General features: G+C 35.3%; 2 protein-coding genes and 1 long non-coding RNA gene across 5 annotated transcripts; 2 read left to right on the top strand and 1 right to left on the bottom strand.

Annotated features, from left to right (window-relative positions):
• Positions 1 to 850: 850 nt before the first annotated feature.
• LOC148675886 (uncharacterized) lies at positions 851 to 15,801 on the top strand. 3 transcript variants are annotated; one of them, XR_015924955.1, is made up of 7 exons: positions 851 to 979; positions 8,230 to 8,368; positions 8,843 to 8,914; positions 9,764 to 9,868; positions 13,143 to 13,183; positions 13,419 to 13,746; positions 14,648 to 15,801. XR_015924955.1 is itself a non-coding variant. In XM_088597287.1 (6 exons), exons 2-6 carry the CDS (start codon positions 8,308 to 8,310, stop codon positions 14,741 to 14,743), a joined length of 375 nt encoding a protein of 124 aa, XP_088453413.1. In that variant the 5' UTR covers positions 851 to 979; positions 8,230 to 8,307; the 3' UTR covers positions 14,744 to 15,801. The 3 variants fall into 3 exon arrangements, 2 of the variants coding, with proteins under 2 accessions (XP_088453413.1, XP_088453423.1); XM_088597287.1 differs by lacking the exon at positions 13,419 to 13,746; XM_088597297.1 differs by having other exon boundaries at positions 13,419 to 15,590.
• Positions 15,802 to 20,611: 4,810 nt separating this feature from the next.
• On the bottom strand, positions 20,612 to 30,432 carry LOC148675885 (uncharacterized). Its single transcript, XR_015924954.1, has 3 exons — positions 30,210 to 30,432; positions 29,916 to 30,088; positions 20,612 to 20,808 (listed from the first exon to the last, which is right to left on the bottom strand). It is a non-coding gene; the product is annotated as an uncharacterized LOC148675885 (long non-coding RNA).
• cckbrb (cholecystokinin B receptor b) lies at positions 23,050 to 60,144 on the top strand. Its single transcript, XM_088597264.1, has 5 exons — positions 23,050 to 23,649; positions 36,212 to 36,463; positions 41,528 to 41,789; positions 45,112 to 45,239; positions 49,972 to 60,144. Exons 1-5 carry the CDS (start codon positions 23,490 to 23,492, stop codon positions 50,499 to 50,501), a joined length of 1,332 nt encoding a protein of 443 aa, XP_088453390.1. The 5' UTR covers positions 23,050 to 23,489; the 3' UTR covers positions 50,502 to 60,144.
• Positions 60,145 to 110,679: the final 50,535 nt, after the last annotated feature.

The following is a 110,679-nucleotide window of genomic DNA, read 5'->3' as shown; positions in this document are numbered from 1 at the left end:
TATATACATTTTGAACACAAACCTTCTTCTCATTGAATGGTTCTTCAGTTGTTTGTGTTTGTGATAGAATAAATGTTTTTTGACAAACTGGAAAAATATTAAATTGCTATGTGATTTACATGATTTGTGTTTTACTTGTTTGAAGACATGTTTTACTTGTTTGAAAATATTTATTCATGGAGTCCTTGAAAAGTTTAAATATAACATCAATAACGTATTAGCAAGGAAGTATAATTGTACATTTTGTGTTTTCTAGGTTTGCGTGATACGATGTTCTGTCAAGAGCTGCCTTCCTTGTTCCACTAAAGTGATACCCTACTGCCTCCATAATTTACTCAACTTTTTTCCTTTTATTTAAAAAATAAAAAGTATGTTTCAAATAAATAAAAAGTGAAACTGAATTACTCCTCCCATTTTCAGGTTCCAATAAAAATTATAAAATGAAACAAACATTCTCTTAACAATAAAAACATCCATAGTAATTCCTTTCTCTTCTGGTATTTTGTTTTCATACTGTAGCTTTATTAGATATAACTGAAGCTTATAAATAATAAAAACTTATTAAAATACTGTAATTAATAACATACCTTATGTTTTTTTAATTCCATTTGAAGAATCTATTGTTGTATAATATACTGTAGTGTGTAAATTGCATGTAACCTTTGAAAACTGTTACTATGTACATTAAAAAGTATAGTGGAGCAGGTATCTGGAATTAATAAATGGCATGAGACTGCGTGAGATTAAATTTACAATTACATATTGTCTATATAATGCCATATCACAATCACATTGTGTCACTGCCTTAATTTTGATATTTATTTTAAAAAACAATCTTCAATTTGTACAGTAGGTACACCACCTTGCACCTCTTGCTTGCTGAGAAGGCCCTGGTTCCCCACCCCCCTAAAATAGATGAAGTTGTTAGAAAATGGATGGATGAAAAACCACTGGGGGGCAGTGAAAGGCGATGAAAGAGGTACTGTATCTCACTTCTTTAGATGAAGCCTTTATGTTTGCAAAAATAACAAGCTCATACATCTAGCCCAGAGTATCCTGTGTCCTAGATGTCAAGACATACAGTAGGTGCATGACTGCATGACAGTTTTTTGTTGCTTTGTAGGCTTCTATTGAGAGAAGAGAGAAGTTCTACACAACATCAAAATAAATCAGCAAAAGGAAATCAATCAGGTTTATCCAGTTTCACAGGGGCTGATTAGCAACAGATTTTATCATTTATTTTATCAGGAAAAACATATCTAGGAATGTAGCTAAGTTATAGCTAAGCTCGGTCTGTAAAACCAAACTCTGGTCTGAAAAAATGCTCATGCAGAGCTTATCCATAATGGTGACAAAACCGATTCAAGTAATTGACAAACAAGTCTGAACTCCATAATATGTAAACCTCACATATTAAGAAAATATTTAGAACTAAACTAGACAGTCACCAATGTGGAAATAACATTCTATGGAATAGTTAATGGAGTCATGGATTTAGAAAATGTAGGTCTTGCCTAACCAACATGAACAAGCAACAACAGTAATGGGTAATGGGAATATATGTTTTCAGAAGACTCCTGCTAATGTTCATCACAAAATATTAATTATCAAATTACAGGTGATTAGCATTCTAGAAAATGTGTGCATTTGGGCTGAGAACTGGTTAAGAGAAAACAGAAAAGGATAGAATAATGGGTGTATGTTCAAACTGGGGTGATGTACAGTAATAAGTGGAGTACCTGTACCAGGACCCTTCACTCTTGCTAATTTATATTAATAAATTAATTCTGGTATAGTTTACATACTACTCAAGTCATTAGATGAAACCAAATCAGAACGGTTAGCTAACACTGTAAAAGCAGCAAATGAAATTCAAACGATTTAGACACCTGGCAGTGACGGATAACTTTTAACGTAGACACGTGCAGGGATTTGCATGCAGGTAGTAAAAACAAACTACAAATGCAAAATGGACAACAATGAACAAGAAAAGGCTACTTATGAAAAAAAATTTGAATGTTTATGTTGTAACATCATTTACTGTATATCTTCCAGATAATGCAGTGAAACAATTAAAAGTCAACAAAATATCAGGCTATGAAATAAAATATATGTATGCTGTTGAAATATAAGAACATTTTTCATAACAGTAACCAAGAGATAAACTTTAGACGAATATTGGTCATCGATGAATACTGGTGCCCAATAGCTCTGTGTAATGAACTTGCAGTGCATAGGGATGTACTATCCATCCATCCATTTTCAAACTGGAATCTAATTAAGGGTGTCCGGGGAGCCAGAACATATCCCAGCAAGTAACGGGCACAAGGAGGGATACATCCTAGAAAGTATGCCAGTCTTTTGCTGGGGGGATGAACTACTTATACTAATGCTGAATTTGATATAGCCATGGAACATTCTGTATGAATTAGCCAATACATACCAATAACAAATATAATACACTGATAACATATTGCATACTGACAACTTGCCGAGTGTCTACAGAATGTCCTGAGTGGTATTCAGGTTGAAGAGCCCCAAGATCAATTTGAGCCTCAAGCTCAAACATTCTTAATTAAAGTTTAATTAAAGCCGTAATAACCACATCTTCAACACAGTGTCAAAATTGTATTGTAATATTAACTTGATTGTAATTCATATCAAAACCTGGAAAGATTTCTAAATAAGACCCAAAAGTCGGTAAGAAGTAGCTTTCTTCTAAAATAAGATCTCTAATATATATTTTTCATATTATTCCTTTGTTTAAGAATAAAGCCTTTATATAAGCTTTTACAGCTACATTCACATTTATTTATACACCTTATTTTGCCCATACATTTAGTATTGCACCACATACTAGCAATTTATCCTTATGTTCATAAGTGTCACTTTAAACTTAAACCCAAACTACAGCGAACTAAAAAACATGTCTCCATATAGAGTCGAATCTTTATCGTATTATAACATGGCATACCCTATTTCTAAATTAATAGTGCAGAGAAAGAGTTACGGTTAGTTTTCTTCTAAAATGAGAATTCTAAAAAGTTCCACATGGCCTGACAAGTATCTGTTTTCACTTAAAACCCAAACTACAGCCGAAATACGCGTAACACAACTTCAAGTAGAGTCAACCTTTCACAACCTTTCACATATCCTAATAAATATCCTAACCTAGAGGATCTTTATATTGATATGCCTCGAGTGAGTGGATGTCATGGTGAAATATTTTCTAAAATTAGACCGCGATTTTTTTCACGTTATTACGTTTAAATGCGGTTTTAATGCATACTTAGGGTTATTTTCACTGTTTTTTCTATACCCTATAATGCACTTAGTATTGTCCCCTTACCTAGCAATTGCACCACCCGTCTTCAAAAATATCACTTTAAACTCGAACGACAGCTGCAACATGCTTAATTGATGGACAGAAAACTAAAAACTCCAGTTCCAGTTCAGACTTTAATAATACTTTGACATTGTTTCCCTTTCATTTATTATTATTGTTAACCTCAACTCCATATTCATATAGCGTAGAAGAAAATCACGGCTACAGAACACTCACTCAACATTTGAAATGAATGGAATTATAAACTCCTGTTTGTGTGGTGATTTAAGCAAATGTTTTAAATATGGTATCGATAATGTTTAGATAGACTATTTCTGGATGATAATTTTCCTCTATTTTATACAGCATGTGGATGAAACAATGTGTACACCATTAGGCATTTTTGTTCAGTATACGTACGTGCAAACTAAACTCCTGAAGCGTATCATGAGCATTTACTGTATCTTCCGGTTTTGATGGGGTAAACGAGTCCGAAAAAAAATCACTAAACGTATTACTGACATCTGCTGGAAAGTTGTGAAAAATATACAAAGTAAACATCACAGATCACATTCAAAATTCAAACTGTTTTATGGGCATTACAGTTTTGACCAAGCATACAGTATACAGTCCATACCACATCTACACACATTTACAATACAAATACATCATAGAGAATTTAGTTAAGTACTGTGCTCCCAGCTCAATTGAGAATTGAGTTCCCCCCTCACAGTAGGATTGGTAACTGTTCTGATTCTGGGAGGTATGGGAATTCTGGGATTAGATTGATTAATTTGGGGAATAATGTTATCTAATACTAGAATATTTTTCACAGTGGAGTAGAAAGTGCATCTCTGTCTATGTTTTCCCTGCTGGTAATGGAAGCACAACCTGTCTTCTCTGTCCTGTAGTCACCAGGCCTATATTTCATCAGGACATGTTTCTGTTTGCTGTTTCATACCCTCGTCAGATATTCTGCTAATGTGTATTGTCTGTTTAAATGATAAATCAGGTCTAAAATTCCTCACTTAACTAATTTGAGTTACTGTGAACCTAGTATGTGAATTGTACCGTTGTCATTTTGTAATGCATAGTTCTAGTTCAAAGTATTAAGAAGCAACTTAAAACTCAATTAGGGACATGAAAGATATCAGTTCCACAATTCTACAATTCTAAGGACATCGAAATTGTAAATAAAGCATTTCCATACAAACATATTGCATGATTTATTTGTATTCAGTGCCAAGGTACCAAAGAGAAAAACAGTTATTTTATCCTTACTATTATTTCACATTGGTGGACAACAATAATTCAGAGATTATATTAAATGGAAGATTCAGAGAACATTGCTTTTTATAGTCAAATAAATATGAATTTAAACCACTTACAGTATTATAGATCTTTTTGTTATATCTTTAACATTTTCATGTAGATACTGAAAACATACAGATAAAGAAATCATGCTGTCATCCTTTTTTTAATCCGCAAAATGAACATATCATGAAGGTATTTTTCGTTCTACGACAGTACCCTAAATTCTGACAATACCCTTCTTTTCTTTCTTTCACCCTACTATTTAATAACCTTTCGTTTTACATATATGAAACCACGGCTAATACTTGCTTTGTTTTAGATAGGCAACTCAAAAAAATATTTCTGCTATCTATAGCACAGCTTGATGTATACTGTTCTCCTTCTACTGTGTGGAAATACCCCTAGGGAAAAGGAAGAACACTACTGTACATCACACTTTCCATCACATGACAAACACTGCTTATCAGAAGATGACGAGCCTCGGTGTTTAAGAGAAATAAGTGAAGACTGACAAGCAGTAGTTTTTAAGAACACTAGGCGTTGGTCCATCTAGCCTGTTTGGTAGTTAACTAGTTGATGTGAGGAATTCATCCAGCCATTTCAGGGTATAAGCTTCAGCAATGTGACCAAGTTATTTGTTCAATACTCAGACAATTATTTGCATAAAGAAGTGCCTGGTTTCTGGGTTTTAAATACACTTCCCTATATTTCTCACCTATGTTTTCTGGCTTGTGTTTCACTATGTTTCAGTTTTGATTCTGAAGACATCTATTTGGTTGACTTTGACTTTGACCCAACTTTGTCAGTGCTATTGAGTACTTTGAATAGCCAAATCACGTCCCCTCATAGTCTCTTTTCAGGACTAATAAGGTTCAGTTTAGAGCTGTGACTTTTTACTTTCCTATTCAAAACTAAAATAGTTATAGTTATAAGGACTGTGCTTACAGGTAATGGAATAAAAAAAAAAAACGAAAAGCCAAAAACCTATATAAAGGAAAATAGAACTGACAATAGAAAAAATGTAGACAATTTTAAGTTGGAGATGTTTTAATCAAGCATTTCCAAATGCTTACAATGAATCAAGAGAAAAAGCTTCCAACACTTCAAATTTCTTATTCAAAGGCCATCAAAGTCTTATTCTCCTATGCATTTTTAAAATGCCTTGCATTCTTTCAATAAATCAATTCCACGATTTAGAGAAAAATGACAATGTCAGTGGGAATGAACCCTTTTAAACCTCTTACAATTATGTGTATGCATACATTTTCAATATATGGTATATTGTACCGTTTATGCTTTACTGGTCAACATAGTTTGAACCACCAAACACCAAATTCGAATGAGAAAGTTAGAATGTACTGTATATGGCAAAACCCCAGAATTCTGATTCATTAAAAACACTGCCAGACCCAAATACTGTATATGAAACAAGAGAGAAAGGAAAAAGTTATAAAATGGAAGTAATAGTATCTCAATAGTCTAGTGAAAAAAAAATTCCTGGAGAAATACTACACAGGAGATGATTACATCTGCTCCTCTTAGATTGCTTTCCAATTTCCACAATTGTTCCAAACGTCACTCAAGAGGGATAATTCTCATTGACCAGAAAATTGTTAATGTAGCACCCGTCTATAAAAATGGTGACAAAACCAAACCAAATAATTATAGAACAAGGATAATACTGGAACTGGAAACCTTTTAGTGTAGTACCTACTCATAAAAACAGGTGACAAAACTGAATAAAATAATTACGGAACACAAGTATTAATATATCTACAGAATATGTTCAAGTAGAGAACTGCGTGAGTGTGTGGGCTGCAAAGGAACAAGGAGAGCAGTGGTTCCCATTTCTGATCCTGGAGACCCACACAACTGTTTTTTTTTTTCAGCCGAGCCCTCAGTTATACAATCAAACCTTCCATTGACTTCATAATAAGACTAATTTGAGCTGTTCCCAGCTCTTAAATACTGTGTGTTGGAACTTAAACCATGGACTTTTGTAAGTGAAATAAAATCACTAGCCTGTGACTAGAAACAAAATGGAAATATTCAATTGTAGCAAAGCCTTAGATCAAGGAAGGCCTCAATGATCTAATTAAGGTGGGATGGAATGAAAACCAGTAGATGTGTGGGTCACCAGGAACAGGATTGAGAAGTTCTGAAGTAGGGGCTTGTTGATAAGCCACTGAACGTCCTTTGTTCCAGTTCATTCCATCCCAACATTCTTTTTATTCTAAAGGTCATCATTTTTTTCCATTTAACAAGATGACCCCTCAGCTAGAACCTTTTTTTTTTGTCAGACCTACTGGTCATCTTATACTGCCAACTGTACATAATCTACAGAGCCTTCTTCTCCATAGTTCCCTTGAGCACTCATCATCACCATTCACACCAGGCACCTTTTGCTGCAAAAGACGCTGCTGCCTTAATAATAATAATAATAATTGCTTACACTTATATAGCACTTTTCTGGACACTCCACTCAAAGCACTTTACAGGTAATGGGGACTCCCCTTAACCACCACCAATGTGCAGCTTCCACCTGGATGATGTGACGGCAGCCATAATGCGCCAGAACGCTCACCACACATCAGCTATCAGTGGGGAGGAGAGCAGAGTAATGTAGCCAATTCATAGAGGGGGATATATTAGGAGGCCATGATTGATAATGGCCAATGGGAAATTTGGCCAAGACGCCGGGGTTACACCCCTACTCTTGTCGAGAAACGCCCTGGGATTTTTAACGACCACAGAGAGTCAGGACCTCGGTTTTACGTCTCATCCGAAGGATGGCGCCTGTTTACAGTATAGTGTCCCCATCACTATACTGGGGCATTAGGATCCACATGGACCGCAGGGTGAGCACCCCCTGCTGGCCCCACTAACACCTCTTCCAGCAGCAACCTTAGTTTTTCCCAGGAGGTCTCCCATCCAGGTACTGACTGGTACAGAGGTCAAAATTACCATTAAACTAGGATCACACCTTATACCAGCTCTCAATAGTAGACTCAATTATTTATAGAACCTCTTCATTCATTTACGGATGTCAGATTTTCACACTGCTCCTGGAGTGTGTTCCTGAGACTTCAATTTCTTTCAACTTCTTAACTCCTGGCATGGCCATTCTTACATGCTCTTTCTTTCATTCTCCTTTGCATCCTTTCTCTCTCTCAGTCACATCTGAATTTTATTCATATGGTTGTACTACTGTACGAAACTCCAAGAAACTGTCATTTTGCAACCATCTACAGTAAATATCTTGTTTTAGCTCACCATCCCTCAAATACAACAAATAATTATATGAGAATTCTTAATAGAAGAAGAAGAATTATTACAAACAAGGTCTTGCTTATACAAATATATATATATATTTTAAATTCTATTTCCAGCTCAATTACTGTTGTCTTAAACACAGGCAATGAAACAAGCAGAAGAAGCAATATGAAACAGAATAGTTCCCATTTATTGTTTTACTTCCTTTTCAAAAGGAGTCAAAGGTATAATATATAGTAAATCATTTTAGAAAGCAGAACTTAATTGAAATGTAACACCTGAAAGTAAAGTCTACATATTCTTCTTGTATTTTAAAGCATTTGAGAAAAATCCTACTTGACACTCTGAAAAAGAAAAGGTGCTTTTAAAAGGAAAACATTTTTTTTTTATTGAACATGTTGAAGAAACAAGTGGTTTATGACTTGCTATTACTGCAGTGGCTAATGAGCATAAAAGGTAAGGTTACCATTTTTAATGTAAACTGACATAAACTGTTAATGCATTCTTAGACTCGTCTTAATGAAATATATAGCGATAGGAATTATTTTTCTTCAGAGCATACAGCTGATATTTAAAAGGTAAGAAAGATACTGTTATCGAGGAATGGTTAAGAAGAATTGTTAAAAAAACTGAACAAGGGTTTATAATGTATTTACTTAAAGCTATTGCATATACAGTTTCTCAAAGGGTTATGACATTAAATATTAAAATCAATGTTGCAGTTTTTTTATTTGTTCTGGGTATTTTTCAATTTACTTCCAAATTTAAGAAGTTAAATCAGTTTTTAAAATTATTTAAATCATAACCCATTCAATATTCACCTCTCTATACTGTATGTTATTAATAGTAGAATTCCTATAAAACAATCATTAATGTTTCTGATCAAGCTAAAATAGGAGCCACAAATGATAAAAGTGCATTTCTTTTCAGAAACCTCACAATACGTAATTGCAGACATTAATCAAACTGTGACAAATAGCACTTCCTTCAAAGATATAGAAGGTAAGATCTTGTGAAAGGTTGGACTTGTATGTTTTCAGGCATGCATGGAGCTACAACCCTGTCTATGCTTTCGATCTTCACAGAAAAATAAACCACAGTGTTGAAGTTAGATAAAGGTTGTGGTACATATATATATATATGTGATGACTTTTTGTTCTTTTTTTTCTTACAGTATATTTTGGACATTAAAATTAAAATAAATTTTGCCTTGCAATTGCTAACCTGTGATTTTCTAAAAAAATGACAGGGAATAAGCATGATAATAACCTTTAAAAACTAAATAAATTCCCCAAATTGGAAATTCTTTTACAATAATACGTTTTTTCTTATGGTTTAGAGTTCAATATTAAAATAAGTGGCTGCTTAATAGTAATTAAGATAAAGGTGTGCTGTTCTAACACATTTTAAATGAAATTTGTTTCTACAACATCACTGTATGTTCAATGTTTAAAAATATTTTTCTCTTCATGGTCTTTATTCTTAAATTGTACATTTAAGTCAAACTGTACGTTTGTAGTTTTCATTGGGAAGTCAAGAACAAAGCGAAACCTGCATATAATGTTTTTTTTTCCTATAGAGAAAGTGTATCTGTGGTAATACAGTGAAAACATAAGAGCCAAAGTTACAAGTTGCAAGAAGAGGCCATGTTCTTCCATTTAGAACATTTGGTACATAGTAACATTCATAAACGGACCCAGTTGTTTTGTGAAAGCATTTCAAGAACGTATTTAAACAATACGACTGGGTGGAGTGTTTGATCATTGTTGTATAAGGTTTAAAGTATAAATTGCTGAAAGGTTAAAAACAAATGATCATCAGTATTTGCTGTTTTGATTTTTTTCACAACAGAGATGATCTTTGATATGTGGTCTATTGGACGCTATGGTCTCCTCATAATTTTACTGGCCACCTTTTTGGGAATTTCATTTGCAGACTGCATACTAAAATCCAAAGGTAAGTATTACTTAAAATAATATACAATTATAAGATGCAAATTATATATGGTATACAGTTTATATTAGTAATGGAAGAATGGAAGAAAAACATGGACAATTGGGAATATACAGTAATGCAAATTATTCATTATAGATTAATACCATGTCATGTCATGTCACTTATCAAACCGCTCTATACCATACAGTGTCACAGGAAGCTGGGGCCTACCTGGCCATCAACAAGCGCAAAGCAGGGTATACCCCGTCCAGGGCGCCAGTTCATCGCAGGGCAAGCGCAAACCAATCATACATGGGGACAATTTGGAGGCCACGGTAAAGGCCGAGGGGGGAAATTTGGCCAGGACACCAGGATAACTCCCTACTCTTATAGAGAGATGCCTGGGGATCTTTAATGACCATTGAGAGTCAGGACCTCAGTTTAATGTCTCATCCGAAAGACAGTAGATTAATATCTTTTTTACAAAAATGAATGTAATCTAATACAGTATTACATTGGAAAACCAAGTTCCACAGTGCCCCAGGATCTATATGCTGTACTGTGTGTAAAGGCAGTGATACCACAGTGCTGTTTTAAATGTTTAAGTTCACATGTGGTGAGCACTTTGGCTTATGGGAAGGCACTCTCACAAGTGAAGTACAGGAATCTGAGGGGTGTTTGTGAATTTCCTGTATTGATGAAAGACATAGTCAAGAAAAAAAAAAAACAAGAAACCAAGAGCTCTGTCATATTAAAAGAATAAATAAATTAAAAAAATGTGAAAAATAAGTAGCTTTGACTAGGAACAACCCTGTGCATATTTTGCCAAATTTGCAAAATGATGAACACAGAAAGCAAGTATCGAAAGATCATTTAGCACCATGTTCATGTTACAAGACATGTGTTGACCAATCAGATGACTCTACTATATGAATCCTCATGTAAAGTACATGTACAACTGTATATTGATCATAGTTTAACTGTATTTTTATATAATAATGTATATTATACATTATCATTGGATATCCCTCTTGGTTGAAGATGATTTTCTTCCAGTCCATGGGGACTGATAAGGCCAATATAGGATCTGCACACTCAGATTGCCTTCACTAAGATCAGATAAGAGTGTGACAGTCAGAAGATATAACCAGAGCAATAGAGATGATAGCAGATGATCATAGCTTCAAAGTTTCTGGCGTCTAATTGGGAGAGAACACTGATTTCCGTGCCTATATCCTCTCACTTGACATGCATAATCTTCTTCAAGCAGTATTGATGATATGCTTCTAGTCCTATTAAGTTGTATTCTGTCTATGTTTCATCCATGTGAAGTAGGAATAATAACTCACCATTAGCTTAGTTTCCATTTGGATGCTGTGATCCTCCAACACCTGCTTCCTTATGCTTTGAAAAGGACTTTCAGATGTCAGGGGAGTTGCTGGAGTTCTTCTTCAATAACAGCTTTCAATGAAAGATATCTTCCAAGGTATGGGAAGTGCCCAACCTTTTTAGACCATTGTGAATTTGAATTGATGGCACTGGGACATGTGAGTTTTAAGCTTTCTGATAGTGTTGGACTTCTGAATGTTGACTCAAGTTAGTTCTAGTTTCTCACCTACATCAGTAAATACAGTGTATTCACATATGTAGATCCATTTCTACCAAGACATATTATAGTATACTGGTTACATGAGTGATGTAAAGAGGCTTTAGTTTTGGATCAGAGTTCTTGGAAGAGTCCTTGTTCTCTAAAGGATCTATTAGTGATCTGATCTTCAGGATGTAATTATGTCCAGAGACCAAAATGCTGAGTATGAAGGATGCAGAAATCCTAACTGGCCTTCATGGTAAATGAAGTAACTTCAGGACTAGATAAGTCTTTCCACACTTCAGCCAGCTAAAGCTGACCTTATATTACTCATTCCATTGCAAAATAAAATGGGTGCACTTTGGAACCCAATTGTATATTGTATATACAGAGATACAGTACACAAACAAAAGTGTGAATAAAATAATATAGACCCAGAAAGAATGCAAGTTCTCTGAATCAAATCAGTTTATTTATCAAATGCACAACAATACAGCGTGCAGCAGTAGTTTCTGGCAATGAAATGTATTTTCTGAGAGCTCACAAAAATCACAAAATTCACGAAAACACAAAGACTCAAAAATCACAAAGTTGAGGTTACGAAAATAAGGTTACATAATAATAGATGTAAAAGAAATTGAATAAACTCGATATGAGTAGAGCTCTCAATAGTGCACCTGTAGAAGTTGGCCTGGATATGTGATGGCATGCCAAACGTCTTTAGCCTACGGAGAATGAATAGGCGCTGCTGTGCTGTTTTGACCACGGTGTTGGTGTGGTGGGTCCAGGTTAAGTCCTCTGAGATCTTAACTCCCAGGAACTTAAATCTGCTGACCCTTTCCACTGCAGTCCCATTGATGTAGATGTGTGATCTCCTCCCTATGTTTTTCTATAGTCCACAATCATCTTCTTAGTCTTACTGATGTTCAGAGAGAGGTTGTTCTCCTGACACTATGCTGCCAGGGTTTCAACCTCCTCCCTGTATGCAGACTCCTCACCATCTGTGATCAGGCCGATGACTGTTGTTTCATCTGCAAACTTAATGATGGAGTTTGAGTTATGCCTGGCGACACAATCATGGGTAAATAGGGAGTAGAGGACAAGGCTAAACACATATATACTATACATAAAATTGCATATTCAATACTATTGCTATGAAGGTCTCCTCAGTTAGGAAATATGATATGACACACCATTCTGACAGATATTTACGTACTCTATATACTGAAAAACATTAAGATGCATCAACTGAGAATTAGAACCACCTCTCCCTGTATTGTAGTGTTCCACCTCCAGAAATGGTCAGTCTGGGAGCCTCTGAACCCTGACCTTTCGACCTTTTATTTTTCAGACTCATTTCCCCTTTCTCTGCATCTAAAAACAGGAGGCCTCTTTCCCTTTCCCTCTCTAATGCCTCAGCCAAAGCAGAGCAGCGGTGCAAACTGAGCATTACTCTCTCTCCCCTTCATTGCCTCTCCTCTCGCAGATAAAACTAGAGAGCTGCATTTACTGCCTCTTGCCTCTCTTACCACACCTCCACCCGTGCAAAGGAACTCCATGGGTGTCACTGCAATACTACTAAAATCTAAAGAAGCAAAACAGTAGAAAAAGAATGTATATTAATTACAAACTGCACATGGTCGAGTCATCTTTAAAACCCCGACAGGGTCAGTTGACCTACCTTATTTTATTTCTTCTTTTTTTCAGCAACAAAGGTTTCACAGAAAAATACGAAAGGACCACAAAAGGTAATCGCTAAAAAAATCAAAGACTGAAAATATTACTTTCAAACACTGTGCAAAATGTTACAAGACAAAAGAGAATAAGCACTAGGATAAATTACTTAGTAATTTAACTGATGAAAGCATCCTTCCTTGATTATCCTGATGGCCTTACACAATGCTTATTATTTTCACAATAAAATCATGGTTCATTGTATCTTTAATCAATTTAAAATTATTTCCTTTTTATGATTTTCACCAGGCACATTCTTGGAACCGGGGGAAACAATCAAATCATTTCACTGAAGAATTATCAGAAGAAGGATATTATGAGTCTTTATGACTGTTTAAAGATATAGCCCAGCTCCTTTGGGACTCAGCATTAAAAACAATATATTCTTATTATTTTGTGTCATAACTTATTGTTGTGATACAACATTTTGGGATTTCTTACTTTTTTAATTCAGAAGATTCTAAAGCGTCTGACAATTTTTGTGTACAATAAAATATTATAAGACCAGTGTTCCAGTGCCTTTTTTTCTCTAGGTGTATGTGTCTGAACTGAGAAAGTGTTTCCCAGCATGATTTTGGTAAATCAAACTTTTTAATCTTTTAATTTATCAGAACAAAATTCAATTGCATGGTTCATATGTTGTCTGCACTGTAAATGTCAACAATGTATTGAGTATGCTAATTAAAATAAGCTTATAAAATGTTCATTCAGTATGTTTTTGCTATAGTTTTTGGAGTTTAGAACTGCAGTTTACTGCCCTATCAATCAGTGTTACAGACCATCCCAACTGGTCTTCTACAGTGTCTTGCAGAAGAATAAAGACCCTTCCAACTATAATGTCCCATTATGAGACATTACAAATTTTTCCATTTCTATCCCTTGTTATTTGGCAGCAGTTACAGTGGCCAGTTGTCAAGTAAATATGTGTCCACTTTGCACACTGGCCAGGTGCATCAGGCTCTCTCATGTTTCCGAGGGGTTGCATATGGATAGAAGTTTTCAAGTCTTTCCCCAGATTCTCAATAGGAGAGCAGATCGATGTTAATTGGGTCAATCAATAGCACTCTTATTCACATTGTACTGTAAGCCACTTTAGTGTAGCTTGTACCATGTGCTTTGTATCATTCTCCAGCTGAAAGGTAGCTTTTTTGTCTCAGTTTCAGGGAGTATTAATTTGTAATAATCAGTAACCTAATAAGAAATTATGAATATAATGAATTACAATCTTAAATTTTCCAGTTTTCGTTTATATTAAAAAGATATTTCCTTCTCTCTTTGTGTTTGTTGCTTGGTATATGTGGAGTAGGTTGTGCATATAACAAATAGTAATTTCTATTTCAATGTGTCAGGACGCAAGCTTTAAAGCAGCAAACTGCAACAACTCTGTACATATATACTGTACATATTCATGTATGTATTGTAACACCTGAAGAAGGCTTCACAGCCAAAATGTTGTGCTTTCTTTCTTCTCTTTTCAGCATGGAATAAACCTTGTTTCTTTGCAGACTACACATTTTGACGCAGCTACCCACCTGAAAATATTCATGTATTATTTAAATATGATATATACATAAATTATCAATGTACAGTATTAAAAAAAATCACAACTTTCTAATAGTAATGTTTGTGTTAATTTATTAAAAGTAATAGAATTATACAAAGATTGTCTTTAAATATGAAAGTGGATTGAGAGCTGAAGGTCTGTTTTCCAAGCTTAAATAAATCCTGCTGAGAACAATTATGAAACTGAGCCTCCAGACATCCACTGATGGAAAGTGTTGAATGTGAGAGTCAATTCTGTCCATAGCAATTTGTAATGTCAATTATATAATTGAACCTTCACCAAGAAATAACTGATAAAATAATAACACTTGCCTTTTCATGCCAAATACAACAAAATCGATTTTGTGCTTACTTAGGGATTTATTTTTCTATATCTGTATTGATTTTTCAAGCACATTATTAATTTGCACTGTTGTAGTTTATAATGACCAGTTTTGCCTCAGAGATTTGAAGGTTTTGATATAAATTAAGTAGTGAAATGTATGATTGGTGAAAAAGATCTTCCTTTCACCTAATGACTTTAGACAAAGAGTCATTACCTCAGCCTCGTATCAACATGCAGTGAGTATGGACCATTGTGTTTCTGTGGAAATAAGGTTGACAAATCAGTAAATATCTGACAGTGACCCATGTCTTGTAATAGTTGTAAAAGTTGTAATAGTGACTTCACTGTAGTGCTTGAGGTTCTTTATATCTGTACATTGTAATGATCCTGTTTCCTTAAATCAACAACATATATACCAAAATACCAAAATTATATTTAAATGTTAATGTCAAATACAAATGGTCTAAAACGACTGAATGCAATATAAGTGGAATAAATAGTAATAATAGTATTAAATGTACAATAATTATATATGTCCTGCCTTAAAAACAATCTTTATTTTGTGATCTTTTAATCTATTTTTCAATCTGAGCAGCAATTTAGTTCTTTTAATTGCACATTTTTTTCCCAAAAAGAAAACTATTACTCCCTCTAGTGGCTATTGATGATGACTACACACGTTTCAAGACACCAAGCTCTGCTTTTTTAGGAATTGAAACTTCCAATAAATTAATTAAACCATGATATACCGTATAAGCTTATATGTTTTAGTGTACTGTATCACCTTTACAAACTTTAAATGCTCCATTAAATAGGTAGTTAAGTAAACTTTACTTATTTTTACTAACTGAGGCCTGTTGGGCTACTGAGTTATGAGGGAACGTCTAACTTCTATTGTAAATAGTAGCAATTTTAATATCCTCCATTATGTGTCTTCAGTGCTTGAACATTTTTTATGTGTATGTGGAGTATGTCTCTATCTTCTAATAACCTACACACAACCATAATAAATAATGAATCAGGACACCTTTATATGGTTGTATAGATAACAAAACATCTCTCGCAATGACAGCAGCCCTGTTACACTGACATGGAAGATTTCTGAACGTTTGCTGTATTATAGAGTACTTCTCTACAGCCTTCACTCTCCTTTCTTTGTAAAGAATGGTCCCTTCCTTTCTTGATTTTATATGTTATGTCCGCCTGGACTTGGATGATGAGTTTGTTGGTCTATGATTTATACAACTTTATCTTTGAAAGCTCCTTGGTCTTCATGGTTGAATCTTTGCTTGAAATTCACTACCTAACTGAAGGGCTTTATGGAGATAATAGTATTTATTTTGAAATCATGAAACTCTTAATGCAGACAGACAGAGGCTTCTCAGGTAATTGAATGGCTAGTTAAGTAACTTTGTGCACTTAAATTAATTAAGGTATGCCATAGCAAAGGTTTTGAATGATGACAGCAGTCATTACTTTTCTATATTTAACTAATCATATAATTAATTATTAATAATTACTGTAGTAACAAACAAAACCACCTGGACTTGGAAGATACGTTTGTGGGAGTGAGAGATGGGAGGATTACCATCTGGAGATGGTAATGAATTTCAGAAGTAAGGAAGGGAGTAAATATAATTTTTTTCATTATTTCAAGCTGTTATTTTTTGTCTTTTCTTTCCCTGAAAACAAAATTCCAACATAGAAAATGAATCAAACGCACATCTTGTAACATCTATAGCATGAAACATTTAGGTCGGTAACATCTCAGTTTGAAACGGTAATTACAGCACAGAAATGTATTGTAATTTCTGAGATGATATCACCCCATACAAGTAAAAGACTGTAATAACAAGGAAGCATAACAAACAGACAGAGGTCTAAACTTACAACATGGAAGGTTAACCACTCCTAATTTTCTCCAAGAATCTCATAGTCTTGTTCATTTCCCCATGGAACATTCATTAGGCAGATATTTCTAGGATAAGAGTGATTTTGGCAACTTGGCAATCTTTTGTTTTAAACTTCCTGCACAAGTATTAAATATCTTTTTTCTTCCCTTTGTTCAAAAAAGTTCATTTTCAAAATCAGTTACTGAATAGATGAGAGTTTTTCTGCAGTCTGTAAACTCACACAGCATTGACAGAGGGAGTAGACTGGCCAATTTAGTTAATTCTGGGCCATCAAATTGCTTAATTGGGGAAGAACTAAAAAGCATTGTTTCTTTCATGTCTGGTGTCTCAGATGGAAGCTAACATAAAAGGAAAAAAAAGGTATACAAAGAACAACAAACTGGGTAGTAGGCAATTAGAGATCTGCCCATTTTTGTACACACAGCTCACATACGTTCCCATTCTAATGGTTTTCCAAAGATTTACTATTAGCAGCAGAACATCAAACATATTTACTTTTATGGATTTTTGTAAAAACTCAAATTAATTCAATTTACTGCAGCTGTTTTTAAAAATATATACACTAAGGCTCTTGGTCATTGATAATTAGGCTAGGTGATGAGAGAAATGTACTTTCACAGGTCAGTGAAAGCACTGTCCTCTCCATTAGGTGTAAAACATAAGGCGGCAAAATGTCTCTGTTTTGAAGCTGTGCTGGCTGAGAAATGAGTGTGGTTTTATTTGGCTATGTAGCACAGCTGGACCAACAGATATGGAACACAAAAATAAGACTCCATTAAGTGTAGACCTACAGCTAATGTGTGCAAGATCAATAAAAAAGCCTTTAAATCTGCCCAGGTGATTTAATATTTTACTGTGGCTCCAGTCTGACGCAAAGTGCTCCAGAATGTTATAATATTTTACTACAGACAATACATCACATTAATTGCATCTTTTCTCAATTTTTATCTTGGACATACTGTTAAGTGCTGCAAATTAGTACACCTGGATAAAAGAAAAGGCTGATTCTAATGTTTAAGGTTTTCTCTTTAGGTCATAACATTTTGAATTGTAGAATTGTCAAAATGTCTCTGTAGCTGTGAAGGACATTTAATTAATCAAAAGTTGTATGCCACATGTGATATGCAGAAGAATCAAGTAGACTCCTCAATCCTCTTCTCAGTTTATTTTAAAGGGTTTGTATGGTATTTCAATATTTCTTTATTTTTACTTCAGTTTATGACACAACATTAAACAGGACTTCTTAATACTTTTTAGACATTTATATAATCTATTCAGATCAATTGCACAAATTTACTATATGACTTTTGTTAAGAGCTTTTGTTTTATGTTAAGAGCTTATAGCCAGTTACTTGAGCCCAGAACTTACACCAAGACATTTACAGTATATGGCATATTTTGTAATGGGAAATTACAACAGTTTCATGACTCAACAGATCTTAATCACAAAAAAATAATTTCTTAATAATGATATACTGTAGTTTGTTGTTTAAATCTTAAGTACTCCAAAATATTTTACCAGGTCTTTAAATGTGAAAATACATTTCACAGACTATGATTTAAACTAAGATGCTATAACTGAAGGTATTAATACTTCAAGGCAAATGTGAGAGACACACTACTGAATATTTCAGCAAATAATATTCAGTTGTATTGTATTGCAGCAGAGCAGCTGAGTTGTTTGTTAGTTTAAGCCACTAGATTTTGGCTAAAGGACACTCTAAAGAGAAAATGCATACAGGTGTTCAAATGTGGTTGAAAGAGAGAAATCTGATGTAACCGATTTTCTCTAAAACTTTTAAAAAGTAAGTAAAGATTGTTTATCACAGGTTTTGTGATAAGATCAGAGCTTTTTGTTAGTGATCATTTTCATTCAGTGTTTAAATACTCTTAATACAATATGCAAATATGAGAGGGCAGAAGTGAGAGTTTAGAATTTGACTCTAATAAAAATAAAAGTAAACAGCAGGAAAAAAAACTCTAATTAATATTTGCAACCCCACCAGAGGACTGCAGTTTGGGAACCTCTAAAACTTCTCCTAACCTTTATTTCAGTGACTTTTGTTCAATTTTTAGTCTAAAAATAAAGTAGTTTTGGAAACTAAATATGAAGCATTAAAAAAACAATCCTGGTGTAATCAACAATATAGGATTTTGAAACAATCATTTGAGTTCATTTCATGCTTTCTTATGCATTAGTGAAGACTCTTAATCTATCCTATTCATTGTCTAGGCATATAATCAGGCATATAATCATGGAAAGTTTTACTAGTTCACCAAAAGCATGGTAATTTTGTTGATACTACTTTCAATATTCAAAGAGATCAAAGCATGAATACTTACCTCTGTCCACATTATTCATATAAAGTAACAAACTACAAAAAAATGAAATAATAAAATTAGGAAAAGGAAACTTTCATCTTCTGTTTTTAAAGCACACTCTTTAATCTTGTGGCCTATGTCTCTATTCCTAACATTTCATTGTGGACTACTGAATTGGCTATTAACAGTGCCCCATATAAGGTGGTAGTGCTCTACTTTATCCTTTCATCTACCTGTTTCTTCATTCTTCTCAGGCACCAGCACATTTATTTTTACCAGTAATGTCAAGGTGCATTAAAAAATAATCAATCCATCACACAAATGAATGACAATTTAAGTGTTTTGAAATTAAATCAAAGTTAGTATGTGTTTTTTAAACAAGTAGTGCTGTAAGTCATCTCTTCTTGGAGGAACAGACTGAAATCACAAGAAGAGGGTCAATAAGGACCTTTTGGCATAGGTGTCATAGTAACAGTTACCACTGTCTGCAGAAAGGATTGTAGTATGTAGTAAGTGATCCAGTTCTCTGAAAATAATCTATGATCTGAATGCATTTCATTTGACTTCTCATTTTGAGTTTGGAACTGGTGGAACTCTGAGTTGATACCATAGTCTCCCACAAACCCCTCTTCCACACACCACATATTGCTGTCCAGGTTCCATGTATTATTATTATTATTATTATTCCTCCCACTTTTAAAGTTCTGTCCTCATCACTGTCCTGAGGCATTAGGAGCCACACAGACTGCATGCCCTCCCAACTGGTCCCACTAACACCTCTTCTAGCAATGACCTTAGTTTTTCCCAGGAGGTCTCCAATCCAGGTACTGGCCAGGTTTGCTCCTGCTTGGTTTCATTGTGTTTGTGGGTTGACTCATGGCTAAAAGTAAAATATTTATCACAACAAGGTCTAATTGCTACATTTGAAACTTTAGTACTTATGTGATACATTTTAATTTAATTTATTTTGTTACACATTTCCCTTTTCACAATTTTAAAATATAGCATCTGCACACATGGTTGTGTAGGATTATTGTAGACAATTTATTAAAATGCACTCTATATTTAGTATTTATCATACTTTGTACTAATATATCCAACAAAATGTATTTCTTTCCATTGAAAAAACTTTCCGTCTATTTCCATTTATTTTTATCAGCTCTGTATTTTCATTAAGTACAGAATAAGCCGATTCAAAATCTTTCATTGAGAGCCACAGAAAAACATTTAATACAACAAGAAAAAGCAACGATAAAGCTAATGGAGGGGAACAGCAGGCTTTTAGAATTGGTCCTATACACAAAGAGAAAAAAAAAGACTTGCAGCTTTGACATTCCATTTATTAATGACAAAAATACTTTTGACAGAAACATATTTGTCTGATGGTCTGAAATCAATCAATTTGGATGACAAAATTTATTGTTCCGTAAAAGACAAGCACATTGTTTGTCAGTGTGCATTTGATTTTTCTGTCCATTATTTTCATGCCAGTGGTCCACAAGAACATTTTTGTTCTCTGGTGAAACAAAAATGCAAAAGTTTAAAAAATGCTGTTGTGTTAATATTGATAACATTTTTGTATATATTAGTGTGTCCTTTTTTTTCTTTTTGTAAATGGTTGCAATTTGATTTTAGCTGTTGTGAGATGCATACACTGAAAGTTCGTAAAGCCAGAAACGGTTGGAACAAAAGGAATGCTGAAGCTACAAGATTAAACAAAGTAGTACTTCCCTATCAGTGGAAGAAATAAACAAAAATTATAAACATTAATATTTAAAGGCTTTCAGCATTTAACCTTCAACTTGCCTCTTTCTGATAAAACGTTAGATGTGTTTGATACTTGCCTTAAAAGAGAAATGAGCATTATCTCCACACTGGAGGGCAAATTGATCATCCTATGTCTGAAGACATATTTAACAAAGATAATATTTTCTAATCCCTGGGATTCATGTATCTCGAGGCAGGAACTGAACTACAGATTTTGTCTTATAATTTTTAGTAGGGGTGTTCCACGCTGTCTTTGCTGAATAAGAAGACAAGAACTGATGCTTTAATAAACATGACATCTTTCCAATTGCACTCTGTAGCTGACCAAGGTACACAGGGGATTGTGTTTTATTGCTGCCATAATTAAGCAGCATGACAAGAATGCTTTAACTATGCGCTGTAATCATGCAGTTTAAAGTGGTTGCTGTTTGTTTTGTATTGCATTTTGTTCAAAACAGTGACACGACACAAAACGCCTTTTTTAAATTTGATTGAGTTTGAAGCCATTTTCAGTTCCTTGTCAAGTTTCATTAGATCAGAGAGAACATGAAGAGATAACTCAGAAAATGGAAAGATGGTAAACATTAGCATTTACTGGGATTAGAAGGTCCACAATACCTGGGATAAAAGTGGTATAAAACTGCAAAGACTGCTCAAGTGGCAGTGAAGAACAGTGATGAAATGACTTAATTCAATTTCAGCTCAAAGAGTAAACATTATGTGAAACAGCTGAATAATTAACGGAATGTTTTGTAGTGCTTTTAGCATTACGTGGTTGATTTGCGATAGCTCTGCACAGCTGAAAGAGGGTTGGGACTAGAACCTGAAAAGTGCTTGGAGATAATTTTCCCTTGAAAGGTGTATATTTTTTGCTATATCTATTTTTAGACACCCACCCAATTTAGAACCACCATTTTCTTTGCATCTTGGCTCACCATAATGTCTTTTCTACTACAGACGAAAAGGACGAGCCCTCAAACCCCCCCAATTCATCTTTTGGCAGATCTCCAGATCACTTAGCTAGTACCAAACAAAGCTCGAGGGGCCAAATGGACATCATTTGTTTGTAACTTTTTTACATTTCTACATCATTATGCTTGGGTATATTGCAAAACGTGCTGAATACAAAACAAGAAAATTACATTTTAAACACATACATATGTATATACTATATATACACTGCTTTACAAAAGTATCAGTGAAAGCCTCTAACGGCAGGTCTGTGCACAGTCAACTGCAATTACATTGATTCTGCTAGATATTCTCAGATCTCTGTGAAGATGTGGTTCACTCTGACAACAGCTCTACATGAGGTATGTCTACAGGCGAGCTCCATCTCTGCATCTACTGAGAAAACATGCTTTTGTGTATATTCCCTTCTACTAAATTAAAAATAACGGTTCATAACACTTTTTGAATAAAGTGTGAAAATTCCAGTGATGACTGTACAAACGCCCACATACACTTAAACACGAGGACCATATTCAAAGGACATCATTGACGTTATTTTTCGACTTAAACACATACATTTTTTGAATAATAAAAGCTCTTTTAAATTAACTCTTAAACTAATTATCTGAAAGATCAACATGAGAAATGCTATTTTTTGCAGTTTAAAACTTAAAAGCATTAGGTGGGTATTTTTATCTGAGGAAATATGTTTTATTCAGACTGTCAGTTTGGATCCAATTAAATGTTATCCTCATTGGTTCCAAAATGTAATTTTCTAAAACAAAAAATCAAAGTTCATCAGCTATAATTTGATAATAAAATAGAATGAATTTGAATGTCAGAAGTTAAGAGAACAAAGAGCACTACAGAACGCTTTAGGTATTTCGAAGACAATGTTGCATCTTGACCACTGGAGGGCGCTGCATCTCTTCTGTTAGTTGATCCCTGTTCTCTGCTCTGCATCTGCATTAACACACTACTGTACCTCCACGCCTCCCCCCGCCTCCGCCCGTTCACTCACTCAGTCCCCCCGACTCCCCCCGGTGCGAGTGAGTATAGAAGAGGGTCTCAGTTCAGAGAGGACGGGAAGAGCTGTAAGGCTTTCAGTTTCATCGTCCCCAACAGATCGACATCTCGGCATCTGAGACACATCAGCTCAGTAACAGTCCGCTCTGGTTCTATTAAAGCGTTCAGTAGTCAAAGGATGCTGAATTTTAGATTCCGTTATTCTTAAGAAAAAAAAAGTAGACCCCAAACTAACGATAAGGAAGTTTAACTTTTTAAAACTCGATAGATAAGCAGATAAAGGGAAAAAAAAGCCAAAACGATGGCAAGAAAGTTCCGTTTAAAATAAATGCATGAGGAACTTTCATCTGCAGCCCCATTTCATTTGTATAGGAAGTAAAGTGAAAAATACATATATCTATATTCTTTCATCTTAGTTCACGTTAAAGTTTAGAGCAAATTAAGATTTATAGGATGGATTTACAGAAGATGAATGAGGCAGCAGCTTTGCTGGAATGCATGAAGGTACAAAGCATCCCATCTGCTAACTACACCACGAATTTTACATTGGACATGAATAATACCTGTGGAAACAGCACAGTAATTCCAAAACAGACACCTCAACGGCCGAAAGGTAAGAAGTGCACTATTATTGTATTATCCTTAAAGCCTTATTACTGTACTCCTATTGTCCATTGTTTATTGTTTTTACTGTAGAATGACTGAGTATACATTCAGTTCATTACATCTTACAAAAAAAGATACCAGTACCCAAGAACACGAGTGCGTTTGTACTGTTATTGAACAATGCAGAGTTCTATAATTTAGGGGTCAAAGCATTTTAATGAATCACAGCGAAATCATGTAGCAATAAAATAAATCCTTTTCATTTTTTATTTTATCAAAAACTTCGACTATAATTGAATTTAGCTAGGCAGAAATAATGTTTTACTAATTTGTATGTATTATATTAATAACTCTTTTGTTATACATGCATAATCTATTTAATTAACTAATGCTAGATGCACAAATCCAGCAAATACTCCTACTTGCATCTTTCATGTAAACAAACAACAGCAATGACATAAATGTAGTTATCTTGAATTTTATTAATGCTGTTCTGGGGAAAAAAATCCTTTCACTCTAATAACTAGTTACATTTAGTTAAAATGACACCAACATGATGTTTGTTTTATGCTTCTGAATTCATGAAAATAAATGTGTGGTAGGACTGGGGAAAGTCTAATTGCTCAGAATGTCCAAGGCAAAGTCACATTGAATTTGGTAAGCTGCATCCTGTACATTTATACTTGCTGACACACTCACATGCCTTAACTGTGATATATGGAGTTCAATTTTAAAAGATGCACCAAGAACAGAAGCATAGAATGGAAGACGATTTGATAATTGCATAACCCTGCTTCTAACAGATAATGAGACACTTTTTGTCCTTGTTTCTTTCTAGTTTCCTTCTCTTGACTTCCCTTTTCTAACTGATACTCAGTCTTTGCATTGAATTACATCTTGAATTAAAGGTATAAAAATAAAAGATTGAATTACATATTTATCATTGTCATTATCTTTATGGGAATAGCATATAGTGCAACAGACTAAAAATGCAATGCGATCCTGTAGCATTATTCAGAGAACTTAAACATAAAGGTACTGTAGCTCACTTAGAGCACCTAATTTAATGGAATGAAATTTCCATAAAATCCCTGCAGTCCTGTACCAAATCACACTTTAATGGTGCAGAATAATGACTGCTCACTTATTAGAAAGATAAATGCTAAATTAAGTTTTAAATTTAGCTTGTCTCTAAATATTAGAGGTGGCTGGCTTATATTTAATCCTACAGCTCATAGTAAATTCAGAATTTGCTCTCAGTTTGAGAGCAAGTTCGGCTTTTCTACAGGGTAAACAGTGAGTATATAGTAAATAGGAGAGTATACAGACTTGGTCATTTTACAGTGTTTGAATTGTTTGTCATGCTTATACCATGCATTTGCTTTACTGTTTGATTGCACTTCATGCTTTACCATTCCTTTGCCATGGTTTCACTTTGTTTTGCTACACCTTATTATGCATTTTCCATGGTAGTTCACTGTAAATAATTGTAATAGGCAGGCACACAAAAAGGCACTGTTCTGTCACAAGAAAGCAAAATGATTAAATTCAGCTAATTTGAATCATAGGTCTAAACATACTCTATAGCTCACCTTGTTAATGTATAATCTACAAACATGGACCATGAAAATGTCAGTGGAGACCATTTTTACACTACTTGGCTGAACATTATTTATTATATCTATTATTTTTGCAGTAGTGTATTAGTTTATATCATGTAATCTCCCATCATTTAGGGATTCCATGGTAAGATGATGGAATTTCCATAATTATATAATTATATTGTTCCTTCACAAACCTTTTCTTGGCACTGTAGTAGGGGATTCTCATTTTTTCATCCAATGGCTGTTTTTCATCCAAGATGGAGGAATGTTGTAGATCATCAATCTCCATTCCTTTTCTCTTTAATATGTTAGCGTGAAAACATTTTTCCCCAAATGCTTAACCTGAGATTTACATTAAAGGTAATATACTGTACATCTAATTGATGAATCAAACCTAAGATCATTTCCACTCCATTAGCCCTAGGAACAGCATCATCAATGGAACAATCTTGGAATTACCAGCAACAATTAATATCCCAATATAATCACAGTGTGAATGTGTTAGTACAGCATATAATTATATTCAATTTTCAGACATACAGCACACAGAACATGAACTGGTAAATTTATTTTTGGTAAATGTAAGATATTGCAGAACATTAATCAAACAATTCTTCTAACCCCTTTTCACACTACTTTTGGCTAATTAAAAAAAAACCCACAAGATATGGGGATTTGGCAAGATGGTCGTGTGGTGGTTGAAAGTTCTGTCACAGAGCTCTTCAATCATGGGTTCGGTTCCAGAGAGTGGTGCATTTTGTGTAGAGTTTTCATATTCTCTCCATAATGACATGTTTTGTGGGGGTGCGTAAGTTTCCTCCTTTCTTCTATCAAAGATGTGATAACTCAGTTAATTGGTGTTTCTAGACTGTATTTGTCAATTGTAGATTGTATTTCTAGATAGTCTGCTTGTTCTTGCACTTTGCAATGGATTGGTAATTGATGTGGTCCCACCTAGCAATGTCCTACTTGCCATGAATCTTATCTGGAATACGTGTCTGTCTGATAATGCATGGTGTGGATAAGTCTTCTGGTAGTTTTCTTCCATAGGAAGAAACTAGCTTTACTTAGAATTTTTATACTAGCATTAATAAAAAATCTTGTTTTGAAAATGTGTTAGACTGAGTTATTTTTGTAAAGAGGACATAAAAGAGGGGTTGTCATTAATGTCATTCATTACTCACTTGTTATCTTGCAGTCATTTAGGATAATGATTTAAAATAAATGATAAATGAACTAAAATATTTCCTTAAAAGTATTCAAATCTAAAAAAAATCTAAACTCTCCATTTAATCATTCTTCTTCACAAGAGAAAGAGAAAAACGGTATATTGAAAATACATATAAAGATACATAAAATCTGAATTATTTATATATATGTTATATGTAAATGTCATATATCAGGAAAAAAAACTTTTCTGGTGAGAATAGCTCATATCTAAGCCATTTGAATGTTTTAAGAAATCTTCACAAAGATTTGTAGAAAAACTGGGCATGATCAATGAAAAGCTGCCTCTTATTTTTGGGAATGTCCACTGCTGACAGAAAATTGTTTTATTAATATTGTGTTTTTCTAGTATGTCTAAGCATGCTTATTAAAATAAATGAATATTTTAAGAAATTATTCTATCAACTGTGTTTATATTGTGTTGGAATTGGGACTCTCATTCTTTTAAAAGTCATGATTAAGTCAGGAATCTCTGTGTAAATATTTATGTGCTGAAAATAAGCATTCTTTCCACTGCCTACTTGTCTGGGCAGAGTAATTCTTGAAGTGTAGACTTTTGTAAAGACGTCTTTTGTAAAGACGATTATTATTAGAAAGCTTACTGAAGGTAAAAAATATGAAATGGGAGGTATGGACAGGAGTATCCACCTGGACTGGGTCTTGAGTACATTTTGATGAAAAAGTGCCTATGATGAAATGTTTTAAAGTAGCACTTATGGAAATATCCAAGTTGGTAGCTGCGTAAGCATGTATAGGATGCAAAGAAATGGGTAAAAGTTCGTTCCATGCTGAAACAAAAGGAAAAGAAACACAAAATGTCGGCTGTGGAGCCTTCGTTAGGTGTGAGATGTGAGCTGTGTTCACTGAAGCTGAAACCTCTGAAATCTATATCTAAAATCATTCAAAATGTTGTGTTTTGAGAATAGAGCCTTAAGGATTGGTGATATGTAACCCAATGAAAGTCTACAAAAGTTCACAATTCTTTATTTTATGTAAACATGTTTTAGATAATTTCTGAATTACAACATCTAAAAGTTAGATGCCAATCTAACTGTCTTGGCATCTGAAATGCCAAGACAGTTTATGATACATTTCAAGATGTAAAATATCAGTATCATTTAAAAATACTAAATCTCTTCCAACTGTTAAACAACAGTGCTTTTTGCGTAGATATGAAGTCATTATTTGCTTTTTATTTGCCTTTCACCTGTTATGTACTTTGAATGATTATCAAAGCAAAGTGTCACCTAATGTGCACTATCGTATATATACTGTATGTTCCAAAAATGAGTAAATGCCAATATCACCTATTCCAACACTGACATGGAAAGTGAATAATGTACCCCAAATATATGATCGTGGTTAGCATTCATTTTGAGAAAATGTTCCCTTTCTTAACATTTTTGTAGTTTGGTCATATTACTCCATCTATAAGCCTTCAATCTGAACAATACATTGCCCAAAGTGTGACTAATGGGAGACCTTTCTATACAAAGTGTTGAAACAATTACTTAGCTATTTTTGTGTTTTTCTATTTCTTCACTTTTTTCATTCTTTTTTATACAGAGTAAATATCATAAAGTGTTTTTCCCTGCAATGTTGACACTTCCAGCTTATTCAGTCAGTTTTAAATTGTGGAAAAGTCATAGACATCCAACAGCTGCTTTGGTCTTACAAATGATATGAAATGATCAGAATATTCATGATTTTAATGAATCTTCGGTAATAGTTTGTGTAGGTGATTTCCATTTTTAGTTTAATGTTGATTACTCCCAAGAGGTTCTTATTCCATTGACTAAAAATATTCTAGAATGTTACTTGATTGCTACCACCCATGCAATGTACCCATTGACTTTACAACCTAATTAATGCTTAAAGATTTTTTGTGATGTACCGTACCAAAAAATAAACAATGAACAGTATCAAGATGAAGTATGCAGTTAATAGCTTTGCTGCACAAGGGGACTCTTCAGTTGAGGTACAATAAGATGCACAGAAATATCAGGAGTTTCTAATGATGTGTTTAAAAGAGAGGGATTCTGATGTGTATAATGGTGTATTCAAATATGGTTTAGACTGTGTAAAGTGGTTAAACCATTGTTTAATATAAAGGTATTTGTAATGAATAGAGTTAATTAAGTTGAAGTTTAAAACAAAACAGAAAATACTATTTTGAAACGTAAAATAGTATTTTATTCTCTGTATTTGATTTTAGTTGCAAAAAGTAAGCATCCCTTTTTTAAAAATTCAATAAAAACCGCAATAGTTTTATCATGACTATTTTGCGGATCACAAGGAAGTACACATAAGAAAGTTTACAAATGAGTGGTGGCCATTCGACCTATCTATCTTATTTGAATGTTAGTATCTTGTTAGTCTGAAGCTTTCATACAAGTGCTTCTTGAGAGATCCCAGGAAAACTGGATTCCATTATTCCATAACTGCTGGGTAATTTATTTTAGACAACTATTTTTTTAAGCTTGGGCAGCACTGGGGCCCTTGGTTCAATTCCTGGGCTGCAAAGTGGGGTTTGTATGTTTTTTCCGAGTACACAAGGAATTAGTGCTACCATTTCCTCCCAGTCCAAAGACATACTGGTAGGTTTGTTGGTCTCAGAGATAACCGGCCCTGTGTTAAAGCAGCAACTATTCACTGGTGTCTGACTTGTCATTAAAGTGTACAGCATATAACATTGTTTTGCCACCACAAATATACTGTTGTATGTTACTACCCCTAGAAACTGTATGCACAAATCCCTAGAGGTGTAGTGTATGGAAGTCATAAATGGGATTTCACATTATTTTTGTTGTTTATAATTATTGGTTTGAATTAATAATTATTTCCGTGGTAGAAGTAATTTCACCTTCGTGACTGGAATAGAAAGGTGAGTATAGACAGCTGGTGTGAAAAACAATATTTTAAACAAGCTTCTCGTGTTCTCTTTGAAATATTTTCCCTTGAGTGTTACCTGTAAATGTGAAAACCTAAACCTCAGATAAAGTTAAGGTTAAAGTTTTGCTCAAGGTGGGAATGCTGAAAGGATGCAGTAATTTCATAATGATTACTGACTGCGTTCATATGTGGACTTGTGTTTTGTGAAAGTTTCAAAATGTACTTCATTTAACATAGTCCAGGCATGTAAAAATATTTTACAATGAAAAGACATTTCTTCACTGCTGTGAAATTCTTCTGGTGTATTGTGCTGTACTGTAGAGACTTGACAAGACAGAAAACCTGCTGATTTGGATGCTTCAGGACATCATTCTGCAGTCAGTAAAAAGCACACTTAAATGTGTCACCATGGCTTATGAAGAGATACTGTATGAACAGAGACACACTGAGCTGAGATCTATGATTGACAGGAGCAGTAAAAGCAGTCTCAATATACAGTGAATTTACCCTGCCACTTAGGACCAAACTTGCTTGACAATAGAAATCCTACCTTGCTTCACATCATTCTCGGAATAGATCATTTTGTCCATCATTTTCTTCAGCTACAGTTGTTAGTTCTACTCTTACACCTGGTGTTTTCATTGTTGTTGTTACTGTTTATTTTAGTCTCCAGGTTTTCTGTCAGTGAATACTTGCACCACAGAACTGAAGTCCCATCTGAACCTAAATGCGAAAAAGAAAAGGCTACTCAATCTGTGTCTGGGAGCTGATTCCATACTTATACTGCTGGGATGTGGTTAATATTAATGAGGAGACAATTTCTTTTTCACAGAGAGAGACTTACCGTTTTCTCATTAAGGTAAAGGTCCTATTCAGACACCAAGATGAGCCATCACAACTGGAGATTACCTAACTGAATCCATGGTTAGCAATTTGAGACTGGCCTGGGCTCCCTGTTACATCGCTGTAGCCTCCAGGATTTTCCAGATATTGTAGACAGCTGTTTAGAGGTTTACAGAACTGGGCTGTGTCCGGTTGTACCCTGCCTGTCCCCTGGATTTCATTTAAAACCTGATGGTGAGAGAATTAATATGAGTCATAGTAAAATTTTAGAAGGTATTATGTTATTTTTATTTCTATTAATGTAGGATGGATCGTGAAAGACAAAGAAAGCAATGATTGATTATATGACCCTTCGTTATAAATCATATACAGTATGGCTCTAAAAACAAAAAAACGTTTCATTTGTAATTGGAAGAACCAGCTTTTTTTACAAAAAAACACAAATTTACTAGTGGCCAAAAAAGACAAAATGTTTAAAGACTGGGAAAAACCTATGCAGAAAACAAATGATCTAAGAAGTGAATGGCTGGTGACTGCCAAGTGTAAAAAAGACAACAAAGCATTTGTGTTTTTCTAAATCAGGGAGGTCTGGCAGCATTCGGCCTCACTTTGTAGTAGAGGCACTCATGTGGTTCTAATCCTTTAGTGGTTGCAGTCAGCTCAGCATTGCAACACTTTGCAGTTCACAAGCACATTGACAATTATAAGAGACCAATTAGATGTAGGACAGGATGATTGACTTGTGCACAATCAGGCTGTAATAGTGATGTGGCCAGATTCGTTAATCCCACAAAATATTAGCTTGTTTAACCTTGCTTTTGAACTATAAAAAAATGATGATAATCAGAAGCTGAAATTACACTGCCTCACGAAATTGAGTTGTATGCTTAGTTGCTGAAGAGCAGTAGAGTGAGGAATGGAAAGGATAGCATCATTGCTGAAACTCAAATGACACAAAATGAGTATGATAATGATTTTAGCTTGGAAAACATTTGAGGGAAAAAAATCAAAAAACTTGAATGCCATTTATTAGTCTGTGTTAATTGCTATTTTGGCCTACTTCAGAGGCTTGCTCAATGAATAAAAGAAAGTGAATCATTCTTCTGTGAAATTGTGACGGGTGGAGAGGAAGGATCCTTATATGACTTGGGGCTGTGCTAATGTTTACAGTGAGAAAAACAAAACAAGCGAAACCAGAAATGAATATGTGTTGCGGTATATATGCAGAATGAGTTCATTTTCAATTTTTTTTTTGCGGGTCTAGTAATTGTTTTTTCCAACAGTACTAGCATTAGTTTTTTATAGAGGTAATTAATATTATCTAGGTAAGCCACCCCTTACACCCGAAGAAGGCTCCACAGCTGAAACGTGTTTTCTTTCTTCTCTTTTCAGCATGGAATAAGCCTACTACTTGTTCCTTTGCAGCCTACGCATGCTGACCCAGCTACCCACCTTAATGAATATTATCTATATTAATAAATATCCATTGATAATAATCTATTTATAACATTAATATAGAGATGGAGGTAATTACTTAAAATAATTAAAATTCATGTTATTTAACTGTAATATTAATTAAAATTTAACAAAATAAAAATGAAATCTTCACTATAAACACTCATTAGTAGTCAAGATTATCTCACTTTACATTTTCCACACCTGTGTGACAAAGATATAATGTGTGTTTATTTGATTTTCAGTTGAAGTTTTAAATATTTATTAAATTTTTATTTAAATTTTATTTAATTTTATTTATTAAATATTTAAATGGCAGATCAAGTAAGAAAATATGTATTCTGGTGTGTGTTTGATTGGAACTTTGATGAAAGTATGTGCTGTTGTGTAAAAAAAAACTGCTTTCTATTTAAACTTTAGCAAAATTAACTTGAATCATACATCTGCTGTTTATTATTTTTGTGTGATTGGATAAAACATTTTACTCGGCATAGGCAGAAGACCTGTCGAGTGTTTCTCATAAGTGCTAATCAAGGACAGTAACAGGAATCAGTGATGAGAACCCTTGTTCTTCAGAAAGACTAGACCCATAATTATGGAAGCATTTATTTTATTTCTTGCACCTTTTTTCTTGTTCCACTCCTTTTTGCTATTTGGTTGATCTACTCAAGCAGATTATACAGTTTAAACATAATTTTACTAAATAAGTCCACTCCTATGGTGGACATGGATACCTCAATAAATCCTGAGATATACTGTGTGACTCAAGCAAGCTCTTGCTTGAATGAATTTAGTGAAAAGAAAATGAAAGTTAAATGGAAAAAAAAAACTTTCCACAATCGTTTGAATTGAATAGTTCTTCAAAAAAGCTTCCATGAATTACAAGGAATTTTGCCGAATATTAAATTGAAGTTTAATGTCTTGTTTCTACTACTATAATATATATATATAATGAATATTTTATTTCAGAAAATGTATTTGTTAATATGTGTAACTTTGATCATTTATATTATTCATCTGTGAGTGTTGTATTCCTAAACTGTGACTGTAAAACTATTTTTAACCCTTCATAAGGGTAACTGTATCCACTTTAAATGGCATTAGTACCACTCTAGTGCACAAGGACTCATTTAATATGTTGAGGTTAAGAGGGCAGAGGGCAGAAAAAGAGGATTGAAATAAAATAGAAGGAAAGGGATCTAAAAAGGGGTGGATTGCATACGTGACGCTCATTTTCTAAGGCATGCGGCATCACGTTAAGAGAAACTAGACAGAAGGAAACCAGCAAAACCATTCCATGTGTCATCTTCATACAAGCTTGTGCAGATTTTCTGTATTTGTTCAGTCACTTTTAAATTTTTATCCAAGGTAGTAGACATTTTAGAGAAGACCTAGAAAAATTCATTTAAATTCAAGGTGTGCCACAAATGGAGAAATTTCCTTTTAAAGAAAGACAATAGTACTGCATTTCTCATTTGAGTGGTGAATAAGACATGTAAAAAGGAAGGTTCAAGGTGAACTCTAAGTCAATATTAAAGGGTACATCCATTCTAACAGGACATTGACCTTAACTTCCAAAACGAACATTGAAGAAAAAGCAAAGTAATTAAAAAAAAATTCAAGGCTAAACAAACACCTGGCAGGTGCGTGGTGCAGGCAAGTGCTAGTTTTCCCCCCATGTGGGTAGCAGACAAAAAAATTCAAGAAACAAAAAAGTTGAACAAATCCTTAGCTTCTACAGTATGTACTTGTGAGAGATCCCCTTTCTGATAGAGTGGCAAGGGGTTTCAATATGAACTGTAACCATATCTTTCCCTGGATAGCAGTGGCAAGAACCTCACTCAGTCATTTCCAGTTGTCCAGGTGCACTCATTAACCATCTTTATTATTTATCGGCATCCCAACCCGGAAAACTACCGAGGCTGCGATATTATTCCACTATAATCTTCCTCAGATTTGTTGTACCAGACAAAAAACCTCTAACTCCAAATCATCTTTTAAATGTTTTTTTTTTTTTTTTTTCTGAACCATGAGGGTCTACAAATAGACAATCGCTGACTGCCTCGGGAACTGTTTTTAAAGGAAGCTAGAGACTCCAGGTGCAGCCAATTCAGTGACTTCCTCATGAGAATTTGAAGAATGGAGCTCGCCTAAATGAGACAGCCCCGCCCCTTGGTGATTCGCCCATGCTCCCCACACCTGTTTTGCTGTAGTACCAAATGGACTAGTTAAGCTTAATGGCCTCCTCTCATTTGTAACCTTACTCTCATGTTCTTCAAATTAAATTTCATTTTCATGTTTGTTAAAATGCCCATTTTTGGCATTTTTGGTTCTTTTTCAATTTAGAATCAGCAGTTAATATTATTTTTGAACACAGGATTTTGCAATGAACTATTTTTTTGTTTGTTTTGTAGTATAGAAAGAAATGAAAGGTGAATGTAACATGAGTAATTACACCACTATATAAAATATAAATATAAATATTTTTATGACTTCTGCTTTTATACATTATTGTTATGTTATTGTTATTATTTTCTGATATGAAAAGATTCATATGATTTTTTCTAAAACATATCTAAAGTAATGAGAGTTATGCATTTGAAAGCCTTCTCATGCTATTCACTTTTTAGGATATATTACTCTAATTTATGTAAGTTGCATAGACTGAATATTAACAAATCAATTGTTCTGATTTTAAATATCTGAATATTAATCATCACGGAGCTTTAACTGCTTGCCCTGGTGTCGATTTCTTTGTCTCTGCCTTAATTGTGGAATGGCTCACAGACAGGTCATGTTCTATGTCTGATTGCACATTATTTTTTCCAAACGTAATATCACTACTAAAATGGTATTAGGCATTAATAATTCTATTGCCCAAACAATTTAATAGTTACTAGATCCCTTTTCAGTTTAGATTTGTAATGTTATTGTCTCTTATTTGAAATTGCACAGATATTCACAATCTTTTAAAATACTTTTACAGTTAAAACATTTGAATTATCTTAGTCATATTTTAATCCAAAATAAATGCAATAATGCAAAGTAATGTTGTTGAAGCTAATAGTTGGTCTTCATTTAGAGATGGCATTGTGAGATAATGAGTCAATTCACGACTAGCATCCAAGCAAGCTAAATTGACCAAATTCCTTCCTTTTATTCATAGCTTTGTATTGGGCTTCGGAGACTTACACATCACAGATTTGGACATCAGCATACTTTTTTTAACTTTTTTTTTATCATGTCACAATGTATCACACATGCACGTGATTCCAATATATATATATACATAAAATTTTACAGCAACATCAAAACATAGCACCACAAACTTTATATCATAAGAAACAAGACAATTTCAGCTATACAACGGTGCATTTCAAACTCAAATACAGCAATGCAGTCCTTTTTTATAAAATCATTTACCTGGTAAAGCAGTTCAGAGATGCTCCAAAGTCCATTGGTAATGTAACAGTTCTTCAGCAAAATACAACTGCGAAAGCAAATTTTCCCAAAATATATAAAACCCAGTGTCCTTTCCATGAAGCCACACATTTTCTATCAGCATCATATTCCACAACAAAATAAAGGACAGAAGAAATTGAGAATAGCAGATGATAAAACCAGAAGTCCTGAGTTTTTTTTCCAAACCGACCTCCTAAAAAGCTGGTCTATGTAGAAATAGCTCAGGGGAAGTTTATAGGCATCCTGAGTGTTTGCCATGATTTTGTTTTACTTTTTTAATTCTGTCCATCTGCCAAGTGAAGATCACAGGCTCTAGTCAGCTTGTCATCAATACACACCAGATGTGTGTGCAAAAAGTGTAAAAACCCTATTTTTATAGCCCAAACACCATGAAGAGACTCTTTAGCTCCATGTGAATGACTGCAATACTAACAATGATGTTTTTTATTATTATTTTTTTTTCAATTTGTGGAAGAGAAAGAAAACTTTTCTAGGTCCTGCCTTCATAAGAAATCGTGAATATTTTTGAATAAGTGATTTGTGTAATCAATCTCAAAGTTTTATCCAAGGCAGTAGACCTGGTAGAGAAGATCTGTAAAGAGAAATTGACATCCTAGGTGTGCTACAACTTGAAAAATCGACTTTTGAATTTAAGTTAAAGTTAAAGTTGCTGCTTTCTGTTTTTGTTTTGGGATTTTTCTTTCTAATGTGTACTGTGTAGGAAATCTAAAAAAAAATCTGAAGGTCTAGACCTGATGACCAAAGGGTTCCCTTGAATTCAAGACCCAAATCAGGTCTGTACTGTCTATACGTTCTAAGATAATTCAAGATTATTAAGGGCACATCCATTCCAAGCAGAAATTGGGTGTTTTTAGGACCAGTGTCTAACAGGGTTGTTCTTGATTAATCAAAACTGCAAGCATCAAACACATCAAATAACCATGTTATAAATGGAGACAGTCAGAGTGAATACTTTTCTTACTTCTTCGTATACCAATCGCAATTTTTTTCAAAAGTAATGTCTTAACATACTGTAAGCCTTCCCATTTGACCACTTGTTCTTTCTCTGATTCTTCCCTTTGTTAGACTTGGACTACTCTGTGAGAATTCTGCTGTACTCTGTGATTTTCCTGCTCAGTGTTTTTGGCAACACGTTAATCATCATTGTGCTGATTGTGAACAAACGCATGCGCACAGTCACCAACTCCTTCCTACTCTCCCTGGCTGTCAGTGACCTGATGGTGGCTCTTTTCTGCATGCCCTTCACCCTCATTCCCAACCTACTGGAAGACTTCATCTTTGGGGCCGCCATGTGCAGAATTGTTGCCTACCTCATGGGTAAGTATCAGTACCATTAGTGTTTTGTTTAGATAATATATGTTATTATATTTAGATAAAATAGATAAAAAAATTTTAGATATTGCATATTTATATGAATGCAAATAGTGCCCGGCAAAAATATTCATACCCTTCCAATGATGTCCCATTGTGTTCAATTGCAAACTACAAAGTACATGTTTATAATCAAACTCTAATGTTGACAATGAAAAATGTTATCTGTAAAAGATATTAAAAGTCAACAAAAATTCTAAAAACAAGTCCAAAACTATAATATTTGATTGCATATGCGTTCATTTCCTACAACAACCCCAAGTCATTTCAGGTGCTCAGAATTAATTTGATCACACAATTAGAAGAATAGTTTTGTGTACAGTAATAGTGGTTCACATGATTTTGGAATAAATTCACCTGACTTTGTAAGGTCCTTCAATATGGTAGTAAATTTCGAGCAATGATTTAACCATGAAGAACAAGGAGCTTTCAAAACAACCTAACGGATAATGTTGTAGAAAGAAGAAGAGTACAAAACTTCAAAGACACAGAATAATTCTTTCAGCGTAAAAAGAAGCTAATTACTAAGAACGGGCAGGTCTATCATACCACCTAATAACTGTCAAGATCAGACTATCCCTCCAAACTGAGCTACTGGGTAAGGAAGAAGCTGGTTAGTGATGCCACCGTGAAACGAAACGTGACTTTGAAAGTGCTACAGAGTTCAATTAGTGAGATAGGAGAAAATGTTCATGGGTTAAGAATATCGTGGTAACTCCAAAACTATATGGACCCTATGGCAACTAAAATCCCAACATGGAGTTTGCAGCACACAGTAAACATGCTGTGAAAGCTTTAGAGGTTAGACAAGACAATACTGGACCTTTTTGGTCTTAATTCAAAGCGTTACAGTATGTCTGGTGCAAACACAAAACACTCTGTCACCCAATCAACACCATCAGTATTGTAAGGCATGGTGGTTTTATGGGGATGCTTTTCAGGGACTGAAACAATTGAAGAGAAAATGGATGGAGCAAAGTATAGGCAAATCATAGAGGAAAACCTGCTTCAGTCTGTTGAAGACCTAAAACTAGAATGCAAATTCACCTTTCAGCAGGACAATAACCCAAAGCACAAAGCCAAAATACACTTGAGTGGTTTAACAAGTAGGAGATCCACTGAATGTCCTAATGTGATATAAATTATTTCAATTATGTTATTTCTGTTAAAACAGGGATGTTTAATATTTACTTTTTTATTCTGAATGTGATCAATTTGCAATGAGAAATTGCAGACTACAGTTAAGCTGTGACCTAACCTAATTCAGATGATCAATACCTTTCTTAGTTTAGAAAAGATGGCCACTAGGAATTATTACATAAATGCAAACCTAAATAAATAATTCCTGCACAGCAGATAAAGTACAATTATACTAAATAATCCAACCTCATCTTCTAACCAGAATTTGTTTTGCATTACCTGAAAAATATTTATACTGATAATTGGACAAGCTACTGTGTGTTTATTAAAAACATGTTGAGCTCAGGAGTGGATGCATACCTTGATTCCCTGTGATAAATACCTTCAGACCAGCAGAAAACCTGGCTACACCACTCAGGCATCAAGGGCTCAGTCTGGCATGGAGATTTTGTTTTGCCAGAAACTTTAGTGAGCTCTTGACATTTTTTTCATACTACATATATCCAGATATTGTTTTTTTAAGGCAATAGACATACAAGAAGAATTTGTTGGTTGAAATACAAAAGAAATAAGAAACAAGAAGCTATGAGAAGATATGTGGCATGTGCAATGCAGTCTATGCCATCAAGATGAACAATAGGAGTATAGATACATTTCTATACTTCATTGCAGAGATCAACTTTCAATATTTGGTTAGAGCAGAGATGAGGAGAGCTTCACTTTTTAAATTTAACCCCCTGTAAAACAAATGTTCTTGGTTATAATGCATTAAAATACTCTAAAAAATAATAATAATAGAAAACGTAAAATATAGAAAAGAAATGTGAAAATTATTGCCTAAAAATAAAATAGAACAAAAAACAATGTTGTGGTCACCATTGGTGTCCTGATGCTATATATCAGATCTTGCAAAAATATAGACATTTCCCAGCATAGCTGCCGTGGATCTTGTAAATAAAATGAGTCAGCTTATTCCTTCTGGTTGTATTACACAAGCTGTGTATGTGTTATTGTGTCTGGGAGGGTTTAGCAGTACTCATGTTATACTGACTTTAAGACTAAAAAAAATGCTTTAAGGCAAAACTATGATATTTTTTAACTATATTTTTGTGCTTTAGATGTGAGGCACATGAGAGCCTAGTAAAAGCCATTAAGGTAATTAAAGGCCCTGTACTGAATTGTTTTACTCATTTTTCTGATTTAATTATTCAGCATTTTTTAAGTTGACAATCAATGCATGTTGAAGATTCACTTTTCTGTTTGTTGCTATTGTTGAAGTACAAAACTTTATGGAAAAAACTACTTTGTTTACCCCATGGTATTCAAATGAAGAGTCAGTTGTTTCTATCACAAGACATCTTGGCAGGTTATCTTATTTATCTCTCGTGTAACTCATGCATGGCTGACTTCAGACTAGCCTTGTTTGCAACGTATAATTCTGGTAAATTTAGTTTTCCCACAATGCATAAAGATAATCGTTTTTCACACTCTTCTTCTGGGTGAACTAAAGATTTTCAATGCCTTTTCAATGGTACATCTTGCAACAGAATATTGCTGGTTTTGTATTTTTTCCAAAAGTCTTGGTTCTTTGACATCATAGTGAGACAAACTCTTACTTTAATATTTCAAGCTTCCCTGCACTTTTAAATTGAAGCTAAAGCTCGCCTGCTACAAGACAGGATTTCAAGGTCAACAGAAGAAGGTTAGTTTAAAAATAAAAGTTGAATTTCTCTCACTGGAGAGCACTGAGAAATAAGTCATTCATGGGAGTTTATTGGATGGACATTGAAATTGACATCAGACTTCTTTAGTGCTTCAAAATGTTCCATTACACCCATTTGTTTTTGTTGCAAAGAAGATGGATTGTTGAAGAAAAGTAGTTTATGTGATGTTAGCTTTTAACATGAAAAGATTAGGTCACAAACCTTCAAATTATTATTGTTCAGGGAGAAATAGTGAATAGTTTCAAATGAGTGTTTTCATTAAAATCCACTGCTTATGTAACTAACATACCTTGCTCAATATTGTTTAGTAGAGCACCGATTCAATAATGACAAAGACAGTGCATTTGGTCAGGCCAGTGTGTTTTGAGGGACAACAGCCTCACCATGTGGATCTCCCTACAATAAACCAAAGGATTTGAAAGGGATTTTTAGACTCTTGGAAAAGAACATTTAAGAAGAATACCACAATGTTTGTAAAGGAGAAATCTTCTTTGGATGGATTTCAAGAGAAATATCTTTCTTGTATTTTGTAATGTACTGTGAGCATAGTCAGGACTCTTTTCCCCGTAGAAACATCTGGGGGAATAAGCTGCTGTTCTCAGTCACATAACAGGAAGTTGCAGGAAGACAATTGGGCAGGTGACTGTTTAAAAAGCATAAAGCAGAGGTTTACTGGGTTAGTCAGTGGATATCTCTTGTGTGCCATTCACAAGAGGAGGGGGATTGACAGTGGACCAAGGAATCTTTGAGTTATGAACTTATTGGTTTTAACGTTTTGATTTTGAGAGTTATATGAGACAAGCATGCAGTTTAGATGCTTGGCTGTGTTAGATAGGGACTTCAAAAAGAAGTTACTTAGAACTTCTAAAGCTTCACGCACTTCAAAAAGAAGCTAAGGGTTTTGTTTTGTTATTGGTTGTGGTGTTTTGATTTTTTTCCACACTGTAAATAAAAAGCACAAGGGTGTTTATTTTTTACCTTGCGGCTATGTATTTGATGTGCCTATTGACCTGGACCCACCTATTTAGTTGTCCAGAGGGTTGTCACGTATAGTGGAGGATGTGGGAATGTGTTGTGGTCTGGGAATCAGCACATTATTTTTGGCTGTATGGTGCAAGTGCAATTGTATTCCTGTTGCTGGTCAAGCAATTGAGAGCAGCAGCTCAATGTTTTAAATTAGGCACTGCCTCTGTATTTTGATTTGATTTACATCCTTTAACTATATATATCGTAACATTATTTTTACTTTTACACTGCTTTCTCACATTGTCTAGAAGAAGAAAGTTATGTGTCACTATAAACCTTGGTCTTTTTTATAAGCAGCCTCTACAAGCTCAATGGTTCCTATTTTATAATTATTAAATGTTTTTGGCACCTGAAACGTAACAACTCTTCACTTGTCTACATTAATTGTCACCTGTAGCCATTTCCCCATGATGCAAAGATTATCTTGTATAACACTGGCATATATTTTATAATAATATTGACGACATATTTAAAACATATAGGAATATACAGTATAAAGTATTTAGTGTGAGGATTATTTAATTAAAAAATACACAGCTTCCAGTGCAAAGTTTATGTAGAAATGTCTGTAACACTAATAACTATTTTCTCTTTGCACAGTTTTATTTTTTTTATTATTTTGTGTTCTACATTCAAATTAAACAAATTTAAGACTTTATGATTTGCATTTACAAAACATCAGAGAACCAGTTATTGATGTTCATTACAGCTAGCACTACATGTCTTGCATAACGTCTGTTATGTTCAGTCTGTAGTAGTTCCCGATCTTATCCTCACGCAAACAGCCTAGTCTAAACTAATCTCTGCCTGACCTTCTTTCTTGTTCTTCTATACAGCTCTTCTGATCCCATTTTATTATTTGGGCTCTCTTTTCAAATTAGTGACATTCAACGAGGGTCCAAAACAGTATAGTGTCACTGTTTAGTGAAGTGGGCTTTACGTTTTCTACATATCTCAAACATATATTACCTTTCTCTTATTACCAAGAGAAAAAAAAAAAACAGCACAGGACATATTGTATAAGAAACTATTCTAAAAATACTGTGTTTCTTGTTCACCTTGCTGAAACATTACATAGAAGAAGTGAATGTAATATTTCTCATCATCCTCTTTTTTGCAGGAATCTCAGTGAGTGTCTCTACATTTAGTCTGGTGGCGATAGCAATAGAGAGATACAGTGCTATCTGCAACCCTCTCAAATCCAGAGCTTGGCAGACTCGCTCCCATGCCTACCGCGTCATTGCCGCCACCTGGATCCTGTCCTTCATTATCATGATCCCTTACCCAATCTTCAGCATCCTTATTATGTACACTAAGGCAAACAAAACCCAGGCACACAAATGCCGTCTCATTTGGCCGAAAGATGAGGTGCAGCAGGCTTGGTGAGTGCTGTGAGAACTTGCTCTTTATGTTACTTTAATTCAAGTTCACATTTTCTTTTTATCTCTTTGATGCAGTCTGGTTACTTTTACTGAAAAAGTACTGTATATTGTGTGTTGAGTTAAAATCAGCTCTGCAACATTCATTATAACTTTTTACTGTTGGTAAAACCTTTACTTTTCTGGAATGTTCCTTTTAATTCTCGTGCTTTGCTCCAAAAAACAGCATCAGTTTCCATCCCTGTTTTTAGTTTGCCATATGAAAGTCATGCTGTGAAATACCTGACAGCCTTGGCAGATACCACCATAGTTTCCAATGCATAACATCTGTTTTCCAGAATTAAACTACAAAACTAATTTACGGCTAGACAAAAATTATTTTAAACCATTCCTAATGCTGGGAAATTTTTTTGTGCTGTAAGATTGCCTAGGCACACTTAAGTGTGTACTTAGATAAAGACGTAATTTCAAGAAAAATCATCTAAAGTTAAGACTAATATATGTAAAAATAAAAAATAGCTTTGTAAGCAAAATGTGTTTGCGTTTGGGATGACAAAAGTGACGGCGTGTAGCATCTTTCTCTGTAATACAAATTTCATGTCCAAATTGATTGGTTAAGCAGTGTATTCAAGTTACTAGGTAACATGGGATCTCATTACTCATCCCTCATTCTCTTGTGGGGTAAGACGGTACTTCAGTGCAATTCTGACAAAGATAGTTGAATGTTTGTGACATTTGTGGGTTAGTGGGACAATTTCCAAATTATTTTTAAATAGTATATTTAGAAATCACAATCCATAGCAAACTGGACATCAAGGTACAATACATAAACAACAACAATTCTCTTATGAATACTTAATTTAAGTTTAAACGCATAATCTAATCATATGATGTCCATTTAAAAACAGTCAAAAAACATAAAAAACAAAAACAGCCCCCCTACCTCCTTTACCTCAGATCTGAAGAATTCTGAAGTTACAATGCAAAGTAAACTTGCCCAAACAAGACAGGGTACTAACAAGCTGAATATTATGTAAGTTTGTTTTTTAGCCAGTTCTTCTTGCTTGTTTTGCTCTCTGTGGAGAAGCTGGCAGGCCTCATTTTGCTTGTGTGGGTGGTTGAGCAGGCAGAGGGAGATTCTTGGAAGCCAGTCATCCCAGATGTGATGTGGGGAGTGAGACGATTCCACAGGTTTCGGCTGGTCGAGTCATAGCTCGTATCTCTGGTGTTTTCATACTTGTACTTGAATCACATTCATGTTAGAAACAATAATTTCATCCATATTAATAAAGCAACATGGAACACACACAATGCAATACATTTAATAGGTAAGCACAACAGCTGAATTTATTTTTAGTATTAGCAATGACATTTTACATTAATACAGTATTAGCTTGTGGCAGATGTATTGGTGGCATACAATAATCTGATTATTTGTAGAAAAGCATCTGAAATACTGTGTAAGCCATTTAGATTTTATTAGTAATTTACAGCAATAATTTGTTTAAAACACCGTATATCTATATTGGTGTGATGTGGGAAGATATAAAGGTGTATCAAGTTTCAAATATATACTAAATATAGTATTTGCAGACATAAAAGATGCAGTCATGTACTTAAGGTAAATAATACAGAAATCTTCCACCTACAATTTTGTAGTCAAGCATGTTAACAGTACCCACAATACAAGCATAAACAGATGGTTTATGTTACCAATGTCTGTGGAAGGGATACAGCATATGTGCATACCGACGATTTTTTAAAACTTCTTGTTAAAGGTCTGAGGGATAATAAATCTTATGTAAAGTCATTAATATCAAGTGGATTAACAATGTGGTTATTATATAAATTACACATAAAACACGGCTTAACATAATGCCACATTTCAGGCATATGGCACAGAGTTTCTGTAAAGAATTAACTCTTTACTTAACAGAATAAGAACAAATTCACGTTTAGAGGGATGGCCTGCCCAAGAAGCTTACATTTCTATAACACAGAAAACAGAACAATAAGAAAGCAAATGAGCATATACAGTAGGAGAAAACAATTTAAAATTTAAATTATGTAACAGAATGTGCAAATATCTACAAATTGGTACAAGTAAGAGAAATGTTCTAACTATACAACTGAAAACAGTTGTACTGTATATTAAAAATAAAAATAAAAAGAGAGTAATGATTGCAAAAGACTGAGAAAGCTAATTAAACAGAAGATATTAACAACAAATTTAATATTATCCCACAAATACAGCAAAACTATTTCTAACCCAAAACCTGCTTGTTCTGTGTCAACAGAGCAGCCACAAGTATTGATGGAAGGAGAAAGAAGTCCTGCCAATTAGTTGGAAGGTGTAGGAGATTTTAGCAGTAGAAATGCTTCACTGCATTTTTTATTTATTCAGGTTTTAATTGCACTGGCCAGCTTGTAGTTAGAACACAGTTCTACTGTAAACTGACAATACTAAATGAAAGGTTCTCCTGAATTCTCCTTGGGGTTTCATCACTGGGCAGATGTTTATAGGATGCTGTCTGCTTTAAAGACAGGGTACAAGTTATTTTCACCCACCAGAGATGTATTGTGATGCTTCAGAAAGCACAACTCTTGCTTTAGTCTGTGCACTTCTTCCATTGGATTATGTGCACCGTCATGGCCTTCACTGAATAGAATTGCAACTATTGAAGATAAAAGAATGATACGAACAAAGCTTGTTTATTGCTCACTTAACCTGCTTCCTGGTATGTTTGTTTCAGGGCATTTTAATGTAATTTATGCCCTTCAGTGTTGGTCTAAATGGATTTAAAATGAATCAAAAGCATTTTAATGAAAAGACTCTACAACAGCCTGAGATAATTCTCTTTCATATCTGGCAATAAAAGATTGTTTAAAAAGGATTTGAATTAAATCAAAACGAAAGGGATACCCAAAGTTAATTAAAATTATAAAAGCCTGGTAATGTATAATAGGATCTTTAGGCTTGAAGAATTTTCATTTTATTTTACAGTGTTATAGTACTGTATATTCCTTTAATAATGACCTCATTAGAAAGCATACCTGTCCTATGACAAGCATCTGCACAGTGCAATACCTACAGTATGTACAGTATATCCTGTTTCCTTTACTACCTTTCAGCAGAGGTTCACCCTGAATTGTAATATTTTTTTACTGAAATAAAGTTAATAGATTATTTCCTATTTTATGATGTTTTCTGGTTTTATGATAATTTTCATAAATCACACACATTGCTGGTAAGAAACTTAAATGAACCTTTTTCACCTTTCCACTGAACCTGCTCTTTCTGTTCTTTCTGTTTCTTGTCTTTCAGGTACCTTTTACTGTTGTTTATTCTTTTCTTTATTCCGGGGATTGTGATGATTATTGCCTATGGACTCATTTCGAGGGAGCTCTACCGTGGAATACAGTTTGAACTTGGCCAGAAAAAGGAAGCAAATGGTGAGGTCCTATTGTAAGAAATCTTGTAGAGAATTCCTAATATTAGAAAAGAAACACTAGAACAATGTAGACATATCATTGCTGTTTTGTACTGGCACCTGGCCTTATCAATTGGAGCTTCTAAAATACACTTATACCCTGGTATCTGAACCTAATTTATTCCTGAAAATCTGTATCTGAAGGCGGGAGATCGTAAATCAAAAATAAAAATTCCATTATTTCTTAATGGGGAAATTAATAATAATAATAATAATAATAATTGCTTACACTTATATAGCGCTTTTCTGGACACTCCACTCAAAGCGCTTTACAGGTAATGGGGACTCCCCTCCACCACCACCAATGTGCAGCATCCACCTGGATGATGCGACGGCAGCCATAGTGCGCCAGAACGCTCACCACACATCAGCTATCAGTGGGGAGGAGAGCAGAGTAATGTAGCCAATTCATAGAGGGGGATTATTAGGAGGCCATGATTAGTAAGGGCCAATTGGAAATTTAGCCAGGACACCGGGGTTACACCCCTACTCTTTTCGAGAAGCGCCCTGGGATTTTTAATGACCACAGAGAGTCAGGACCTCGGTTTTACGTCTCATCCGAAGGACGGCACCTGTTTGCAGTATAGTGTCCCCGTCACTATACTGGGGCATTAGGACCCACATGGACCGCAGGGTGAGCGCCCCCCGCTGGCCCCACTAACACCTCTTCCAGCAGCAACCTTAGTTTTTCCCAGGAGGTCTCCCATCCAGGTACTGACCAGGCTCACACCTGCTTAGCTTCAGTGGGTTGCCAGTTGTGAGTTGCAGGGTGATATGGCTGATTCCACCCTGTTCCCTCAAAAAACACTCTAAGCATATAATACCATACAGACCATTATAGCAAGCTTAGTGAAGAATGCAGTTCTACTCAAATAAGCCAGCTATAGCTATAAAATAATTAATTATATCATATTTACATTTTTCATTATTTCATAATAGAAAGCTATCCAAGCGATTGCCTAGAATGATGCGCATACTGTTGTTGACTATTACGCTGAAGAATCTTTTTCTCTTTCTTAGGGCCCATAATGAACAGCAACTACAAAACTAACACATAAAACACTTTGAAAATGAGAACACAAGCTTTCACTGTGCTCGTAAAAAAAGCACTGCTGCCTCACGGTGTCCTTAATCACAAAGCCTTGCGCACGCCTGGAAAAACAGACAGCTGTTCTGTGGCACCGAATTCAACTGTTCAAAGAAGGTTCTCGACCAAAATTGGTCACTTTCAAGCTTCAAAGTTCAAATTAGTGAAATTTTGTTCTTATAACGAATTACAAGGTACAAATTCTTCATGTTTGGACTAGCGAAAATTCTTATACAGAATGTTCTTATACCAGGGTATGAATGTACTGTAATCTAAATCACTACAATGATCATGAATAAATATGACTAGTGATGAACATATATGAAACTATTAATGAAATAGCTAATGTAATTCCAGTAGGCAGAGTACATGAAACAGAAGGCAGTTTTCACATAAAAATCATCTTTCTTGTCCATCTGATTAGTTTTTGACTTGTTTGCAGAAGAATGTTTCACTTAATAATTCTGAAGCCTTTGTTGGTTGGTAGCTTTTAAGATTGCAAAAATAATGTCAATATTAGATACATGATGTTTTTTTACAGTACACTACAGTGTACATTACAGTACACAGTAAGGACTACTAAATAAGTACCACATTAAATACATAGCTACATTAGAGTAAGTTATGATTCAAAGGAACAAGTAATAGGTTTATTCCATGCTGAAAAAAAGAAGAAAGAGAACACAACGTTTCGGCCGTGGAGCCTTCTTCAGGTGTGAGACCTGAAGACTTCTTCAGGTCTTCTTCAGCTCACACCTGAAGAAGGCTCCACGGCTGAAACGTTGTGTTCTCTTTCTTCTTTTTTTTCAGCGTGGAATAAACCTATTACTTGTTCCTTTGCAGCCTACGCATGCTGACGCAGCTACCCACCTGAGTTATGATTCAACTCCTGGGAGTTATGTTTCCAAGATAATATTTAAAAAAATGTCAATGAGTGGAGAAAATATATTTCTGAAAATCATTGAAAATTGAAAATTTTAAAACAATTTAGCACCTAAATAATAAAATCCAGAGAAAAAAAGTAATTCTTGATTGTGGATCACTGTTGTATGCTCATATCCTGACCATGATCTTGTTGCAGTTTTGAGATTGCAACATTGCATATTTTACCTGACACTGTATGGTTTGTATCAGCAAATTTCCATAGGCACTAAAGGTATTCATTATGAAGATACTGTATGTGGTGTTAAAGAAAATAATAGAAGTCTGCACATGTTAAAAAAGATTATATTTAATGTGTCAAAAGCCAGGTGGTGATATTAAGATCTTACACTATTTATTTCAACGTTTAGATAAAGATGCACCAAACCCTCTGCAGATGCTATTTGAAAAGAACACAGAGAAATGTTCCTTATCTGCTCAGAGCTAGTGCAGTTCTGATGATCATTATTTTAAACATACTTTGAGTGTTATTCATGAGCCATACAGTACTATTCTATTGTGATAGAGGCTGTTACTCTTTTTTTCTTCAATTTAAAAATGTGATTTTAAAATAATTATTTTTTATTTTGCATTGGTTAAACCCACCAATTTGGATTTAGAGAAAAAGGCAATATGTCTTGCAAAGCCATTAGATATATGACTATTGCTGTTTTTTCCCCCTAAACTTATTTTTACTACCAAGATTTGGGATGCATCATGTTTAACTACTAAGATGAAACACTGCAATATATTTATATGATGCAGTTGAATAAAAAAATACTTTTTTACACAACAATTTCACAACATTTATGAATGTTTCAAGCATTTTAACTTTTGAAATGTTGGAATCTTTATTAATGTATTTATTCTGAAATGTAAAATATTTATTTGCATGCATAGAACATCAAAGAATTCAAAAATGTCTGTTAGCAGCTGTTATGAAACGTGACAATCTGCACTATTGCAGGCACTTTGTGATTTATTCCTATCATGGTAATCACACATTCTAAAGAAAGCTGCTCAGAATAGTTAAATATTTAAAACAAAGCAAGGTCAGAAAGGATATATACATGCTATGATAACAGATTTTTTAAAAAAATAACACTTAATACCTTATACAGCATGTACAGGAGAAAGTAAACTGAGAAACAGCCTTTTGTTTCTCAGTATGTATGGGGAAAAGTATTATATAGAGCTATTAAAAAATGACGCAGATACTGATTACTTAAACTCTGTTTGAACATGTATTCATTTTATTTTGTGTTTATACCTCATGTGCCAAAGAGGAATGGAACAATGCTCAGGTGTACTTCATGGTCCAATAATTTACGTTTCAATTTTGAATTATGACATTTCTATTTCCTCTACAATATGATTGCTTGACATTTTCAGATATTTCTTCATCGAATGAGTCATCAGTACATCTCATGGAAGCTCTCAGACATTTTTAGAACACAATTTCAATTGCATTATTTGTTGATGGCCAGTCTGGTCCTGACTGCATGTCAACACGATGAAAACCACCACTGAGACTGTGTGAACTGAATTCACAGACAGAACATGCCAGGACTTCTCAGGGCTCCTGAACAAGAAGTGCTGCCAAATTTTTAATGTAAAATTATGATATAATTTTTAATATATAAAAAACTGAGATATCAGAAAAAAAAATCCTATATTTTTCCCATATTAAGACACTAATCAGAAACGATCGCAGTTTGATGTGGTCAAGCAGTCCCTCATAATGTCTTAGTAGAATTAATTAGTTTTTTTTAATCAGAGTAGAATATAGTATCCTTCTTTAATTTTTACTATGGTTCCACAGTTCTTTTTGCCTGTTTAAAGTCAACCTTTAAATAGATTTTTCTCTCTTTATTTTTTTTTGCAAGAATACAGTATGTTAATTATGTCTCTAAAAGATAAAGATACGGTTAAATATTTTCCGTATCAGATAAAGATAAGGAAATATGTGTGCCACATGTATGAGCTTCAAAAGTAATCAAGTGTATCATTTTTAATACGCCCAGATATATCTGAACTAAGTTTTGCAAAAAAATGCTGTCTATTTAGTTAGTTACCTGTAATTTATAAAAATATCTATATTTAAATGCGGCTCTGGACGGCACATTGTATAGCATTGCTGCCTCAAGCACTGGAGCCCTGGGATCAATTCCAGTTCCAGATTCCAGTGTGCTATCTCTGTGGAGTTTGTATTTTCTCCCCATGTTTGTGCTGGTTTTTTCCGGGTGCTTTGGTTTCCTCCCACAGTTCAGAGACATGCTAGTAGGTTAATTGGCTTCTGTGAATTTGGCCCTGTTTTGAGTATGTGCATGTTTTTTGTGTGCCTTGTGATGACTGGTGTCCCATCCAGTGCTTAAGCCCGTTGCTTGATGAGATAGGCTCTGGCCTCCTCATGACCCTGAATTGAATAAAGCAATTAGAAAATGGATGGATGCTTAAAAGAAGTTCTATGCTGAAAAAGGAAATATCCTTTCTCTATTACAGTATATTAGAACACCAACTCCTATAGAAGTGGTATCTTAAAATACTTGACATTACATTTTCAATACTAAAGTTAAAATCTTGAAACTGATAATACCATGCAAGTTTATCTGCCACTTCTACAGAAAAATGTGAAAACTCTGTTAATGTTGTACTTATGGCTTCCTTCCCTCATTTCTTCTTTTAGCACAAAAGAATGGTCTAAATGGTCTTGGAAGTGCCTCTCCCAGTTGTGATGAGGGGGACGGCTGTTACATCCAGGTGTCAAAACGCCCCAACACAATGGAGATGTCCACTCTGACGCCTTGTGGTGGGACAAAGCTGGACCGCCCACGTAGCAATACCTCAGAAGCCAAGCTAATGGCCAAGAAGCGCGTCATTCGCATGCTGATCGTCATTGTGACCATGTTTTTTGTCTGCTGGATGCCACTCTACTCAGTCAATACATGGAAGGCCTTTGATCATCAATCAGCTAGCAACGCGCTTTCAGGAGCGCCCATTTCTTTCATCCACTTGCTGAGCTACACCTCAGCTTGCGTCAACCCCATCATCTACTGCTTCATGAACAAGCGTTTCCGCAAAGCCTTTTTAGCTACTTTTGCTTGCTGCTGGAAGCCCTGTAGGCGACTGAGAGAGTCCGAAGATGACATAGTAGCTACTGGAGCCTCACTTTCCAAGTTTAGTTATACAACTGTCAGTACCCTGGGCCCCTCCTGATCTGAGAGACTCCAGTTTACCACATCAAGAGGGATACTAGCAGTATTCCATCCTTATTTATTGGATTTTTCTTGATTTGCTTTCACCTCTTTTTCCATTGACATGTTGTTGTTGTGCATGTTTATATTTTTGATTTTATGTCACTGTACTTGTTGTCATGCCCTGATTAACTGGAGACAGTTGTTGGTGCATTAATCTTTAAATCTGTGAGGATTTTAAGAAGAACAAAAATGACCTCACTTGCATTTTAACTGACCAGGTAGAAAACCAGTAGGACAGGTTGTTTTCATAGACAAACTGAATGAGTATTACATTTCCCCCCTTTTAGCTGTAGGCCGTTAAATATCCTGATCTTCAACATTGGAATTAAAAAATCCAGAACTAAGCAAAGGAATACATGATAGAATTAATTTCAAGCTAATAAATGTCAAATTATCACTAGAGAAAATGTATTTTACAGTAGGTCTGAGCTGCAAAAATCTATCCGTTAAACTCAAGACATGTGGTTGGTTATATGCCTGGTTGGTAAACAACTCCCCAGTATATGCCCACTTTCCTCACCTACAGTAATTTAAAAGATATTAGTTTACTTTCCTTTTTTACATTTTTCTCAAGTGGGTATTGGAGGAGTGGCAGGTGACAGAATCTCTGATTTTTCTCTAATTCCTTTCTAGTTCTGGCTACAAATGGTACAGCATTGTTGCATTCTAATGTCTTCATGACCAATTATCATTTCGTACATTTATTAATGTTGGGATCACAGAGGTAAGCTGTATTAAATTATTCCACCCTCAGCTTCAGACGAGTACAACACTGTCAATTTGTAGTACTTCAATTTCCTCATGCTTTTATATTTCTTTTGATGCACTGCTAATCAGTGAAACTATGATACGTTGTCTAGGAAAGGGCCCTTTCCTTGTTTCTTCAGTTTTCCTTTGTCTTCAATGGTTAAAAATGGGCTATTGTTGATGAAACTAATAACTGACGTCAGCATTTACACTGTTTCAAAATGAGAAGCATTGTCCTGTATTACACTCCACCTATAAATTAAACTGCATTTTGTTACAGAGAGTTTGTAACAGAAAACATTCTGATCCATAACTGAAGGCTACAAAAGAGTGTCAATTATTTTTAAACTTAGAATGATAGTGAATATTGTGAGTTTAATTGATCCGCAGTTCCAATTTTTGTCTGACATTATAGTTTGTAAATAAATATTTCTGATTAATTGAAGTCACTGAACCACAAATTTTGAAAATGTGAAATAATTCTAAATTGCATCACTAAACTGTAGCCTCAGAAAAAACATGAACTTATTGCTGTTGTTTTTGTAAAACAAATAATTTGTTTGTGGAACAAATTAATTAATGTTTAGGATAAAATTAAAAAAACAGAAGTTAGAAGTACTATAGCAAAGAAGCATAAAACAGTAGTGTTCTAGTTATCAATAAAAACAAAAGCTTTTTTGTAATTTCTGTATAAGTTAGTGAAACAATTGAAAGTATGGGAGTTCAATGTGAACTTCAGTAATAGGAAAAACATGCAAAATATTTTCAGTTTTAAAGTATTATTCTAGTGCTTAAAAATCATTTTCTTTATAGTTGAATAGCATTGTCTACTTGTTGTACAGATACAGTGCTAAACACAGGTATCCTTGTGTTTTAATACCAATTGTATTTTTTTCCTACTTTTATCAATGTATTAATATGTAAAATATGAAATAAAGTCTCCCAGGAAAGCAATAGCATATTGTTTAAATGTAAAAATAATGCTTACTAATTTGAAGAGTCTTGGTTAAAGAACATTGAGAATTTATTTAGTTTCCATGAGTGTTAAAATTGAAAAGTCAGAAAAAAAAACAAAGTTTTCATTCATATATGGTTTTTAGTGGAGAATTGAATCTGTAAATTGGGCATTCCAAAGATAAAAGATATCATCATACTGGTACTGTGTCAACAAAATGAAAAGTGCCATATGTTTAATGTGAGAAGGTATGTTTTTTTTAGAATCATTATTTTCACATACAGAACATTCATTAAAGAAGAAAGAAAATGCATTTATGTACAGCAAAACAAGAAAGCCCCCAAATCATCAGGTGTCCAAATCTCTTATTATTTATTTCTACATAAATTTGTTAATTATATACCTCAGAACAAGGTATGAAGAAATTAAATTAAAAAGCATAATTCCCTCCTTCCCTTTCAAATTCTGTAGATAACACAGAAGCCTTAGTAATCTATATGTTGCATAGATTTTCCCGACTTTCTCAGGATTTTCTGAAAATCTACATTCACAATTTTAAAATAAAAGTTTGAAGAAATGTTTCCATTTAGTTTGGAGAAAAAAAAAGTGTTGATGTCTTTTTCAGTGAATGCCAAACCCATTTCCTCCAAATTTAAGTGTACATGTTCTCTTCCCCGTTGAAGGTCATAAAATACTAATGTCAAAACTGATGTGCTTATCTGAACTGATAAATAGTAATTTTAACTAACAACCATAAATTGATAAATCTTCAGTTTGATTTTATTTGCCTTTTTATTTAAAAAGACGTTTTAAAACACAATGTAAAACGAGCCGGTAATGTTGGCTCAAGATATGTATGTATTAAAATCAACACAGATTATATTATTTTCATGACAGTGACTAGACACTTTTGATCAAGAAGCATATTTTGATGCTGTCTTCTAAGTTTTGAGGGTAAATTACTTTATACCTTTGGCTGTACACTGATATTGGTTTCCCAACACTTATTATTACTTTTTTTCTTTTCCACCTTTACTTCAACTTCTGTTATGATATCACCACCATTGCAGGAGTCTGATATGTATTAATCAAAAGATCAACATTAATTTTAGTGCAATATAAAAAGCCTCACCACCAATGTACACACGTAACTGATTTGTGCACAAAAGAGAACATTTCTACTGCTTTATTTGTGCCAGCTAATGATAAAATCCAGGAGGATTATTTTCTGGCTATTAATATACTAAAAAATTATATTTAAAATGAGATTTTAAAGTGATTATACAAACTGTATATTAGTTTTATGTTTGAATATTTATTTTATGTTTGAAAATGTTGATCTAGTCTGAAAACACCAAATGAGGGACTAGTGGCCCGCATACATTTGTTCATCTTCCTTCACTGGGATACCTACAGTACATTACCAATATCCTTACATCCCTGAACAGCCAGCCAGCTCTACTTTACAAATGCTCTATGCATTTTGATGTTTAAAGGCACACCAGTGTGCTCACATTTAATAGGGAAGCCGTGTGTCTGGGATCATTTGGAGAAGATTTGATTAGTCTAATATGTTGATTAAAACAGACTAAAACTTGTTACTGTCTATACAGTACAGTAAATATCTTTTAACACTTCTTCTAATTTATACGATAACAGAATATTGTGTAAAAAAGAATGACAATATAACACTTATTAATATACAATCTTTTTAAATTACAATAATAGAGCCTTGGCAGTAAAGAATCATATCTGAGCCACTGTTTAGATCTTGGGCAGAAATTCACAGTAAACCCTTTGAAATAAGTAAAAAAGATTGGCTTTCTTTTCAAAGAAAGTAATGGATTTCATATGCAAATACATTTTATTAATTTATCACTCTAAAGACAGTCTAAACACATATTTCTTCTCTGATTGTACAGTTATAATTTTGTTTTTTCCATAGAACTTACGATATAAATCTTACAATTTCTTCTATCATGCTGTATATATACTTATGTCTATTAAGAAATGCATATATTCCTATTTAGTGGGTAGAGTTAAAATTCAGACTACACGGATATACCTTTTATCCTGACCCTTGGTCATTTTTTAGGATAAGTAGATATTTGGTTTAAGATTTATTATACTGCACATCACTACCTTACCCATCGTGATTGGGTCTCTTCCTGATTCTATTAGCGTGCTCATATAAAGAAATAATTATTGCTTTGCTGGCAGTATTAACATCTCTTCAATGTTGCTTCTATTGCAAAAAGTAACCCCCATAAATTATGTAGCAGCAGTTTTCAGAACTAGAAACCATTTATCAGAAACAAAGCCTTTGTTCTAATGAAATATGGATTATATCCATTTTTGGAAACTACATTAAAATTTGAAGATAAAAGACCATTATATATTATATGTATATTCAACCTCTCTAATGGACACATGCAAAAGTGTTGACAGAAGCTGTTATTGCTATGTTCTTATAATCAAAAACATTCACAGGAAAATCCCGCAGAGTTGTCATGACATGATTGACCAGTCACCACTACAAATATGGCACACAATGGTACTTCTTCCCTTGATTTTAATATCATTTAAAATGTTTTTAAAAATCCACTTTCTCTTAAATTAGAGGTGTGTATCATTATATACTGTATCAGAGCTAAGAACTCTAGAAACCTATGACAAGAAGCTTAGCATTTTTTGATTGGAAAGACTGATTTGTCCCCATTTATGTGCTGTCTAAATATTTCACGTGTACTTAACATGTGAATGTGTAATACCGCACTGGTAGAGCACAAAAGCAAAAAAAGTTTTTTTCAAGTGTGTTGGCATCCTTCATATCTAACATAATTTTTTAATCAGATGTTTTGCACATATTTCTTTTGAAATAAATTATTTTGCAGCCCTGTCAGCAGCAAACAACAAAATTACAACAGAAAGACACTAACATTTGGAATTGGTTTCACATTTTACTTTGAAAGAATGATGATTAAAAACAAAGATAAGGAAATTTTGGTTTCCTCAAGGGCATGCTGTAAATCTCTAGTTACATTATTTCATTGCAAATTATCTCTGATATAGTCAGTATAGATGAAATTTGTAAGAACAATCTGAAGTCAGCTGGCATTGAAGTCCACAGGAAATCTGTTGAGAGTTAGTTTTTTTCTGGGGAATGACTAGATTGCCATATGTAAATACCACTCAGCCACTGTTTAACAACCACTTACTGTTGCAAGCTTCTGAATCCAGATGACATTTGCAAACCATTTTCATTGTTTTGGACTGAACTGTTTTTATTTTCTGATTCTTTTGGGAATTTATCTCAGTACTGCTACTCACGTGTTAGTAATATGCAAATATTAAAATTAGTAGAAAGGGTTTTAAGTGAAAACACTTAGCTGATTTGGTCTAAAACTTATCTAAATTTATACTTTTGGAATATACAGAAAATGCAACAACTCCTTCTGCCTCATACAAGTAACTGCATTCTCTGAGGGAGGAAAGAACTTTTATTCGGTTTTTATCCATTTCATTCATGGAATCATTGATTAATTGTTGTTTTATTCTTATATCTGGAGCTGCAAATTGTTAGTCAGCTTGGCAGACTGCCACAGCTGTATAAACAGCACAGGAGAGACAATGTGCACTTACCCACTGAAATATATAGTGTTGAGCTACAGTATCTGTCTCTTTTCAACTTTACCTGATAACAAGGTGCCCAACAAGTTACAGTCTGCTGCTACATGGTGTGCCGATGATATCCTAACTATAAACAGTACTTTCCCAGTGTTGCCATTTTGCTTAATCACAGAGATAGTTGTTATTAACATAGCCCATACATTATGCAAAGTTAAAATTTCTTCATTAGAGGACCTTCGACGTGCTCTAAATAGACCATTAGTCATTGAATCATTTGGAAATACCTACTGTATTAGTTATATGCCAGACTATAGTTTGTTTGTAAAACCGAAAATAGAGCTGCCTATCTTGTGTGAACCAGATTAGATTGGCGATTTGACAAGCAGTTACATTTTGGTCATTGCACTGAAATCCAAGCAAAGACGTGAGGAAAAAATGCAGTTGCTTGAATACCTTATTACTAACTTGTTGTTATTACTAACAGTAGCCATGATGATAAACACAAAAAATGTTGCTTTCTCAATGATCTCCATTGGCAGAAATGATGCATTTGTTAACATAAGTGTTTCTGACACCAGAGTCTTTGTATGAATCTGCTACAGGTCTTTTGGCACTGTTACAGGAAGTGTCTCTCTTTGCTTGCACAGCACATTAAAGTTGGCAATGTAACCGGAAAGGAGCAGTGAAGTGAATAAAAAAGACTGGGCTATGGCGCCAGAATGTCACAATGCACAACGCGCTGCTTTGACCTTCATATGCATTAAGGTTACAGAAATCATGTCTCATTACAACAAAAAGGAAAATGTGAAACAGTTAAAAAAGTGGGACACTTAAATGAAAGGAAAACTTTAACGGGAAGGTCTGGTGTCTGCTCTTAGTCTAGGATCTATTTCCCTTTAGTTACTGATCTTCTTTTACACAGACTTTTCCTATTCCTTTCTTTGTGAAGACATCCAAAAAGCACTTAGTTTTTCATTGCAGTTGAAAATTAAACAAAATATTGCTAGCACTTTTAGATTTCAAGGATTCCACTTGTTTTATGACCTTTCTGACATGTGTTATTTGTCAGGAGTTCCTATGCTTGTGTTGGCACTTTCTCTTGACCGCACGTTATTAAGACACATGCACGCACACAAAAAAAAACTACATTAAATTAAATTGTAAATAGCAGCCATTAAAAGACAAAAATAATGTGATTTTATTGAAATTTGTAAATGAAATGTAGTTAGAATTCTTTTCTGCACATGAAAAAGTTACTTCTTTTAAGTGAATTTACTATTTTCGTAGTATATACAGTGTATATATATATATCATGCCACAACACAAGATTACAGAAGCTGAAAGCTATTGAACAATATTTTTGTCAATACCGGCTCACCTTGTTGAGAAAGTTGTTGATGTAATGAATTATCCTGGTATGATAAGTTGATATACTATAAATAAGTCTATTATTGTTTTCAATGTAAAGTTGGATTTTGTTTTGTTTTTTAATATTCTCAACCGTTTGTTGCACTTACAGAATTAGACTCATTCACAAATATGTAATTGTTATTGTTTCCCTTCTTGGTGCAAATATTAAAAACATATAATTTAAATCCATATTCTTTTTTAATAGTCCACAATATCTGTCACGTGCAAGTACAGTATATGAATTTTGTCAAAATTGAAACTTTCCACTGTTTTGTAAATATTTCTAAATTATATTGTCTTCTGACAGGAAGATTTAATTTTATTGCAACATAATCTTGTCAAATATAAAGAGTGCTATATAAACAGTAGATATTCCAGAAAAGACATTTGTGTATCGTAGCTTTGATTGTGCACGTAAAAGTGATCATTAAGAAAAAGATGAGCAGAAAAATAAAATGAAGAACGCTCTTGTGATGTGATCAGGAGTATTTTTTTTAGCATAATTTAGGCACATAAACTGTGATGCTGCATGAAGATATTACTCATTATTTTCAAAGATACAAAATGTGTTTTATATACAGTAAGAAGAAAAAGAGGTCATTTCCAGAGACTGCATTGTATCCCATATAAAAAGGATAAAAGAAGAAATGTTTACTCTGTTTAATGACACACTTCATATCGTACAGTTCCATTTTACATACAATGCAAACTTCAAACTTCAGGACTGGTCATACAGTACTCATTCTCAGTATTCATTGACCTAGAAATTGACATGGAAAAAGTACACTGTAGTAACTGCTGAGGTATTTTCTCATGTGTTTATTAAAAGAGCAATGAGTGTGAGGTTTTAATATTAGGTTTAAAACTTTGGGTTAGGGTGCTAACAAGTTAAATCATATCCATGAACCTGCTTTTATTGTGACAGCTGTTCAGAACTTCTTACTGGGAATACATTTTCATCTCTACCATTCACTTCCTACTAACCGATGAAGACAGGACAATACTGACGTGTCTTTAGAAGCTATGTGTTAATATCTGAAATGTGTACAGTGATGTCATCAGATGTTGCTCTGATTTCAAAATACTGCATCTGGAAAAGGAACTACATTACAGACAAATACCTATTATAGTCATAAGCATTTTATGTACTGTAGTTTGACTACAGTATATAGATAATCTAAATAAAATAAACTGAGTCACATCAAATAATCTCTAATACTATACATACATAAATAATATCATAATATTTGTGATTGTTGTTTTTTTTTCCTATTGTTTTCTATACTGTATTTATACCAGAGAAAGTGAAATAGTCCTGGAATATATGCAAAAACTTTGTACACTGAGTACTAGTAACATCTGTTTCCTTATAAAAAATAAATGAAAAGCGAGAATATCATCCATGGGAATATGTAGGTAGGAAAATATTATGACACTTAATGCAATATCAAACCATGGTAGTGAACCATGATTAATTTTTAGCTTGCATTGCATTAGAAGTCAATTTATTTTTAAAAGTACTGGGCTAATTCCCAGTTGCATACGGCTATAATTTTAAAAGTGAAGATCTGCATCTGTCATCTTTTAATAATCAGTCAGTTTTTAAGCATTACCTGAATATACCCATATCTGCAACTTTTCATACAGTGGATTCACTTACAATATTTTTGTTATGTTCCATTTCTGTTTCAACCTGTGTGAATTTTACGTAATGAATCCTGTGAAGTCTATATATGGTCAACTATCCGATTTTTTCTTGAACTTATAGAAGATTTGTGTTTTAGAAATGTATACAGATGGTCAATATACTATACAGTACAGTATACTTGTTAACATTCCTGTTTCCACAGGAAAAACAACAACCTTTTACGTCTTATGCATGCTTCTGCCTAAAGTTGTAGTGTGACTATATAGTTCTGCAGTATTAGGTTACTGAATTAATAATTATCATCATCATCATCATCTTTGTAAAGCTTGTATTTTCCAAAACGGGAATATTTTGCTTTTGTAATTATGGTGTCCGATATTTCTGAATATTGTGATGTAGTTGAAATCAAGCACTACACATTTTACAGATTCCAATCAAGGTAATGTTTCAGGTCCTTTGATTTGAAAGATGCTATTTGGCCGCACAACCCATAATCTGAGTCAGTTTGGGAAGATTATCTGTTTTTACATCTCAGAATACTGATTACATTTAAAAAAAATGAAAAAAGGCTACAGTAAGTTCACATTTCTTATTCTGTGGTAAACAGGTCCTTGATTTTCATTTCTTTTTTCATTACAGTATTTTTCTCACCTATAAATATATGAACAACAAGAAGATGTTTCATAAAATGAAAAATCATTTGATTAGACTTTTCTACCCACAATAAATATAAATACATAGATAAATGTCAATCTTAAATATCAATCTATACATACAGTATATGCTATAAAGATATTCAAAGAGGTAATATGAAAGAGTAATTGAACAAATTGAACAAAAAGTCTACTAAAAAAAGTGAGACTTAATCAGTGGGGGTGACTTTCAGCACAGCATGCTGTTTACAGTATGTCTTTCTTCAATTCAATTCAATTATGGCACCCAAAATAAGTAAACTCCTTGTAACAGCAGTGATTCAGTAATACTTCTATAGAATTAACTGTACATCAGGTAGATTTAACTAATGTCATATGTTTGTGTTTTTATCCACTGTTCGTACAGTGTATTGTTATCAAGGAGCTTGTTACTGCTTTTGTAACACATCGAGTATATACTGTATGTTGATATGTTCAGTAGTGGATGTTAAATGAGCCATGTGCAATGTTGTAAGCCTGAAGCAAAATAAAGCTGTTTTCTGTTTTATCATCTCCTGTATACCAGACTGTAATTCTGTATTGTACAAATCAAAAGTTAAAGTGTATTCTGTGGTTAAGGCAGACTTTCTTAGATGAATGTCCGAGGTAGAACAGAATAGTGTATAGAAGGTTCCAGACCTTTGGATTACAAATTTGTGGGAGAATCGAGGTATAGATTTTTCATAATGAAGAAAGTTAAAAAAGAATGGAACACAGAAGACCTCTGATCACATCGTCAGGAATATCCTGGCAAAATGAAATAGACAAATGAAAACCCTTTTTTTCCTACAGAAAATTGTGCGCACGTGACAGAAAAGTCTTCAGGACCAAAATAATTACTAGAAGTCAGAAGAACAAAAGAAAAACAGAAATTGGTTCTAATGTAGAACTAAGTGAACCTTTGAACATAATTTATTTTAAAAAACAAAACAGGATAATTTAGATGTACAGAACAAGTGACCTTTCACCAATACTGAATATTGCATTTCTTAGATTTTGCTTGATGTGAGATCTACAACAACTTCCATGCTGTGGTGTAATTCAGTACACACTTTACTTTATGTTAATACAGACTTAGACAAATTTTATTCTGAAAAAGACAGGTTAAACTGGCCCAGAACATAATAATGAAATATAATGTATAAATGATGCCACATTATAATATATGTGCTGGTCTATTCTTTTCATGTGAATATTTACAATTTGTGAGCTGAACACATTAAATGCTGAATGATATAATAAAATCCAGAGAGAGAAAATATCTTGAAGCTTCCAGCAAGTCGAAAGATGAGTGGGTTGATGGGTGGATTGGTTGGAGGAGTTTATCTGCCTATCGGCATCCTCCCTGCAAACTGCAGGGGTCTTTGCTGTCAGTCAAGACATTAAAGAAACAAATGATAATTCCAAATAGGGTGGTTATTAAAGAAGAAACACAAAACAAATGCTTCAGACAGCGGACTGGTCTTTGAGCGAATAAGCTTAGCTGGATTAATAACATAAAAACAGCAAAACTGAGACATGTAGGACGTGATTGACAATTCACCCACCTCCTTTTGTAATAAGGAATCCATTCACACATACATTATTAGGTTGGCCTTCAAATTTAGGTCAGTAATTGCTTCCTTCCTTCCATTTACACATGAGATTTAAATATGACTTAACAGTCTCACACTGAAAATGTAAACAGGATATAGACACAGAAATATTAAATGGTAGAATCACATGGCATGAAGAGATGAGAGCACCTGTACACAAAAAGCAAGGAATGGATATTTCATTTACTCCAAAGTACTGGTTCTATATTGCATACACTACACTAGTACACTAGTTTCTAGGGAAAAACACATTACATACATTTATGTACAGTATGTTTATGGTCAACTGCCATAAACATACATAAATGTATATTATAGTTCACGTAGGTAGCTGTGTCAGCATGCGTAGGCTGCAAAGGAACAAGTTAAAGGTTTATTCCATGCTGAAAAGAGAAGAAAAGAAACAACATTTCGGCTGTGGAGTCTTCTTACACAGGCTCACACTCGTTTTAGCATGGAATAAACCTTTAACTTGTTCCAATGTATATAATATGTTTTCCCCTAGAAACTAGCATTATTATACTAAAATAAATTATTATATTATTCTAAAATAAATCTTAAATTATGCTGGACCTCATCAGTAGACCTCATCTGGACTGTTAAGAATCCTTGCTTCAGGTACTGCAAGTATCATAATGAAGGATAGTTGTGAGGAAACTGCTCAGGTTTTCTGCAAGCTGAGTATACCACAGTCCTGTGACTCCTCTCTGTGAAAATGTAAATGTCTTCAAACAACCTTGGTTTATACAGTGTACCATGCAAGAGTGGTCAGTGCCCTCCATATGAACTGAGACAGTGAAGTCAAAATTGATCTTTTTGCTGTATACGTAATAAATTCGGATGCGAGATGAAAAGATTGGTCCTTAATGGTCAGGTGTTCCCTGTTGCATTTATTGTGCTCACATAGAAAGACTGTGAATGTGTAGTGTTGGATTTAGTTTTTGCTTTTCTTTTTTGTGTCTCCCTTTGGATGATGTCAATGATGTCAATGGACAGCAGTGTTGTAACCAAATACTGTGTTTGATCATTTAATTTGTCCCAAAACTTATACTCACCTAAAATGGGTGATGGAAAACAAAAAGTGGAACTATTCTGAAAAGTTAAAGCACATATGCGCAGACATATCAAGAAATAAAAGGTAATATTCTGTACATTTGCTACATATTCATCTTTTCATCTCCTACAGCAAAAAATTTACAATTCTGACTTTACTGTCCCAATACTAATGGAGGGCACTGTATCAATAATTATTTTTGGAAAATTGCCTTGCAGTCTGTTACAACCAATTCTAATTCAGGCAGGTTGTTACCACTAGTTGATTTAACAGAAAATAATATAATTACAAATACTGAAAAAGATGCATTTCTGTCTCTCTTACATCTAATTATATATACAGTACAGAACATAATAATAATTTCTATATACTTAAAAGAAAAATAAAAGTAAATGTTAAATTGTTCAATTGTATTATTATTAATAAGAAAAAGAGAAAGACATAAGAATAATAGTGGATCTCACACTCAAAGTTTGCAGTTTAAGTACAACAGTGCCTGTTTTTATTTCCATTATTTTACTCTTACTCACTAGAGAGCTTGAAAGTGGCACAATAATCATGTCTTCTTACTGGTACTATGATATACAAAGTGGCCCAGGGCTGCATTTAAAAAAAATAACCTAGATTTATGTCAGCCTAGGGCTGCTTTTTTGTTTTGGGAACATCACATCAGAGAAAAGGCAGCCCTGATGTAGCTCGAGGCCATTAAAAGATGCAAGTGTGAAAGGGGTCACAGTATAATATCTCTATGCCTCTCATTTATTTCTGCTTGAAATCAGGATTTCGTCCTCTCCCCCAAACCTAAAATGCTGACCCTCTATGACTGCTAAATCAATAAAATGGTACTGGACATAATACATCAGCTAATGTCAAGATCCTCAATGATTACTCAGTGAAATGCTGCATAACACACCCAGAAATTTGCCTTAACTTCTAGAAAAAGAAAACTATGGAAATGCAGATGATATGTATTAAAGAAGGCCCCTACACACTTAGCAGTTAAACTATTGTTACTAATATTTTCAACACAGGAACATTTTTTTTTCTTTAAAAACATACTAATTTGTTGAATCCTAATTCTGTATTATTGGTATCTATAACTTTGCAAATTAAACAATGACTATGAAGGTTTGGGTTTTTTGGGAATGGTTGATAAGATCAGGCAAAATATGTTATTAGGAATTATAAAGTGTAAATATGCCTTTTTTAACTATACTGTATATGCGGTATAAAACACGTGTAAAAGCATAGGCTGAAAAGATGTTAAGCAGTGTCGAAATGATTTCTGTGCTGAGTAACTTATGCTAACAAAGCTGTTCCCTTCAAGTGGTAATGAATATTTAATTACAGCTTCAAATTCCTTTGGTTTCGAAGCTACAAAGACAAATCAGAGATAAACAGAATAAAGCAAAGTTGCGTTTTAAAAGCCCTGCAAGTAGTCTGTCAATCTGTCAATCTTATGTTGATAGAGGAACACATTTTATACTTTTAATAATAGTAAAAAAGTAAATCACTGTTGCATGCAGTCATGTATTCATGTAGCATGACAAGCAGAATAAAGTACAGATAATACAATAATGAATGGTGTATGACTTTTTGTCAATACATTTCTTCAGTTCAATATGTACAGTATATTTGAAACCTAAATCAAAATTAGATCTTCTTGAAAGTCTTAAGAAGGAAAAGATAACCTTATTAGGCGTATAACACAAAGATAAAAAATTAGATTTGGATTATTTAATTAGCTTCTGAGAAAATTGGGCTTGGTGTGAGGTTTTGTGTCTGTATATGATGTAATAATTTCCCATCTTATTGCACAGCTAGATCTTTTACTGTATGTATTTCAATAAAGCAAATAGAATGATAAAAATCACTTTCTTTATAAATCTTCATTAATTTCCCCAAAACATTTGTCTGTGATTGTACAGTGACATGCCACAATAAAATGAAAAATTTATTTTTATATAAAAAATATTTTAACAGTACCATACTCTCACCTACTGTAGAACCATATTCTGTTATGCTGGAAGTATGCCCTGATATGGATATCAATGCATGGCCTGGTGATAACAGCTGTGAAATTGATTTATTTAGTTTTCTTCTTTTGTACATCTTTCCATGGGTTCGACAATTTGCATGCTGCAAGAACAGATCAATCACAAAAAATGAGAGTGCATGTCTCTAAGCACCGATCACAAACGTATCAAAGCTGATGCACCAAATCAATAATACAAAAAGGCAGACCTGTCTGTAATGTGATAATTTGCCTGTGTTACATATAATGACCACTAGCAGATACAATTGAGTCTATTCCTTAATAAAATAACAGTAGTTAAAGAGGCATTTTGTTACAATGGGTTACTTGCTTGTCATTCCACCTGTAGAATCTTGAGTATGGTCAGCCCAAAGGTAACCCTCTTATACACATAATTAATCACATGAAGAGTTTTACTGTAGGATCATTTTGTTAATTAACCTGACAGTGTATCTTTTGACTGTGGGAAGAATTCAGAGCATCAAGAGGAAACCCATGAACATACAGTCTCCTCACAGACAGAACCCCAGGAATTGAACTGAGGGCACAAGTGCTACAAAGCAGCAATGCTAATTACTGTGTAACTTGGGAATAATTCACTTTAATGAAAACATTGCATGGGCTGTTATTGACTGAATAGAAATTACTGCAATTAGCTCCATGTGTATTGTGGTTGTACAATGTGGAGATTTCACCCCTTATAATTAGGAGACAATTTTCAAGACGTGTCTTAGTGAACTCAACATTACTCTAACAAGATGTATGTTTATGGCAGAAAACCATGAACCTTTTTCCATAGAATATTTGAAAATAGCTCGATGACATCTTAAATATTATGGTCAAACACAGCTGAAGTTGACAATTTTTAACCAAGTAAAGGAACAATGTGTGTGAGGAAGAGGAGAAAAAATGTTATTCATACCCAGTTTTGTTGGAGGCTTTGGAATGGTATGAGCTAGTTTTACTTCCTCTGGCGTTGACAAACCTTTATTTTGTAGATCAATGAACACAGCTTACAAAATATCAATGAACATATAGTAGCTTGAAAATCAATAGATTTTGCACTCCTGTATGATAACCAGTCTTAAAAGACCTATTAAATGTAGATTTGATTTCTAACGGATAATGACCCTAAACATTCTATCGAGTCTACAAAGAAAATATCTGTTAAAATGGAAATTGTAATTTTATTGTTATCCATCTGTGCCATGGTCACACATAGATATTGTGGTATTTGGATATAGAGTCTTATATTGCAGAATGGGCAAAAGTGCATATGGAATGATACAAGGAACTGGTTTCAAAGGAAAAGCAAAAACAAAAATAAAAAAGTAGGATACTAAAAAATAAATTAGCTAAGTAGGATGACCATTAGGTCACATTTCTCAATGTAAAGTATGTAAATAGTTTTTGAATACTATTTTAAGTTTTTGCATGATATGCAATATGTTGATTGATTATATGCTTGAATGAATGTTAATCATCATTTCCTAGCATACCAAAAAAATTCTCTAATTCAATAAGTGAAGTTTTGTTTCTCATTTTTTACACAACTAATCATATGCATAGTCAGACTGATAGTACACAATGGCTCCTGCACATCATATACCCATGTTGGTGCTTCACTTTAGCCTGAAATCAACACAAAATATATCAGAATTTATTTTACCTTTATCTACACATTGTAATACCCAACCTCTAAGTAACAAAGTGCTTAAACTAATTACAAATGAAAACCTAAAAAACGTGGGTTGGATGTGTATATACCTTGGTAATAGTAATAATAATTAACTTCCAAATAACACAACAAGCTAATTAGCCTCCATTGATTTCTGGGTAGTGAATCTCAAAGAGTTAATTAAGACCTTTAGGATACAGCTGCGGGAAGGCACAGAAGAGGAGATGGATATAAACAAAATTCAAGTATACTAAATATCCTTTGGAGCATGGTCAAGACAATCATTAAGAAGTGAAAGGTGTATGGCACCACCAAGACACTGTCTATAAGGTCATCCATCCAAACTGGATGACCAAGGAGCCAATGGCAACTTTGAAAGTACTACATGTTTTTATGGCCAGGTATTGTCAAGGTGTGCATGTGACAATGATATTTCAAGCACTCCACAGATCCTGGCCTCAATGACATTGAGGCAAAAAGAAAGGTACTACTGAAAAAAAACAGCAGCAAAGCATTACAGTAATACTGTAAACAAGTGTCAAAATGTTTAAAGGAACATTTTGGCCTAAACACAAAAGCATTCCATTTGGCTCAAATGCACATAGCACTTCACCCAAGAACACCATCCATACTGTGAAGAATAGTAGTGGCAGCATTATGTTTTTCACATGGAGGTTTTATGTTACCATGTGTAAAGGTAAAATAAATTATGATTTAATGTGTCTTGATCTCATGCTGTTAGGTCACAAATCACATGGTTATTTTGGAGAGGGTGTGTAGACTTTCTATACACATTATACAGTAAATAAACCCCTTTTGTTCCATTTCTCTCATTTTTAACTACTAATTTCTCTTTTTTATAAAATTGTTTAATTTTTCCTTGTGTATTTTAAAAACATTTTACATGCTGTAGGTATCCTTTTATGAGGCACCAGTAAATGTAGGGGTTTGTGCATAACTGGGACAATTATTAATTGTAGCACTAAGTCACAAAATGATTCTTCTGATGGCTATTAGAATCCAACCTTGCGGGATAACTCAAGCACCGCACACACACGGGTACTAATACACAAGATACATTTATTAATACATAAAATGTGCATATAAACATAACAGATCTTATCATGAGGGTTAGCAGAATACAAAAGGTATATATTCAGTCACGAAGAGTTACAAATACCAAGAGGGACATACGTTCAGTATATCATTCATTTAGACGGTTTCGTAAATGAACTTGGATTACAACTTCTACACTAGATACTCAAAAGCAAGTACATCACTCTTAGGAATTAAATTGATATCAACTCTGGTTGAGGTAACAATTGAATTCTCGAGCAGTAATACAGAATGTTGAATACTCATCCAATCTGTGTGGAGTCAGATCTCCTGCAGGCACAAAGGCACAGTGGCACGCTTGTTGTGTCCAATCGGTGTTCTCTGGCTTGGTGCCAAGCAGTGCTGTTTGTGGCATGCGACGTGATGGAAGAGATTCCTGCGGAGATGCGCTGCCGATTGCTCACTCAAGACTGGCTAGTTAGTGTTGGCTGAAACTAGCAAGAGTTTGTGCACAGGAGAAAAGTGACTGCGGGTCCCAGCAGGTCAAGAAAAAGACTGGTTCATTCCTGATGAAGCGCTACTCCCGAATACTGATTCAGCTGTCTACAGTTCCGATCTGTTCACAAGGCTTGCTGCTGATGCTAACCTCAGGTGGATCCTTTGGTTATGCGCTGGCAACCTCCGTTCTCAACTCTTAGAACAAAGGAAAGTCCTGCACTCGGACACTCTGGCCGTTACGTGGTGGTCCGGGCTGAGTCTGAGGATGTTCAGGAGGAGCCCTGAGGCTGAATGTCCAGCAGGCGCACTGCGAGAATATCCTGCTCCTGGGAACTGTTCTGCCCTTTGGAACTGTTCTACAGGCGCTCTGTGTTGCCTGTTTTGCCTGGAGGAACTGCAGGTCATTCATTGGTTGAAAGTTTCATGGGCACCAGAGACCCACGTGGGGTTAACCTGCCCTACCAGTTCCTGATTTTGCTGATGATGAGTAACCATGTCCTCTGACCTTAGAGTTGTAAACAAACTTTGAATCAGACTCTTCTTTGGAATCTCAGACTTTAAGGCGCCAGATAACCATTTGTTAAGGTTGCCAGAGAATCTCAGGAATTGGGGAGCTGTTCCTTATCAGGACACTATCAGCTGGAAAAACACCTTAATTGTGAACCAAATGGAATGGCCTCTCTGTATCAAGCACTACTGAGATGAAAGAGAGAGGGACTGGGAAGGGAGCAGAAAACTTAATTCCTGTATTTTAATAAGCCTTGCCGCTACAATGTAAATACAGATGAAAATACAGATATACACAGCTAAACTTTATATTTATAGGACTTCTGCAACAAAGATACACTTAATCCTTATATAGTATAGAATACACTTGTTCCAGAGGATTTCTTGATGAGCAGAGAAAGGTGTGACTCACAGATGGTCTGGACTTTACCTTTGTGATATAGAACTCTAAGCTTCCTTGTGTCAAGATGGGAATCATTTTCACAGAAATATGATTTAGATAATCACTACACCTAAGTGATGTAAAAAACTCCTTTGGACCCTTGTGAAGCATTAACAAGACTATTTTCCAAAACATAATGATTGCACATAATCAATTTTGTATCTGGAGTACGACATTTGTGTTGATTTCAAGTGGAACAAAATGAGAACTCCAAATGAGATAGCTTTAACTTTCAACGCTTATTGCACTGTATTGATTGAAGACCGTTTAGACTGCAATTTTATTTTTCTTTTAAGTGGGTTCCAGAACAGTTCGAACAGACTATTATATTTAAAAAAAAGATTTTTCTTTGGTTAAAATGCTTCTTCAAATAGATCATTATTATATAAAAAAGACTTAATGAAAGAGAAGTGTTTTGTATTCAATAAAGTGTGACTAATTATAATGAAATTCTTTAAATTTCCATTCAACATAGATAATGTCAAAATCTTTGAATATTGATTAGAATTTTCTGCTAAAGAAAAAGTAACCCATTGGTGTGTTTATAAACTCTATTTTAAAATTGGCACTCATACAATAGACTTTCTTGTACAGCTCAATTTTGTTACATTATGTTCCTCTCTTAGAAGAAATTTGTACCCAGGCGATACAAACAGTCCTGTGAAAATTATCTTTATCCTGGGTACACAAAGATCTGTACTGCTATAGGAGTCAAGTATACAAGCAAAAAATAATCTCACACAATTTTTTATGCATCATGGGTGCATCATGATTTTTTGCATCATGGGTGAAAAAAGCTGCAGATGGAGGATTTAGCAAAATAACACTTGTCGTTAATCACAGTTGTCAGTAATTTCTACATTTTATTATAGAAAGGATGTAGTTAGAAAAAAATAAGAGCTGCTTTAAAACAGGTTATTGTCTTTTTAGTCTTCTATTGCCAATTGTGGATATATAAAATGTTTAAAACAAAAATCAAAACAGAAACCAAACAATAACCTTTAGTCTGTAACAATATTTGAACAACCTCTATTTTCTCACATAACAAAAGGCCTCTTTGTTTTAAGTATTTAAATCAGTGTTTAAGATCATTCTCACCTCTCCATGCTCACTATTGAGTTCTACTCACCTGAGCTATCCCTTTCGCCACCTACTTGTCTCTCTACCTTTTGGATAACAAATACTGTACTGCCTTCCCATTGACTACAGACCTGCCTTATGAATTGGACTTGGAAATCTCTCCCGACTCTTGGTTAATGCATACTGCCTTCCCACCAACTATGGACCTGCCTCACCGATCAGATTTGGTTTTCGGACTCAGCCCTCTGGATTACGGATCTTGGCCCTCCTTTCTGACCATGGTTCTGCTTTACGATTTGGACTTCGGTTACGGAACACGCACTCTCTCTCACTCCTGCCCCACACAGGATCCTAAACTACGCACCGTGACAATGTCATGGTTAAATACAAAGTAAAATAGTTATAATTGCCATATGAGTTACTCAACTTTCAATGAGAGAGCACAAAATAATACACATAAGGTACCACACCTGTGGCAAAACAAGACTGAAATGTAAAACTGACCCCTGGTGGAGGCCGCTGTTCCACTATTCATCTGTGGAATGAAGTTGCCACACTACTTGCTCTTTACACATGTAAAAATCAGAACATTAATTATAGGATTGTTTTGATGTGAAATCAGATTTTTGTACGTCTAGTTGCATAACCCAGGGAGACTGTGTACATTTTATGTATTTACCAGTTGTGGATCCACAATCTTGTCCTTATCGGTTTGTTCAACCATGTTGTGTCAGAACTGCAGAACTTAAATCTCTTAAATGTAAATCTCACCTCCGATTTAAATGATGGCATCCTGTTCATTAATTGGAGCTGCAGGAGGAACTTAGATTTTTTAACCTTGTACTCATGGTGTAGCAAGTCAGGTCTTTGTTTTATCTCTGTCCCACTGTGGTTGACTCATTGTACTTGGTGTGATTACATTGTGTGGTGTTTACTACCTCTTTTGAAACTGCTAGTGGGAACTTTCCTGGAAGTACAGCAGTTTATTCCTTTTTCTTAATGTTTTGTTCGCCTGTTTGTAAATAGTGTTCAGCACAGAGCACCTTTTTGCATTATCTATTTGGAGTTATGTTTAGATGGCTTCATCATACACATGGTGTCTTCCAACTCCAGAGTCAGCCATTCTAATCACTGTCCCTACTTGAAAACTTTGGTAGGGACCTGTGACCACTACACTGCCCCTTCACACTTCCTGTTGCCCATCTTTACCTGATTAGACTGGATACAGGCAGCAGTGTACCAGTCAGAAGATCATATGTGTTCACCACACCCCAACACCAATGTGGTGGCTATTTCCCCAGATATAACAAGCCTCGTCTCAGTTTCTCTGGCCTCTCCCTCCGGAGTATTTGCAGAATCACTTGCAGGCTGGGGTCTAGATAGACATCATAAAGTGCCAAGCAATCTTTATAGACCAGCGCTGTTAGGTTCTAGGTGGTAGGTGGATCGAATACCTCACCTCTGTGCTATTCAGATATTCAACACCATGTATGGACACTCCCAAATGGAGACAAGCTTGAGATCATATTACTTCTTCTGCTGGCTCCCAACAGTGTTCAAGAAATCCATGATGAAGTGCTGGACTTCCTACATTTTCCTCCTGAAACTCCTTTGTCCAAACCGACATTGGGCTGAGGGTCACTGTTGAGTCCTGAGCTCCTTCCTAAATATAAAGGCTGACAGAATGCAAACAAGGCTTCTGGATAGCTGGCCGATATGCCAGCAGGTCTAGAGTAAGCCGACGATCTCAGGGATCCTGGTGGCATGCTATCGGGGTGGCTAAGGTGTGACTGAACCATTCTTCTCATTCAACGTTCTGCAGATGCAAGTGAATGATCTTAGTCTTCTGAATTCCCTGGTGGCGTGCGCCACTGACTCAGAAAAGTTTAACTTAACCATATACCTTCCATTATTCTGGCCAATGTGCAATAACATAGGAGCAAAATCGAAAAGCCAATGCCAAATTCCTATCAGAGATGCCCGTCTTTTAGCATTCACTGAAACATGGTTGAAAGGTGAGGACATGGATACTGATATGGAAATCAATAGTGTAACGTGTCAGTGTGGTCCATGTGTGTTTGTTCTGATGGTATCTTCCACACTTCCTGAGTTTGGTTGTTCTCCCTCCTCATTGGTTCATTAATTCATCCAACTTGCCATATTACATAATTCGTAATCAGCTTCTCAACCAATCAGAACTCATCTTCTTCGGTATTCAACTTGGAGGTTTTCAGAATGATGGGGCCTTTCCCTTGACTTTGGTTCTGCTCGGCTCAGCTTCAGCTTTGATTTAGTTTCATTTTGCTTCACCTTCGCCTCTCCGTTTTCATTAGTTTCGCTTTGTGTGTGTTTCCATATAGCTTCGGCTTTCTTGGTTTGTGTTCATCTCTTCCTTGTACATTCTTTTGTTTTTATTATCATTTGTTTTGCTGTTACCTTGGCCAAACGTGTTATATCAACCTCTGTGCTCTTTTGTACCCTATTCCTTCCGTCTACTCTCGTTTTCCCTTGTTTGTATTCGTAGCTCACTTGTGTATTTGTGTGAACTCTTGTGTAAAGGATTAATTAAGGTTGTCGGGTACATTGTGCACATGTAGTTGGTCTTTGTATTAGAAACAGTAGTTAAGGACGGGTAAGTGCCTTTTGTCTTGTAAGTTTTGGGTAGTCAATGAAGGTTAAGATAGGGTGTTAGAAGACGCCGAAGACCAAGCATTTCGGGTTTTTGTTTTGCAGTTAGGTCAGCGTCCCCTCACTTTATTAGCCAGCTCCATTTTGTTTATTTTCTTTCCTTGGGTTCCTTTTCCCTGTGTGTTATTGTGTTCTGTATACATACCAGTCACTTATTCACTTTTAAAATAAATCCCTTTTGCACCAAACTCGTTGTCACGCTTCCTAAGTCCCTCACCAGAAACCCACCTGCATCCAAATCCATCCTAAATGTTACACCCCTTTATTCCTAGACACAAGGGGTCGTAACAATGGCTTTGGAGCACCTGTGCATCGGGATTGCAATGTCTGTGAGACCGGTAAGGTACTGTACAAGGCAGAGGCATTTGTTTGTACATCAATAAGCATTGATACAATACCGTGGTTGTGAGAAAAAGTGTTTGTGAGCCTGACATCGAACTTTTATCAGTTTCATTACCTCCATTTTACCTCCCTTGAGGGTTTCCACTGCTCCCTGTAGGAGACACTTACCAATTTTCATTAATATGTTACCTCCCCTACAAGGGATAAGAGGGTATTGGACCTGTGTTACAGATCAGTTAAAAAAAGCTTACAAATCTGCCATCATAATTGCTACGAGTGCATGGACTGGGACATGTTTAAGCACTCATGCTCTGATCTCAATGAACTCACAGATATAATCACCAGTTGTTTCTTTTTGTGAAAATACTGTTATTCCTCTGAAATCTTGCAATTTATATCATAACAACAAGCACTGGGTGACCAAATCTCTCACATCAGCTCTGAATTGGAAAAAAAAAACACTTTCCATCAAGGTTTAAGGAAGTGCAAAAGAATATCAAAAGACATTCACATCTCTGGTTATGAAAAGTTTTGAACAGATTGTGAAAAATGAGATTGTGGCTAAAGTACAGGATCATCTAGATCCATTACAGTTTGCTTACAGGGCAGGTAGGGGTGTAGAAGATGCTACACTAATCATATCTTCCAACACCTCGAGGGAAACAAGTCTCATGCTAGACTGCTATTTGTGGATTTCTCTTCTGCATTTAATTGTAATTGACCTCACTTGTATTCAACTTTGGTCTTGATCTCACTCTTGTCAGATGGGTTACTGATTTCCTAACAGACAGAACCCAGAGGGGGAGAGTCAACAATGTTTTATCCAACAAAAAAACATTCCTCTACTGGGTGCCCCCAAGGATGTGTATTCTCCCTTACTGTTTGTCCTATACAGTAATAGTTCCAAGAGCTATCACCACTCAAAACACAATCAAATTTGCAGATGACTCTGTCATTGTTAGCCTACAGGCAAACGAGTGGAGCCATGGACCAATCAAGTCCTAATTACCATTAGCTGTGGATCTCCAGCATACCTATATCTACAGCAGATGGGATTGACACCAGTAGAGAGCAATTTATGAAGATCTACCAAGAGGTCTTAAGAGTTACATGAAATACTGGAGCCTTGTAAAAGTTTCTGTTAGGGACTTTCTTGTTGTATTCAGATTGGTATTATTTTTTTTTCTCCTCATGTTTTTTGTATTAGTTCTGTTTAGTTGGGCATTATGTTTTATAGTTAGTCTAGGGTCTAACAGGGAGCTAGCTAGTTCCTGTATGACTTTGTTTTGTTTGTTGTTTTAACATATCTACAGCTTGCTGTTTTTTAATTAGGTGCAGGCCTGCAAGTTTATGTGAGAATAGTTATGTTTAGTTGCTCAACAAATATACCTACAATTGAAAAAAAAAAACCCCAACTATTCTATATCTTTTCTTCCAAAAGGCAGACCAAATGTCCACACCTTTTCTGTGCTCTATTTCTTGGGGAAGGCTAGTAGGTAGCATAACAGTCAACTTTGAGATGGTGACCACTCCCCATAGATGGATAGTACTTTTGAATTTCTATAAATGCCAGCCTTTTTTAGCTTCTTGAGATGTTCACCTCAAGAAAAGCAAAACAAATCATTTTAATTCCAGTACTTATACCGTATATATTATTTCATAACACCATTCTATATTGGTCTGTATGAACCTCTAAACCAACTCTGCATCTCTCAAGGAGAATCTCTTACTGATCCTCTGTTTGTAGTCAAAAAAGTCTAATTGCGTCTCGTAACTGGTTTCTCTACAAAGTTCTTACAACATCTGGATTTGCTACAGAGCAATTCTCTGTCCATTCCTTCAGATTGGAGTTGCCTTCCCATTCACAAAATTCCTTAATATCTCCTCAAGCAGTAATAATTATCATTACAATACTCATGTGGCTAGAATCCCCCAAGGGTAATCTGGGAAATTGTGGACAAACTTGAAACCAGTTATGATGAATCAAGCCCCATTTAAAACAACATCCACCACTTGCACAAACCAGCTAGGAACAATGGTTTGAAATGGACATCCAAGATGCATGGAGAATCTCTCTATTCAAAACATTGATGAAGATTAAGAAAGCAGAGAAAGAACCAATTTTAGGGGGTGATTGACCCTGTTTGGCTGTAGCCCATTCTCTGAAGTTACAGTGACCATTTATTCTGTCTTCTCTGCACATTTGAGTAAAAATAGTTGTACTATGTTTTTTGCTCTTTCTTTTAGAATCAAAATTATAAGAGAATAAATCTATTTTGCTTCATTCAGCACACGTCATGGAAATCTACTCCAAGATTTCCTAATCCACCTTGTGTTATACAGTATGAATGTGTGCACACAGAACGCATCAGTCTAACTAGAAATCAGAAGAGTAAATCAGAATAAAACTTTTTGACTGAGGTATAATCATACAATTTCTTGTATATTATGTATAAACACAACATCTGACAACACCCAATGAAATTTAATCATTTTCATGATCAAAGTTTGTGTGTATTATGGTTATTTCTGTTATTTTGCCAAAAGCCTAATTAATAGTCTTTAATTACCTTTTATAATAGACGAATATTCATACCCATTATAAATGTTTACTTTTCATTTTATACTACTAATTCAATGACTTATGAACAATTTACCTGTTGATTGCTTTTCAAATAATTCACTAAATAAAGCATTTACAATACTTCTGCGAAAAATCACCTTGTATCAGAATTATTCTAGATACTCAGCACACACAACTAACAATAAATAACTCCAAATACTCCCTCACATAAAAAGGGGTGGTACTTGGACTACACTCTGGGGAATGGAGTTACTTAATCTTAGCCAAACAAAGAGGAGGCACTTAAGACAGGCTTGCAACCACAATAAATTGAGTCTGTAGTAATTCTAGCTTGTTAGTTCTTTCACAAGTCCTTCCTCTGTCTAATCTCACCCAAACAGAAGGAAAGAAGGTAGAAGAGAAAACTCCACAGCTGTGAAAGAGGCCATAATTACTATGTTTCGATTGGAAAGCAATGAATTACATTGGTATCTCAATCATGGTGTGCACAAAGAAAGAAAGAGATCCTGTGCTTCTGTGATCCTGAGTGTATACTATGGCTTCTGAAAAGGTGAAGACCTGGCATGGGAGGTCCTGATTTTCTAAAAGGCAGAGTCCAAAAAACAAAAGGTAGAACAACAGGGAATAAGAGCAGTGTGCTTTGACAATTGGTTACATACGAAAACCACCGATACTTGACTCAGATATTATCACAGATGTCAGAAGTTGCATGCCATGGAATGACTAAGTGAGCAGTAGAGACTCTATGTGTAGCGGTAAAAGGGGCAACAAGGAGGTCAGCCCAGGCTCAGGGGGTCGGACGATGTCTGTAAAGAAACCTACTCCCTCAGGCCACGGACGTGGGACGACCTGGTAATAGGTGGTCTCACGATATTCGGGCCCTCAATGCTGAGCCAGGAGCAGAGCAGACACAAGAAGTAAATATGCTACACAACAAGACACATCGGAAAGACATGAATAATCACAGGGAACTAGGAACTGGACAGAAGTAGAGCACCCTCTAGATGTTCAGGGCGTGACAGATATGACTGAATGGATGAAGACTGTGCTGTAGGAGGAGCCCCAAAGAATAATAGTGATGACAATAGAGTGTTTTTCAAAACCCCAAACAATTACCTTTTTGCCTCAAGTCACCATGCATTCGGCATCCAGTTAATATAATGGTACAGAGGTGTTATGGAAGAAGCAAACTTGAGAAGACAGACAGTGGACCGCATAGTTTAAATGAACAAGGTTTAAAAGTTTGTGTTGAATAAGAGCATGAGGAATTAGTCAGAATTACCTTGAAGCTTGACTTGAGGCAATGAAACAAAAAGGATAGAATTGAAGATGGTCTCTAGAGATTTAAGGAAGACAAGTGAGGTAGAGGTTCTGTAGAGGACTCAGGGATTCAAAAGCCAAGTCTAAGTGGAAAGAGTGTCAATCAGGAGGTGCAAGAACAGGAACTTGTAAATGAAACCAGTTTGCAGCAAAGGGGTTCTGCAATAGTCCTTGATTTGCTCTTGCATTAGTGGTAAGCAAACTGTGGTATACTATGGTGTATTTTAATTACATCTATTTGGGTTGCATTACACAAAAAAGACTATCTAATTTTCTCAAATAGATGAGAATTTGTAATTTTTTAATAATACAGGTTGTAAGGGAAAAAGCATGTTAATGTTCTTGCACTTAAATGCAGGGCACAAATGCAGTCAGGAAGTGTAATAATCTTGTTGTGGGGGTAAAGAAAAGTACACAGCATCCCTAACAAAATGTATAATCCAATTTGCTGGTACTGTTTTCATGTTTATGTATTAACATAACAACACTGGTCAGACAGCTCTGAAGTTGCTCATTCTATGTAGCTTTAAAGACAAGTTGAAACTTTAAAATGTACTTTGAATTGTATATTTATTCAAAAAGGAAATAAGAAATTCTTCAGATTACTTCTTCAGTTTAAAAACTATTGCCAATATACTGTACCATCAAACAGTTTTCCTTTCTGGTAATATTCCCATGTATAATTCTATAATATGTAAATTAGTTTCTGTCCTCTGTAGCGATGTACTGTGATCCAAATATTTTTGCAGCATTTCCTAAAGTAATAGGTGTTTGGCTACACAGACATCCTCATTAAAGCCCCTATACCCATTTCAGCATAACTTTCCTGATCACAGGTGTGTCTTGCACTTTGATGGTTGCTTACTTATGAATGCAATTCCTTACTTCCTCTACAAATTTACATTTCCATCACTTTGTTAAAGGAGTGTCTTGATCTCAGTCTACTGTATAAAGCTTTTTTCTAAAATGCTTCTGGCACATTTGTGCACTTCTGATCAGATTCTAATCTGGTCTTTCTCATTGCTGTTGAGACATTTAATTATTGAAGTATAATTCTTGTCAAGTCTTTGTAATTATCCTGTTTTAATCTTATGCAATATGTTGATTTTGATATCTTTACCCATACACCCTGGAGGTTGGGGTGATTTCACTAACAGTTATTTTAGGAATTTCCTTGACAGCTCTGATAGTGTTCTGCTAGAGAGTTTTTTTATCCTTGCTGATTCAGTCTAGGCTGACTGGTAATTATACCTGTGGTTTCTTTTTCACTCAATAGATTAAAAACTGGTGTTTTGGTATATCAAATTTGTATGTTATGGTTTTGAGGTAGTCTTTCTTTAACAGAAATATCATTGGTTTTCATTTTTGTGAAAATTTCATGAACTCCAAACACTGATTTCAAAGCAAGACAGTTTGATAGGATGGTCCCAGCTTTTTATGAGTCCCTAATTAGCCAACATCAAACACCTGATCAACAAGGGACACCTGTCAGCCAATTGTTCCAATATTTGTTCACCTTGAAAATTAACAGGTTCAACACTAGTAATTTTTAATTAACCCAACAGGATAGATTTTTGTGTTTTTTTATTTTTAAATTTATTTTTTTTTAAAGAATTGTACTTATCAGTTATTTTTCATGAGAAACAATTATTATTATTAAAGTTCATACTGTAGTAAAAAGCCCAGTTTAAACTTAAACATCGCAATACGTTTGGAGGGCACTGCATATTCTAGGACTTTTCATTTTGACAGGTTAAGTTCTTTGTCTTAATATTCTTTTAATAATTAATGGTACACACTCTTCCTGTCTCTTTGTAATATGGTATTTCCAGTTGTTATGTATTCTTCACCACTACTCTCCATGACCCTTATTTCCTTGATTCCATTTTCTGTATAGTACACCTGCAAGATAGTGCAGTAAATTCTACTTTCTGTATTATATTCTCTAATCCCTTTGTAAATTGTTAACAGATTTTCATTGGATTCTCCCTCCTTCCACTGGCACGTATTGATGTTTTTGAGACTGGTACCTGAACTTCAGGTTCTGTGATGTATTGGGAGCTGTTATCCAGGTATTTGTGCTGAGGAAACAATTTAATATTTGTCATCATATTGTTTAGCGATGTGATTTTCAGGTGTTACTGTAACAACAGACCTTTATATCCTGCCACTCTTGATATTCTGAATCCAGATCTTTTGTGTTAATTTTCAAACTATAAGATTCTCTGTGGCTGCTCTGAATAGAAAAGGTGTGTACAGTACATCCATTATATGGAATATGGAATATGGAATTTTTCAGTTGCCTCCATCTCATGGTGCTCTCTTAGTTCTTGTAGTTAATTTTCCAGTGCTTGGAATTTTCAATAAGAAACTGGTTTTGAGACAATTTTACAGCTGGCTTTTGGGAGTCTTCCATTTTTCTTCATGCGGCACAAACTGTTAATACAGCTTTAAACATTATTTTATAAAAGCTGATTTATAAAACTATTTTTGTGTATAAAAATGCATGGTATACACTGATGTAGAAAAGATAACCTTATTTTGAAAATATAAGATGTTCACCCCCAGCCATTTATGCACAACCTACCTATTTCAACATAAACTGCCTTACATTCTCAAAATTACAGTGTGAAAAAACACACAGGATGACAATCCTTTTCTTCCAGCGACAAAAGAAAAGTAAATTATGTAAGAGCGAAATGACCTGTTCTTCTTTGTCTGTTGTACCGCTACTACTTAATCTCCATAAGCTATTATCTCAGAAGCACAGCTGAAATAAACATGTTGGTGTAGAGGTTTGATGGGTTTACTGAGAGAATTATTAATTGTAGCAGTAATCATGAAGTGGTTCGTTGTGGCTTTTAAAAAATCAATCGTCAGAACAACTAACAACGCACACACACTGGTTCAATACACGAGATACATTTATTAATATAAATTGTGCACCAAACATATACTAGTCTGCCTGGATACAAGCGGCAGACCTTACTGTGAGGGTTATCAATATACAAGGTATATAATCTCGAAGAGATGCAAACACAAAGAGATACACAACAGAGAATATATGTCAATATATATCGTTCGGCATGTTATTACCCACTGTTACTCTAAACTCGGAAGTAAATACATTACTCGTGAATTAAATTGATAACAACTTGTGTTGAGGTACAATTGAATTCTCGAGACGCAATGTAGAACATGGGGTTTACTTATCCACTGTGTATGGATTTGGAATTTCCGGGCACGAACACCAAACCAGCTGACAGGCTCTGTTGCAGCCTCTGTTCCAGCGGTTGTCCAATGGGTGTTGTTCCGGAGTCCTCTGGCTACCGGCCAACCAGTCAAGGTGCAGCTCGGAGTAGGACGGGCGGAGGAGTCTAACTGCAGCGCACAGGGCAGTCGTTGCTCCGAGGGGATCTACCAGCAGTCTAGTAGAAAGTCTCTATGCACAGAGTGTGACCGCGAGTCCTCACAAGTCACTCATTTGCCCGGGAAGAAGTTGGTTCGTTCCCGGTCCAGCCCTGCATCTGAATAAGCTATTCAGGTTGTCGACGAGGGTCCAACTGTAGGCTGCCGTTGATCAAGCGGAGCATTCATGTTGGTAGAATTCTGAGTAGGTACAGGATCCTCTGCCTCGTGCTTAGAACAAGTCCAAGTCCAAGTGCAGACAACAGCAGTTGTCACGTGATTGCCTCTGAGGATGCGCGAAAATGGCCAAGGAGAGCCCCGATCTGAGCTTGCGCTCCCTTTTTGACCAAGACACAGATGTGTGTTGATTGGTTGAAAGTTTGGCGGGCATTGGAGACCCACGTGGTGTTACCACGCCCTGCCAGTCCCTGATTGGTTTATCAAGGTGAGATATGAGTCACTTACTCCTGACACTTAGGAATGCAGTCCAGATGTCCATTCGGCACTCCCTAGACAGATAGGCACCAATGGATGACCATTGACCATGATAGCCAGGCTTAGCTAAGTGCATCCCCGTTTGCGAGCTGCCCCTTATCAAAAGAAAACATCTTAAATCAGCCTGCATGAATATTTTCTCTGTGGCTGCACCACAGAGATGGAGTGTGAGATGGGGCCTCATTTGGGAAAGCACAGCAACGCTTAATTCTGTCTTATTAACCAGCATTGCCGCTACATTGGTGTAGCTAACATTTTAATTTATACACATTGGAATGTACTCTTCTGACCTCTGTGTATTCCAAACAGCATGAAACAAGCCTTATCAATTTTAAAAAGCAGCTAAAACTTTAGAAATAAATAGGGATAGATGATATAGGGTACCATATATGTCCCAAACTGTAATTTTAATTTGAATATGTTTGTGCAAATACACTGTTTTCGAAAGAATGTAGAGAATCCCTTTGCTGAGTTTGTCCACCTCTAGCAGCATGTCTTTGCATTGATTCCATTAAAAGTTCATCAATTCCATGCTGAGTTTGTACAATTTGGTCTCCCTTAAGCTCCCCTTTATTTCATTTGCTGAAGCAATTTCTCAGTTCACTGCCTCATCTGCAGTGTAGTGGGGCGTCTATCGAATAATGTCTGCAGTACCTACAGGTGGGTGCTATGCTTCTATGATGCATGAAGTGGTTCCTCTGAAGTGTTTTGAAATCATATGGGTTGAAAAGCATTATATAATCCCTGTTAACCTTTGTGGATATCTGATTGACACATAAGCAGATATGTTGGTACCTTTAATGATACACCAGAAGTCCATGTTCCATTCTTTTATTAAAACAATTAGATTAGCATTCCTTTCTGTAGTTCTTTCTCAGTACTGCACAAAGTTAAAATGTCTAGTGTGGGACTGTCTTTATGTTCCACAATCCTAAGATATACCATGTCACTACTATGGAAAATACTATTCTCTAATTATTAGGATATGCAGTAAGGTGCATCCCCCCACATATTATAGTTATACTTTGTTATGTTATGAGGTAACAATCTCTATCCTATGGAATCTCTATCCTTTTCTATCCTATGGAATAAAAATAAAACACAGCTTTAGCAGCATCATTATCTACTTCAAGCCATGCAAGAATACATTTCCAATGAAAAAAAGATGAAGTGATAATGACAAAAATGTATTTTATAAGTTTATTTTTAACTTAAATGTAGCACACATTTTCTCTTAGATTGCCAGAGGCAGCACAGTTCTGTAGTACAATTCTAGATTCACTTAGAATTACAGTACAGTCTCTAGATTACTCGGAATGGTTATTCAAGCAAGAAAAAGAATTAGAACGAAAAGAATTGGCCAGCTAACATAAATGAAACTATTTCAGATTACTAAAACAAATGAGATAAAAAAATCAATTCCTGTTAACTGTCATCAAGCATAACCTTAAACCATTAATACACTCAAGTCTCCATTGTGAGAGCTTAATAAATTTATTAGAATAAATCTGATTTAGAATAATTAAAAATAAAGAAAAAAGGAAATCCTTCAGAAATATTATGGAGCTAAGTGGCTATACAGTACAACACAATTGACTTATATTTTCATCATTCATCTTTCATCTGCCTAAGCTTATCTTTCATATAACTAATTTTATATGAATAGGAACACAGAACTTAAAATATTAGGCACAATTTTTTGCAATATTTTTTTCATGGTAGTTTCAATATGACTTAAAACTCCAAATTATATTTAAACATGCCATTTACTCAAATGAGAGTTTCTGAATATATGTAGAAGTTGCTTTAATTTATGATTCACAGAGCTACTTTCTCAGAGATTCACAGAGTCTACTTTGTCTGATGAATCTTGTCCACTATATGGGCCCTATACCTGCTGATCCAACTCCAGATCCATAACCCATATCCCACCTGTGTGTGTCTGTGTATCTCATGGAGAGCAAGTTGCGGTGTACAAAAAGACAAATTCCTAATACAAGAAATTGTATGTGGCCAATAAAGTGATCTTATCTTATCTTATTATACTGTACTTCTGCTCCCACAAAACTACAACTATGCCACCTATAGACCACCATAGACCTAATTTTCCAGAGCCTGTCACCCATCCCTTTTCATTAACAGTCTGTTACAATCTCCAATTGGAACAAGTAATAGATTTATTCCATCCTGAAAAGAGAAGAGAGAAAACACAGCATTTCGGCTGTGGAGCCTTCTTCGGGTGTGAGAAAGACAGGGCAGAGAGCAAAGAACAAAAGCTGGGAGAGGGGAGAGGTAGAGAGGCTACTCGGGTGGTGCAAAGTGGAGAGGGGTGGAGAAAGGTGTGAAGTCAAAACCTGCTTGAGATTAGAGAAGATTACACGAAAATAAGTCTGTTATTAAGAGAAGAGGGAAGGTGTGAACCTATTTTCAGGATGAGTTTTGGTTCTGTTGCCTTTCTGCTATGGGAATTGAGAAACTCTTCTTTGAGAACAGCAACAGAAAGATCAGTGTGATCATGACCGTCTGAGGTGAATTGAGAAACTATGGGCTTGGAGAAATCTTTAATCTTCAGAGGCCCAACGTGTTCAGTGAAGTGGTCTCCTAGTCTCCTTCTGGTTTCCCCAACGTAGATAGCTGGGCATGTTTTGCAAGAGATACAGTAAATGAGGTTGCTGGAGGTACAGGATGTCGTCTGAATGATCTGGAATTGTCCTGAGGGGCCCTGAATGAGCAAGTTGTTAGATATGTACTGTATTTGCAGGTGATGCAGCGAGCTATGTTGCAGGGGACGGTGCCTGGTGGGGATGATTGCTGAGTGCGGTCAAGGGAGCTGTGAACAAGAAGTCTATGTGGGTGGTCGGTGGTAAGAGATGATTGGGGGGTCAGAAAAAAGGGTACCGATGCAGAGATCTTCCTGTAAAATGGAGTAGTTGTTAATAATAGTCCTGGGGGTAGAAACTGTGTTAGGGTGGAAGGGAAGTACCTAAGGAATGCGGTTATGGGACCGGGAGTTCCTGATCGAGTTGATGATCCAAGGGCTGTTTTTGGCCTGGGTTAGGGCCCTATCGATAACATGGGTGGGGTATCCTCTGTTGATGAAAAAAGAATGCATTTTGAGTGCTTGGTTCTGGAAATCCGTGTGATCACTCCAGAGTCAACGTAGCCTGAGGGAGAGAGTTTTTGGTGTGAGTGGGGTGAAAAGAGCTGTACAGGAGATAGCTGTGTGAATCTATGGGTTTGTAAAAGACCAGGGTAGAGAGTCGGGGATGGTTAATAAATAGACATAAATTTATGTCTAGAAACAGAAGAGGGGTGGAAGATATGTTAACAGTATATTTGAGGGATGGGTGAGAGTTAGTGAACTGATGCAGGAGGTGCTTTAGCTTGTCATTAGAGCATGTAGCAGCACCAACACAGTCATCATTTTATCATTTATAGAGGTCAGGCACAAAGCCAGTATAGTAACCAAAGAAGCATTCTTTTACCCAGCCGACACAAATATTGGCATAACTAGGTCCCATCCTGGTGCCCATGGTGACTCCACTTACCTGCTGATAAAAAAAGGTTATTAAGGTTATATACCAATCTCCAGTTGGTACATGTAGATTGTCTTTTACTGAAGGAACTTAACTAAGGTTTCACCATTGGCTGCTACAGTACTATTGTATGTATGTAGGTGAGAATGGGCACACAGGTAAAAATGATTTCAAATGAAGTAAGATCTAGTAGAGAGCTGCACAAGCCTGAAATCTGTGAATGAATGCAGGTTGGAGTAGGTTAGTAGAGTTGCCTTGGGTACCAGAATGGGACCAAACTTTACCAACGTCTTTGTTGACTGGGTAGAAGATCACTTCTTCGTCTCCTACACCAGCTTTGTCCCTCTACAAGCATAACATTGTTAACTATCTTGGCGCCAATGAACTAAAACAATTTCTAAACTTCTTAAACAAAATTGCCAACTCACTTGCTTATTTTCAATTTCAGGAATTTAGAACAGATTGCTAGGTGGCACTTGTGCAGCATTATATGTCACTGAAACAGTAGTTGCATTTAATCTGATTTTTCTTAGTCTAATAATATTTTTTCTTGAACATATAACATATTTTATATGTTATTTAAACATATAAAATACATGGACTAACTAAAGTTTTAAAATGAAATTTTAAAAAGCTGCACAGTTTCTTTTGTGTGATATGGATTACATGTCATTAATGGAGCCTGGATAGGACCTCAATTTAATAATGTATCTGGTTTCAGGGAAAACCAGTTCATTCCACACAATGTAGATATCTAACGAATGTTTATAAAAAAATATGTTCTTCTTGGTTTAATATCTGAAACATCTCTAATACAAATGGTGATGCATAATAGTGTTTAACACTCAGATACACAAAGTCAGATATAGGTGCATCTTGTTTGGTTCTGTTGTGACAACGACATTTGTTTTCTGAATTTCTGAAATGATTATGTAGTTTCATACAGATGAGAAGACCTAAACTGTCTTTCAATAATGCTGACCTGCAGTTCCCACCCAGGCCATATTATATAATTTGAATACTAGCTCTAACATGAGGGACGAAGACAAAAGACAAATATTTACAATACTGTGGATTTGTGAGTGGCACATATTCATTTTATATATCTTTTATTTTTAAAGAGTCTATTTAAAATGAAACATGAAGTGTATACCGCACTGAGCACAGACTATCGTTTTTGATTCATTGTATGTGCCAAATACTTGGACAAGAAGACTACATTTCCTGATGCCCCACACAGGTTAAAGAATTATATGAAATTATATCCACAGATATCTATTCATCAGGTGTTACTGCCATTCTTGCAGACTGCCATAATCTAGATGCAATTAATTACACCATTGTTTTGCAAGCAGTCATTAAAATGATTATAAAAAAATTCAGACCTCAACTATATAACAGCAAATTGCAATATTAACAATTTAAATATATAGATCTAAATATAGTGTAGTACAAAGTGAGCTCTTGTATCAGCTACAATGCAACTAACAGTATGCGACAAAATCATACAAATTACTACTCAAAAAGTTTATTTTAATTTAGCTTCTTTTTGTTTTTATGGTTTTATTTGCTTTTCAATACAATATGTTTTTAAATCTACTGTTTAATATATTTTTTTATAATTAAAGTTATGTTTTCAAACATTCATACACAATTACTAATAATTCTATAAACTTGTACGTAATTAAAAAGCAATAATCCTATATTTGTCATGAGCTATTGAGAATAACTTAGTAACAACATTTTGTCTCAACAATGTAGTAATTAAATTTAATGAAATTGTTGCTAGTATGAATACACTATGAGTAGTGCTGGAAAGCACAAATGGGTTAATAAACATTTATACTGTACTGATTTATCTGGCAACTAGTCGCAGCTGTGGTGGTTTAAGAATTCATTGCATCACCTGGCAGTTTTTACAGACAAAGTGCAGTCCTGCATCAGATTATTCTAACAAATAGAAAGCAATGCCATGCTGAAGTCTGTGACACCACAGTGTCAGTGACATACAGCATGACATCTTATGCATTCTAAATGGCTGATCTCTGTCTTCATTCACTGTCCTTCTCAAAATACTCTAGGTATTATCCTTATAGCAGCTTCATAGCTCAGTCCTTGTAAAACGCCAATAAAAAAGTAATCCAAATTGTAACTCTACTTCTCATTAATTAAGGTCTGGGTCAGTATTCTGTGGATATGGTTTTTCTTTTTACAGTCCAATATATACTGATAAAAAAAGAAACGCAACACCACTCCTCCACACTCTGGCCCTCCCATCTGCGTGGCTGAAGAGTGACTCATCCGTGAAGAGGACCTGATGCCACTGCTAAAGAGTCCATCACACCCTCTGTCTGGCCCAAGCTAGTTGGGTGTGACATCTAGGATGTGTGAGCAGAGGGCCTCTGACAGTTCTCCTTGCTCTAAGGCCAGCAGCATGGAGCCTCACTGTCCTGTCACTGATGAGGGCATTGTGTCTGCCGGCAGTTTCAGTAGCAGTATGAGTGGCAGATCTGAAATGATCTCTCAGGTGGATCAGTCTGATGTGTTGGTCCTACTCTGGTGTAGTCACTGAAGGGTGACCGGATCTTGGACGGTCATCTGTCCTGCCAGTCTGCTGAAACCTTCTTTGTAGTCGGGATACAGTTGTAGCAGCATTCCTTTTTAATAAGACAGATGTAGTGTTGCTGTGCTTCCTAAATGAGGCCCCATCTCTCTTCCTCACCTCTGTGGTACAGCCACAGAGAAGCTATTCATATAGTTTCTGATTTAAAGCATTTTCTCTCCAATAAGGAGCAGCTCCCAAATGGGGATGTGCCAGCCACGCCTGACTATCATGATCAATGGCCATCCCTGGCGCCAATCTGTGAGATTCTTGGTAACATCTGGATTGCAGTCCTAGATGTCAGAGGCCATTGTAACTCATCCCCAGAAGTGACCAACCAATCCGGAACCTGCAGGGCATGGTAACTCCACGTGGGTCTCAAATGCCCACCAAACTCTCAAACAATTATCACCCGTCTGCATTCTAGTTAAAAAGACACCGCAGAGCTTTTTTTCGCGCACCCTTGGAGACAATTACATGACTGCCAGTCTGTCTGTGACCTTGTTTAAGCACAGCATCAGGCCAGAGAAAGCCCTATGTAAGAATTCTTGTCCATTGCTAGCAGCCAACGTGTACGCTTCGCTTGATTGCCGAAGTATATATTTGGACTCTTGTCGACAATCTGAATAAGTTTTCTTCAGCAGAAACGCTACGCCAGAAGCAAACCACGCTTCTTCCACCCTAAAGAGTGACTTGCTCTGACCCACGGTCGCCCTCTGTACATAGACACTTTTTATTAGTCAGCCAGACTACTACTAGGTCCCTGGGAGAGCAAAGATCGTCCCGTGCGTCACAGACAAACTCTCTCTCTCCCCTTTCTCCTTTCTGCATCTTGGAATACACCAGGACTGGGTTGGCACCAGCCAGCATCACTTCGATTGGATGTCGCTGCAACAGAACCTGTCAGCTGGTCTTATGTGTCCGTGCCCCAGGAAACACAAATCCATATCTGAACAAGTAACCCAATATTCTATATTGCCGATCGAGAATTCAATTGTATCTCAACAAGAGTTGATATCAATTTAATTTGTATGAGTAACGTGTTTACTTAGGAGTAGCTAATGTAGAATTCATATTCATGAGACTGATTAACGAAACAGTATAGCTGAACGGTATACTGAATGCATATTCCTTGTTTTGTATCTCTTGCTGATCATATATATCTTGTATCATGGTAACCCTAACCCTAACCGTCATAGTAAGATCTGCTACTTGTATCCAGGCAGACTGTTATATGTTTTAATATGCACATTGTATTTATTAATAAATAAATGTATTCCATGTATTTGAATCCATGTGTGTGTTGCTGACTCTTCCTGACAGTTGATTTCCTAATAACCAGAAAAGAAACGCCTCATGGTTGACTGCTGCAATTAATAAATTGTCCCAGTAAATTCACAAAACTCCTACACAGTGGAGCGGCTTCTCCATAGTGTTTGGCAACACTGGCACATGACATGTCTGCCTGTAGCATGCCAATGGCCCTCTCCCTTGCTTCTGGTGACATTCAAGGCATAATGGAATGCACAGAAAACCTTTTTCTTACAGTGACCTAAATCTTTGATTTAAGGCCTTTTTAAAGGTGACTTGATCAGGCATTGTTCTATCTGTACCTCGTTGGGTAAAAGTGCATATTGCATATGTTATATATTTTTCATTTTACTAAATACAGTATTATCATAAAGTTGAGACTGGTACCAGGAATTTTAGAAAGAATTTCTAATAATGGTAGTAGATCCTAATATGATGTAGCGTGGAGGAGGAGGATCCACGAACTGTACATAAACCACATTTTCCATAGCATAGAGTGAGAAGTTGTTTATCTAAGGTTGTACCAATGTGAAGCTGTAAATACAGTGAAGATCAATCCTCATTTTGATTGGGAACAAATCTGTATTTGAATAAACACTGAAAGACCTAGACATCTAGAAAGTATTTAAGGAAAGAGCTATCAATATTCATAAGTATATTTGTGTTAATGGTTGAAGTCCAATCTTATGAACTGTATTCACACCAGTTGGCTAAATGTAGTGCATCATTGGTTAGCAAGTACTGCACACTGAGCACAACTAAGGAAATGTACGAGTCAAAATGGGTGTGCAACATAGGTCTATCACTTTTTAATGTTCAAAAACATTAAAAAAATGTATATGAAGCAATTTACCTTACAAAACAATATCTCAGTTGTAAATTGTCCATGTACAGTGTATAAACATTGATGAAAGTACATTCATTTTACAATCTTTTGTTCTATATTGCTTTAATTCAACTGATTCAAATGTGGGGACATGTGCCAGAGAACACAAGTGACAACATCTGGACATTTGCAGGAAGCATCATATGGTGGACCTTGAATACATTTCCAGGAGCACTATGCTGCTAAGAAGAATTTGCAATGAAACATTAAAATATATTTTGCAGTGGTACACATTTTAGAAATGATTATCTACCACTCGACCCTTAAGAATTTTGAAATGTAGTTCCCCTAGACATTTTTAACCATTGTTAGTAAAAGAATGTCAGTGGGCATTCTATTCCCTAACAAACATAATTGATATGGCACTTACATTAATTTTATCTGCTTATGTGTGGGATGTCAGATTAGCTGTGTCTGCCACACAAAAACCCTGAGTATAAAGGTATAAAGCATATACCTTTATATGCATAATTCCCCATCTTTGTTTACCAGTAGAATAAAATTCCTCCTCATTATTCGATTATTTCTGCTTTCATTTTTGTCTTGGCTTCTGCAACAAGTGTTAAATACGAGAATGTTGCATATATTTGTTTTGTTTAGCAAACATGTGACTAATTCTATATGAACTAATTTTGATCAATTGTGTGTGTTTCTGTTCATAGAATGCAATGTAATCAATTACCAAAATCAGCAGATTGCATGCTTTGAGATAAATACATCGTTTATTTGTTCATTCAGAAAGCCATTTAAGGTCTTGTAGCACAAATCTTTAAGTAAAGTCAATTTCTGATAATATATATTGTGATGCCGCAGGGGGACAGTCACCTGGGGTCACACAGCCAGGTGGGACTCACAGCATGCACACCCCAAGACCAGCAGTTAGGTTTCAAATAAATGCTTTATTTACAAGAAAAACACTCAAAAACAAGTCAAACAAAATATATCCTAAGCTCCTCTGACCTTCTCCTAAACATTTTCTTCCCTCTCTAACAATACTGGACAGCTAAACTACTTATCGGCTTCTCAATGTAGCTCCTTACGCTGCATAGTCTCCCAGCTTCCAACAGGCACAGTCTTTCAGTGTCTCACAGGAACATTTTCACACACTGAGGCTTCAGGCTACTCATTACCTCCTCTCATTCCTCTCTTCTCTGCACCTCTTGCTCTCCCAGCATACACTGGCAATCACTCTACTGGCTATCTGGTGCTTCATCCTGGTTCTTGGTGATTTATTTGGAGCAGGGTATCAGCTGTTCACTTCTCCATTCATTGCTGGCTCTCACAATTACAGATGTGACTGACAGCTCTGCTTTTTGGGATTTCTGGGGAAAGTACCACCCTGCGAGGACACTGCCTCTTCTGGCAGTGTAGATAAAATGTGCAGATGCAGTTTCTGTTACCTTGAAGTAGAGTGCTTTTATATTTTCTATCCCATGTTTTATTAATAATACATTTGGAATTTGAGAGAGTGCTTGTCTCTGTGGAAAACACCAAATGAAAATTTTTCACTTTTGTGAGGTATTACAAAAAGTATGTCTGTCTAACATTTCTCTATTTTGGTTTGTGTCTCTGTGTTTATGCTGTGCTTAAGGCTATTGTGTGTTTATCTTGTATTATGGTTAACCAGATCAGAAAGCTCCTTTAATCATTTTTGATTACCGGTCTCATAGGCCACCTACCCCTAGTCAAACACCTTAAATGATACCCATTGTTTTAGGCTTTCTGAGTAAGGCTTTGAGTAACGCACTTCAAATCAAATTTTATTAGATGTTTCGGCCTCCTGGAACATACCGATGTACAGTATATACACAAAATGCTTTTTTGATAATTTTCTTCACCTTAATATTCTTTATGAAAATTAGAACTCTATTGAAATTCAGCATGAATGAACTGGTAGCAGTCTTTACCCCATTGGTGTCAGTGGTGAGGGAAACTTTTCATTTTTCATGTGCTTGATCTGTCAACTGGAACAGATTATTCATTTCAAGAATGGATTTCAATTTGCAAAATTAGCATTTTTATGAGCCACAAGACTAATACAACAGGTCCCTGAAGTCCCAGCTACAATCTATTATTCTGTCAAAATAAATACCTTTGTATGCAAAAAAACAGCAGATATGTTGCAAACAGTAACTTCATTTTATTTATATTGCTTTTATAAGACTTCATTTACAGTATGAATTGAAAATGTGAAATCTATTTCAGATACCTCATCTTTCATATAAAGCCATAACAAAGATATTTAAACTGAGCAAAAACTGGATTATATTAAATATACTGTATTATTTAGAATGTTGGTGGTGTTAACTTGGTACTAATGTGTGTGGTACTTGTAGTGAACTGACTGGACATTATCAAGTTTCTTTTTCATATTTATTAATACTTATAGAGCATACTGAAAACTGAATTTTAAATCTAGTTTTCGAATACAGTGGTTTGATGAGATGTGGTTGTGTGACAAAAGAAATAAATGCTTTCTTTTAAAAAACAGCAACAACAACTTATGTAACCTTCAATTGTTACATCAGAGTACTATTGAGGATTGAGTACTCTGACACGTACTTCAGTACTCATTGAGTACTACTCAAAATAATGTTAGATTTGGATTTTTAAGTATCCTCAACATTAGTCATATCAATATGTATGTGAGAAGGGTGCCATAGTATGTGTGCATAGGGTGCAGAGGAAGTCATATGAACAGCCCGATAATATAGCATGATTGAAAGAGCTCATAATTAACTCTATAGGAAAGTATGCATTATTCATATGTAATTACATTATAAATATAAACTCATTGTGAAGTGCTACTGAATTATATTTATTGTAAAATACTTGCAAATCCAGGATTCAAAATTGTAAATTGGGTTTATACCAAAATAAATTTATTTCAACCACTTTTATTTCAAGGGGAATTGTCACGCCCTCTGCAGCCAGAGGGCGCTCCTTCTCTGTCCTGTCCCTAGTTTCCAGTCTGCTGTCCTTCCTGTCCCTCTCTTTCCCTTGGGCTATATATTTCCGGGTCTTGCACTCTGTCCTGGCTCAGCATTGACGTTCGGATGTCCTGAGACCCGCCTAGCACCAGGAAGCCCCACGTCCGCTCCCTGAGGGCATAGGTTTCTATACGGCATTCCTGAACTCTTTGCACTAATGAGCCCGGGCCTTTTTCCCGTCTCGCCGCTACGCATATGGGTCTTTTTCTGCTCTCCTGCTCCCCACGGTTAGTCCCTTTGGATGTCTGTGACAGGAATATAGTAGTAGATGAACTGTGCCTTTGTATTGTGCAAAAAGCAAAACAACATTTTATTTTTGTGTGGATATAGGGGCATTGGATATAGTTTGTTGTTAATCACTTATCTATTCACCCTCAACAGAGAGGGGCAAAGAAATTCTTCTACAATCCACTACTATTTTTCCACTACTTATTACAGTATGTTTTTCCTGCATTATTCTTGGTGTCTAATAAGTTATAAAGAATGTACATCTGACATCCATCTGCCATTCTTGATAGGTACCCATTGTAGTTAGTGCTGCAGTATGCATGGGTCGGTGTGAGTGGCATGTCAATATCACATCAAAGCATGTGGTACTCTGTTTTTTCTATCTTTATGCATCTTATAATGTGAAATGGAAAAACATAAAACATAAACATAACATAACATAAAATTAGCTCAATAAGGGTAGAAATAGTGAAGAAAATGAGCAGCTAATGTTATTTGCTCAATGGGCAGTGGAACAAAACACACTTTGGAGACTGAACCAGTGTAGATCACTAGCTTTGTAAACAAATCACTACACGTACAGAACTCACTCATGTTGGAAGCAGTGTACTGTTGATCTGGTGTTATTCCTAAATCAGGTATTCTATGCAGGCCTAGCTATCCAACTTCTTCAGTCTAATTGCTTTTTATACTAGTGATCATACCAACTTGGAGAGCAGGTTAGAGAGGGCTGATTTTTTTTTACTGGAACTGTATTATGTGGATTCAATTATCACTACCTGGTTAAAAACAGTTAGTCTGAATTGGGCTTTTTCTTCCCACTTGATAAATGTGGTAAAATCTAGTCTCCAAAAGGACTCTGTTCTTTGTCCCATTCTTGTTTATATTTATACTTTTTGAGGGTGTGGACCAACAGTGGGATTCAGGGAGAAGCTCTTCAGCAATAGAATCCCTGGTTTTACCAAACTTTATATTTATTATTAAGACATTTTAAATAATATAGATTTCCTTTGGTACCATAATTACGTGATTAAACAACATGTAACATTCAGTACAATGGTTCCCAAAATCATATACATGGAGGCTTGGAATGCTGCTGTTGATATAGTCAAAGCTTTTACTTCTGCTGTCTAATTTAATGTTGTGGATCCTTTGTCATGTAACTTGTAGAGGGGTGGGGATTTTTTTCATTAAAAGGTCAAACCAACTTCATGAAAAATGATGAAAAATGGGTTGCAAAACTAATTTTTCTATCTGACATCACCTCACATATGCATGAACTGAATGAACTCTGTTTGCAGGGTGCAGATCCAAATTTTAAGTGCTATTTTTGTTTACATGGAAGGAAAAAGGATCTAATAAGCAGCCATATCACCCTGCAACTCACAACTGGCAACTCACTGTAGCTAAACAGGTGTGAGCCTGGTCAGTACCTGGATGGGAGACCTCCTGGGAAAAACTAAGGTTGCTGCTGGAAGAGGTGTTAGTGGGGCCAGCAGGGGGCACTCACCCTGTGGTCCATGTGGGCCATAATGCCCCAGTATAGTGACGGGGACACTATACTGTAAAACAGGCGCCGTCCTTCGGATGAGACGTAAAACCGAGGTGCTGAGTTTCTGTGGTTATTAAAAATCCCAGGGCGTTTCTTGAAAAGAGTAGAGGTGTAACCCCGGCGTCTTTGCCAAATTTTATATTTATTATTAAGACATTTTAAATAATATAGATTTCCTTTGGTACCATAATTACGTGATTAAACAACATGTAACATTCAGTACAATGGTTCCCAAAATCATATACATGGAGGCTTGGAATGCTGCTGTTGATATAGTCAAAGCTTTTACTTCTGCTGTCTAATTTAATGTTGTGGATCCTTTGTCATGTAACTTGTAGAGGGGTGGGGATGAGGAGGTAGGCGGTAATATTATTGCCTTTATTATTTTTCCTCCAGGTCTATTGTTTTTGATCAATTAAAAATAATGGCAACTTGTTCACAAGAAATGCATATGCACAAGGCTAGTTTGAAAACTAAATTAAGGTAGAAATAAGCAATTTTTGCTGTAAACACCTTACTGATCATGCCCAGATTTCCTGAAAGACAGATGAGCAACAGTTTTCTTGTTCGGTTCTTTATTTGTGCATTTACATTTCTGGATAGACTGCCAGATCTTATTCTGAAAATCAAGCAGAATTAGAATAATGTTATCCTCAGATAAATTATGAACCAAAAAGATTTTTACAAACACTTGATTGGAGAATCAAGTACGCAACAAATCAAAATTCCAAAGTGGTTGATTTTTACCCTTTATCGTATTGTTAAAAAGTAGGACATCATGTAATTAATCTTTCTCTCTTTTCATTTGGCAGTGAAATTAATAGTTTTATACAAATGTTTTTATAATGTTAATACATAATACACTATTATAATCTTATTGCACTGCAATTCTTGGATAGTATTAATGTCATCTCTGGTTCTTTTTATCAAAAAACTTATCAAAGGCTTTTCTAGTTACAATAAAACTACTATGAATGTGAAAGAAGACTTATTGAGTAAAATAGGATTCTCCTTCAAACTTGGATGTGTTCTAAATGGTTCAGCACACACCATAAGTTAAGGTTCAGTGTCAAATGTGAGAGGAGACATCCCTGCTAATTGAACACTTTTACAGTTTTCCAACCAGTAGCTTTCATCTTCACATTGCCAGGTAATTGGTATAGTCTCTGTCTTCAGTTGGACCTGCAATTAATTTTCTATAGTCACAATCCGTGCTTCAAGGAAAAGATTCCACTTTGTTGTTTGTTTTGGAAAGTAGTTTATTTCAATTGAATCCTTAAAGGCTTTTTTAAGGCTGATATGAAGGTGTGGGCAGAAAAACATTAAGGTCACCAGGCAATATCAACCTTGAGGCAATACTGTCCTTGATAGTATTGATACTAATTTTTAATTAGTTCTTTTTTCCCATTCATTTTAAAGGTTTTAACAGAACATTCAAATTCAGTTTTTGTCCTACAGTATATTTTCAGATGTCTTTTCAATATCTTGATCAAGGGGTAGGATTTCAGGATGTTTAATCTGCCTCTTAAAAATAGTGGAAATACTGAGTACTGTTTGTTATGAAATAAGATAATTCACAGGTATTGTATGTTTGGTCAATTATATGGCTGACAAACTCTCAAGAAGGAGAAACGTCATGTGAGGAGGTAAGCCAAAATGACTGTCTCCCACAGTCCTTAAATCATTAAGTCACTTTAAAATAATTAATCATTTAAAAACATAAAAACCACTGAAATTACAGTAATCTTAGATTATTTGTACATTCTCATCCTGTCAGAGTAGACAGTTTGATTTGGGAAGGAGCTGATTCAGGGCTATCAGACATAATTCACCAAAGTGAAGAGATCTGAGGGGCACTACTACTATTAATATAAAGAACCTTTCCAAACACAAGGACACCGTACATTGTGATAAAGAAGAAGAAATAAAATAAAAAGTTAAAAGAAAATAGAAATGAGAACATATAGAATAAACTGTAAGACAATAAGACATCAGGCAATCAATAACAACAGAGAAGCGACAGAAAAAGCAGTCAGCAAATGTCAGAGATTTAGTTCTACTGTAGGTACAGTGACCAAAGGACCAGCCTCAACTGAATGGAGTCGACAGAGTGAAAACATGAAGAAGTGAGCTTAATAGTGTGATGACTACAGTGGTGTAAACAGTGAGATTTCCTGTTGTTTTCTCTACCATGATACAGAGGCATTTTCAAACTTCAAGCCTCAGAAGATGTGCTTAGAAGGACATTCTTCTACACAGCAATGTTCTTTGGCTAAGCTGCAGGAACGTATGGCATGCTTTGAAGCCTGTCTTGATGACATGAAGGTCTTTTTGTCATTAAAAGGTCAAACCAACTTCATGAAAAATGATGAAAAATGGGTTGCAAAACTAATTTTTCTATCTGACATCACCTCACATATGCATGAACTGAATGAACTCTGTTTGCAGGGTGCAGATCCAAATTTTAAGTGCTATTTTTGTTTACATGGAAGGAAAAAGGATCTAATAAGCAGCCATATCACCCTGCAACTCACAACTGGCAACTCACTGTAGCTAAACAGGTGTGAGCCTGGTCAGTACCTGGATGGGAGACCTCCTGGGAAAAACTAAGGTTGCTGCTGGAAGAGGTGTTAGTGGGGCGCTCACCCTGTGGTCCATGTGGGCCATAATGCCCCAGTATAGTGACGGGGACACTATACTGTAAAACAGGCGCCGTCCTTCGGATGAGACGTAAAACCGAGGTGCTGAGTTTCTGTGGTTATTAAAAATCCCAGGGCGTTTCTTGAAAAGAGTAGAGGTGTAACCCCGGCGTCCTTGCCAAATTTCCTACCAATTTCTTACCAATCATGGCCTCCTAATAATCCCCCTCTATGAACTGGCTACATTACTTTTAATGTCCTCCCCACTGATAGCTGATGTGTGGTGAGCGTTCTGGCACACTATGGCTGCCGTCGCATCATCCAGGTGGATGCTGCACATTGGTGGTGGTGGAGGGGAGTCCCCATTACCTGTAAAGCGCTTTGAGTGGAGTCTCCAGAAAAACGCTATATAAGTGTAAGCAATTATTATTAATTATATTATTATTATTAATCTGGAATACCTCACTATTAAATGTCACCTTTTTTACCTACTAAGGGAATTTACGGCTGTGACCTCTGTGTACATTAATCCGCATGCTAGTGCTGAATCGGCACTCAGCGACCTGTACTGTGTCATCAGCAAATATGAAAATACACATCTAGAAGCTGCTTCTATCGTGGTGGGGGACTTTAACCACTGCAACCTTAAAAAAGTACTACCAAAGTACTTTCAACACGTCTCCGTTCACACTAGAGGCACTAACACACTGGATAACTGTTACACCAATAATTAAAGAAGCATAACGCTCTATTTCACAACTGCATTTTGGGAAGTTTGACCACGCCTTCAGGCTCCTTCTTTCTGTTAACAAGCAAAGGCTAAAGAGCGCCACTTGCATTGAAGACCGTGCAGGTGTAGCGGAGCTAGTTTGGACATGGTGACGTTATCGCCCTCCCTGCTCGTAGCAGAGACCTCAGCCACCTTGGCTGAGGGAGGTCTCCTTTAGCTTATGCGGCTGGCTCCCTGTTGCATTACGCCGGAGTCCCGGGTTCGCGCCCCAGGTGTTGCGGGACGAAGCGGGCGGGGTGGAGCGGTGGAGGGCACGAGCCCACTCGGAACCTCGACAGTCACACAGTGCTGGTCAGACGTTGCTGAGCAAGAACCCGCAGACTGTTTTGAAATGACTGATTGGTGTGTATTCAAAGATTCTTCCAGTGATCTAAATCATTATACAGAGGTGGTCATATCCTACGTCAATAGTCCTTGTTCACCTACGACTGTACAGCCACTTACAGCAGCAACCACATTATTAAATTTGCAGATAACACAACTAATATTGGGCTGATCAACAACAACGATGACCAACGATGGAGCATCTTAAAAGATGGTGCCTTGACAACAATCTGGCCCTCAATGTTAATAAGACAAAAGAACTCATTGTGTACTTCAGGAAACCCATAGGAAGTCACACCCCAATCAGCATCAGTGGCACAGCAGTGGAAACTGTCAAGTGCTTCAGGTTCCTCAGTCTGCTGATCTCCACCAACTTGGCTTGTTCTCACAACACTGTAGCCAGTCTGAAAAGGGCACTTTCAGAGCCTGCACTTTCTGCAATGCTTAAAGAAATGCACTACAAAGGGCTATGGCAACAGCACAGAGGATTATAGATTGTGATTTACCATCAATTGGTGAGATTCTAACCATCCACTGTCGCAGTAAAGTCCAATCCATTATTCATGATCCAAACCATCCCGGCCACAAACATGCTCCCTTCTGAGCTCTGGCAAACGGTACCGCACAATTAAAGCGCAGACCACTAGACTCAAGAACAGCTTCTATCCCACTACTTTACACATTCTCAACAGCTAAATGCAGTGCCTCAGACTCAATACATATCTGCATTACACATTTTTTGCATGGTCTACCATGTTTTTTTCCTTTTCTCACTACTACGTACAGTATTTATTGTCCCACAACATATTATTGTTCCTGTTGTTATTATTTATTATGTTTGTAATGCACTGTCTACATTGTGTGGTGTTGTCTATTGTACTGTATATATCTCCAGAGATCAGCGTGATAAAGAATTCCAACGTACATGCACATACTGTGTGGCAATAAACTACTCTACTAAAAGCAAAGATTTGTTATTATAATTTCATTTTTAAGTAATAATATGCAAATTATTAACATTACAATTAAAAGTAATTTCTTTACTAAATTAAATTAAAAACAATTTGTTACTGTATATCAAGGAGTCCATGGTAACACAAAGTCTCTTAATCTTTAAGCCTTCCTTAATTTTCAGTTTTTATTAGAGTCTGAGTGATTGTCAGCACCATTGAAAAATAAACTGTATGAGACCCATGAGAGAATGAGCCAATATTCAGACCTGATGTTCTCAAGTAGAGACAGAATTTACTTGTGAGTTTATTATGTCTGAATACTAATGTGTTTCCTGCCTAAGCAACATGGCAAAGCAGTGTAAAAGAAAAATGCAGTAGGTACAGCAGAAATGAATATTCTACTTTCAGGAATGCCTCCTTATACTGTTTATGTATAAGGATTTGACATAAAAAAGAAGATACTCATTAAAGCTTGTGACACTTCAAACACCTTAGGGAGAAACAGTTTGTATCAAATGCTGTAAAATGGTGTTTTAATTCCCCAGTGCAGGCTTCAATCTAACTGTATAAGTGTCTGTGAGGACGTTTGAATATTGTTGGTCAAGACATTTCCAGTTTCTGCCTGAGCCATATCATTACTTGATTACACTGGGAGTCATTAAGAAGTGTCATTTGATTTAAAATCATAGTCCTGATTTACCGCTCTCATCATAATTCTGTTAAATCCTTTCCCTTGTCTTTACTTAGAATTCTTCCACTCAGTTTATCTTCTGCCTGTGCTTAGTTGTTCACTGTTTGTGATCTTTTGGATCTTGTGTGCATTTGTATCTTTGCACCCCCGTGGTGAGAATAGATGCCAAAAAACATCAGGAAGGAGCTGATTATCAATAAATGTTGCAAAGGTTCAGTAAAGAAACAAAAGTGGCCTCTGAAATGCTTAAAGAAACATTGCAGGTCAAAAGTATTTCTCCATCCTCAGGGTGTTTAATTTCATGCTTGTTTTTTCTTGTTGTATTTATCTCTATTTTTGGTATCCTGCATCAGTCTTGGTACACAAACAGGATTGTGAATGAATTCAGAATCAGACTCAGAATCCCCCATTCTATTGTGGACATTTTTACAACTTACTGTCTCAGAAAGGCTGGGATCATTACTAAGGATAACAGTTATTCTGGTTTCTCACTTACTGTATCTTTCCTCTTCCTTCTAGTGAGCATTAATGGAGCCTAAAGACACGTACCTCTAAATTCAGAGCTAGCTTCTTCCTGGATGTTGTCAGACCATTGAAGTCTACCTCTACCACTGACTCACACTAATGTGTTTTTTTTGCACACTGCTTATGCTGACTTTAATTTAAGTTGAATGTTATTTAACATTGTTGTTGTTGCTGCTTTTCTGTGTTTAAGTTTGGTCTTTCATTAATGTCTTTGTATTAGAGCATACATGCAAATAAGCATTTAATTGCACTTGTGCATATGGCAAATAAACTGAACTGAATATCTCAGAGCACATATCACAGAATACACAAAAATGTATTAATAGGGAAATACAGAAAGTAACCTGTAACCTTTTACTTTAAGGCCTTGGTCATTTTTTGCATGCGTCACTGTGAATTATCAATGAGAGCTGAAGAAGTAGAGCCATCTGTTGAGGGGTCTGAAATTCCACCTACAGTACAACTCAAGATGTCCTTTTAATAAGCCATTCAACTTAATGTACTTTCAAACTTACATAAAATAAGTACATGTATTTTAAGGAAATACCTAATTCAATTCAATTCAATTTATTTTTATATAGCGCTTTTCACAACAAGGTTGCCCCAAGGCACTTAACAATGACAAGTAACCATACATTTTGTGAATACAGAACAGAAGTCCAGAAGACAACGGAGGAGAGGAACCAGAAACTCCTTAGTAAGGAGAAAAAAAACCTCTAGGGGTCCAAGGTCAACTGGCTGCCCAACCCCTTTGGGCATGCTAACATTATATAATTAAAAAAATGGAAATAAATGAATGGGGGTGTTAATCCATCCATCCATCCATCATGTCTTCTGTATGTCAGTACTTCTGTATGTCAGTATTTTTTTCATATTTAAAAAAAGGCAATTTTCTACTGTTATTTACCCTTTTCTATTATTTTTTGTTTAAAGATTTCCAATAAATATTGCATTATATGAGCACAATGGTGTGAAATTAATTCTCAGAAGGTTTGGGTTGTGGGAGACTACAACAAATTTCCCACCATGATGGTGAAATTGATATCCCGGATTCTTTCAAGCATCTGTGAATGAGGTCTTCAGATTGAAGTCAGATGGGACGAATGGCCTCCTCTCATTTTCTCTTAAGATAACTATACAATCTACATTAATAAATACTGTAAAAAAAACATTAAAATGCAACAAATATTACTGATTTCAATACTCATTAGTTTTAGTGTTATTATTGTAACACCTACTGTAAAACAAGCAACACAGATGTGGATTAGTGAAAGGGAAAGGAACAGGAAATGTACTTTTTTGTGTTCACTTTGTATCACAGTTTAAATGCTAGAATTTGAATCTCTAACAATGACATACAGTACTTAAATTCTAACGCAAAATGGTATATCAGTTTCAGAATAGCATTGATCTCTTGTTTCTCTTGTATAATGATACAGTCCCCTTCCATCACCTGCACTTGGAATGACTGTCATGCATTCTGGAAAATAGTGGTTATGTAGATAAATTTAGGAAATCACCAGTATAATCCAAATAATATTTGGATGCTGTATAAAGGCCAAGGAATAGTAGCATATACTGTACTGTATATACAAGTGCCTAAATTAACTTAATGAATATTAAACCAGTAAATCCTTTCCCCATGATGATATTCACATTTTATGTTACTAATACCTCTGTGAACCAGTGTGATAAAAAGCTATTCTACTTAGCTATTCATGTTTTTGCCCATAGAATTAGAATTAGCATCACAGTTCAAAGACCAAGATGCTTGCATAAATTGAGCATGCAGACATTAATAAAATATGTATTATAATTCGACTGTGGAGTTACTTTAACATACAGTATACATTTTGTATTAATTGCTAGTCAATGAGTCAGGTTTTACTCTGGAACCCTGCAAGGAAGTTATAGTGGTGTCAATAAACAAACTTCATTTTGACTCTCACTTTTATTTTGAGGAAATATACTATTAGTATAAGCAGTAACAGTAAGACAAATGGTGGATTCTGGGGTAGTTCTGTATCTGTCATTGTGTAGTAAATCTTGTTTACAATTATTAGGTGATCCATTAGCTTCAGTGTCACAATTCCCCTCTATTATTCTGCTCCTAACAGCCTAAAACATTGCTTTAACATCCTGGGTTAGTTCATTATAATGCTTATGAGCTGTAAATGCATATTTTGAAATATATTGTAAAGAGAACCCAATTTGAGAAGAAAAAAGAATAATTTATAATGATGTTTGATGTGTGAACTCACTGTGTGGCAGTGATTTTGTGTGCCTCAAACAGTATTTACAGTTATTAGAATTCTATAGGAATGTATAATGTACATTTTCATTTCACAGAATGTTGTAAATAACTTTAGTATAAGTAACTTTCATTTGAAAAAAATGACATTTTGTGGAGCAGAGCACATCTTAATGCACCTTAAACCTCAGTGTGGCCAACAACAGTGAACTGAAGTCAGGGATACGTTTCTTTCCTTAAATAATATAACTTCTAAAGTCATTCAGGGTCACTAAACCCTCACTTGTTTCCCATTGTTTGAATTTGCAAAATAATGATACAAAATAAAAGCAGTTGTGTAATTATCCCTGACTTACTTTTAGAATTTTTTATCCCCTACTAGGCAGGCTGCTCTAAAGGGATTTTTCACTATGAAGGAGTTCTGCAGTATGAAGGCTTTTCAGCTTTTTGAATCTTTTATTCTTGCTTCCTCTTGGCAACATATCACATCGCACCACTGAATTAAGCACTAAAATGTAATTCCCAATGTTTTAGCTAATGCATAAATGACTGTTTTTGTATGCTTAAATCTAGACAAAAATGATGCTTATTATTTACCACTAAATATACAGTAAGTCCAATCATCAATAACTATCTACCTCAAAATAACTTCCCTTAATTCATTGTTTTATTTGTATATTATATCTGAGGCAGGATATAGTTTCTTAATCAATCATCATTAGTATACTTACTGTACATTAAGTAAGAAATTCAAATGAATGAACCCTGTAATGACTAGATGGAAAAAAATGTATAAAAATGTAATCATTCAACCATTGATCTTAATCATAACGACTACATTATGTTGCATACAGCTTCATGGAACATCCTACTGAATCTGTTTGCAAGATGCAGTTGCAAGACATGGTTGTTTGCTCTAACCTCACCCCTGCATACTTTCTTTTGTCCTAAATATTTTTAGTTGTTTGGTCAAATTCTAATAATGACGAAAAGAAGCTGACGGATATAAAGTGACAGCGTGCTTAACACTTTGGCTTTAACCTGCCTGGCTGATGAAATGACAGTTCTGTTTGGAGATCAGTGCTGTCACACACACCCCTCACTTAGGAAGGAAGAGCCAAGGAAAAAATTCTGCACCAGTAATGTTGGGGTGGAGGGTGGAGGGTGGAGGGAAGGGTGCTAAAAAGGATGTGAGCAGTACCATCTGCAGCCAGGGAGATTACTGTATATATATAGGGAGGTGGATGTGTGAGATTAGAATTTGACCTCCACCCAAAATTCTGTTTAATAACATCCTTTTTGTTTTTTTCGCCAAATTCTATTAATAACATTATGTGCCAACAACAGAGATATCATGCTTAATGGTTCGACTCTTTGACTCTCTGTCACCTCCCCGAAAGAGTCCCCAAAACACTAACAGATTTTAAACACTTAGCTAAGAGCAAGTTGGTTTGGTTATGGTTTCACTGGAACAGAGCAAAATGTGCAGGTAGCAAGGAATGAACAAAAAGCATGATGCAGGCAGATGTATACTGCAAATGACAAAGTGCAAGTCATGAACAGGTGACTTTACTAACAGCTTGAGGAGTGCACAAGTCTTGGAACTATGGAACTAATACTAATTCTATGGGCAAAAACATGAATAGCTAAGCAGAGCAGTTTTGTATTACCCTGGTTCCACTTGGGCTTGGAACTGCTTAGTGGGCAACAGTAGATGTTATGGTGACCATGGAAGATTAGCTTAATGAGGAAAGGATAGAACTACAGGTTTGCAACAAACAGCACTGGATAGTTTGAGATTGGATCTCTGTGGTGAGCAGCAGAATATGCTGCAGTGGCCTGGAAGAGTGGCCTGACGTAAAATGGAAGAGAGCTGCTGTTTGTTGACAGAATGGATGAGAATGTTTTCTGAGTCAATACCTGCCTGTGAGTGGGAAGAGTTGAAGGTCAACACCAACCAGTTAGACGCCAACCAAAGGAAGGGAAAGGTAAATGGTGGGGTCCCATTGCTGTAGTAGCCTAGGCCAAAGTGCCACCGACAATGTGGGGATAAATCAGGATGCCCGCATCCAGTACACACTGACACTGTTCACTTTTGTCTGCAGGGTGAAGTGGGAGTCAGCAACCAAGGGTATGTAAAAAGAAGGATGGGAAAGACAAAACAGAGACAAAACAACATAAATAGACTAGAACCATAGGTGTGAGGGATTGGACCTGGGACCTGAAACAGAGAGATCAAAACAGCGCCATCTGCATCCAGGGATTATTTATATGTAGGGAAGCGGAAATATGAGATTACAATTTGACCTTCCCCTGTACTTCTATTCAAAAACACCATTAATTAAAAAATCTACCTTCTTAAAACATGCAAATACAGTACCATTAATTGGGAAATAAAACATGCGTTATTGAAAAAAGGAGAAAACCATTTTCTGTCAATTAACAAATTTATTTCAGTTTTGGTTTAAGCTTACCATTAAAAAAATCATAATGGGTTAAGGATAGAACATTTCCAAATTCTGTAAATGTACATGTTTGTAGTACATTAATCTAGTATGTATATGTCATTATGTAAGAAAAAATATTTCTGGTGATTTGATCATTGATTAAAATTTGCAATTTATTGTTTGTACTTTGAAAATGCTGCAAGAGAAAAACATAGAGCATGGAATGATATAATCATTTTAGTAAATAAAATTATTTGAGGAAATATCTGACATGTTCATGGTAGATTCATATTACAAACCCCTTCATTATTGATGACATTCTAAGAAATGTCAGTTTCTACCTTATAAAAGGGAATGACCTTTGCAGAAAAATTATCAAGAAAACACATTTTGTGATAACTGACTGAAAGGCAATAAATATAAGTGTTATTAAAAAATGAAATATTAATAAATATGATACTGATAAAGCTCACAGTCCGGAAATAGAATTTCACAGAAAAAATATATGTTTATTTCAAGATAAGAACACAAGTAATCTCTTTCAAAACAGAGGACTGGTGTAGGTTACAGAAGGCTATCTGGAAATATTTCTACTGGATAAAGAGATAAAAAAATGAAAATGAATATGTTCAACAAAGCTTTTTACGGTAAATGAAAGACAGACAGTCCAGTATTTTTAGCTTTAGGTAGCCGTATCCATGACTTTTAAAATCAAGTCACTTGAAGCCTGCAAATAACATGAGGTAAATATTTTGATGAGAAAATATTTTCACTCAATGGCTATTTAAAAGCTCTTAATAATGACTTTTTCTGGCTAGTATTGGTGGAAAGCAAATTATTTTGGTGTTAGAGTATAAACATCACATGCAGAGCATTCAGGAAAGAGAGCATGCATTAGTAATTTTGTAGTCATTCCAGGACTCGACAGTAGGTTATGCATAAAAATATGTGAATACTAGAGGCTGCTTTTTGGAGTGTAATTAGCTTAGAAATACAACATTCTCTTTAAGCTATTTCTTAATACTGTATATGTTAGCAGGTTAGTTTCCAAACTTTAACTTTATAATTTGTATGATTCACCATCTACTGTAGTTGCCATGTGAAAAAAAAATTGTAGTAATTTTAAATTCTAAAGAATTGTACACTGGGGAATTATGCCAAAATAGAAATAAAATGCAAGGGCAAGATGTGCATTTTAATGTGTCAAATGGTTATACTCCAATGTATTTGAGACAGGCACATTAGCAGGTAATTATGATGTTTTTGAAATCACAAAAACATGGTTAACTGAAAATGATAGAGATCAACGCATCATTAGTGGATGCACACTAGAAAAGGGGGAGGTGGTGTAGTGTTACAATATTCAAAAGAGTGTTCAGGGTCAGGAACTAAAGCTGGTGTATTACAGATTCTTCAAATCTATATGGGTCAGACTAGTTAAATACCATTCCCAAAGTAAAGGGTCAGAAATGTGCTATAAATAAGACCACCAAATACAGATATTGACATGCAGACCGGTGAATGGTGAATGCAGACCTAATTAGTTTTTTGTATTACCTACAAAAGGAAATGTTTGCAGCTAAACAACTTATTGTTATATTTTGTCTTTTTAAACAACCAAGACAGAATCATTAGGCAACTGTGATTATAATGGGTTAATTGTAATGAACTGAGAACAGAATACTGAGAATGATCCTGTCGTTGATATGGAGCTCTGTAAAAAAACGATTATACTATATACGTACCAATTATCATGAACTTACTGTACATCTGAAATTAGTCTCCATCTCAGTTCTGAACATGTTCTCAAGAAAAGTATCAGTATTACAGCTACTGTACAAGTGCATATACAGTAGAGCTATAGAATGTGAGTTCTGAGAGAGAGTTCTGAGATACAGTATACTGTATATTGAGATACATATTCTGTGGAGGGTGGCAAACTGAAATATAGGCAAATGCATACTGGTAAATGGGATGTGGCTCTTAATAAGTGTTTTCATTTACATCTGGGTGTCACTTTTATGTATTTGTTCCTTTTTTATTGTAATGGGATTCCACACTGGTGGTTTCTAAAGGGCAACAGGGAGAACAGGAGAACAGTGGGTAAAATGTGTAATTTTGTGTAATTAAATGTAAAGAAATATTAAATAAAGATCCTTTGGATGCAGCTGAGGCTCCTTCATCTTCAGAAAATCAGGGTAATTATTAATCATAACTATAGAGACCCAGCTGCCCCAGACAATCAGCTTCCTCAGACATGCATTAGAAAACACTCTCAGATGAAGTGTAGCAAATGTAGCACGGGAAGTGAATGAGATTTACTTTTATAGTATTTTATAGACATAAATGAAGTCTATTATAGAACAACAAATTACCAATAAGTTCTCTTAATCTTCTAAATTGTTCAGTATGTCTCTATCATTTATCATTATCAGTTACTTCCATCAGAAAGCAGATACCGACTCCCCAACTCCAAAACCAACAGATTTAAGTTCTTATTCATACCTGTAGCTATATCGTTACTTAACACTTGACTTTCTATGCAAATATAAACATTATATATCTTGTTGTTCCTGTTGTGTTTTTTTTTCTTCTGTCCATCTGTATATCAACACTGCTGCTGATAAAACAATTTGCCCCCCAAGAGATAATAAAGACTCTTTCTGTAGTAATTGGATTGTTTTCAGTACTCCCTGCTGTTGTCTTTATAGTGATGGGAATTAAAATTTGGGGCAAACTGTGTGAAAAGAGGAGATTTATGTATTGGATCTTGTTTTCAGATGGCATTTTGGTGTACTGTTGGAGTTTTGTTTTCCCAAAACTTGGGTTGAGTGTGTATAAAAGTAGATTGGTTGCAGAGATATATTAAGTATCTGTAGCTTCCCAAATCTTTATTTGGCCCAGCTCAAGTCCTCAATATTGTTTGATTCATTTAATCTCCCTTTTTTGCTTTATGGGTTTTATGGTACTTACAGATCTTGGCATCACTTGCAGAAAGTAGGGAACAACAAGAAAGAAGAGTTTCCTTCACACAGTGTGTAGACAGTGTGTAGACAAAACTAGCATGGGGGAGAATTTAGCAATCCAAAATGTTCTTTTAATAGGGGTGCACATGATTAAAGTAACAAGCTGATAGTGAACTGTTAAGTGATGTCTTTTAGGTAGAAAACATTAAAATGCTGTGGTTACTAACCTTTCTATCCATAACATACCTTTTTATTTACAAATCCAGTTGCTTTTCGCTTATTTCATATGCTTATTAGGTTTTTAGTTCTGAAAACATAAATATGTTAAATATGATTGTAAAAGCGCACTATATTGTTTTAATGTGATCTGAATGAATCAATCAGCCTTTAACCTTGTGCATTGTTGCCTACAATGACTACAAGTTCTGTAACAACTAGACACGCCTACAATTACCATAATAATAGACCTCCCCATCTATTGTTCTGTTTCGCCCAACAACTAGTGTTTTGTTCTGCATATCTCTGACATCCAACATGATCTCTGCAAACCCTTACTTTATGTTGCTAAAGAGATGTGTCTCCACTGCAGGCAAGTGATCCTCCAATCTACTAGCGTCACAGCAAGATCATATTTTACTGGCTATGCAAGTACAGTATGTCACTCAAGTATATTACAGTCAGTCATGAGTGAATCAAACTGTTGCCAAAACAACTTAATAAGTATCCATAATCTTTGTCCTTTACGTTTCTAAAAAACAAGGATGAATAGCACTAGGATGAATAGAAATGGTCACATGATGGTTTTCACTATTTTTTCTGAACAATTTAATTTATATCTTTTAATGGACCAACAATACAAAAAATGCAGTAATTACTTTGGACTTTTGTCCCTAAAATTCATAGCAAAAACAGAGATAAGAAATTCAGTACTTATTATATTTCTTTATAATTTATCATGTACAGTACAATAGGTTTTGTGCAGTCATTGGCTTTTATGCGTATAAATAAATGGTTTTACATTAAATATAAAATTGAGAGAAATAGACTTTCTTTAAATTCTCATAAAAAGTTATAAGGACTAATTAACAATTAGGACAGCTTTCTGTACAGCTACAGCATGAAGTAACCCAAAAATCATGTAATGTGTAAAGCATGTTGTGTTTTTGTTACTTTTGTTAGACTTGATAATAATAGGGTGTAACAAAACCTTGCAGTAAAAATTACTTACTTTGTGCTAAGTAAACAGCATTAGCTAAATACAACTTCTGAAGGTACTATTCTTTGCAAGGTACCTAAATACAAATGGTAAATATGGACTGTAATACCTGAAATTGGTCTCTTAAGAAAACATCAAAAAACCCATTAGTGTGGGTAGCATATGTGTTCACAGGGCAACAGACACCATACTCACATTTCCACAACCAGCTACACTGCTTGTATAGTATCTCTGTAAATCCTGGAAGTGCACTTACAGTGTGTTTTCATGATGAGATCAAATACAGGTTCTTAAGTAACAACACTGTATATATTCCCTGGAGCTTTTAAAACTCAGAATGAAGGCCACTGAAACAGCAAAAAAAGCTTTTCTGAACCTGTTTATGAGACTGTGTAGTGTTATTACAAACTCAGCTTTCTTATTACCACATAACCACTACCTCACTGTTATAGATGTCTTGAGTCATTTTCTAAAAGATTTTTAACATTGAATAAGTATCAAAAGGAAGATTTTATGTTACAAATTTAAAAAATGTAAACCTTATTTACAACATAAAAAAGTTTTCTTTTGCAGTTCAAGGTCAAAACCATTTATCATATAAAACATATTAAAGTAATTTAATTTCCATTTTCAACTAATACTAGAAAAAAATATATTAATGTAATCTTCATAATTTGATTGACTCATATGATGTCAGAAAATTTTCTTGCTCATACTCACAAGGAGTCTTGCTAGATCCATTAACTACACTGTATTGGGGCATTGATTTTCTTGCTTTATGAAGAAATTTGTACACTAATCATAGAACAGTTGGTTGAAATGCAGTTTTTAATGAAAGCTTTGAAGGAAAAACAGCAACCATGTTCTCCTTCACCTTGCCTACTCAAACTCTTGATTTTGTGAACTGTACTGTGTCTTCATTGGTGCCATTCTTGAATTCTCACTCAGAGCCAAAGAATCAATCCTTAACCACCACATAAATACAGGACACTCCAAATCACCACAAATTAAGAACCTTATGAGAAACTTATGAGATGGTTCTTCAGTCGATTCACAATTTCAGTTGCTCGTATTCCCATTTACTCAAATGTTGACTTTCTACCTTATTTCCAAAACATTGAGTTTTAATTCATAGTCTGCATTGGGGTCCTACTTGGTTCTACTGGGGGTCTTATTTTCCTCATCCTACCTGTATATCCTGGTGATTGGCCCTCAACCAAGTAGGCTATCTCCTTATGCATGATGACACAATAAACTTTCCTAAACACATTTTCTGACTAAGTTTTGTTATTCCTCATCAAATGGAGTTTAAATGAAAGGTCAGGAGAGAGGACAACATTTAAGTTCTCCTTCAGCTCTGCTGCATATAGTCACAACCCACCGTGATGCTTCTCTCTCATCCTTGTATTCATACATGTACTGTATTTCTGAAACACTTCTCCATCCTATCTAAAGCTTTTTAGCTACCTCTTGGTTCTCATTGAGCTATCTTCCTTTCCCTGTGTTCAGGTGTTTGGCCCTCAAATGCTATGTGGGTTAAGTCAAAGACTCTTCAGCCTAATTTCAAAATAAACAGTTCCTAAATACATTTTCTTATTACTGCAGGTGTAGTTATTCCTCTTGAAACTTGGTGTTGGGTTACATTAAAGTAAGAACTCCCAAATGATGTTATGAGCAATTGTATAACAACAGATGTATAAAGTCACTGACTAAATAATTAATTATTTTTATTTTGTACTACAGAACGTCAAGTAAACTACTTGTCAAGGTGAAGCAAATGATATTTTTAAGGGCCATTATACATAGAAGTTGTGTCATTTTTTGTAAAACATAATCAATAGCTTGTTTATTTCATTTTGCCTTGTAAGACATTTTAATGGCATAAAATACATATAAAAAAGAAGGATTACACTTGTCCTAAATTTGTAGTGATGTTGCAAACACAACTACAACTGTGAATGTTTCCTTATGTTTATTTTTAGCCTAACAGAAGGGGCTAATACAGCTGCTTCTACAACAAATGAAGTTGTATTGATCTTTATGAGGACAAAGTTCAATCTGATTGTAATACTAACAAAAGAAATGATTCAGTGACCTTTTGACATTTCAATAAGAATCTAGAATAAGTATAGTACTTTATCTTAAAACAAGTTTGCTTTTATGCCTTTTACTTTTTTCACTTTCTTGAGATACTGGGTGCTTCTTTGATTTAGAAAGGATTGATGCGAAAATCTGACCTTAAACACTCTAGGAGGTTACCTTGACCCCCACGTAAATCCCATTTGATCAACTGGAGAGCTGAGTTTTACACATTCAACAGGCAGCAGTAATACAAGATATGTGGTTAACCCATCTGATCAACCAGA

This window comes from Lepisosteus platostomus, chromosome 2, assembly GCF_059453375.1.
Source record: "Lepisosteus platostomus isolate fLepPlt1 chromosome 2, fLepPlt1.hap1, whole genome shotgun sequence".
Lineage (NCBI taxonomy): Eukaryota > Metazoa > Chordata > Actinopteri > Semionotiformes > Lepisosteidae > Lepisosteus > Lepisosteus platostomus.
The sequence above is the reverse complement of the archived record's forward strand: the minus strand, read 5'-3'. Positions and strand labels throughout refer to the sequence as shown.

Excerpts from the sequence above, each read along its gene's own strand:
- cckbrb (XM_088597264.1), top strand. The coding sequence starts at position 23,490 with ATGGATTTACAGAAGATGAATGAGGCAGCAGCTTTGCTGGAATGCATG. Across the intron at positions 36,464-41,527 it reads AATTGTTGCCTACCTCATGG|GAATCTCAGTGAGTGTCTCT; the intron begins GTAAGTATCAGT and ends TCTTTTTTGCAG. Across the intron at positions 41,790-45,111 it reads GATGAGGTGCAGCAGGCTTG|GTACCTTTTACTGTTGTTTA; the intron begins GTGAGTGCTGTG and ends CTTGTCTTTCAG.
- LOC148675886 (XM_088597287.1), top strand. The coding sequence starts at position 8,308 with ATGTTGAAGAAACAAGTGGTTTATGACTTGCTATTACTGCAGTGGCTA. Across the intron at positions 8,369-8,842 it reads GTGGCTAATGAGCATAAAAG|AAACCTCACAATACGTAATT; the intron begins GTAAGGTTACCA and ends ATTTCTTTTCAG. Across the intron at positions 9,869-13,142 it reads CTGCATACTAAAATCCAAAG|CAACAAAGGTTTCACAGAAA; the intron begins GTAAGTATTACT and ends TCTTTTTTTCAG.